Source organism: Schistocerca serialis, chromosome 4, assembly GCF_023864345.2.
Source record: "Schistocerca serialis cubense isolate TAMUIC-IGC-003099 chromosome 4, iqSchSeri2.2, whole genome shotgun sequence".
NCBI lineage: Eukaryota > Metazoa > Arthropoda > Insecta > Orthoptera > Acrididae > Schistocerca > Schistocerca serialis.
Window position 1 is genome coordinate 724,159,200 of NC_064641.1, and position 144,179 is coordinate 724,303,378.

Sequence of the window (144,179 nt, forward strand, 5' to 3'; positions counted from 1 at the left end):
ACGTCACGTTCACTGGGGCAGAAATATTAATCAGTTACAAGTAACTGCGACTCATTAGTAAAATTATTTATATTCTCATTAGCACTTTCGGCTGAAATGATGGTTCTGTTTTATCACTTCGCCATTTTTCTCCGTTGACATTCGGAAAGTTTGAGATATTGTTATTAATTGTATTATCGTCCTGAAAGCTGATGTTGCTTATTACAATAATAATTGATTGTTGTTGATATCTTCATGAAAGAATGTAATTTTGTGAGGTGAAAGAGTAACTCTTGTCGAGGTTTAAATGTTACATTGCAATTTCTTGTCTTTGTCTCCTGGAAGTATACTCTCGTTCACGCCTTGCTGCAGCTTAGCTTTCAGTCTGTCACTAGCCTTTCGACTTGCATAACAGGAGATACATTTTCCATCTCGTGCTTTCACAGTATCGTTAATTTCTGTATATAACAAGAGGACGAAAGTGAAGTAATGACGTTTCACGTGCAGCTACATTAGTTCCAGATCTTCTATAATATATTACGGTACGTGACGCCTTTATTTATTGATTTCACCATCCGTGGCTTTTGTTACATGTTACACTCCCTAATATCCACAACCGTTCTCATTTAGTGTAAACATCTGGCTCTTATGCGATTGCCATGTTCGCCAAATTATGCCTACGGAACCCTCAGTTTCTAAGGGTCATGTTTTGTATTAATTTACATACCTCAATGGGTCTTACCACGAATTCACCTGAACAAATGTTGAAAAGCTTCTTTATTATTTTGTCTGTTTATATGTCTTATTTTACGTTGTCTCACAGGCATGAATGGATAAATTCGATTAATGTGGTAAGTACATGCGAAAGCACTGCAAGATGTAGTTTCACGTGAATGTCTACATGCTCATATGCTGAGCGAATGTCGTGCAGTATTTCCTCCCTGACACCTGTAAATGCAGAAGACTGCACACCTCCTTGACAACTTCTTCTATACCATAAATGAATTCTTGAATACGAATAAATAAATCCGGAGATATAATATATGCATTCTGTGCCATTTAAGGGAATAAGGGAGGTAATAGAAATATTTAGTTATAACACTATAACGAAAAAAAAAAAAATTTGTTTCCTGTGTGCATTTCTTGTGCATTTGACACGTTCCACATCAAAAAGGTTTTTCCGTGCTATTAATTTATGGAACACGTAACTAACTAACTAACCACATCAACACTAGTACGACCTCTGTAACTATGCACTTCCTCACTGGCGTCATGTTGAATAAGTCTCAAGAAAAGACCACAACGAGAGAATCATAGAAATTATAGGTGAATGTGAAATTTTCACCTGCATTTTCAGTAGCCTTTCGGTAAATTTTCGTTCTTCTAGGACAGGCTTAAGCGATGAAGTATCAAATATTGATCAAGACATACACGGTTCTGAGATAATGAGTTTCAAAAGTAATTTTGTACTCATACCTCTGTACTCATACTCCCATCAGTTAAAACCACCTTTCTTGAAAAACCCTTCAAATGAGTTACATAAAAAAAGAAAAGTAAAAGAGCCTTTTAACGGTAGGGAGTATCTGTTAGGCACACAGAGTTAAGTGCTCGCACAGTGCTGGACACCTGCACTTTTCGAACCTGTTACATGTTACGAACATTTCCCCAAACGCTGTGCAACAGCATGTAGAACTTTCTTTTCCAAAATGTCAAACCTACACAGAATTAACGTGTTGAATTCGGCGACATCCTCCTGTGAGAGTCTGTCCCGCATCTGTCTATATGATGTTATTCAGTAATATTCCAAAATACTGTTTAGTCTTTCTGCGCTTATGTTATTTGTTTTTCCCCGGCATCTTTCGTATCTCTCCGCGTCGAATAAAAAGATTTTATCTTTTTTTCGGGTACTTTGCTACTGAGTCAACAAACATTCTCAAGTCTGAAATGGGATGCGTATATTTTACACGATTTCTAATGTCATCCTTGTTGTTCAGGCCATCCTGTTAAATTTCAATACATTTATAATTATGGCAGCTGCAACTTAAATGTAAATACCAAGGAACAACCTATTTTCATTTTCTCTGTCACTCGTCTACGAGCTAATAAGATACGTAACTAATATTTAAGGAACTACGCGTTCCGTCGTCACGCTATCATTTCTTGGACTCTTTGCGTTAATGCAAAGTCTGGGTGAAGGGCTGTTTTCGTATATTTTTGCGCAAAGGGACAAATGGTTAGAAATAAACGAAATCAGCTTAATGATACGTGAAAGCAACCACCCTTGATGTTGAAGGTGTATCTTAGAAACGCGTAACGACATTATAAATGAGTGTGACGCAATATACTCATATTTTTACACAGTTACCAATTCGGTAACTATTCAGGTGCCCCCACCACAAGTGCGAACTTTCGAACCTCCGCTTTTCAGCAGTAATAGACTATAATCGACTTCACTGATGAGAAAATTTACAGAAATGGGCTAAAATATAAACGTTATACAGTTTTACCTGTGGAATACGCTCGTGGAGCACACTCGAAGGGATAACGATACTTGTAACTTGTATGTGCACGATAAGAAACGCCTGAGAGCCTTTTTTTCTCAAATGAGAGCAGATTTTTCTATAGATGGAGGAATTATCAGCACTGATCGTGCGAATATTAGATAACATCATCAAGAGTTACGTTTCTATAACAAAAGTGCAAAAGAAAGAAATGTCCTATTTCAAGATACAGCTACAGGAAAGTTGCAGGTGGTTTAACTTGTTAGCTCGAGCACAAATGAAGAAATTGGATCAAAATTTTAGTAGTGAAGATGTACCAGGGAGCATATATCAATAAATACGACGTACACCGCCTAGGCGAAAATAGTAAGATGCACAAGACCCGCGGAATGAAACGGACTACCCTATTAGTAAAAAATTTGGGTTTAGGACAAACAATGTTAAGACAATAATAGTGATTGGTAAAAGGGGAAACAGCGATTAAAATCCAAACTGGAAATGACACACTATTAGAAGATGGGAAAGAATTCTTCTAACTTTCAAGCTCACGCAAAACGGCCAAGAAGAGAATGACAAAAGAAGCGAATTGGCGTGGGTGCTTCCGTAGACATGAAGTATTAATATGAATCTGAGGAAAAAGTTAATCAATGTGTGAGTGTGAAACACGGTACTGCCCCACGGAGTGGCCGCGCGGTTAGAGGCATAATGTCACTGATTGCGTGGCTCTTCCCGCCGGAGGTTCGAGTCCTCCATCGGGCATGGGTGTGTGTGTTGTTGTTAGCATAGGTTAGTTTAAGTAGTGTGTAAGACTAGGGACCGATGACCCTAGCAGTTTGGTTCCTTAGGAATTCATACACACGCACGAGCACGGTACTGTATCGAAGCTAAGCGTGGGTCATGGGAAATTCACTGAAACAGAAACACGAAAGTTTTCAAACGTTATGCTGTGGATGATTATTAAAATACTAAGTACGTTAAAATAAAACGAAATGAATTGGAATAAGAAGGTATAGGTGAAGGGAAATCTTATCCTAAAATGTGGATCATTGGATGTTGCCATTTCATCCTAGAATATGAGCTGCTAGAGGGAAGAGTGGAGAGGGAATGAGCTGCTAGAGGGAAGAGTGGAGAGGGAAAACTGCAGGGTCAAACAACGATTGAAACAAGCAAAACACATTATAGAGAATGCTACAGTAATATTCATCGTACGCAGAGACGAGAAAAGGTAATCAGAAACGAAAGATATGGGGGGCAACATCAAACGAATCTATGCAATAAGAACAGACAAAAGAATAACAGCAAGAAATTATGTTTTAATTGTCCCTAATGATTTCGTGTACTTCCTCGTTACAACACACAGAAATAACAGTTCTATGATACTAGGAAGGACTCTTGTAGCTACGAGTGATATTTTCTAGCTAACTGCCAAAGAAGCTAATTAATGTTCTATATGTAATTGTATTTTTTTTATATGTCAGTACTATAACCTTTCCACTTCGTACTTCACAAAGACACCAGTATATCGTCATCCAGAAATTTGCGGTCATCTCCGTCATAGTTACATTTTTCCTCAGTACTACTGACACAAATATTGTATTACAATTACTATTCCTGCCACACGATGATAGTATATCAACATCACACCAACCACAATTTTCTTGCTGCATGCTACGTTTACTTGGAGAGAGGATCAGTTTTGATTATAACTAGACTGCTGTTAGCGTCACTTGCCACATTGAAATATCGTTAAGAGTGATAGCAGGTAAATGGAGAGACACAAACGAACCACCTATAACACGCGATTAATTTTACGAACAACTAACTCAAATATTTAAGGAATTACGTTTCTGGTTATGCAGAACGGCTGTACTGTTTTCAGAAAATCACTGGACAAAATATCTTCGTGTGTTGCGACTAGTTACTCACTTTCTAAACGTGAATTTTAATTCATCCTTGCGACAAATACAGTATTCAATTTGGGTACGGCGCAGTCATATACTAGGTAAAGCTCGGCTGCATCATTTATAATGTCACAGATGATGTTTGACTGCACTGTTTGCGCTGTTAATAAGTTTCGAAAATTTTACATGTCTGCTATTCATGTTCTGCATGTTCCTGGACGGATTGCCGAATTAGCTGATAAAGATTCTTCGGTCATGTAAGCAGTCTAACATTTTTATTAACTGGGAACACAGATGTTACTGCTGCAGATACAAATCTGAACTCACATCAAACTAACATATGTCTTTCGAACTAGAAATCAGATCTAAGAAGAAGTTGTAAGTCGACATGAATATGACAATGTATACCTGAATAAAATGAAAAATGATCGATGTTGGCCACTTTTCTGACAGCAACATTACGTGAAATATCTAATCAGACTGTACGCCATAGTCCTCACGACTAAAGCCATTATAAACTTATTCTCGTGGGTTGTGTCTCAAGCGGTGCGAGTTTGACAGAACAGGCATAGGAAAATCATGCAAGAGTCTCCTCGAACGCAGCAATGTTTAGTTTAGTGGTGAGTGGCAGTTTAGCGCAGAGCCTGACACCCAACATATTTACATAAGGAGTCAGTACAGGAACTGTAGGCTTGTGTAAATCTCATTGACCCTCTCTCTTTCCCTCTCCTTTTTATCCCTCTTACTCTTGATGTAGAAACCTGAGTCGTAGTCTTTTCCAAAACAGAATTAACGCTCCTACTGCAGGCTTACGGAAGCAGAAGAATCAATGTATAAGTCACTACACTGGCAAAGTAATAAAATGGACAATTAGAGTTCTGTATGTCTATTGGGGTGACTGCGATGTTAAACAACAGTCACTGACTATAAACACTTATTTAGCAATTGGATAGAAATTTTACGTCAACATGCGGAGACTCATTTTATGCGAGTAAGAAGCAATGCTCTTCTATAAAACGTGACATGAGGTATAGAAATTATATACCAAGAAAAAGAAATGAAGAACTCATTTATTGTTGAATGGAATAAAGTATTTATTTATCTGAGGAAGTAACTGCAAATATTTTGAATCATTTTCCATTTTGATATTAATTGTTCATGACTGTTATGTTATCTGTTTCTCAATGACCATACATAAACAATACCTGAAATAATTATCAACAGCTTTTTTCCGAAATAATGCAATGTGAATATTTAAAAAGTCAAAGTGACGAGTAATACGGCTACACAATAGTTTGTAGAAAGTTACATTACACAATTCGTACAGAACCAAACTCTAAGGAATTATCCTGGGATTAACAACCAGTTAGGCATCAGAAAAAGTTTTATGCAGAAGTAGCAAATAATTCAGAGGACAGCTACGTACCAGAAACTGTAATTTATGTCAACATTGTGGACCTCGTTTTTCACTACGAAATGCGTAATACGCAACATAAATGCTGCAGCTTGTCATTTGTCATTTCCGAAAACTAATTTTCTGCCCCTCTTACACAGGTACAGGACCGAAAAAAAGTTATCAATGGTGCAGAGTGTTTATTAGTATGGATAGGTAGCTACAGTCGATTCGGTGGAACCAAATAAAACTTTCTTTCTCTTTCTAAGTGCAAGTAATCCCAGACAATAAGGAGCAGTATCTACGGTGCGTTTTAAATTACAAGTGAACCGACAAGCAAGTAACTGCTGACGACACTGGGATGTCTTCATGCGATCAGTAGAACAAGGCACCTAGTGATACTCTAAAAATGTCATTCACAGTTATAAACTCTTAAAAGCCTTACTAATAAGCACAACGTTGTGACTACATGATTTTGAACACATCCTTTTATCCTCATCCCTAACAGTAAGCCGTAAGGAATAAGAGTGTAAAATTGTCGAATTACAATTACGAATATATCTTCATCTTCAATGATATGGTCTGGAAGTAAGATTATGCCATATTATAATATTTTGCCGGTTCCTTAGGCCTTATTTACGACGGGTTGACAGTTAAAAATTATGTTTGCACTTCAAAGTGCGAAATTGTATTTTGCGTATTAAAATCTAATGGTATCACAACAACAGCATAAACTGCAACGTAGTAACAGTGAAGAAAACTTTCACGTTCACCTTTGTTTTTCCTTAGTGTTTCGGTGTCGCTTAGCGCTTATCACCTACAACAAATATTATATCAGTAAGCTACGTTCTATGAAATTATTCGTCGAAAGGTATTATTGCTTCTATTCTGGTGTAATTACTTTGCATTTTAGGGTAAATAATGTTGAAGACAGTATCTCTTATTCAGTAACAACAAGAATTTTTGTTAACACGTATGGATAATGGATGAAACTACCACTCCATCAGTTAGTTTGAGGAGGAAATGTTTCTATGCGTCCTTAATTGCCTGTGTGTTCTGTACCGCCCACTAGTTGATTGTCTTTTAGACTGTGTATAAGACATTTTTATTAATGCAAACTGAATATCCCAGAAGTTCGTGTGAAGCATATAAGCATAAACGCTAATGAGTCTAGTACGAGAATTTCTATACGATAACAACCATACAAGTGATAAAAAAAAAAAGGTTCAAATGGCTCTGAGCACTATGGGACTTAACTTCTGAGGTCATCAGTCCCCTAGGACTTAGAGCTACTTAAACCTGACTAACCTAGGGACATCACACACATCCATGCCCGAGGCAGGATTCGAACCTGCGACCGCAGCGGTCGTGCGGTTCCAAACTGTAGCGCCTAGAACCGATCGGTCACTCCGGCCGGCTGCAAGTGATCGTCCAATACAGACACACACGTAGGCTATGAATGCGATGAACCCGCGAACCTATACCCAGTTACTACAACTGGCGCAAATTAATAACGCGCTGGCTGCCAACCTTGAAGACGAATCTAAGTCTCGCATTATGTGCCACTGCGAAATAACATTAAGGCGTGGACGAAACACATAGAAACACACACAAAAAACGCACAACAAAACGTTACCTTGCTTAATACAGTTTAGGAAAACTGTTGGCATTCAAAACATCTTCCTGTCGAGTTGGAACGGATAAATACAGGTCCTTTATGGTTATACCATTCTTTCTATAAAACTGTGGCAAGTTCAGGTAACACTCAATGAAGTGGATAGCCGTCACGCACCGTCCTCTCCAACGTAGACCACAAAGGTTCAATAACACTGAGGTGTGGTGACGGTGGTGGCCACGGGAGATACGATAATTCATCCTCGTGCGATAATACATCCTCGCTCCATAATTCATCCTCGTGCCTACAAAACCGATCCTGGACGATGCGAGCTGTGTGAGCAGGGGCCCAGTTGCCTTGGAACACAACATCACGACTGTGGCACAAACATTGCATGATAAGATGGACCTTATCAGCCTTGTCAGAAATGGCACCTTGTACAGTACCCATCGGGTCTTCAGATACCAAATTTTGACTGCCTAAATCATCACGTGCACCCAGTCATGTTTCATTCTTAAACTCGTCCACAAGTTTGTGTGTCATTCGACCAAATAACTTTCTTCCATTGCTCCATAGTCCAAGACTTATGGGTTCCGCATCTCGATTTCCTGTTACGGGCTTCTGCGTCACTGATGTGTGGTGCTGGACATCCTGCTCGCTCTGAATTCCTACTCGCTCTGCAATTGCCAGCTGCGGAGCTCTCTTTGTGTTCTGGTGCTGAAAGGGTTCACGAATGTGACACTCAGTTCTGCAGTGAATGCCGAAGCTGTCGTCCTCTGATTTCTCCTCACAACCCTCTTCCATGATCGTCTGTCACGATCACTCAACAAACACTTCCATCCGCATTTGGATGACGTTTTCCCGCTTTCCGTATATGTCCATAAATCTTCGCTATGGTGCCCCTTGAGATATCGAACACTTGGGCTACGTTGGTTACTGAAGCACCCACCTTAAGAGCACCACCAATTTGCTAGTGTTGCTATCTCTGGATCACGGGGCCCCGGGTTCGATTCCCGGGTTGGAGATTTTCTCTATCCAGGGACTGGGTTTTTGTGTTGTCCTCACCATTTCATCACCATCATCATCATTCATGACAATGGTTAGATTGGACTGTGAGAAAATTGGATTGTGTAAAATTTGGGACTTTGTATGGGCGCTGATGACCGCGTATCATAATCATCATCATCACCAATTTACTCATATTCTAAGTCACTTAGCTCCGAAATAATGCACTAACAACTACACAGAACACTGCTCTGACGTCGAGCGACTATGCAAATAAGCATTTATCGCAGTTTTTCCGTATTTTTGTCCACCCTGTATCTCGATGAAACTTGAACTGTGCTGAGAAAGAACTGCTACAGTATACTACAGGAGGTAAATAAAAGAAATAAGCAGTGAGACCACCAGAGTGGGGGTTGTTTGGGGAAGGAGACCAGACAGCGAGGTCATCGGTCTCATCGGGTTAGGGAAGGATGGCGAAGGAAGTCGGCCCTGCCCTTTCAGAGAAACCATCCCGGCATTTGCCTGAAGTGATTTAGGGAAATCACGGAAAACCTAAATCAGGATGGCCGGACGCGGGATTGAACCGTCGTCCTCCCGAATGCGAGTCCAGTGTATAACCACTGCGCCACCTCGCTTGGTGGACCACCAGAAACGACCGTTTTATTCTAGGACAACACCTGCACTTACGTCACCCTGATTCATCATGGTCCACTGAACACTGCAGACGCCCGGACACGCGTCCTAACAGGTTATGTGATCGCCACCGGTTTCAACGCATGCTCCGCAATGTTCTGCCATGCTGCCCCAAGGTTGGTAAGGAGTTCTTGTGGTAGAGCGTACCATTCCTTCACCTTCCTCCAATGCTGGGTGGTCATTGGTTCAGGTGAACGAGCTGCAGTACGTCTCCGTAACACAGCCTACACCTGCTTGATGGGATTTAAGTAAGAGGCACGGGCAGGACAGTCAATTAGCCGAGTATCGCCACGTTTCAAGAGTTCCACCACCTAAGCTGTTCGATGTGGTCATGCATTGTCATCCGCAAAAATGTGAAGGCCGAAAGCAACCCGGAAATGACGCATACGGGGATGGAGTAAAGTGTCATAGTAACGTTGACCGGTGAATGTATCACATTCAAAGATTCGTAGGTTAGTACGACCATACAACATTATGCTCACGACACAGTAACATGTGACCACCAGAACGATTATGTTTGACAGTGTTCCTCAATATACTGCGTGTTCTCACTGCAAGCCAAATGTGGGTGCATACGTAAGCCCAGAAGGCCGATTCGTGGGATGCGAACGGAATTACTTTCGAAAGGCGTCGTGCCGTTGCACAACAGCCGATCACATTCCACTTCTGTTAAGTGTGGTTTCATCCGCGGATTAACAGCATCGAAGCACTCTCAATATAGTCCAGCTCCCGCACCAAGAGGTTTTGGTTCAAATGGCTCTGAGCACTATGGGACTTAACATCTGAGGTCATCAGTCCCCTCGAACTTAGAACTACTTAAACCTAACTAACCTAAGGACATCACACACAACCATGCCCGAGGCAGGATTCGAACCTGCGACCGTAGCGGTCGCGTGGTTCCAGACTGAAGCGCCTAGAACCGCTCGGCCACACGGGCCGGGCCAAATGGTTTTCAAAGAAAAAGAAGCACTCAGCGGTCGCCACTCCATAACTGATCCCGATGTTCAGGAGGTCGTTGTTAAGCAGCTCCTAGACGTGAACCGTAACTTTTTATATGGTGGTCTCGACAAATGACCTAAACAGTGAACAAATACTTCACCAGCCATGCTGACTACGTTCAGAAGTAATATGTACCAGTGTCTTAGTAACATTGTGTATCCGATTTCCTGTGTAAAACTTCTCGCGTACCATTCGTTATGCTGTGTTCGGTATCAGACTCGTAAATTGTTATGGATTAAGAGTTTTCGTTGATTGTTTTACTTTTCGTATAACAAAGCTCCAAATATAACAATTACTAATTACAAACTCTACAATAAAAACCACTTTGATACATCATATACCATTCACAGAACCATACTACCCGATCAAATGTAACCAGACATCCGTGTACAAAACAGAATTGACCACCAGGTGCTACCAGAAGCGGATCCGCCAGTATGAAAGGAGGCGAGGTATATTCAGTTGTCAATAAAGAAGCACAAACAGGAGAATGGATCTGTCAGGACAGCGCATTGACTTCGAACTTGGACTAACCATTGATTATCACATGAGCAACAAATACATTTGAGACCTTATGACGCTTCCAAAATTGTCCAAGTAGGCTGTTGGAGATGTGATTGTGAAGGAACAACCACGACTGGACCGAGACGATGCAGACCGCATGTACTGAAGGACAGGGACTATCGTTCAATGCGGAGAATGGCTGCGAAAAATCGCATGAAATCAGCGCAAGGAACCACTCATTATTTCGAAAGTGCCACGAGCAGTCATCCTAGCACAATGACTGTGCGTAGGAAGTTAAGAATGAGGTACAATGGCCCAGGAGCTTCACATAAACCATATATTTCAGTAGCCAATTCCGAGCGACGCTGGAGCAGGTGTAAAGAGCAATGCTAATAAACGGTGGAAGACTGGAAAAGAGATATTTGGGGTGATGAAACACTTTATACCCTGTGGCGTTCGGCGAATGTGTAGTACGGGAGATGTGGTGTTACGGCAAGGGAATGTTTCTCGTGGTTAGGGTTTGGTCCCTTTACTGTCCTTAATAAAACGTTAAATGAAGAAGGATGTGAACACAATGTACAATATCGCGTACTGCTTACTGCTGAGCAACACTTCGGAGACGATAACTGTTTCTGTTAGCATAGCAATGAAAACCAGCAGCGTGTTTCATATCGTGGGACCCTGAACTGATGCACAAGTTAGGAGGCAGTATCACTATGTTATGTAAGTCACACCAAAGTAGATTGGTATTGAATCTGCACAAGCTGTGTAACGCAGTTTTATAATGGCCCTGATATAAATCCTACGTGGGGTGAGTAGTTCAAATGGTTCAAATGGCTCTGAGCACTATGGGACTCAACATCTTAGGTCATAAGTCCCCTAGAACTTAGAACTACTTAAACCTAACTAACCTAAGGACATCACACACACCCATGCCCGAGGCAGGATTCGAACCTGCGACCGTAGCAGTCCTGCGGTTCCGGACTGCAGCGCCAGAACCGCTAGACCACCGCGGCCGGCGGGTGAGTAGTCTCTCAAATAATTTAATTAGTAAAAGTTCTCCTCCAAAAATGATGATGGGAAAGGAGTCTAGTTAGCGTAACTGTTTAACAGCTAAATTCTGTTCTAAACATTTAGAACTAGATTTATTGTTTCCTTTAAAGGGAACACAAAATTGACCATGAAATTGTGCAAGGAACAGCCATGTATGTTAACGTAAACCAAATATGAAACTAATCCTCACTTGAGACAGATGTTGGTAAGAAACTAGTACAAAAGACACTGTGTGGAATCTAGTGCGCCTCTCCACTACGAGAAAGGGGAGAAAAGAAAATAGGTGAATTGTATAATAATGGTAAAAAGTGGGTTATCGGATGTAATAACACGACATCAACTAAGGAGGCAAAATGATTCTACAGATGCCACCGCTGAGAAACCTCACTTCGAATTTTTGGTGGCTCAACAATCAACTGAAACCCTACCGGCCAGATGTGCCTATATTACCGGCAATACATCGAAGGTGGCGTGCTGATGACGGCTGCTACTCGTGGTCGGACGCTGCCTGGAGAGGGGTTGCGCCTTGGTCACGTATCGAAGCGCGAGCGCGACAAAAACTAAATGTTTTTCCTTCTGGCTGGACAAGTGAAACTGCTAATGAAATTACTCTGCAGTAAGGACGGGAAAGTAGGCAATCGTCTCTAGTGGCGGGCAGGAACCTACTCCTCACCGCACAGCTTGTGCCCGAACTGGGTCATTCGTTGCCGATAAACAAAGCTTTCGCAAATAATTTCCTTAAAACAATTTCGTTTAGACTCCCACTACCGTACTCCATCAACCTACACGCTAATACCATTCCTTACTGCCAATTCCCAACTGTGACTGCAAACGTATGTTGACGTTAAAAAAATGTTCAAATGTGTGTGAAATCTTATGGGACTTAACTGCTAAGGTCATCAGTCCCTAAACTTACACACTACTTAACCTAAATTGTCCTAAGGACATACACACACACCCATGCCCGAGGGAGAACTCGAACCTCCGCCGGGACCAGCCGCACAGTCCATGACTGCAGCGCCCTAGACCGCTCGGCTAATCCCACGCGGCACTGACGTAACAGTCAGGTGGCCTATCACAGTCTCCACCAGCACTTTGCGCGGGAAGCTTTGTACTTGTGGGTGCCAACGGAATATGATAACCGGGGTGGAACGTGTCGTACCTTTCTGTTGGCTATCTTGTGGAGCTCAGCGACCATTTCTCCGAAACATCCCAAACAATAGCAGAACTGTGGCGCCGAGATGGCGACTTCCTACCCAGAACGTGAGGCTTCCGAGAGAGAACTGTCCCCAGCCATTGTAAAACTAGCGACCGTCCGTCGTTCTGGCCCCTGAGGCCCGACATCAAAAGAGAAAGCCGTCAGCCATGGGTCAGGACTACGCCCGCGGTCGCCAGTGACCATACGTCCCCCCCCCCCCCCCCCCCCACCTCCTGGTACTGTGAGTGATTAGCCTTCTTACAGCCTAAAAGTTCCCACTCACGAACAGGATTACAATATGCATGCATCCTACTGCTTATCATGTAGATGCGGTACATAGCATCCGATTATCTATTCTGCATGACAGTATATACAGTAGCGAAATGCCATTGATTTGCATGTATGCAAATTCAGATTTTAAAAATACAGGATAGGATGGTTTGATGGCGCTTAAGTATATGAAGGTGCCAGATGGCCTGTTGTCTTGCAAACAGTGCACCCCGCCATAAAGCAGCATTTGTTAGCGAGTGGCTTGTGGACAGTATCATTCATTAAATGGACTGGCCTACATAGAGTTCCGACCTGAGCCCAATAAACACCTTCGGGATAAGTTAGAGTATCGACTTCGCTCCAGACCGCAGCATTCAACATCACTACCTTTTATGATACTGACCCTTTAGGAAGAATGGGCCGCAGTTTCTCCATAGATATTCAGACGCCTCGATGAAAAACTCCCCACTGTGTCCATGCCATTATGAGGGGCAGGGTGGACCGACATCATATTAATGTCCACTAATAGGCGACCAGATACTGACCAGATAATGTATATCACTTTATTATTAACTTCACTTGCTGCTCTCAGGAGCTCAAAGTATTTTCTTCTGACGCTCTATTTGGAGACGTGGTGCATGTGTGCTCTGCTACTGCACTGTTACATTCAGAATTATTGACGATGCCCCATTTGTATTGAGAGGCACCCACATGCCTTGCTCATACTGTGGCATCAAGCAGTCAGGCCTGCAAGATGAGTGGTCTGCCAAGCGAGTGGATTCATTCTTAATTTATCGAGTAACATGAACTCTCGTACTCACAATTTAAGTTACAAGTTATCCTCCTATATGATTAATACGCAACGGAAACACGCATCTGACTATCAGTAATTTACAGAACTCTGACTGTACACTACGCACTGGCAATACCACATTTTCTTTTTGTCTTTTATTTAACGGCTTTTGTCAACACGTGGCCACCGCACTGGATATGAATGGCGCACACATTATAAATTCGGGACATTATGACAACATACAATTCGAAGGAAAAATCCACCAATCTTTTTCTTTTCACTATCTTATTTATTCCGATAAATTCTCTAACCTAAACACACAAATTCTACAACCTACAACAATAACACATGAGATATTCCGCCCAGTGGGCATGGCTTCACAATGGTGAATCTCTATATTATGGTCTCGTAATTATTTTAACGCTACTGTGAACTTTCTGGATAGGATGGTGGATCTTTTATTATACCTCACACTTCGACTCTCACAATCACCACCACGAAACTTTCCTCCAGACCGAGCGGTACCGAAGGAACAAGCATAACCCACTAATCTTTTGAAACTACCTCGCTACTCTCCCATGCAAACCACACATACCCAAATTACATGACATACACCACACTACAACATGAAATACTACACAGAGAATGGTCACAACATTATCACTTTCAGCTTTCCCACTTCAATTAATATTTATCCCAGTTCCACACGACACTGCCCCACTTCGTAATTCTACTTTCCTACTGTGAACTCTGGAGATATATGCACGTCTTCCTGTGCAATGCAAGCCAAGTGGCGTTGCTGGATAGACGGCTGACTCACCTTGATTCTCTCTCAGAGTTTAAATCTAACGTCACACGGAATCATATCATGCAAAGTAATATTAAGAACATCACACACGCGAGTCCTCAACTGATACCATGGACGAGTACTTCTCTTTATCCTTTGTCTCATACACAGATTGAGACTCACACAGTACTCACCACGTGGAAGTACTCGTCTCTAATTTCAAGTCCTGCACACGCCATTTCTTAAATATTTCAACTTATGGTACACACGCTATTTCTTAAATATTTCAACTTATTGTACGCACGCTAGTAATTCAGCTTAACTTAAGCACACGGAAGTATTTCAATTCATTGCTACACGTGGTTTCATTGTGACCGTTGGTCACTTCCGAAGATTACCACAATCCCTTTAATATTACCTGCCTGACATTTAATTCTCCCCACAAAAGTTCCTGAAATAGAGAAATTATTATTTCAAACTACTCTTAAATATTCCACATGCATACCATGTCTCCACTCTTTCGTCATTACGGAGCACAACTAAAACAGGTCTTAACAGCACAAGATCCAGCGGCAGGGTGCTGAAACATGGCCGTTCTCGAGGTCCTCTCCCATCTCTGTCGAGGTGGGGGAAGCACCTTGCTATCGTATTGGTCAGCCACATTTCAGGCGCTCAAAGCTCTGGTAAATTTCATCTCTTTGGTCCGACCAAAGGTGGCCAAAGGATCGTCTCAAAGATGATCATATATTCACATTCACTATCTGCGGTTAGCAGACGACCATACATTCATTCATTTCACAGATCTCACCAAACTGGATGTAGGGATTTACTTTGTGGGAGTGCACATGTGATCAATTAAACAAATAAATTGTCATTCTTTCCCACACTGGTATCCGGCTTCGCTGTATTAATTGAAATTGAGTTATTTTACAAAAAAAAATGTATTGATCTGACAAAAATAATGAAGTATGTTGTACCTATTTTCAATGTCGGGCGGTACTGTACCCTTTCAGTATATTGTAGTCCTAGTTCTGGCGCGATATGTACGGCTCCGCTCCCCTTTAGGCAGCACCAATTTTTTCTGGCTAGCAAAAGGACTGACGCTGGTGTAGTTGGAACCTCGGAGCCAAAACGACGGAAATATTTGTGCCAGTTTTTTCTCTCCTTCCTCTCCAGGAGAAAAGGTTGACGGTGCAACAAAACATCATGTTGCCGCAAAGGTCTTCAGGACTTTAGGCGGCTGTATACACTCCTGGAAATTGAAATAAGAACACCGTGAATTCATTGTCCCAGGAAGGGGAAACTTTATTGACACATTCCTGGGGTCAGATACATCACATGATCACACTGACAGAACCACAGGCACATAGACACAGGCAACAGAGCATGCACAATGTCGGCACTAGTACAGTGTATATCCACCTTTCGCAGCAATGCAGGCTGCTATTCTCCCATGGAGACGATCGTAGAGATGCTGGATGTAGTCCTGTGGAACGGCTTGCCATGCCATTTTCACCTGGCGCCTCAGTTGGACCAGCGTTCGTGCTGGACGTGCAGACCGCGTGAGACGACGCTTCATCCAGTCCCAAACATGCTCAATGGGGGACAGATCCGGAGATCTTGCTGGCCAGGGTAGTTGACTTACACCTTCTAGAGCACGTTGGGTGGCACGGGATACATGCGGACGTGCATTGTCCTGTTGGAACAGCAAGTTCCCTTGCCGGTCTAGGAATGGTAGAACGATGGGTTCGACGACGGTTTGGATGTACCGTGCACTATTCAGTGTCCCCTCGACGATCACCAGTGGTGTACGGCCAGTCGGCCAGTGTAGGAGATCGCTCCCCACACCATGATGCCGGGTGTTGGCACTGTGTGCCTCGGTCGTATGCAGTCCTGGTTGTGGCGCTCACCTGCACGACGCCAAACACGCATACGACCATCATTGGCACCAAGGCAGAAGCGACTCTCATCGCTGAAGACGACACGTCTCAATTCGTCCCTCCATTCACGCCTGTCGCGACATCACTGGAGGCGGGCTGCACGATGTTGGGGCGTGAGCGGAAGACGGCCTAACGGTGTGCGGGACCGTAGCCCAGCTTCATGGAGACGGTTGCGAATGGTCCTCGCCGATACCCCAGGAGCAACAGTGTCCCTAATTTGCTGGGAAGTGGCGGTGCGGTCCCCTACGGCATTGCGTAGGATCCTACGGTCTTGGCGTGCATCCGTGCGTCGCTGCGGTCCGGTCCCAGGTCGACGGGCACGTGCACCTTCCGCCGACCACTGGCGACAACATCGATGTACTGTGGAGACCTCACGCCCCACGTGTTGAGCAATTCGGCGGTACGTCCACCCGGCCTCCCGCATGCCCACTATACGCCCTCGCTCAAAGTCCGTCAACTGCACATACGGTTCACGTCCACGCTGTCGCGGCATGCTACCAGTGTTAAAGACTGCGATGGAGCTCCGTATGCCACGGCAAACTGGCTGACACTGACGGCGGCGGTGCACAAATGCTGCTCAGCTAGCGCCATTCGACGGCCAACACCGCGGTTCCTGGTGTGTCCGCTGTGCCGTGCTTGTGATCATTGCTTGTACAGCCCTCTCGCAGTGTCAGGAGCAAGTATGGTGGGTCTGACACACCGGTGTCAATGTGTTCTTTTTTCCATTTCCAGGAGTGTATTATGGACTGAAAGTGTTCTTGAGAGTATGGTGGAATGAAGTTCGTTCCATTTTATAATTATGGCCTGTTGTCGCTTCAGGTGTGGCAGAGTTAAGCTGCTGGTGTAGACTTCGGCCCTCCTTGTAGACTGCGCATAGACTCAGTGAGATGTACAGGCACATGTCTTTCTCATTTGCCGGTCTGCCTGCTCCTGTACCATACTGGAGCAAGACACGGCACAGGAACAGCCACAAGCGTGCATTATATAGTGTTTGATGATGTGAAAGGTCCTCCTTACTGCCGTCTGTGAGAGCGTCTGTGGTTTCTCCTCGCGACTTCCTTTGAGTGTTTCTTATTTCATTTTCGACTTGTGTATATCTTTGCCGACATGTGTGGATAGGAGCGCACAGTTAGTCACGGATGGCGGCTTTTCTGTGGAATGGCGACCCTCGACGGCTCGTCCGCGGCTCCTCCAGTGGAGTCTGGACTGGAGAAGAGCGGCTCCAGTGTCAGCGCGCTGGAACGCGGGCCCCCGGAAGGCGGCAGTCGCGGCGGCCACTTCACGTGCCTCCGCTGATCCCGGCCTCTCAAAGCAAGGCGCCCCATCCGCAGTTACGCTACGTCATGTGACACCGCGTGCCACTCTGTCTGTCACCGGGCAACCGCTGTCCTGTGTTGCACTGCAGACTATAAAACGATTTACATAATTAATTTTTCACCTTGCACAGAGTGTGCGGTGTTTGAAGCTTCCTTACGAATTTAAATTGGTTGCCAGACATGGGCTCGAATCCAGACCCTCACTTCTCACAGGTAATGTTTTCACCAATGTCTTTTTTCATTGGTGTATCCAAAAGAAATGAACTTCCGTAGGAAAAACAAATTTAAAATAAATTGTCTTCTTAAGTGAAGGGAATAATTTTCCTCCTTCTGAAGTAACTTGTTGTCTCAATGCTATAAGATATTCTTCATATGCAGGTTAAAGCAGAACTGAATAAAAACCAAATATAAGTTAATTAACTAATTACAGCAATAGAAGTAAGGCAATTTTTACGATAATTTGTAAATTTGCACCTAAACATCATTAATTTCATCAGTGTGGGCCCCATACCCTCAATAAATTTGGAAAAGGACATTATTCCACCAGGCTGTGCCTTAAATTATTTTATTACCACTCCTAGTTTCGGATTCAGCCATTTTCAAGTGTATCGACAGGAACAGATGATGCTACATCGTCCTCGTTCCGTCAAAAAGATTTCCCATTAAGTCACGCACATGCCAGTTACATGAAGAATAGTTTATAGCGTTATTTATAATGAATATTAGAACATTGTATGTATTGTATTGTATGCTAACCGGGGACCTAGAAACGACGGAGAGGCTCCGTCCCCGCCGCAGCCACAGTGGTCCACAACCCCACGACGACTACCGCAGCCCACTTCACCCCTCCGCCACCCCACACCGAACCCAGGGTTATTGTGCGGTTTGGTCCCCGATGGACCCCCAGGGAACGTCTCACACCATACGAGTGTAACCCATATGTTTGCGTGGTAGAGTAATGGTGGTGTACGCGTACGTGGAGAATTTGTTTGCGCAGCAATCGCCGACATAGTGTAACTGAGGCGGAATAAGGGGAACCATCCCGCATTCGCCGAGGCAGATGGAAAACCACCCAAAAACCATCCACAGACTGGCCGGTTCCGCCGGGCGGATTCGTGCCGGGGACAAGGCGCTCCTTCCCGCTCGGAAAGCCGTGTGTTAGACCGCACGGCGAACCGGGCGGGCTATATTAGAAGATGATAACCGCTGACGACCGTGCTGTGCACAAATGTGCATTCCATGTGATTTTCTGACGAACAAAGGACGATCTATGCACATCTGTTACTGCAGACGTACTTGAGAATGGGCAACGCCCGAAACCAGTAGTGCGAATAAAATACTTAAAACGCAACCTGGTGGAATAATAAAGCATTAAACTGTATACTTACGCACATTGTTGATGCTTCTGAACTGCAAGCCTATGCATTGCAAAGATTCCAGCACCAAGTTATCCTATGTCTTCACCCAGAAACACTTTCTAGCAAGTTACCAAATTCTGTCAGGTGCTTGCTTTTTTTTAAATTGTTTGTAGAGCTCTGCCACAATACAGAATATATATTCTTTAAAGCTGTCCATACTTATTTTATGAATGACAAAATTAACCAAATTTCCCAGCCACGTAGTTTCGTTACATTTTCATTTTGTATCAAAAAGTACGTTACATCCGCTAAAATTTGTTCGTCCGTAGTGATGAATCTACCGCTATTTCGTCTTAGAAACGCTACCTGCTTTTTTATTCGGATCCGTTTGTCATTGTAGCCTTTGCAGGTATCTATCGACCACAGTACTGTTGCACCTGGTAGTGACGGCGTTTCGGTCGGCTTTTGGTGAGTTTTCATCGTGATGTTTCACGAGGACATGGTGATCAACCTGATAGTAAATGCACAAGTGTTCTGAAACCATTCACAGTTCGATGCGTCTTCCTCAATCATCAGTGTGTTCTTCCACTGTAATGTCACCACATGTTTCCGATAACGACCACAGAGGCCACTTGCAATTATATATCGTGTTCGAGTAGTAAATATATTGGTTGCCGTCTCAGCAAATCCATATATCTGAGACACGTATAAGTCAGTCAACCCTATAATATTCATGCACTCGTTTGTTGCTACAATGCTTTTAACATCACAGACGGTGCTATACACGCACGACCTCATATTCCTTTCTCAAAGTCAGACGCTGTAAGTCATTTCTTCGAAATTTCGTTCCCTCCAGGAGTCTTCGTGCAACAAGGAAAGCGCGAGAACTTCCATAAGGTCAGGAAAATCTGGGACAGATGCGGAAAAAATTGAAGCTGCAAAGATGGGGCTTAACTTGTGCTTATATAGCTCGGTTACTATGCCAACCACCTGCGAAAAGCACGGTTCCTGGTTCGAGTCTCGGCCTGATACGCAGTTATAATCTGTCATAAAGTTTCAAAAGCAGTCAATAATTGCTGATTATTCTTCTATGTACATGAGAACTTGCAACAATTGTCCGTTCTGTGCAAGTCCTCCGAGACGCCACGTGGAATTTACACAAATTAAAGGAGGAAATCACTCAAAATATTTCTAAAACATTCCATTTTCGTATGACTTGATGTTTAGCTACTTTCCACATCACCACCATGGAGAACTAATAATGTCGTGAATCTGCCCACAACTTCTTTACTCCGCTGTCATACAAGTGGTTCTTTCCAAAAAACGCATTAATATTGTCTCGATAACTTTTGCGACTCCTGCAGAAGATTTATAACGAAATATTTTGTCAACTTCGGAAAGAAATGACAGTTTCTATGGACCAGATCTTAACTGTAATGTAGATACGCCTCAACTCCGCAGCGGCAACACACGTGTTCCACGCACAGTGTTTGATCTTGTTTTTCCCTATGGTAAACAAATTCCCAGTGATAGCGTTCCCTGACGTTTGTTTTGAACACCTCGAAGCCGTTTCTGAAAGCTCTAGCAGTGGTCACTTATATTGACGGTTTTATCTAAACGCGAAGAGATCCTCTTTTGTCCCTCCCTAACGCCCCCTTACCTCTTACTCCACCACACTTCAGCTGAAAGTTTGAAAATCTTCACTAAAGTATATATCGCTTGTTCCTACATGCATGGAGCGCTATACAAATTTAATCGCTCAACAGTTATCCCGTAAAGGCGTTTAAGGATTCATAATCTAGACTTCTCGAGTATAGCGGCGCTCGCAACTAATGTGTTCAAAAAATGTTCAAATGTGTGTGAAATCTTATGGGACTTAACTGCTAAGGTCATCAGTCCCTAAGCTTACACACTACTTAAGCTAAATTATCCTAAGGACAAACACTCACACGAATGCCCGAGGGAGGACTCGAACCTCCGCCGGGACCAGCCGCGCAGTCCATGACTGCAGCGCCAAAGACCGCTCGGCTAATCCCGCGCGGCGCTCGCAACTAATGTGAGGGTGATATCACTTGAGTAGAAAATTTTCAGTCACTAAAGGAAACGTCAGAATCGAAGATGTGGAGTAGTTCTTATTGTATTGCATCTGTATTCGCCAGAAGTGAGCTGCAGTGATCCAAATTTTATGGTTTCCATTGTTACTCGAAATCGCTAAAGGCAAATGGCTGGATGGTTCCCTTGTCCGTTGGTTAAGCCACGTCGTGCTTCTCTGCTATAACCTTATCGTTGATGGGGCTAAAATCGTAACCTTACTTTTATTTTTCTATCGTTACTTTCAGAATAACGTGTATAGACCCTGCACATTATGGCATATAATTGAAAATTCACATTACGTCACACAGAAGGATATTGAAACCACTGTTATTGTTTTATATGGCAATTGCTTTACAAATACGTGATTTTGTCTCATTGTTTGTAGTACACATGACAGTACTGTTAAATATTTTATTGAGTAGTGTACTTTTGAGATATACAAGCCGAAAAACGGAAATAACTACAAACAGTGAGCGACTGATAAACGCTTTCGTATTTGCAACATTGTGACGTGTAGAAATGCCACACCGAAGTTAATATTTAGCTTCGGAAACGAGAAACAGGAAGGGTACTCCACAATGTTTTCTTGTTATTCTCGAGTAGTTGGTCTTCGGCTGACTCATTCTAAATTTTTAATGAACTGTCAACTTTGGATCTTCATCATGTGGAACGATGTTACAGATAAGTCTACTGTTATGTTAAGGTTGTAATATTCGTTAAGTGAGTGTAGGAAATTACGAAATGAAAAGAGCTGATATGAAGTCTTTGAAACCAGCTGCAAGTTGCGCTTTGTATTTTTTATTTACCGGTTTCGCTCTTCAAATGAAGAAGAGCATCATCAGAATATACACTGTAGATGATATAAATTGAAATAAAAAGATACAAATTGAGATAATACGGAAAACTTGCATTGATGCTCGTAAAGTACATATTTTGTTTCTAGTACGGTGACTTACATTCAAAGATGTTTGACAGCGTTGAAGACTATGTTTAAAGTTGGCTGACAACTCTAAAGATTAAACTGGCTTTGTGCAACTTAAACGTACGTTATCTTTCTGGATATGGAATTCGTACTTCACGCAACGTCAATGTTAGTTTTCCTTATTACCTCAATTTGTATCTTTTACAGCGTAGATTTCAATTATATTCTTGTTCATTTGAAGAGCGAAACTGGTAAATCAGAATTACTTGTGGCTGTTTTTAAAAACTTAGTTTTAACCGTCTCTCCCCCTGCATGCAATGCCTGCTCTTGCTACAGTTGATCTGGTTTAATCTGATATCAGAACATTGCCTACTAGTTTCCAACAACGAGAGGACCGCTGTACCTGTAAAAAAACATTAGCAACAGCATCCATGTGGTTCCGCAAAGTGCCACAGAATTCATTTCCAGATTTTAATGCACAATCGGACCATCAGCTTCTGTAGACCATATTTTCTTTACCTCTTACGAAATACTGATAACAGAAATTGCTTCATTCTTCGTCACTCGTCCTGTTATCTCTTATAAATTAGCAATAACTTTGAAAGCCTTCCACTTCATGTCAGTTTAAACATGGTTTTGCTCTGAAGATACTGAATGAGATCCTTGATAACACAATTTGACTGAATTATAAATACTTCGTAGATGGGATATACTTTTGTAAGCGCAATGAAGGGGTGTAATATGAAGTAATTCTGAAAAACTTAGCTCTGAGTTTCGATTGATAATCATACACAAAGAAGATTCATCGTATAATAAGGCGTGCCTTCTAGGCTCCACTAGTGTAGGACAAAAGTACTATGAGATGGTGTAATGGAGAAAATGATGTCCCATGACGTCTCTCAAAACGCGTGTCTCGTAATACTCTATCACGAATCCTATAGTGCAGAAAAAATCTTACGTAACACAAAACATGGACTCTGCATAATTAAATACCGTTGCTTATGAGCAGGATGGAATATAAACGAATGGAGCACAGCTTCATGTAGCAGTTTTACTCTGAAAATACTGCAAAAGCAGTTGAGTGAATAATAAATTTCACCAATGCCAAAAGTACTATGAAAGTAATTATCAAACAGAGAAAGTAAAGCGTGAATTATCCTTTATGGGTGGTTACATGGTATCAGTTTTAACATGTTAAACATGCCAGATGTATACCTTGAGACAAAAGAAAGTTTAAAAAAAGCCTGAAGTTACCGATCGTGATTTTACAAGTGAAAGAGAGTTATCATTAGTCACTTGCAACTACTACTGGCTAGCACCAGCTCTGATAAAATCGCGTGGCTACAAAACTACTAATTTACCCACTGCGATTAGAAGAATAATGGAACACGAGAAACAAGTTCGATTGTTCATAGCTTGAAGCAAATGCACATTTCAGCAACGTAAATTAATGTAATAATGCACTAAGCAAGGTGCGACCTCACCAAATTGTTTGTAGTAGAAGGTAGAATGCGCCCATCTCGAACATACAAGCGTCTAAAAACAGCGACGGTGGCAGCAAATGTAGGATCCATTTTCAAAACGGTAAAGGTAAAAAGCAAAAATTTCGCTTTACTCGTCAAACCATACCGTCTAGTAACCGAAATTTGTCAGTTCATATGATTCAAAAGGCTCTGAGTACTATGGCACTTAACTTCTGAGGTCATCAGTCCCATAGAAGTTAGAACTACTTAAACCTAAGGACATCACGCACATCCATGCCCGAGGCAGGATTCGAAACTGCGGCCGTAGCGGTCGCGAGGTTCCAGACTGTAGCCCCTAGAACCGCTCGGCCACGCCGGCCGGCAAATTAGTCAGTCTGTTACTTGACCCGCTGCTAGAAGTCAAAGCCCTCTGCGAGCGACCTAGACATCAGTGGGCATAACGTCGCACAGACGCACTGCACTAGCAGTCGGAACTCAGTGGAACTGAGACCCTCTGGAATAAGTGGATTAAATAGTGCCGCTGGGTTGCACGTGGTATGAGACACCCGCCGCGCGGAAGCGGCCGTGATTCAACTGCCACCAATTTAACGACTTTTTTGATGCTAATTAGATAAGGGTACAGTAGTTACTCGTATTTTTGCTGTCTTAGTTAAATCACCTGTACGTACACCGACACAATCTCGGGTACTTAAGAGAGACAGAGAGGTATGTCTGTCGTCCCGTAAGCGATGGAGCATCTGGACAGTTGGGGAGGAAAACAGCGGCTGACACTATGATGTTCTCATCCCCGGCACTGGACTAAAATGATCTACGGAAACTCAGAAAACTTAAATCTGGATTGCCGTAAGGCTTTGAACCTCACTTCTCTCGACCAAGAGTCTACAACAACGAGACAACGCTGCCGGTGGCAGATTAGAGGTAAACGGAAGGAGTCAAAGGAGACCAGGGGGATCGACACAGGGACGGAGAAAATTAAGAAGAAAGGAGCGGAGCGAGGGAGAAAGGCCAGCCGGCGCTTTGTGTACACAGATGGGCGCTGATTGACGTGTTGATCACTCTGGGAGCGCTTCACTAAAACGCACTTCATGCTCGCGTAATGGAGCACTTCTGGTTAGGGGGAGGGGGAGGGGGGGCCCGCACGTTCTATGGCCTGCTGTCCGACACGTGCGCGGCAGTGGTTTTGGATGCTCTTCTCGGAACTCTGCCACTATTTCCGTCTGAAGTTTCGCGGCGTTTATTAGCTCCTCGTTCCCCTACCCATCTGTGTCCCAAACTTAAACGATATGCTGCCACCTCTCAATTAAACATACAGGTGTACATTTAATTTCCTAACAAATACCCCTAAGAACGACGTAGAATAATCCACACTTCGGAATCATACACTCAAACTAGCTTTTTAAAGTGAATAATGTATACTGTTTCGTCAACATCAAAGTCGTTACAGCTAGTTATCTCCGGGGTGATATAGAGAATTGACTGTGCAACACTGATTATGATCCACTAACAAGGGAAAGTCCACATCACACCCTCCTCAGATTTAGTGGTAAGAGGGCTCAGAGGACAAAAAAATGGCTCTGAGCACTATGGGACTTAACATCTGAGGTCATCAGTCCCTTAGAACTTAGAACTACTTAAACCTAACTAACGTAAGGACATCACACACATCCATGCCCGAGGCAGGATTTGAACCTGCGACCGTAGCTGTCGCCTAGAACCGCTCGGCCACACGACCGGCGCTCAGAGCACAGCCTGTCAAAAATTGAACACAGATAAAACATGAAAACAAGAAGGAGGCATACTGAACTATGAAAAAAAAAGCAAAATAAAAACAGCGAACGGTCCAAGAACAAGAAGTGCAGCATAGAAGATACTCGAACATAAATCGCAACTTAGGTAAGCGGTTATAGCGTTAGAATGCCAAGCGGTCGAGCCATGTACAAACCTTGCCAATCTTTTTCTCCGCTATTCGGTTTATTCAAATTTGTGTCTGTGACGTTGTGTAACATCCGTTTGCAACAGCTAGGTGGAAGGTAGGGACCTATAATGACAGCTGATTCTGCACGATTACTCTATTAACAGCCAAAAGGAAGTGGCTTTCGAACGACAACTGGAAACGTTTGATGAGAAGGCGACGAGTCAGCCGAATCCTCGACTGGAAAATACGTCTGGTGTGTTATACACGGCATTAGTAACAGTACGAGTGCCATATGATCTCTTATCGACGCGCCTAATTTGTATGCCTGGTGAGTGAGTAAGATATGCCTCCTTGCCAGATACAGGTATTCGTATGAATGTGAATCTGATCACTCCAAAAGGAATGATGAAAACATAATAGTTTGTCACACAAGCTGCAACAAATGAACGCAACAGTTTCACAATCACACAGTTTCTCTGGGCTCTTTCAAAACATGTTTTTAATGTTCCGTTTTGGAAGTTTTGACTCTTCAATTCCTTCGTTGTAACATAGTTCACACCCGTTTATTTGTTGTTTTCATTTCTGTGAGACGTCTATGTGGTATGTCGCCTGCTCTCAGTATTCATCACATTTACTTTAGACGGTAAATTTTCTTACAACATGACTCATATTCTATAACCAACGTACCGTATGACAGCACCAAGACTACAGAACGAGAACAAACATTTCAATGACCGAACGGACAGATCATAATGTGAAAAAAATAATTAAATGACACGAGGGAGTTTTGAACTGACGTCCCACTGTCCTCCATTTCAACTATCGATGTACGAAGATTATTAGGTAGGTGGTCATAATGTCCTGGCTGATAAGTGCACTTACATAAGCTTACACACACACACACACACACACTTGCTGAAGTTAACTGTATATTTCATCACACAGAACATTATTTGGTAGAGTAATTCAATCACATTATGTAGTTTCATTACTATGTAATACGTATGTCACAGTACGCCCTCCGCCATAGTATTATATGAATGATTGTGTATTAATTAATGACACATTGCCATGAAACATTTTACGTCTCTGAGAACCAACGGCGTTCTCAGACCAAGGGGAGGTTCACAATTCAAGCTCACTATCGTTTATATGAATTCAATGATTTTCGTTGACAATTTCATGTACCCAAATAAGACGATTTTTATCTTCTTACTCGTCGCAGGTCCAGTTCTTCTGTTTCGCTTGTTCATCACAACTGTTCTGAATAAATACTTCCGATAGCATTAAATTTATGTATGGAGAAATCTAACAAAAATTTTCTGAAATATTTACTTGTCAAGTACTATTGCTGTGTTGGGATATCTAACCGAACGTCTTACCATGTTGTTCTTTTTTATGTTTGTCATACTTCAGAGAATTTTTTCTTTAAGTTTTAGTTATAAATGTGACATAAAGTTGAATGTCAGGGTAATATTGGCATCCACTTGTCCTTCACACGGCACTTGCTTTGCTAGATGGTATCAATTGTCACTGTTCGGAATATCATTAAATATTATCATCCTCCTACAAGGTTTCATAAAACTTTCCTGTCAATCTCAAAATACTATACACATAACATGTACTAGTATTCGGTTAAAAGTGATTTCTTAGCCACAGTAACGGTGGTCGAAGCTGTTGCTGTTGTGGTCTTCAGTCTAGATACTGGCTTGAGGCAGCTCTCCATCCTACTCTATCCTGTGTAAGCGTCTTCATCTCCCAGTACCTACATCAACCTATATATTTCCGAATCTGCTTAGTGTATTCATCTCTTGGTCTTCCTCTACGATTTTTACCCTCCACGCTGCCCTCCAATACTAAATTGTTGATCCCTTGATGCCTTAGAACACGTCCTACCAACCGATCCCTTCTTCTAGTTAAAGCGTGCCACAAATTTCTCTTCTACCTAATTCTATTCAATACTTCTTCGTAAGTTGTGTGATCTATCCATCTAATCTTCAGCATTCTTCTGTAGCACCACATTTCGAAAGCTTCTACTCTTTTCTTATCCAAACTATTTATCGTCCATGTTTTAGTTCCATATATGGCCACACTCCATACAAATACTTTCAGAAACGACTTCCTGACACTTAAAACAATACTCGATGTTAACAAATTTCTCTTCTTCAGAAACGCTGTCCTTGCCATTGCCAGTCTACATTTTACATCCTCTCAATTTCGACCATCAGCAGTTATTTTGCTTCCCAAATAGCAAAACTCAATTACTACTTTAAGCGTCTCATTTCCTCATCTAACTCCCTCAGCATTACCCGATTTAATTCGACTACATCCCATTATCCTCGCTTTTGTTGAAGTTCGTCTTATATCCATTACTCCAGTTATCACAGACATCTTCAACCTGTCTCTTGTCAGTAGTACATATCCTACTGAGTGGAAGCAAAGCTTAATTCAACCTATACCCAAGACTGACAACCCTAAGTCGCCAGGTGACTACAGGCCGATCAGCATACTTCCTGCAATATCTAAAGCCCTAGAACACATCGTCCATGAACAGCTGACGGATTACCTCAAAACTCATAACATCCACGACAAATATCAGTCAGGCTTTCGAAAGCGCCATAGTACAGCAACTGCATTAATCAAAGTAACTGATGACATTAAACATGCTATGGACAGACGTGAAGCTACCATCCTAACACTGCTTGACTTTAGCAAGGCTTTTGATACAGTTGACTTTGATATATTACTAATTAAAATGAAGCAGCTGAATCTCTCAAACAGCGCAATACACTGGTTTGACAGCTACCTCAAAAACAGAAGTCAACAAGTCATTTGTGGGTCGGAAAAGTCATCATGGAAAAACGTGAGCTCTGGAGTTCCCCAAGGCTCCGTCCTTGGTCCATTACTCTTCTCACTGTACATTAATGATATTTCTTCAGTGATTCACTCCTGCAACTACCATCTATATGCCGACGACATCCAACTGTACATAAGTGCAAGCCCCAAGAACATTGCTGACGCAGTAGCGAGTATGAACGCAGATCTTTGCTCTGTTTCTCGATGGGCACAGAACCTAGGTCTGAAACTAAACCCCAAGAAATCCCAGGTCATACTTATATCTCATCCAAAGTTAATCAGTCGGTACTTTCGCGAAACAGTCCCTCAAATACTCCTCAATGGTACCCAACTACCATACCAAAAAACAGTAAAAGACCTTGGAATAATCTTGGATGAACACCTAAACTGGGAAGAACAAACAGTCACAGCTTGCCGGAAATCGCTCTCCTCTCTACATGCAATTCAAAAATTTAGAAAAATATTTCCAACCCATGTTAAACAAAAATTAGTCCAAACACTAGTCTTGCCTAATCTTTACTACTGTGATGTAGTTCAACATGGCACAAATAATGAAAATTCGAGATGCCTCGAGCTAGTGATGAATGCTTGTGGTAGATACGTATGCAACATACGGTTGTATGATCATATCAGTCCTTCATACTCCCAGCTAGGTTGGATACGCCCACATAAGGCACGCGATCTCCACACGATGTGCTTACTTCATCGATTTCTTAGCCACTGGTGCCCCCAATACTTATCTTCTCACATTAAACACCTATCATCATTCCACAACCGCAATACCAGATCGGATACGTCTAGCATCTTGGCTGTACCTTTACATAACACAAAATCTTTCTCCGTGTCATTCTCCATCTCAGCCATACGACTATGGAACGCGCTCCCCTGTGATCTGCGTCTTATCCAAAACCACTCAACATTCAAGAGGGAACTTAAGACTTACATATTAGGGACGGTATAGCCACCATTGTTGTGCCCCCCCCCCCTCATCTTTTTCTTTCACCTCTCCATCATAGCTTCGAATTTTACCATTCTATTTCTCTTCCTCTAACCTATCTACCTCTTCTATATCTCTTTCACCCCATTCCATCGTCTTATGTCCCTGCTTGATGAGAATAACTCACAAGCTGCAAGAATATAACGAGAAAATTCCCAACTAGCAATAGGACTGACACTCATAAAAGAAAAATATGTTTACTTTCATATACATAGTCATTATTATTATTATTATTATCATTATTATTATTTTTATTATTCTTGATTGTTATAATTATTTTTTGATTGTTATAATTATCATTGTACTACTTTTATAATCTCTATTTCTTTTCTTTAACATTAATACTGTATAACATGTTATATGTCCTAATTTTCTGTAGACACTGAAATTTGTTGAATCTGAGTATGCCTGGTTAGGTGTAAGAGAGGGCCTGAAGGCCCTAATCTTGCCAGGTAAAATAAATGCATAAATAAATAAAATAAATAAATAAATATCCTCCTTTCAAGACACTGTCCATTCCATTCAGCTGCTCTTCCACGTCCTTTGCTATCTCAGACAGAATTACGTCATAGGCGAATCTCAAATTTTTTATTTCTTCTCCATGGATTTTAATTACTGCTCCGAATTTTTCTTTTGTTTCCTTTACTGCTTGCTGAATATACAGATTGAATAACATCGGGTAGAGGCTACAACCCTGTCTCACTCCCTTCCCAACCTCTGCTTCCATATCATGCCCCTCGACTCATAACTGCCATCTAGTTTCTGTACAAACTGTAAATAGCCTTTCGCTCCCTGTATTTTACCCCTACCACCTTCAGAATTTGAAAGAGAGTATTCCAGTCAATATTGTCAAAAGCATTATGTAAGTCTACAAATGCTAGAAACGTAGGTTTGCCTTTCCTTAATTTATCTTTTAAGATAAGTCGTAGGGTCAGTATTGCCTCACGTCTTCCAAGATTTCTACGGTATCGAAACTAATCTTCCCCGAGGTCGGCTTCTACCAGTTTTTCCATTCGTCTGTAAAGAATTCCTGCTAGTATTTTGCAAAATGGCTAAGCAGGGATGGCTAGAGGATAAATGTAAGGATGTAGAGGCTTATCTCACTAGGGGTAAGACAGATACTACCTACAGGAAAATTAAAGAGACCTTTGGAGAAAGGAGAACCACTTATATGAATATCAAGAGCTGAGATGGAAACCCAGTAATAAGCAAAGAAGGGAAAGCAGAAAGATGGAAGGAGTATATAGAGGGTCTATACAAGGGCGATGTACTTGAGGACAATATTATGGAAATGGAAGAGGATGTAGATGAAGATGAAATGGGAGATATGATACTGCGTGAAGAGTTTGACAGAGCACTGAAAGACCTGAGTCGAAACAAGGCCCCGGGAGTAGACAACATTACATTAGAACTACTGACGGCCTTGGGAGAGCCAGTCCTGACAAACCAGATGGTAGAGTTTTGTCAGGGCTGGCTCTCCCAAGGCTATCAGTAGTTCTAATGGAATGTTGTCTACTACTGGGGCCTTATTTCGGCTTAGGTCCTTCAGTGCTCTGTCAAACTCTTCATGCAGTATCATACCTCCATTTCCATTTGTCCTCAAATAGGCTACATCACCCTTGTACAGACCCCCTGTATAGCCCTTCCACCTTTCTGCTCTCACTTCTTTGCTTAGAACTGGGTTTCCATCTGAGCTCTTGATATTCATACAAGTGGTTCTCTTTTCTCTTTAATTTTCCTGTAGGCAGTATCTATCTTACCCCTTGTGAGATAATCCTCTACATCCTTACATTTGTCCTCTAACCATCCTTCTTAGCCATTTTGCACTTCCTGTCGATCTCTTTTTTGAGACGTTTGTATTACTTTTTGCCTGCTTCATTTACTGCATTTTTATATTTTCTCCTTTCATCAATTAAATTCAATATATTTCCTGTTACCCAAGACTTTCTACTAGCCCTGGCCTTTTTACCTAATTGATCCTCTACTGCCGTCACTATTTCAACCATCAAAGCTACCCATTCTTTTCCTGCTGCATTTCTTTCCCCCATTCTTGTGAATCGTTCCCTAATACTCTCCCTGAAACTCTCTTCAACCTCTGGTTCTGTCAGTTTATCCGGGTCCTACCTCCTTAAATTCCCACCTTTTTGCAAAAAATGGCTCTGAGCACTGTGCGACTTAACATCTTAGGTCATCAGTCCCCTAGATCTTAGAACGACTTAAACCTAAGGACATCACACACATCCATGCCCGAGGCAGGATTCGAACCTGCGACCGTAGCGGTCGCGCGGTTTCAGACTGAAGCGCCTAGAACCGCTCGGCCACCCCGGCCGACACTTTTTTGCAGTTCCTTCAGTTTTTATCTACAGTTCATAACCAATAGATTGTGGTCAGAGTCCACATCTGTCCCTGGAAATGACTTACAATTTAAAATCTGGTTCCTAAATCTCTGTCTTACCATTATATAATCTTTCTGAAACCTTCGAGTATCTCCAGGCCTCTTCCATGTATACAACCTTTTTTTATGATTCTTGATCCAAGTGTTAGCTATGATTAAGTTGCTCAGAGCAAAATTCTACCAGGCGGCTTCCTCTTTCAATTCTTACTCCCATTCCATATTCACCTACATCGTTTCCTTCTCTTCCTTTTCCTACTACCGAATTCCAGTCACTCATGACTATTAAATTTTGGTCTCCCTTCACTGTCTGAATAATTTCTTTTGTCTCATTATACATTTCATCAATCTCTTGGTCATCTCCGGAGCTAGTTGGCACATAAACGTGTACTACTGTGGCAGGCATGGGCTTCGTGTCTATCTTGGCCACAATAGTCCGTTCACTATGCTGTTTGTAGTAGCTTACCCGCACTCCTATTTTTGTATTCATTATTAAACCTACTCCTGCATTACCCCTATTTGATTTTGTATTTATAACCCTGTATTCACCTGACCAGAAGACTTGTTCCTCCTGTCTCACTATATCTAACTTTAACCTATCCATTCCCCTTTTTAAATTTTCTAACCTACCTGTCCGGTTAAGGGATCTGACATTCCGCGCTCCGATCCGTAGAACGCCAGTTTTCTTTCTCCTGATAATGATGTCCTCCTGAGTAGTCCGCTCCCGGAGATCCGGATGGGGGACTATTTTACCTCCGGAATATTTTACCCAAAAGGACGGCATCATCATTTAACCATACAGTAAAGCCCTCGGGAAAAATTACGGCTGTAGTTTCCCCTTGCTTTCAGCCGTTCGCAGTACCAGCACAGAAAGGCTGTTTTGGTTAGTGTCAATCATCCAGACTGTTGCCCCTGCAACTACTGAGAAGTCTGCGGCCCCTCTTCAGGAGCCACACGTTTGTCTGGCCTCTCAACAGATATCCCTCCGTTGTGGTTGCACCTACGGTACGGCTATCTGTATCGCTGAGGCACGAGAGCCTCCCCACCAACGGCAAGGTCCATGGTTAATGGAGGAGGTGGTCGAAGCTATGACTACGTATTTGAGTTGCTACGAGGTTACCGCCATATCTACTCTGCTTATCTTCGACACCGGTGGATGTCCGTATAATCAAATTGCATGTTTGTTTTATTTGCGTCCGCACTTATGGTAGCGCAATTAAACTTTGAGCCGTCAGTGTACAGTAATTATCATTGTTGTGTACCTGCTCGCAAGCTGCTGCATCATTCTTACGTAGGTCGCAGAACGCTCTTTGTGGAGATATCATCACTCATTTCAAGTTGACACTTGCTGTCTGATAATTTGCAATGGTAGCAATTTAGATTTACGTTGGTAAATAAGCAATCGACGTGTTTAATTCCACCATATTCTTGTACTGTTGGTGAAAGTTTCTCTATCTTCTTTAATATCGACATACACGTACGCTGCAATGTATTATTTTTATCTGTAATTTATTTGTCCAAGAAGCATTTTGCAAGGATCCATCAGCTTAATAAAAAGAAAACTTAAATCATATATACACACAGATGTAACTTACGATACCAGAACACAGAAGCTCAAGAACAAAGAATTTTACGATTACAGAGGAATTGTTGTATTTAAAGCAATTTTTTCCTTGCATACCTTCTTCTGTTTCTTCACACACAACTGTATCACTTGCATGAAAGAACTACGAAGATTTAATACACTCTTCTGTGCTTTTTACACTCTCATTGTGTCAGTTATCTAGCTAGAAACACGCATGTTGAATAGCACATGCAGGGATTCCTCAAACTCGACGTGTAATATGTTGCCAAATGTTTCCTTGTGATTGGGATCCCTTGCGTTGGGTAATATTCCCCCTTAAATACAGGCCCAATATTTAGTGAGTATAGGTTCTCGGTTCTCAGAAATGTAAGTGGATTTCTGTCCGATGATTCAAATAGCTGCACTGTGTTTAGTAATGTGCTGTCACGGCGCATCAGCTCCCGAACGTCCAGATAGCATGCACTCGTCCTATCAATGTTGGCTAGTCGGTGGTTGAGAAAAATTCCATACGTTCTCCGCTGCTCCATAAACATATCTGTTCGCGAGCGAGTCAATATTTCCGCATTCACAGCACTGAGGTTAATCCTGTGCAGTTTGTCGTTCGTAGCGACCTGACCAATAGCAATTTTGAGTCAGCAGTCTTCTGACTGGTTTGACGCGACCCGCCTCGAATTCCTCTCCTGTGCCAACGTCTTCGTCTTAGAGTAGCACTTTCAACCTGTTTCCTCAATTCCTTCCTGGATGTGTTTCGGTCTCTGTCTTCTTCTACAGTTTTTACCCTCTACAGGTCCCTCTAGTACCGTGGAAGTTATTTTGTGATGTCTTAACAGATATCCCACCATTCTGTTCCGTCATCTGCTCATTGATTTCCATATATTCCTTTCCTCGAGGATTCTGCAGAGAACCTCCTCATTCCTTACTTTATCGCGTCACTTAACCTTCAACCTTCTCAAATGCTTCGATTCTCTTCTTTCCCAGTTTTCCATGGTTCATGTTTCACTACTATAGAATGCTATGCTCCGAACTTTCATTCTCAGAAATTTCTTCTTTAAAGTAAGGCCTATGTTTGATACAAATAGATTTCTCTCGGGCATGAATTACCTTTTTGCCAGTGCTAGTCTACTTTTTATATCTTCCTTACTCCGGCCATTATGGGTTACTTTGCTGCCTAGGTAGGAGAAGTCGTGAACTTCATCTGCTTCGTGATCGACAATCCTTATGTTAAATTTCTCGTTGTTCTCATTACTGCTACTTCTCATTACTTTCATCTTTCTTCGATTTACTGTCAGTCCATATTCTGTACTCATTACAATGTTCGTTCCAGTAAACATATAATGTAATTCTATACTTTCAATGAGTATGTAGCAATGTCGTTAACGAATCTTAGCACTGATGTCCTTTCACCACGAATTTTAACTCCAGTCTTGAACCTTTCTTTTATTTGTGTCATTGCTGCATCGAAGTATAAACTGAGCAATAGAGGCGAAAGACTACATCCCTGTCTTACACGCTTTTTAATCCGAGCACTTTGTTCTTGGTCTTGCACTCTTATTGTTCCATCTTTGCTCTTGTACATATTGTATATTAAACGTCTTTCCCTAAAGCTTATCCTTATTTCTTTCAGAATTTTGAACATCTTGCACTATTGTCGAACGCTGTTTATAGGTCGACAAAAAACATGAAGTTTTCTGCCTCGTGATGACTGGGTGTTGTGTGATGTCCTTAGGTTAGTTAGGTGTAAGTAGTTCTAAGCTCTAGGGGACTGATGACCGTAGATGTTAAGTCTCATAGTGCTCAGAGCCATTTGAACCATTTTTTGAAAAAAACATGAAGTGTATTGGTCTCTCTTTAGTCTTGCTTGTATGATCAACCGCAACGTTAGAATTGCATCCCTGGTGGCTTTACCTTTCCTAAAGCCAAACTGATTGTCATCTAACAGATTTTCAGTTTTCTTTCCCAGAGCAGCAGGAATCTGAATTGCCTTGTTGCCTCCCATTAATTCCACCTTGTTGGGGATCCCAGATTAGCAAACTGGATTCGCATTCTGGCGGACGACGGCGCAAATCCGCGTCCTGAATCCTGATTTAGGTTTTACATGATTTCCCTAAAACACTCCAGGCAAATGCCGGGGTGGTTACATTGATAAGACATAGCCGATTTCCTCACCCGTCCTAGAACCAATCCGACCTGGTGCTCTGTCTATAATGACTTCGCTGTCGATGCGACGTTAAACCCCAATCTTTATTCCTTCCTTGTGCTCCCAGTCAATCTAGTAGCCCTCATCAATGGGTCACAGAAGGGTTATGTACGCGGTTTCCCTCACAAAAGCGCTACTTCCTTAAAACTCTTCTAAAGAACCGTAACTGAACATTCGTCTCCCCTACTACTTTGCAACTGGACCTCACATGCCCATTTTATTTCGGTTTACCTCTAGATATTTCATCACCGTGGCAGAGGAAATATTGCTATATTCAAACATCACAAGACTTTTTCTCTTATCCATTTGGATAACTTACTTCTTCTTCTTCTTTTGCTTGTGTCTTTGTCCCACAGGTTTCGCAGGGTTGGCGTGGTTAAAATAGGATTTGGCATGGTTAATGTGAAGGATGCCCTTCCTGCCACCACCCCGTACCCTGAGACGGAATCAGTGCACCCCAGCTGTCCGCGTCTAGTGTAAAGCATGAAATAGTGTGAATGTGTTTCAAATGTCTGTGTGACTGAGGCGGGACGTGGGGACAAGCCCGGAATTCACTACATCCAGGCTGGCCGGCACACAGCCCTCGTCGTTAATCCGCCAGGCGGATTCGGTCCGGCGCCGGCGCGGCTACCCGGTTCCAGGAAGCAGCGCTTTAGCGCTCGTGTCTAACCTGGCGGGTCGTTCAGATAATTTACTATTTACTAATATTTAGTGTAGGCTGTCATTCATTATACAAAATAGAATGTCCGTCATAGTCTTGCTGAATCGTCCTGCAGCCACTCAACGACGACATTTTCCAGTGCATGACAGCATGAAAGGCGGCCATTTTGCAGAAGGCACCTTCCATAAATCACTCACCCACGTGCCACGCGTAACTCGCTTGTCGCTCACGGATGATCCGTCACAGCTGCCTCTGTCCTGTGGACCGGTACGTCTTTGGTAACACAGAAGGGCAGGTATCCCTTATGGAAACGCTACAGATTTACCGCAGTTGTCCAATCATAGCACTCGGCGCGTATTTTTTCTGGTGGACATATGTAGTTTTAGGTACGTGGCGCTCCCCATCTTGGGTAGCACACGAAGCAGAAATGATTCAGACTCTTGTGTGTTCGATACAGAATAATGGTGAGACTGCAGCAGGCTGAGAGCTTTCGGGTTGTATTCACCTGATTGGAAATCTCAAGAATGTAGGATTTAAGTAAAACTGTGCCCTGTTCGCGTTGAATTTTATATTCGGACCTGGCGTGGAAGATGTTATGAGTTTGTTTTCGCATTTGATCTCATCGGAAGACGTGGTGATCGGTGTCGGTTCCTGCATAACCATTTGGTAATTCAAGTGATTTGTAAGCAGTTTGTATCTTTTTCCCTTTTTTTCAAAAGTTTGTTAATTTATTCCACATATACTTCTATTATGATGTTAGCAGGAGATTTTAAATGTTCTAATCCGATGTTCGTCTTTACCTATCATGGAACTTACACCTTTGCTTTCATCACGAATTACACCACGTGCACCTTACCTCCAAGTATCAACAATTTATATTAGTTTCAAACAAGTCGTGTTCCGTTGACTTACATTGCAATTAACTTAGCAGCACTTGGACTTATTTTCGGTAGGAATTTTTCGGCAATTCGAGTACGGCATCGCAACGTGAGTTCGTCAGAACATACAGCACCAGAAACGGCGTTATCGTAAACTGAAGACCTTTCTCAAAAAACTCAACTAATGCAAGATTTGAAAAAAATGAGTTATGTACTTGTACTTTATATTAGACGAAACAATGCATTACAAGGATTTTATGAAAACTTACTATTTGCCTGCTTAATCGTACACATAGATCTGCGAAATTTTCTAAACTCGACATCCACAAGAAGAGACGTATTTTACCGAATGTGAACATCTGCTGCCTTTGATAGACACTTCCTAATTAGGAGTCACAATTACTTGCCCCCTGATAGGGTATTTGGACCATTAAGAATGAACTGAAAAAACTAGAAACCATAACCTTTTTATCACACTGTCATGAGGTTCCACGACAGTACCTCTGTTGTTCTGGGTAAGGAATGGCATGTGTACGATTTCTAGAATGCTGCCAACACATTAATAAAAGAGTAGCTACCATTAAAAATTTACGAAGCCAGAGTTCGCATTGATAAGAAAAAGAAAAGAATACCAAACGTTGTGCAATCTGCAAACTCGAAACAACATACTTTTCCTGCCCAATCATTGTTGAAATGAAGAAAAGTAACATAGATAGTTTCCAGGACATTCATTAATCAGCTGTAACAAAACCTAGAAGGCATGTGAGCGTCGAAAAAGTTGACAACGTAAAAATTTTTTTACACGTCGTCAGAAGGCCGAGAGTTCAACGGGACGGTTCTGGAGTGTTGCGATATGACAAGGAAAATAATGAAGTGCAGTACCTTAACGGACCATTTTATTAAGTTATTACTCTAAAATAAACTAAAACTGTACTGCTACTGGAAAAAATCATGATTGCTACATATTTTTTATTTGCAACTAACAGTTAACACAAATGTTTCACGGCCGTTGTATTACACATTCATTGTTTATTAGTGAAATATAATTTTGTAAGACACTACAAATGTATACTGTTCAGGTAATTCGGTGAAATGTGTTTCTTGAAAATTTTGTTTTTGTACATGTTGACTTTTCTGAAAACAGTCCTCAGTTATTGGTGCCGCCACACAAGTTCTCCGATGTCAGGTTAGAAGATAGTGTAGACAATAAACTACAAACGGACTAGTTCTTCACAAACTGAGCTTATTAGCTTCTGTTTTTAAATACTGTGGCACAGTACACTAGACCTATGAGGTTTACGGTCAGTGTCCCAGTTCATAACTCATTTGCGTAACTACCGAGTAAACACCCCCTCCCCCCTTTAGTTGCTCTATGCGTAAGTTTTGCTATCATCGGAACTTAAACTCCGAATTCTAATTGCTCTATTAATCAATGATGTTCAGTTTGCGGGGATAAATTTTCAGGGAAGATACTGGGTTCATAATATTACATGAACACTGAGGTGCAGTATCAAAAGGAGCGGCGGGATTACAAGCGCATGAGCAAACAGTCTCATATAACTGCTTCATATGGCAGATACTTAATATTTTAAGACCAAGAGCGGTTCTGTCATACTTCCTTGTGGCGTTGCTTTGTCTCTGAGGAGCATTTTCCGCCCATGACAGCGTGCTGAATTTTGTTTCACGGTACCGGACCGTTAGAAATTATATAGGAAGTTGTCGACTGTATTATTGAAGCATGTAATTGGTAACAGATCATGCTTGATTACAAATGTAACCGACTGGATTCAGCATCGTAAATATATAGGCGGTTCTAACGCCTCTACCAGAACTACTTTGATAGATGTCGACTTCATCGTCCCCGTGCATACTCTTAACTCTTCATACTATAGTATATCAATTCTCTGACTAGGGCAGCATACACTAGCTCAGTCAACGCAGCATGGTCCCTTTTTTTTTTTTTTACAAGGCAAACTCCCCATTGCACCCCCCTCAGACAGATTTAGTGGTCATATGGCCCAGTGGATGGCCCGTCAAAAACTAATCACAGATCAAGCACGAAAACAGGAAGCTGCTTGAAACAACAACGGTGTCGTGTGTAAGTGGTCAAGATGTCGGACTGCAACGTGGGCATCATAAAGAAGGTACCGGGGCGCATCAAACTATGCAACGCTCTGCTACTGCGCGAACGTCAAGTGCCAATGGTCACGTGTCCACTCCAGTCCTAGTTGCCGGTGTCGTGGTGTTAATATCTGGACATGCATGGGTCGTTGGCTGCGGAGGTTCATCGTTTGGAGTATTCAGTGCTACGTGTGTTCAGACACTCCTGCACTCTGTCCAGCACTGAAGTCTGATATTAATACCGGCACAGTTCTGCGACTGTTCTGTTCTGTTTCACCAGTCTGTCCAGCCTATGTCCTCTGACTTCTCTAATTAGGGATGGGCGCCCAACCCCACGATGCCTAGACGTGGTTTTACCTTTCTTTCATAACGTGCTGAAGACTCAGATTGCGTACCTTCTCCATTCTGAATACGGACAGCACGCTCACTGACACTACACGCACCGTGCATGTCTCTGACGAGCAATCATTCCTCGCCAGGCAACGCTGCTATAGCGTGGACCGGTTTATATCGTTAGTAAGTCGGTGGTCATAATGTTCTGGCTGATCACTGTATCTACGTGTAAGTGTGTTTGTGTAGGTGTGTGCGAAGTTCTTAGATAAGGTTGCTGTAAACAATTTGGGTGGCTGTATGGGTTTGTTTCCAATAGCTAATAAATATTTAATTGAAGATTAGTAACTGAATGAAAAAGAAGCTAGCTAAACAGTACTTTTTTTCCAAGATTGTCTTCCAGACGTTGCCATGTTACTATCCATGGCATTTATATTATATCATTCTGAACACTAATTTTACTATGTATGGCGTTAATTAATCAAATACAGTTGGGAAAGAATAGGAAGTACATTGCCATGGACTACTCTGAGGGATCATCTCGGAATTCGTCTTAATCTCCGCTACGTTTTGCAAAGATTATTATTAGGTTAAATGACCCTGAAGCGTCGATCAAAACGTCTGAAGGGATTCACTGTGTACATGTTGGCTACTTCAATATCTACAGTGTGTGAAGGGGTGCTGTCGAACCTCTTTGTACTCACTGATTAAATGAAATGGTCCATAAGATGACCTTCCAGTTGCCTGACTGTAGCTGATCCTTGTTTAGCGAAACTTCCAAACCTAGCAACCTACAGAAGTCAATGAACTATTCACTGACGCAGAAAATATTCGTAACGAATCCATTATGCTTTGCACACTTCATACTGTTTCAGACTATGTTACCTGTAAAGTGTACCCTGTTTATAAACTGAAAAAATATTGGTAATATACTTACCCCTCTTGTATTTGTCCCACACGTATCATGGAAAGTCTTTCCGGTTTGTGTAGAACAGATAAAACAAATAATGAAACATGAGAAAGACAGGAATTGCTGGAGAAAATATGTAGCTCTTCACACGTAGTTGCAGCCTTTTATTACAGCACTGGTGTTCCACTGAACTGTCACATGATAACCAACGCAGCTGCACTCAGACTGTATCGTCTCCTCATCACTGACAACTTAGGTGTGAGGGCGAGATGAGAGTAGACGATTTGAGAGTAACAGGAGTCGATTCGCACGGCCGAACCGGTCGAGTGGCACCGTTGGCAACATTTATTGGACGAAATGAGGTGGAACAACTTTGGATGGGTAGAGTCAGGTCGACCTTCGAAACTAGTCAGGTAGCTTAATAATCATCAGCCAATCGCGCGGGGTATCCGCACTGTCACGGGCGCCTAGCCACGGTTGGCGCCTCTCCCCTCGTCGGAGGTTCGAGTCCTCCCTCGGGCATGGGTGTGTGTGTCGTCCTTACCGTAAGTTAGATTATGTAGTGTGTAAGCCTAGGGACCGATGACCTCAGCAGTTTGGTCCCATAGCAACTTACCACAAATTTCCAAAAAGTCATCAACTTATTATTCATAAATCGTGACAACAATTTTTGTACACAATTAAACTAGCAGTATGTTGAGCCAAAGGCGGATATTTTTTATAGTTCGCGTAGATAATCGATATTAAACAGTTGAATTAATGCAACCTGGATTCACACTGAGCACCGTTCCTGAAGGCATTGTGATCAGAATTCTTCATCAAACTTTTGTGTTCGTGAGTTGAATAGGCGCTTGTGGAATACTGACAGCAGACTGCTGTCCTCGTAATCATCTCTCGGTTTAACTCACACAGTGGTAACCGACTTCGTGAGGAACCAAAACTTGTGGGCATCCATTAACCATCAGTGTATAGGGTGTATTAGAATGAGGCAGTATCTGTGTGACTGGTGATATACGCGGTCCAGTCACATCTACGTCACGACTGCCTGAGTTCAACGTGCAAGAACCACCCACAAATGGGAAATGGAAGCACTAGCAGTTGAAGGTATATGAAGCATGTTTGGGGGATGCAGAAAACAGTGCGATTTACCTGACGTCCAAAAGATTATTGACTTTCAGGCCAAGAGGGGAAGCATATCCGAAACGGCTGAGTCTGTTAGCTGTTCGCGTGACGTCGTGGTTAAGGTATAGAGTGTATGACAATATGGTGCTATCCAAACCCGACACCAAGGCACCTGTGGTGCACGAGGTGCCATAGGTGACAGGGGTGAACGACAGCTGAAGGAATGAGTACGTACAAACAGACGTACAACTATTGAGCAACTGACCACTCAAATGGCCGAAGGGGCTACCAACAGTGTCTCCTCATCGACCGTTAAGCGAACGTTACTACATATGGACCTTTGCAGCAGAAGATTTGTTTATACGCCAATGGTGATTGTCGTTCATCGGCAACGATGGTTGGAATCTGCATGCCAATACCGCTACTGGATGTTCACTGATGAGCGATGGGTGGCCTTACAAACCAATAAACCACGTTTTGCGTTCCACCAGCGTGAAACGCCTGAAAGCAAACACGCTGCAACAATCATCGGAAGTGTCCAGGCCGGAGGATGGAGCGTTATGGTCTGGAGAATGTTTTCATGGGATTCACTGGGTAACCTCGCCATTCTGGAGGGCACAACGTATCAACACAAGTCTGCAAATGTCCTTCGCGACCGTGTCCACCCCTACATCAAATTTGTTTCTCAGTGGCACGATGGCATCTACCAGCAGAACAACGCAACGTGTCACACTGCTCGCAGCGTACGTGCGTGGTTCGAAGAGCACTAGAATCAGTTTACCGTACTCCCATGACCACCTAACTCCCGGTAATGAAACCCAATCGAGAATCCGTGGGACTACCTCGATTGGGTTGTTTGCGCCACGAATCCTCAACGGAGAAACATAGCGGAGGCGGCAACAGCACTAGAGTCAGCATTGCTAAATATCCCTGTCGGTACCTTCCAATTCCTCATTACTCTCTTTCTGCACGTCTCCCAGCGGTTCGAGCTAGAAATGGTGGTTATTCAGGCTTTTGACACGTGATCGCATTAATGCGTATGGACAGCGTATATTTTATGGAACACAGCGGTAGGCCCCGTGTGGAGTTACGGAGTTAACCTGGTTGATGCTTCTGATGTTCCGTCTGCCAGTACAAGAGTTGACGGCTCAACTGCATGACAGCTTTCAAACTCACAGAGCTTCTGGATTCTGTATTAACAGGGACAATTCAGGACGAAGGATGGCTAGCTCCATCTTTTGACCTAATTTCTTAAGCGAACGTTCGGGATGCTGTCAGTAGGGGTGTCCTCCTATCAGTCTTCTTTTTCGAGTCCCTTCCTGTGATGAGAGAAAATCTATAAGAACAACGGCACCTACTTCCTGGGCAGCTTACAGATATCAACTTGAAAAACGCTAAATGTGCTGTGTTTCAGTTCGGTTTTGTTGCATTCCGTAATGACGTTACTTGTGCTTTGCCAAATTCAATACTTTTTCTGAAATTTTTTTCGTATTGTGTATCACGTGTCCCACCTGTTGGTTGATTACCATTACACGTGACACGCGACCTTTTTGAGCTGTCGCTTTGGTGTGAGACCTTTTCTCGATTTGTGGACACTGTATATAAACAAGAGAGGTGGACTAAATGAAAGTTTCTTCAGTGTCTATCTCTAAAATCGTGAGCTATATCCATCAACGTATCTCCGTAACTTTCTCATAGATATTGATCGTCTTTTTTTCTTACTGATAGAATACCTACCCAGCTAGCTATTCATTTACCAAGATAAGCTAAATTCTATTTTATTTTTAAAAATAATAATGTTCTATTCCGGCTTTCACGTGCTTCTGTTTTGAAAGACGCAGCAGGCGCACCATACACGCCCCCCACAGACTGCTAAAGTATCTGCAACCATGATGAATAACACACTTCCGCACAGCTGGAAGGAATTCAGATGTGCGTTAAACGTGTGGACAACTGACGCGTAAACGGCAACTGTAGGAACTTTTGAAGCAGTGCATTGCCAGAGAGTTTGGTCCAAACACTTCATCTGCCAGTTTGTTTTTCCTCCTACCGCAAAGTGACTCTACTTTTAGATAGGCACGCAGAGTACCTGCGATCTCGACGGGACCTCGCCCGCGGCGCAGAAACGTTTTACCTCGTTCACGAGACGAGTACTCCACTGAGTGGCTCACCCAAGAGAGCGTAGAATGCGTGACTGATGCGTGCTTGTTGTCAGAAGGGACTGGCGCATCTCACACAGTGCTAACTATAACAGTAACTACGACGCAGGTTCTAGGAAATGACACTCAGCTTCTGGGCATCTGACAACTTGCAGACAATGCCACATCACTCATTTGATACTATGTCTACCCTGAAGTCTAAAAACGTATCGTAGAGTTACAGTGTGTGTTATCTACTGGCGCGGTTTTTAAGTTAGTCAGTTTCATGTTCAAGAAATCAGAGTCATGCGAAACGTCAAGACGTGAAACTTTAAATTTCGTAACAGTTGCACACCTCTATCTGATATATGCATATTGACTCTACAGACGTTTGTAACTGGTTAGTTACAAAGCGACCAAAAATGATCATTTACTTGTATTGAATAAATCCTATAAGACATGAAATAATTCTCAAGTAGAAACAACTAGTTCTGTATGTCACACTTTTTATATTTAATGCCAGATTGTCAACTGTACTTCCCCCCTTCACGGTAAAAATAGGATTTACTAGAGCCTGATACAAATCATGTTATAGCTGTAGTTGCTCTTGCATATGGTTCCGAATCATGGATAATAATAAAACAAGAAAAATCAGGTATACAGGCAGCAGAGATGAAGCTCATGAGATATGTAACAAAAAGATAAAATAAGGAATGAAACAGTAAGTTCAGATTTAAAGATCTTTTCAGTTAAGGTGAAGATAGAAGAGAATAGAATGAAGTGGAAGGATCATGTAAATAGACTGATAAGAAGTAAGTGGCAAAAAAAAAAAAAAAGAATTGACGGTCGATCGGACCTCGTAGGAAGACATAGATGATGAGCTTATGCTTCTGAAACTCAACCTAGTATCTGATTTTCCTGAAGTTTGTTTTCTGTGACCTTTAAACTTTACGTCCCTCTGGATGGTGACTGCCAGGTATTTTACGACGGTTATTCTTTTCACTGATCTGTCACCAGTGCTGTAATCCAGGAGTAGTGGCCTTCTTAGACTAATCATTCACAGTACATTAGTCTAAGTAATAAAAAAGGTTAAATCCACTGAAAGTTGTAAAGATCAAAGACTTCAAGAGAGTTATCATGAATATTCTTCATACGATCGATTCACAGTATATTTTAACAAATGTACCATTACTTGCACACTTTCGTTGGTGGGCACCCTCGTCGACGTTTATGCCTTTTCCTCATGTTTCTTGAAGCAAGTTCTGGTAGCTGTGTTTGATACAGTTAGCTGGTTTTGCATCTGCTGAGAACCCACAAATGAGGTACGTAAAATGTCAATTTCTTTTATTTAAAAAAATCTGTAACTAATCTACGTCGACCTGCTTATGAACTGGATAAACATCTTCATGAATGGGTAAACATCACTTTTCCTCTGGCTGGTGCCACATGTAAATGACTTTTAACGAAATGACTGCTTGTAATCAGTGCAATTATTACGTAGGCAACTCCCTCCAAATATTTCAAGTTCTACTGGTAGTGGAACATTTATTTCTGTTGCACTGAATTTCCCGAATTTTTAGTTTGTTATCGAATTTTTATGTATGTTTAGTGACGAAAATTGGAAGAACTTGTACTTATCGTTTCCTTATGGTCCATTTGTGCATAGTCTCGTACATATTAAGTATCACACACAACTTCCTGTGCACAATATATATCGAGAATAACTTACATAAACAGACAGGTCCAAAGATCATTTTAGATGTAGTTGACAAAGGTAGTGTTACGGGTTTCCACACAGTGTGATATGCTTTTGCACAGAGGGGACTTATCTTAACAATATGGATCATAATTTGCTTATACCTATTTTTCAATGGTGCTTATTTCGATATGTTACTATTTTTATTTAAGTATACAGTCAAAAAATCTGAACAAATTGACTAATTCAATTTTAACTATTTCGTCTGGCATTTTGTCTTCATATTTTCTGTATTGTGAGTATATCTAAAATTCCTCTGAGGAATCCATTTTATTGCCCTACTTTCAAATGTTTTTTATTCCAGTATTTGGTCACAATATGAATTTTTTAGACGATGACAGGTTTCAGTCCGTAATGACCATCCTCAGGTCATTTTTACATCATGTCCTAAAGTGATAAGACCATAATGGACATGGTGTAAAAAAGATCTGAGGATGGTCATTACGTACTGAAACCGGCCATCGTCTAAAGAATTCATATCGTGATCAAAGACGAGAATAAAAAACATTTGACAGTATTGGTTGCTCTAATTTTCCATATCGGTATGCTGTATTATTTATGTGTGTAGCTATTGCTGAGCCGGCCGGAGTGGCCGAGCGGTTCTAGGCGCTACAGTCTGGAACCGCGCGACCGCTACGGTCGCAGGTTCGAATCCTGCCTCGGGCATGGATGTGTGTGATGTCCTTAGGTTAGTTAGGTTTAAGTAGTTCGAAGTTCTAGGGGACTCATGACCTGATAAGTTAAGTCCCATACTGCTCAGAGTCATTTAAAACATTTTGCTATTGCTGATGTGTATCCGTTGCGAGTGTAGGCATTAGTGTGCTACGTGTACCTACTGGTGCTGATATTTCGGCCTGTTTGTCGTAGGTAGAACATGGAGCATTCCTGGAATATTACTTTGTATATTCCAGAGTCTTAGTATCGGTCATGATTACACTTTATATTATAAGTTTTTGTTGTGGTTTATTTGATGTACAAAATGCAACTTTTAATTTGCGATATTAGAAAATATTTACAGGCTTCTGTGCTGGATTGTCAATGTACGGGATGTTAGACATACGTTTGTTATTGACTGTTTATTCTGTGGTGCACTTTGTGTTTGGGTCTTTCTACACTTTGTCTAGATATGTGTCAACCATGGAAGCAGTATAATGATTGGCAACTGCAATCCGTTTCACTATATCTATTTCGTGCTGCATTGTTTCATGGTTCAAAGGTATTTTAGTTGCCCTATGTAGCAATGACCTGTATGCTGCCTGCTTATGTATGTCCAGATGGCATGAAGTTGTGGTGTCGGTCAATATATTTTTCCCATAAATTCTGAAAGTGTATGTATTGTTGTTTCTTGAATATTTAGGTCCATATAATTGATGCTTTTGTCTTGTTCACGATTCACTGACACTTCAACGCCAGCTACGTACAGCACATTAACGCCTACAGACACAATAGACACACAACATCAGCAATAGCGACGCACGTAGGTAATACAGGACACCCACTTGGAAAAGTGAAGCAAAATGTCAAAGTAATCCACCGACTAAATAAAGGGCATGACATGGATTTGTTGGAGATATATTCACGGTAGAGAAAATGTGAAGACAAAAGATGAAACGAAACAGTTTGAAAGTTAATCAGTGAATTTCTTGAGATGCTTTTTACAATATACTTTATTAAAAATAGTAACACAAAGAAATAAGCACCATTGGAAAATAGGTACAAACAAATTATGATACACATTGTTACGATAAATACCCTCTGTACAAAGGCATATCACACTCTGTGGAGGACCTGTAATATAATCTTTGTCTACTACATCTTTTTAACTGTCCGTTTATGTAAGTTATTCTCAATATATACTGTGCACTGGAAGTTGTATGTGATCTTTAACATCTGTGAGACTCTGCAGAAATGGGCCATAATTAAAATATAAATACAAGTTCTTCCAAATTTCACCACTGACTATATAAGAAATCGATAACTATCTGAATATTGCACACTTTTTTTGCATATTGTAGCCAACAAAATGAAGCAGAACGTCACATATCGAGAACATTACGTGAAAATGGCATAGTACAAAGAGGAAACACACTAGAAAATGGTAATAATTTCCCGAAATGCGTTGTGTACAATATGAATCAATCCTGATTGGTAGCAGAAAAGTTACTTACAAACAAACCCATTGTTTTCACAGTCGCAGGCTTTCGCAAAGCCATTTATAATGGACAAAATTAGGATTGATTGTACACACTGAATTAATAACTGTTGCTCCAGTAAAGCGAAATACACTATGTGATCCAAAGTATCCGGACACCTGGCTGACAATTACAAGTTCGTGGCGCCCTCCATCGGTAATGCTGGAATTCAGTACGCTGTTGGCCCACTCTTAGCCTTGATGCCAGCTTCCAGTATCGCAAGCATACGTTGTCAGGTGCTGGAAGGTTTCTTTGGGAATGGCAGCCCATTCTCCAGCGAGTGCTGCACTGAAGGGAGGAATCGATATCGGTTGGTGCCGCTTAGCTCGAAGTCGGCCTTCCAAACCACCTCAAAGTTGTTCTGTAGGAGTCACGTCAGGACTCTGTCCAAGTCAGTCCATTACAGGGATGTTATTGCCACGTAACCACTCCGCCAAAGACCGTGCATTATGAACAGGTGCTCGATCGTGTTGAATGATGCAATCGCCATCCCCGAGTTGCTGTTCAACAGTGGGAAGCAAGAAAATGCTTAAAACATCAGTGTAGGCCTGTGCTGTGATAGTGCCACACAAATTATGCAAGAGGTGCAAGCACTCTCCATGAAAAACACGACCACACCATAACACCTCCGAATTTTGCCGTTGGCACTACACACGCTGGCAGATAACGTTCACGGGGCATTTGCCATACCCACACCCTGCCATCGGATCGCCACGTTGTGTACCGTGATTCGCCACTGTTCAGTAGTCCAGTGCCTGCGAGCAGGAGAGCTTCTGTAAAGTTTGGAAGGTAGGAGGTATTGGCGGAAGTAAAGCTGTGAGGACGGGCCGTGAGTCGTGCTTGGATAGCTCAGATGGTAGATCACTTGCCCGCGTAAGGCAAAGGAAGTTTCATATCAGCGTACACTCCGCTGCAGAGTGAAAATCTCATTCTACCCATTTCCTACTGGATTGAGTGTATTTTAAACGCACATTTTACTTTCTACGACTTATGTAATGGTTGTGCTCAAAATTGTTTTAAATTATATCTAAACTGCAAAGAACTTCTTTTGCGAACAGCTTATGCTAAGGACAACACACACACCCATGCACGAAGGAGGACTTGAATCTCCGATGGGAGGAGCCGTGCGAACCATGGCAAGGCGCCCTAGACCACGCAGCTACTCCACACGTCAATAAAAAAAGAACTGGACACTCGACGTACCTGATTTTCAAAAATTCAGGCGGTACAAAATCGGTTCAAGGTATGTAAAACAGATATCACAATCAGATTTATGAAAGATGAGGGAAAGGTAAGTGTGCTCGTCAGTGAATCTTCGCAAAGTATTGGTACATTGTTTGAAATATGACGTGAACTGACAATATGAAAAATATTTATAATCACTATGTTCGAACCTTTGATCTTTACAGATTCAGTCAATTTATCATCACTTATTAGGTAGACTGAAAGATATTACGTATTCAGGCGCAGAAATCCACCACTGTTGTATTACACTAATGGCAACAAATAGCTGCAAACAGTAACTTTCGTTAAATATCTGGGATTACCCATCAGAAACGAGTGCAATGAGCACACTAAACTAATATTAGGAAAAGTAGACGCATGGCTGGGATACGTAGGAAGACTCTTAAGAAAATGTAATTCATCCACGAAAGTGGTGCCTTACAAAACACTTGTTAAACCGATCAGTGAGTATTATTCATTATACATAAAATTTCACGTGGAGATTGCGCAGTATGTTAGTGACCTTATTTTTATTGTTGTTGCTTTAGATCATTTAAAAATGGATACTAGATATGCGAAACTGGTCTTTGAAATAAATGGTTTATACTGTGTAAATGAGACTGTACAATGCATTAGTAGGCCCTGTAGTGTATTACCGTGAAGCAGCTACAATCTCAAGGCCTCCACCGGCGATTACAAAAAATTACTTCTTAAAGCCCATGATGGAAAGAGAACTATTGTCGTGACAGAATCTTCGTAGTATAGGTCTAAGTGGTTTTTAAGCAATACACACGCCCATCCTTCTTAGCTGTACGTCCATTAACGGCCAGTTCAAATGATGACGTACGGACTCTTTTTCACTCGTTCATTCGTCGTATAATAGGGACTGAAAAACTCAATTTGTGAACCAGAAACTCTTAATTGGCGTCTTTTTATAACTTTTTAAGCAAATTGAAGTTATTGGACGTTTCAAGCAAATTTTGTTTGTGTGCTCTGCAGTACTATAGATACGCTATACGCTTGCTAATTCTAAAAATGTGCAATATTGCATTTAAAAATTCCTGTTATTAGTTAGGTTTTTCATGGTTATGTTATCTTGTTTCTTAATGTTTTTGACTGCTTTACCTACGAATGTGTCGAAACAGAACAATTAAAAATGAAAATTTGTGGTAAGATCTTATGCGACCAAACTGCTTAGGTCATCGGTCCCTAAGTTACACACTACTTAATCTAACTTAAACTAACTTACGCTATGGACAACACACCCACCCATGCCCAAAAGAGGACTCGAACCTCCGACGGGGGGAATAGCGTTGACCGTGACAATACGCCCAGACCGAGCGGCTACCCCGTGCGGCTACAGAAAAATTCCTAAGGACCACATAACACGTAATAGCACGTCAGTTAGACGTACTGTAAAACCAGCTCTCACTTCCTTGTCTCACATACGCTACTGGCCATTAAACTTGCTACACCAAGAAGAAATGTAGATGATAAACGGGTATTCATTGGACAAATATATTATACTAGAACTGACATGTGATTACATTTTCACGCAGTTTGGGCGCATAGATCCTGAGAAATCAGTACCCAGAACAATCACCTCTGACCGTAATAACGGCCTTTATACGCCTGGCCATTGAGTCAAACAGAGCTTGGATGGCGTGTACAGGTACAGCTGCTCCTGCAGCTTCAACACGATACCACAGTTCATCAAGAGTAGTGACTGGCGTATTGTGACGAGCCAGTTGCTCGGCCACCATAGACCAGACGTTTTCACTTGGTGAGAGATCTGGAGAATGTGCTGGCCAGGGTAGCAGTCGAACATATTCTGTATTCAGAAAGGCCCGTACACGACCTGCAACATGCGGTCGTCCATTATCCTGCTGAAATGAAGGGTTTCTCAGGGATCGAATGAAGGGTACAGCCACGGGTCGTAACACATCTGAAATGTAACGTCCACTGTTCAAAGTGCCGTCAATGCGAATAAGAGGTGACCACGACGTGTAGCCAATGGCACCCCATACCATCACGCCGGGTGATACGCCAGTATGGCGATGACGAATACACGCTTCCAATGTGCGTTCACCGCGATGCCGCCAAACACGAATGAAACCATCATGATGCTGTAAACATAACCCGGATTCATCCGAAAAAATCACGGTTTGCCATTCGTGTACCCAGTTTCGTCTTTGAGTACACCATCGTAGGCGCTCCTGTCTGTGATGCCGCGACAAGATAACCGCAGCCATGGTCTCCGAGCTGATAGTCCATGGTGCTGTAAACGTCGTCGAACTGTTCGTTCAGATGTTTGTTGTCTTGCAAACGCCCCATCTGTTAACTCAGGGATCGAAACGTGGCTGCACGATCCGTTACTGCCATGCGGATAAGATGCCTGTCGTTTAGACTGCTAGAGATACAAGGCCGTTTGGATCCAACACGGCATTCCGTATTACCCTCCTGAACCCACCGATTCCACATTCTGCTAACAGTCATTGGATCTCGACCAACGCGAGCAGCAATGTCGCTATGCGATAAACCGCAATCGCGATGGGCTACAATCCGACCTTTATCAAAGTGGGAAACGTGATGGTACGCATTTCTCCTCCTTACACGAGGCATTACAACTACGTTTCACCAGGCAACGCCGATCAACTGCTGTTTGTGTATGAGAAATCGGTTGGAAACTTTCGTCATGTCAGCAAAAAAAATGGTTCAAATGGCTCTGAGCACTATGGGACTTAACTTCTGAGGTCATCAGTCCCCTAGAACTTAGAACTACGTAAACCTAACTAACCTAAGGACATCACACACACCTATGCCCGAGGCAGGATTCGAACCCGCGACCGCTGCGGTCGCGCGGTTCCGGACTGTAGCGCCTAGAACCGCTCGGCCACACCGCCCGCCGTCATTTCAGCACGTTTAGGTGTCGCCACCGGCGCCAACCGTGTGTGAATGCTCTGAAAAGCTAATCATTTACATATCACAGCATCTCCTTCTTGTCGGTTAAATTTCGCGTCTGTAGCACGTCATCTTCGTCGTGTACCAATTTCAATGGCCAGTAGTGTAGCATCGTTTGAGTCCACGACGCATGCTAGCACCACTTCACACATGTGGCATGTAATATCGACCCATCAGTACAGTTTACGCTGTCGTCGTGCATGCTGCTGTGCTGTCTACAGCAAGATAAAACATTCAAGGCTCCATTATAGCCATCTGTCGAAGTTGAGATATGTTAATGTGGTGTTTTCAAGGAATCAGTTACCGTAATTATACGGGAGTCAGGTAGTTTTAAATATGTTTATTCGCCTTCCTACCACTTATATGTGTTCTGTGCTTCCAGTCAGTTTTATATTTTAGTGTGAGTACACAGCTTTCATCGATGCATGGCCCTTTATGGTAGTACACGTCTATTTTCAAACTACTGTAATTATATAATGTTTTAATTTTTGTTTAGATCACCTGAAAATGCATCTCCACTGATGCGTAACCGATAGTGACATTTCAAGAAAAGTATTTTAACAGGCAGTGCGGAAAATTTTATTCACCGCGTTTAATTTTGGCTGTGATTGTCCGGCCTCCAAAATAATATGTTCATTATATGTGGGAGAATAACCACGATAACGCGTAACTGGGATTTGCTGAAAGTTATACTCAGTGGGTATCTCTTACGCTGTTACTGCTATATAAGAGCTTACCTTATACAGTAGAATATGTGAATTACGAGGCTTGTTTTTTAAGTAAGTACCGTTCTGAAATTAAAGAAAGACGTGCTAAGATATGTCAATAATTTTATTTTTACATGAAAGCCTGTGCCATAATCTACTTTTCTACATGATTTCCGTCAATATTGAGGCACTTGTCATAACGTTGTACCAGTTTTGTGAATACCCTCCTCATAGAAGTCTGCCGCCTGACTTGTTAACCACTGCATCACCACTGTTTTGTCTTCGTCATCGTCTTGAAGACGCTGACCACCCAGGTGTTTCTTCAAGTGCAGGAAAAGATGTTAGTCATTGGGCGCAACATCGGTGCTGTACGGGGGATGATCTAGAGTTTCCCATCGAAAAGATGTGATGAGATCTTTGGTCTGATTCGCCACATGCGGACGGGCATTATCTTGCAGCTAAACGATTCCCTTGTTCAACTTCCATGGACTGTTCCATTGATTCTGGTGTGTCGTAGGCCACCCATGTGTCATCGCCCGTAACAATTTGGCTTAATAAATCATCACCGTCGTTGTGGCACCGCTCAAGCAAAGTCAATGCACTGTCTAAACGTTTGGGTTTGTGCACATCCGTCAAGTCAACAATTTCGGCACCCAACGTGCGCACAATTTTCGGTAATTCAAGTGCTCGGTTGCAATCCCATACGAAACACTACGGCCGGCCAGAATGGCCGAGCGCGACTGCTACGGTCGCAGGTTCGAATCCTGCCTCAGACATGGGTGTGTGTGATGTCCTTAGGTTAGTTAGGTTTAAGTAGTTCTAAGTTCTAGGGGACTGATGACCTCAGAAGTTAAGTCCCATAGTGCTCAGAGCCACTTGAACCATTTTTTTAAACACTACGAGAAAGGTTAGGAAAGTCATTCCGCAAGGAGGAAATCGTGCGGCCATATTTAAATGCTCTCACCCACTTTCTTACCATTCCATCACTTATAATGTTTTCTCCGTAAACTGCACAGATCTCACGATGAATATCGATCGCATTTAGGCCTTTACCACTAAGAAATCTTATAACAGCCCGTACTTCACAACCGGCGGGACTCATGATTATCGGAGGCATCTTAAACACTCAATACACAACGTAAACAAGGAATAATCAGACTGTAATGGCACCAGTGCGTAGATTAAGGTACAGGCTTTCATGTAAAAATAAAATTCTTTTTTAAATTTCAAAACGGTACTTACTTAAAAAACACGCATCGTACATTCATCCCCGACAATTGCTACATGGTGTTCGTTTCTAATTGTCACTGCTGTACAAGAAAACTCGCGTTTGTTCAATTGGCTCTGAGCACTATGGGACTTAACATCTGAGGTCATCAGTCCCCTAGAACTTAGAACTACTTAAACCTAACTAACCTAAGGACATCACACACATCCATGCCCGAGGCAGGATTCGAACCTGCGACCGTAGCGATCTCACGGTTCCAGACTAAAGCGCCTAGAACCGCTCGGTCACACCGGCCGGCCCTCGCGTTTCTATTCAGAACTTAAGTATTACAGCTCTACTCGACAAGCAAAACCTACGACCGCTGACAGTTACACAGAAGAATACAGAGATTTAATTCCCTACATGTTGGACTAAACATCCATCCGCTCTAACATCTGCAGCGCAGGCCAGCAGTGGTACTCGCAACTCAGCGCCACACGTGGATCGAGCGCGGATCGGCGATGCCGGTGGTCAGGCTGGGGAGCTCTCAGGACGGCCTCGTTCGCGGAGTGCCTGCAGGCACACACACGGCAGCGCAGAGTAAACAGCCGTCACTCACTGTGCCTGCTGTCGATTGGCTTCACCGGCCGCTGTCGATTAGCCCAGTTTGCTTGTACCGCGCCGGTAATGGCCGCACAAGTGGGCCCCACTCTTCACTCGCTGCGTCACTCGCACTCCGCCTACCTGCTCCGCTGGTGCCTGTCAGCTGCCCTCGCTGTTTCACCACATCCTGTCTATCGCACACGTGTCCTGTTCATTACTCGCAATACCCCAGAACTCATCGCCGAGTACAGGGACAATACGCACTACGGAGAAATAAACAGTAAACTCAGTAGACATCACGCTAACATCAAGTACCACTGCTTCAGCCTCTCAGCTGCGGGAGCAATCCGCAGCAATGAAGAGCAATCCGCTTAAGGTGTACTAATTATTTAGTCAGACTATGACCGGTTTCGGGATTTAAAATCCCATCTTCAGTTTTATGAAATTATTGTATTTTGTAACACCCACAGCTCCATCCAGTTATGACTGGCGTTCCTACCGTGCGGCTACACGGCGGCACACAGTTTCCATCAGCATGCAGTGACTGCAGCTATTGTAGCTTTCTACATGTATGTGTTACAAAATAAAATACTTTCATATACCTGAAGATGAGATTTTACATACCGCAACCGGACGTGATTTGAATAAACAATTAATATAACTCAAGCGTATATCTCTAATTAATAATAATGCCCTCAGTTCGGTGAGCAACAGTCAGTATGTTTGCCGGCCGGAGTGGCCGAGTGCTTCTAGGCGCTACAGTCTGGAACCGCGCGATCGCTGCGGTCGCAGGTTCGAATCCTGCCTCGGGCATGGAGGTGTGTGATGTCCTTAGGTTAGTTAGGTTTAAGTAGTTCTAAGTTCTAGGGGAATGATGACCACAGCAGTTAAGTCCCATAGTGCTCAGAGCTATTTGAACCATTTTGAGTCAGTATGTTTCGCCAGGGATGCTGTACCCACCGGAAGTCACTCATTGATAATTAGATACTGTAGAGCTTGCAAACTGTGAAGGTCTTCACCGTTACATTTCGCCAGCCGTTCCAAATAGTCGTTGACGTTTTCTGGAATTAGGATTGGGTAATTTATAGTGAAGTCAGGGTGCGATTAGACGTATCAGACTCCACCAAACAGCAATTATTCATAACGATGTACAAGAAATGGTCCGAAAATGTGGAAATAAACATCCTGTCCATTCTCACGGTAACCTGAATGACTGGGCCTAAGTCATTGGATCAGAAAACACTCCAAAAACATCACACAGCTACCTCCGGACTCTCCAAATATTCATTGCATGAAATTCCCATCGCATTATTCGCTCGGAAGCTGAGATAAACGTTCACTGGCTGACGGCGACAATTCCTCTCCTGTCTGAAACCGACTGTCACTTATAATTTGTTTCCTGTTTCTGTCAGATGTTATGTTTCTACCAGCACTACATTTACACCGTATTACAAGATTGTTAGTGGTTGGCGGAGTATATATATATATATATATACAGGGTGAGTCACCTAACGTTACCGCCGGACACATTTCGTAAACCACATCAAATTCTGACGAACCGATTCCACAGACCGAACGTGAGGAGAGGGGCTAGTGTAATTGTTTAATACAAACCATACAAAAATGCACGGAAGTATGTTTTTTAACACAAACCTACGTTTTCTTAAATGGAACCCCGATAGTTTTGTTAGCACATCTGAACATATAAGCAAATACGTAATCAGTGCCGTTTGTTGCATTGTAAAATGTTAATTACATCCGGAGATATTGTAACCTAAAGTTGACGCTTGAAACCTCCGACGTTCAGTTGCGTGTTGTAACAAACACGGGCCACGGTCGGCGAGCAGCATCTGCAGGGACATGTTTACGATGACGACCGTGATTACGAGTGTGTCTGTAGTGCATTGTTGTGGTTTGGTCTAGCTGTCACAGTGTCCGCATGTAGCGCTTGCTGCTATTGTTATTCTGCATTTGTCTTCGCACGCAGACCAACTGTAGTACACCGTGTTACCAGACGTCTGTGATAGTGTAGTGTTGTAGGAACTGTGGCCATGGTGTATTCGAACTCTGAAAAGGCGGAGATGATACTCATCTATGGCGAGTGTCGACGAAATGCAGCTGAAGCCTGCAGGGTGTATGCAGAACGGTACCCGGACAGAGAGCATCCAACGTGCCGCACATTGCAAAACATCTACCGCCAACTGTACGCAACAGGTATGGTCGTAGCACGCAAACGGGTCCGTAACAGGCCCGTCACAGGAGAAGCGGGTGCAGTTGGTGTGTTAGCTGCTGTTGCCATGAACCCACACATGAGTACACGGGACATTGCGAGAGTCGGTGGACTGAGTCAAAGTAGTGACATGCGTATACTGCATCGTCACCGCTTTCACCCGTTTCATGTGTCGCTACATTAGCAATTACATGGTGATGACTTTAATCATCGAGTGCAATTCTGTCAATGGGCATTAACAGAGAATGCGTTGCAGTTCAACCTGTTTACCGATGAAGCGGGTTTCACAAACCATGGGGCAGTGAATCTACGGAACACGCATTACTGGTACGTGGACAATCCTCGCTGGCTCAGACAGGTGGAGCGACAGCGACCGTGGACTGTAAATGTATGGTGCGAAATCATTGGCGACCACCTCATTGGTCCTCACTTCATTGCAGGGGCCCAAACAGCTGCAACATACATCGCGTTTCTACAGAATGATCTTCCAACGTTGCTAGAAAATGTCCCACTGGAAACGCGTCGACGTATGTGGTATCAGCATGATGGTGCACCTGCACATTCCGCAATTAACACTAGGCTGACCCTTGACAGGATGTTCGACGGGCGTTTCATAGGACGTGGAAGACGCATAAATTGGCCAGCCCGTTCTCCTGATCTTACACCTCTGGACTTCTTCCTGTAGGGTACGTTAAAGGAGAATGTGTACCACCGTGATGTGCCTACAACCCCAGAGGATATGAAACAACGCATTGTGGCAGCCTGCGGCGACATTACACCAGATGTACTGCGGCGTGTACGACATTCATTACGCCAGAGATTGCAATTGTGTGCAGCAAATGATGGCCACCACATTGAACATCTATTGGCCTGATATGTCGGGACACACTCTATTCCACTCCGTAATTGAAAACGGAAACCACGTGTGTACGTGTGCCTCACCCCTCGCGGTAATGTACATGTGCGTCAGCGAAAAAGACCAATAAAAAGGTGTTAGCATGTGGACGTAATGTGCTGTTCCAGCCTCTTCTGTACCTCAGGTCCATCACCGTTCCCTTTGGATCCCTACGTAATTCGGTGCTCTCCGATACACACGATCGAACAGCGGAGGAGTGGTACTCAAGCGTCAACTTTAGGTTACAATATCTCCGGATGTAATTAGCATTTTACAATGCAACAAACGGCACTGATTACGTATTTGTTTATATGTTCAGATGTGCTAACAAAACTAACGGGATTCCATTTAAAAAAACGTAGGCTTGTGTTAAAAAACATACTTCCGTGAATTTTTTTATGGTTTGTATTAACCAATTACACTAGCCCCTCTCCTCACGTTCGGTCTGTGGGATCGATTGTCAGTATTTGATGTGGTTTACGAAATATATGCAGCGGTAATGTTAGGTGACTCACCCTGTATATATCTGTAGAGAGAGAGTATACTCCGCCAACCACGGTACCGTGCGGGGCTTTCTTCCTCTGCATTGGCAATATGTATATATATCGGAGCGATATTCCTTGATGGGACGGTGACTACCGAACGGTACGAGAAGGATTTTGAAGGTGATTTCATACCCATTATCCAAAGTGACTCTGATTTCGAGTGGTTAGCACACTGGACTCGCATTCGGGAGGACGACGGTTCAATCCCGTCTCCGGCCATCCTGATTTAGGTTTTCCGTGATTTCCCTAAATCGCTTCAGGCAAATGCCGGGATGGTTCCTTTGAAAGGGAGCGGCCGATTTCCTTTCCCATCCTTCCTTCACCCGAGCTTGCGCTCCGTCTCTAATGACCTCGTTGTCGACGGGACGTTAAACACTTAATGTCCTCCTCCTCCTCCTCTGATTTCGACAAGACGCAGTTCATGCAAGACGGAGCTCGGCCCCATCGAAGCAGGAGATTGTTAGATGTCCTGGAGGAGCATTCTCGGGATCGCATTCTGGCTCTGGGGTCCCCAGAGGCCACTGGCATTGAGCTCGATTGGCCGCCATATTCTCTGGATATGAACATATGCGACTCGTTTTTGTGGGGCTACATTAAAGACAACGTGTACAGCAATAACGCCAAAACCAGTGCTAAGCTGAAAACAGCCATTCAGGAGATCATCGACAGTATCAATGTTCCGACACCTCAGCGGGTCATGAAGAATTTCGCCCACTGATTAAGTATAAATGTACACATCTACATGTCCGTGGTCTACAAAGTCTACTGCGATAGCTCCGACGTGTTAAACTGAACGTAGAATTAGCAAGCCATGATGGGCCTTCTTTCTCCACAGAGAGATAACGGAGGGCTCTTGTGATTCCGATGTACATCAAGAGGAGGGCGCAGCCTTGAGGGAATTGGGTACGGATGGCGGGCCCGCTCACTGCTGCTATAGATAGATAGATAGATAGAGAGAGAAAGGGAGAGAGATGTAGTATGTTGTGGTACACCATTCCCTGTAGATATGTTGGACAGGCTCTGTTAATATGCAAAAATCAGGCCAGGCAACTTTATTCGCGGTATGGTTATGAGCACCTCCAAACCATATTGTCACGACTCCTCGTCGCTCCAGCTCATTGCAGAGATTTCATTCATTCGAGTGGCACACACCGTAAGTAGGCTGTTTAGGTTTTTATATTGGTAACGCCACGTAGCGCTCTGTATGAAAATCACTGGCTGTGCTGCGTGCAGTCTGGGCTAGTTTGCATTGTTGTCTGCCATTGTAGTGTTGGGCAGCTGGATGTGAACAGCGCGTAGCGTTGCGCAGTTGGAGGTGAGCCGCCAGCAGTGGTGCATGTGGGGAGAGAGATGGCGGAATTTTGAAATTTGTAAGACTGGATGTCATGAACTGCTATATATATATATATTATGATTATTAAGGTAAATACATTGTTTGTTCTCTATTAAAATCTTTCATTTGCTAACTATGCCTATCAGTAGTTAGTGCCTTCCGTAGTTTGAATCTTTTATTTAGGTGGCAGTAGTGGCGCTCGCTGTTTTGCAGTAGTTAGAGTAACGAAGATTTTTGTGAGGTAAGTGATTTGTGAAACGTGTAGGTTAATGTTAGTCAGGGCCATTCTTTTGTAGGGATTATTGAAAGTCAGATTGCGTTGCGCCTAAAATATTGTGTGTCAGTTTAAGGACAGTCATGTATAATTGTTCAAAGGGGACGTTTCATATGGCGACCCTGCCAGGATCCATATGAAACGTCCCCTCTGAACAATTATACATGACTGTCCTTAAACTGACACACAATGTTTTTAGCGCAACGCAATCTGACTTTCAATAATCCCTACAAAAGAATGGCCCTGACTAACATTAACCTACACGTTTCACAAATCACTTACCTCACAAAAATCTTCGTTACTTGAACTACCGCAAAACAGCTAGTGCCACTACTGCCAGCTAAATAAAAGATACAAACTACGGAAGGCACTAACTACTGATAGGCATAGTTAGCAAATGAAAGATTTTAATAGAGAAAAAACAATGTATTTACCTTAATAATCATAATATATATAGCAGTTTATGACATCCAGTCTTACAAATTTCAAAACTCCGCCATCTCTCTCCCCACATCCACCACTGCTGGCGGCTCACCTGCAACTGCGCAACACTACGCGCTGTTCACATCCAGCTGCCCAACACTACAATGGCAGACAACAATGCAAACTAGCCACAGACTGCACGCAGCACAGCCAGTGATTTTCATACAGAGCGCTACGTGGCATTACCAATATAAAAACCTAAACATCCTACTTACAACACCTGTCACTTCACTGCCACTGTTTTACGTCAGCGGAGAGGGGTCACACGACAGCGTGGGCCAGTTGTATACAGTCTAAAACGCTCCAAAGCCACCCATGTGCTTCCTTTAAAGGGTCACTAATATTCTGTACCATGAGGTTATACCACCATCCACATGGCTCTCTGGACAATGCGTCGCTGACGATATTACCTGTGTAGTGCTAGTGCCCTAGTGGAGGCTGCGACGTCACCGTTAGAAACACGACTTCTTCTCCCAATTTCTCACGTTGTACTGAGAGAAGTCATATCTGCCTCGCACTCAACGTTGGGCTTTCAGGAGGAGCAGTCAGTCACTTTCTCACCAATGTTGCTCAGCACTGCACAATTTAGCAACTCAAAAAAATGCTGCGGTATGAAATCACTGTTTAATCAAGAACACAAACGAGCTGGTAGTGGTTTCTAGTAGAAGACAGTGATCTTCCAGCCGATTTAATTGGTTCTCAAATAGGAGCCCCTGCTGTCTGAATGGGTCAGGAATGGACTCTTGGCAGGGCAGTCCATTTCAGGAATATTATTGTCCACAAGCCACAGCCGCACAGATGCTACATCATGACAGGGTGCTGCACCACGCTCGTACAAACCATCAAGGTCTCCGTACTGTTACTCAACTGCATACTGTTCACATTGTTGTAAAATGTGTTCATATCCTTCCGCGTTTACCATTTTTTTTCAGGGAAATAAGATGCTCAAAGTCTAACCACGGAAAACACCATTACACAGTAACACTACCTCCTCCATACTTTACTGACGGCCCTACGGATGATGGCAGATACTGTCGTCCAGGAACCGTCACTCCAAATTACTCGCTTCCAGTCGCCTACTGTGCAGTGGCATCGCTCTTTGCACCGCTTGAAGCGTCGCTTAGTATTGTCTACGGAAATGTGTTGCTTATGAGGATTTGCTCGACCACTGTACTCCCAGTCTTTTGGACTCCCTAATCACAGTAATTGTACTAGCATGACTGCTGACAGAGCTTTGAAAATCACAAGTGATTCCTACGGTCCTTTTTCGTCAGCACACGAGAGCTGCATGACCTTGTTTTAGCTGTGGTTGTTACCTTGCGTTTCCACATTGTAATCACATGACCAACAGTCGACTTGGGCAGCTTTAGAAACACTGAAACGTTCGTGGTGAATCCGTTACTCAAGTGACATCAATGACTAGTTCGCGTTCGAAGTCACAGAGCTATCCTGCTCGACCCAATCTGCTGCTACTAACTACTCAGTACCCCTCGCCGCCTTTTATACTGGTGGATATGCCTCTCCTGACATCTAGTAGTCAGTTCTACATTACGTAGAGGTCCCGGATATTTTGATCAAATAGTGTGTAGCTACACCTTTGAAGGCGTTCACTTTCACATCTTGGCGAAGAATTCGCGAACACTTCGATGAATAAACTGTAGAAATTCTGCGTGGTTACTCGCAGAGCGTCATAGAGGTTACTTTTCACTTGTAGCTCGACACCTAAGTGATATCCGTTTCTTTGCAGAATCTGTTTACTTGAAATTTGATGTCCAAACATAACGATATTTTTCTTCTCGGAAAAGGATTGAACGGAAAGTGGACACGAAGAGCACGTTATTTTGAGTGACTCATCCTTTTTAATAAATTCCTGAAATTAGAAAGAATATGCCCACGATACCAAGGAATATCTGATACTGAAAAACGACACATAGGCATCAGTTTAATGTCGCTAGCCTCACAGATCTGCTCCCTCTTGCACACAGCTCCGCCTTTTCGAAAGGTCCCACTGGTCCTGTAACATCTCTAAATTTAACACACATAAGAACCACGATTTCTAATACAGGCTAGGCAGTTTGGTACAATGTATGTCCACGCGATATCAGCACTTCAGGTTCTGGCGTTTTTCATTTTACAAGGGGAAAAAATCAGTCCTCCTCTGACATGTATCGCTGTCACGATACCAGGAACTGCACAGGAAAACTAGTAGCCACCCAGAACCATATTGTGCTACCACAAAATGTTTGAACGAAAAGGTTGGATTTACTGAAGTGTATTCCTTAGAAAGCTGAAATATTATTGGCTGCTTACAAATATTTTCTGAAGTACCTGAACTGCAAAGTCATTATTATCTAATGTATTTCCCTTAAGCATTATTTCGTTATCTTTCAGTCAACTAGGGTATATGACATAATAATTTAGTGTTTCCAGACTTTGAATAAAAATGTTAAAGTTATCTTTAGGTTAACAATGCTACGTTCCTATATGGCTTACTGACACGTTAAAGAAGTCACGAACAGAAAATTTGGGGCCTGCTGCTAGTTGCGGGGCAGTGAGGACAGCATTAACCAAACTGCAGCGTCGTTTTCCCAGACCGCTACGGTCGCAGGTTCGAATCCTGCCTCGGGCATGGATGTGTGTGATGCCCTTAGGTTAGTTAGGTTTAAGTAGTTCTAAGTCTAGGGGACTGATGACCTCAGATATTTAGTCCCATAGTGCTCAGAGCCATTTTCGTTTTCCGAGCAGGTTATAGTTGCGGACTTCAGCCGTTGAGCAGAGAAACGTTACGAAGCTCTCGTGCTGAGCAGGGAAATGTTGCAAAATTGGTGTGATGCGAGATAAGTACTTCAGCTAGAACAAGGAGTAAGGAAAGAAATCGGCTGAGAGCTACTTATCGGAAGTAATGTAGATGAAAGGTGGAAAACCATAATATGAACTGTAAGACAGGAACATTAAACCCCAACCCCGAATACGTCTGCAGTGTCTTAACCACTTCGCTCTTTTTCCTGTATTTAGCTGAAAGGTGAAACAGATGCTTTTTCACTGATTGACGCAAGGAAATAGGTCCTCTCTTTCAAACCGATAATAAGTATCTTTTATTTTGGTAACAAAGCTGTCTACAGTGACCGAGTAAAGCAGTCGTACCACAAGTAAGAAAGTAGCTCGAGTGACGTTAGTAGTCTTTCTTTTCAATACATCAACTGCGTAGCTTTCAGATAATGGTGAAATAACACGAAGCGGAAAGTCTTCCATCAAAGTTTTCCTCGGAAACCCATTTTCATAAATTGGTCCGTACGGAACAACGGCACCGAAACGCGTCGTCCTTGGAAAGCGATTGCGGCCAGCTCACCTGCTGTTGGCCCCTTCAAAAGGCGGCCCTGCGCCGCAGCACTCCCGTTTATTGCTTATTTCGTCCGAGAGGCCTCAGCGGGGCCGGCCTGACAAATGGTCTCTCATTCAGAGGGGTTCACTCAACGCGAGCGACACGCGCCAGGGCAGGGGGCGGCGTAATGGTGCCACCAGCAGTCAAACGGCTAATTACGTAATGACGCGCAGATTGCGCCTCGGCGCTCTACGCGGTGTAGGTAGCCACTCTCACTCGCTACTGAAAGTTGCTGTTTTAAAACGGAAACTGCTGAAACACCCGGTAAGGCGCCTTCTCTACCGTATCATTTTGTGTCCATTCAGTCACCTACCGATGTGAGAGTAGTTACAGAAACTTGTGCTCTCCCTTTAGCAACCTTTTTTTTCTCGAAGTTCATCCAGAAGTACCGAGTAACCTAATAGCTACAAGATAACTTTCAGGGACTGATACATTTGATGCGAGACAAATTTTAGGCTGTTCAACATTCAAGAAAATGGAATGAGATGATCGAATGGCTCTGATGGCCGGGAGTTCCGAGCTGAGGAAGTTCCGCCATCAAGTTGCAAGCGTTTATAATTGACGACACATTGGGCTATTTGGGTGTCGATGGAAATATGGTGACGGCAACACAACATCCAGTCCCCGGGCGAAGAAATCTCATTCTCCGAAGGGGATCGAAACCGCATGGCATTTAGTTGCGCTGAGGACTCAGCAAAGGAGGCAGACGATATTCAAGAACAAGGTTCTCTAAATCGTTGGGAACACTTCTAGAGTACATTGAAATGCGATAGCAAGCAAGAAACTGTTGCACAGCAACCACGTTCCCTGGCACATGAATAAATGGTTCATATGGCTCTGAGCACTGTGGCACTTAACAGCTAAGATCATCAAGTGCCCTAGAATTTAGAGCTAATTAAACCTAACAATCCCAAGGACATCACGCACATCCATGCCCGAGACAGCATTCGAACCTGCGACCATAGCGGTCGCGCAGTTCCAGACTGTAGCGCCTAGAACCGCTCAGCCCCTCCTGCCGGCTCACATGGATAAATTTCCGAAGCTACTGCTCCACCGAGTCCGACACAGACTGTGTGTCCCAATCGTTACCTGGAATATGCGAAGCAGGGCACTGCTAACTGCCACACAGCGAGGAGAACCTTAGCAAAAAGTGCCAACGGTGTAGTAAGACAGCACCCAGATCGTCGGTCTGCAAACCTCACAATACAGAGTAATGACATCCAAACACCCGAGCTCCGGCACTCCAAAAAGCTTGAGGCAAGTGCAGGGATGGTTCCTTTAAAAGAGCACTGCCGACGTCCTTCACCATTCCTCCGTAATTCGATGGGACCGAAGACCTCGCTGTTTGGTCCTCTACCCCCAAATCAACCAACCAACCAACCGGCACTCATAGGCGTTATAGTACTGATGAGAAATGCAGAGACTCGGGAAAATCATAGTTAACTGAGACACCACGGTGCCGACATGACTCCTGACACACAAGAGCAAATGTTCACCTAACGAGTTCTAAGTCTAGGGGACTGATGACCTCAGATGTTAATTCCCATAGTACTTAGAGCCATTTGAACCATATGTGTGATGTATGATTTTTGAATATTGAATACCCTTGTCTCAGACACCTCGGCCTCAGTGTCTGCTCATTGCAGCCACACCACTGGTCCCAAAGGAATGAGAGTCTCGCTAAATACAGGTTAGCTCTACTGGAGAAATGTAATCTGCTGCTTGGTGCCTGCCTGAGCACTTCACCTGCGAGACTGTGGTTGGATGGCTCTGAGCACTATGCGACTTAACTTCTGAGGTCATCAATCGCACTAGTTAAACCTAACTAACCTACACATCCATGCCCGAGGCAGGATTCTAACCTGCGACCGTAGCGGTCTCGCGGTTCCAGACTGACGCGCCTAGATCCGCACGGCTACCCCGGTCAGCCAGACTCTGGTTGGACTTCATCGCTCCACGCTGCCCGTATCGACGAGTCACAGCCACGACCGGTAGGGGATGTGGACCTACTGGGGTACTCTGATGAAGGACCAAACCGTCTGACTGCAAGCTGCCATCTTCTGATTGCTGGGTGGGCACCCGAGTGTCTATATTGCCTTCTTGGGTATGCGCTGCATATGATGAGGGAGCTCTAGGCTTCGGTCTTCACGACACCTACCATTCAGAAGACATCTGAGGCTACAGATCTAAGATCTAAGCGCACGACCCTTCGCGAGAGTTCTAAGGCCCATGGTATCCACAGAGGCAAATAAACGCAATGATGGCTGACATAGTGCTTAGTGTATTCGGGATTGTAAAACAGTTAAGATCCTAAGACGCCAGGAAGGCGTCTGGCCCAGGCGGTATCCCTGTAAGACTATATGTTGACTATGCTTCAAATATAGCACCATTCTTATCCATCATCTATCAGAGATCACTGGAACAGCGGAAAGTTCCACGGGACTGGAAGAAGGCTCTGGTCATAGCAATCTATTAAAAGGGTAGAAAATCGGATGCACATAATTATCATCCAATTTCACTGACGTCAATTTGTTGTACAATCATGAAACATATTTTGTGTTCAGACGTAATGACCTTTCTAGAATTGAGAAGCTCATCTGCAGAAACCAGCACGGTTTTAGGAAACAACGGTCATGCGAGACACAGCTGGCCCCCTTTGTGCATAATATACAACAGGCTCTAGATACCGGGTCCCAGGTTGAGGCCATATTTGTCGACTTTCGAAAAGTGTTCGACTCAGTTCCGCTCTGTCGCTTGCTCCAAAACATGCGCACTTACGGACTATCCGATGACATATGTGGTTGGATAGAAAGTTTTCTAACAGACAGAGAGCAGTATGTAGTCCTGAATGGGGTGACTTTAACAGAAACAAGCGTAATTTCAGGTGTACCCCAGGGCAATGTAATAGGTCCGCTGCTTTTTACGATTTACATAAACGATCTGGTTGATGGTATTGACAGCGGCATTAGACTGTTTGCCGATGATGCTGTGGTCTACAGGAAAGTAGTATCACACGAAAGTTGTGAACAAATCAATGAGGATTTGCAGAAAATAGATGTGTGGTGTAATGACTGGCAGTTATCTCTCAATATTATTAAGTGTAACCTAGTGCGAATAACAAGGCGAAAATCACCATTGATGTACGAGTCCAAAATAAACGCCCAGTCTTTGGAAGCGGTAACGTCCGTCAAGTATCTGGGTGTGATTATTCGAAATGATCTCAAATGGAATGATCAGATTACACAAGTAACGGGCAAGGCGAACTCTAGATTGCGGTTTATTGGTAGAATCCTGAAGCGATGCAGTCCTTTGACAAAGGAAATTGCTTAAAATACATTCGTTCGTCTGATTCAAGAGATTGAGAAGATCCAAAGAAGAGCGGCAAGATTCGTGACTGGTATATTTAGCCATAGCGAGAGCGTAACAAATCTCATAGAAAGTTTGAAGTGGGACACACTTGCAGATAGACAACGCGCTAAACGTAAGGAGCTGCTCACTAAATTCCGTAATCCGATCTTTGCCGAGGGTGTAGAGCATATATTATTACCACCAACTTTCAAATCGCGCAATGATCACCATTCAAAAATAAGGGAAATTAGAGCTCGTACTGAGGCGTTCAGACACTGGTTTTTCCCTCGCCCGGGCCGCGAGTGGAACAGAGGGGGAGAAATATGACTTTGGCGCCTATTGTGTCCTCCGGCCCACATCACTTAGTGGATAGCGGTCCCCGCTACGGCACCCCGCACCACCTCACTGTCACACAGTGTACCTGCCCTGTCGCAAGCTACGTGAGCTGCCAGAGTGCGGGGGTCAAGCATTTCTCACCAACTCCCGAGCTAACAGCGCGCCCCAATTCCGTAGACGAAAGACCAGACCTCGGAGCTTGGCCTCTGACATTTGTTAACACCTGCCGTACCTCGAAGTCCACTGAACTCATGACCTGAGGGATGGCGCTCGCAGTAGAAAGATTTAGGCTCAATATCCTGTCGTGGACGAAATCAGTAGAGGGACACTAGTGTGGATTGGGGAAGAGGGATAAAACTCGGGCGTGCTGTTTCAAAACAACCGTCCCTGCCTGAGTCCTAAGTGACAAACGGAAATGACAGATTACTAAATCTAGTTAGCCGGATGGGGATCTGAGCAACTGTTTTCAGAATATAAACCCAGTTTCTCACCTCTCCGCCAGCTCATGACCGTGAACGGACTTCAAGAATATTGTGCTAATTCATAGCCTGTCCGAAAAGTTCCAAGAGGGATCTTGTTGCTGGCCTCGACTTCAGCAGAGGAACTTCAGTGTCAGCTTAACCTAACAACTGTAAGCAGCAGGTCTGCATTCGGTTAGTCAGCTACGAGCGGGCAGTATTAAGTAGTGGACGTGCGGCCGTAGTGTGTCAACGGTGTTGAGATGCAGATCGCAACAGAACAACGAATAGTGCTTCGATTCATGTACAGCTAGGTACAATGGCTAAGTAGACAATTTGAGACCATGAAGAACACACCGTGCATAAGTGTTTAGGTGGCTTAAACGTTTTACGGTAAAGTTATCGCGCGAGAAACAAAGTGAGGTCGGGCTGTGCCAACTGAGGTTCATACGATGGAAACAATTAGAAAATTAGTTCTCCTCTCTTGCAGAGCTATCAATGAAGAACGACACATCCTTAATCAAGTGCTCAAGATATTCTCCAGAAGATTTTGAAGAAGAGAAAAGTGTGTGCAAATTCTATCCGGTACGCCCCGACTCCAGAACAAACCATCGACCCGCGGACGACTGCCATTACGTAACTGAACTGGAAAAACGCGGACAGTTATTCCTTTCTGAAAACAGCACCAAGTGACAAGACTTGATGTTATCAGTTACAACCTACCACAAAACGACAAAGTGTAGAAAGTGTCTCTCAAGGTTCACCAATACAAAGAAGGCATGACTCACAAAACCGAAACTGAAGACAATGATCATCGCCTTTATTAACACTCACGGCGTTACCCACAGGCAGTTTGTTCCCAGTAATATCACTGTAGATTCCCAGTATTATTAGAGATGGCGGTTGTCGCTAAAACATCCTGTTACCGGTTAAATCGTTTTTCTTTTTTTTTCTCATGCCAAACGGCTCAGAATATCTGAATTCTGAAATAACCCATTTCGATTCAGTATTCCTATTATTCCCTGTAGAAATGGAAGAAAAGTTGAAAAATTTTAACTCACTCAGTTTCGAGAGACAAAGAATCGAAATATTGAATTAAACAGGCAAATAAAAGGGAACTTAGTCCACTGTTCGTTGCTTTCCACGAAATGTCGTAAGTGGTTGAAACTGCAAACACTCATGAATATTCTCCTATACATTCTAATTTTTTGAAACTGTGCCCAAAAATCATGCTGTAATAGGCTATCATACCATTATTTGGACATTACGAATAGTCAGTGCTAAATGTTGAAAAGTGAGCCTGAGGATCTCTATTCGTCTTGTTAATTTGTGCGGTTTCAAGGGCTACAAGTGGATAAAGGCCTGTTATGTAGGCATAGGCCGCAGATCAACTACTTTCTGTTTTTATTGTATACTATCAATAAATTCCCGTTAAGTTTTTGATTTATTACTGTTACCATTATTTTCTTCCTCTTTTATTATTTCGTAGAAACGGCAGACAAAGCTTTAATCTTTTTACGTAAATGAAGCATTGTCCTTCATTGCTACGTCACTCCACAAAAATATTTACAGACTAGGGTTGGTGATACTCTGCAATATAACGGCTGTCCGGCGGCGACAGCGAGAAACTACCGTATACATCGGGCGTGGACAGGTCTCGCACGCTGCACGTACATGCGTACTTTAAGGGGAGGTTTACTATCTTTGGCCCAAAAAAAGCATTTTCTTTGATAATTGTTTTCTCGGGATGTGTTATAGATATCAAAATCAAATTTGGTCAAAATGTTTATTGATATTTCCTCTACAAACTGGAATTTTTTCGACCGGAAATATCGAAGAGCAAAGGCGGAAGTGCCGTCGGCACGAAACCAAATTTCGCTGTAGACCTCCACGCGTGGTATGTCACAGGTCAGCCTGCTCGTCTGAAATCAAAATTGAGTTGAAGTTAGTGAAGTATACAAGATTCTTTAGGAGTTGTACCTCGCTTAAGTTATTTGGACCATAGGAACAAATTGGCGGCCATTTGAAAAAAAAGGGTTTTTTCATCGATTTCTCCACTTCGTCGGCCAAGTAAAAATATTTATAGTCGATGGATCGGAATAAAAGTGGTACAACTCCTAGACAATTTAGTTAGCTCCGTTAGAAACAAAGAATCATATTAATCGGTTCAGTAGATTTGAACTTACCATACCGCGCGACAAAAAAAAGTCATTTCGAGAAAAACGCGTTTGAAGTTTGGACTACATATAAATCCAATATTATGCAACGTACGTTCAATCTGCTATTCCTAGTCCATAAACCAGCCCTTCCTCTTCCTCATAGAGGGCGTTCTGCTCGATCTGGGCCATCCAGCGCTGCTCCAGAGCCGCTCGTACGGCCGGGGACAAGCGGTTTTCGGACGCTTCAATCCGGTGGTCGTCCGAATGCTTGGCGAACTGCGTCGAATGGAGTCCCAAGGTGACGCCCATCGTTGTCATGGTGTTAAGAATTGCTGAATACGCTTCGTTGAAGCTGCTCACTGCAAAGAAAGTCGCAATTTCCACAGTCCTCGCACCAGAATGCTAATGCTCCGGGGCTACCTTCGAAACACACGCGTTCAAGCTTTCATTTGAATCTTGTGTGTTTCCTCCCAAGCACCGGTACAATAACTCGTCCTCCGAAAGAAAAAAGCTGGTACGTGAAAAAGGCCGATTTCAGGCAGGTGCATTTTTTTGTTCTACCGCGAATAACACACATTTCCGTTCCATATTCGAAAAAATCGTTTCGGTGGTGGATTCTAAACACTTTTATGGATCCAAAAATGCAATTTTAAAAAAAATCCGTTTTTTTAACCAAAAGATAGTAAACCTCCCCTTAAGCGACGACACACGGCAACAGGGACGTTACTGTCTCTGCAACCCTACACCAATTCTTATGCCATTTGTTTGTTGCTCATTTCTGACTGCATTGTTACTAAAATGTCACTGATCGCTTATTCCACTTTCTATAGTAACGCAATATTTCAGACAAATGCAGATTATACGGATAAAACTGCTCCCTTTTCTTTTAAAAAAAGGTCTATTTAAAAACGAATAATTTTAACATTGCTGCTATGGCTAATTGATATTTCCGTTTTTTTATTAGTAAGAAAATTAAGAAGATTACATCTTTTTTTAACCGAGATCAAACAAATAGCGAAAAGTACTGGTTATTAAGAACTAGAATACCGGTATCGGTTTTAACTAGTTGTTTTTACTACCTCTATGTGTTATTTGGGTGACTTAGATCGGTTGTGCAAGAGTAATCAGAGGATTCATTGTCAACAGTGTAAGGGAAGGGAGTTCTTGTTGTTGCACGACACCGCACCCGCTCACATGGCTGTACATCTACTGAGATTTCTGGCGAAGAAACAAGTTCCATTTCTCAACCACACTTCATACTCACCCGATCTGAAACCGAGCCGGCCAGTGTGGCCGTGCGGTACTAGGCGCTTCAGTCTGGAACCGCGTGACAGCTGCGGTCGCAGGTTCGAATTCTGCCTCGGGTATGGATGTGTGTGATGTCCTTAGGTTAGTTTGGTTTAAGTAGTTCTAAGTTCTACGGGACCGATTACCACAGATGTTAAGTCCCATAGTGCTCAGAGCCCTTTTTTTCTTTTTTTGGAACCGAGCACATTTTGTTTTTATTCTGAAAAATAAAAATTCACACGATTTGTCAACACTTTGTTGACATAACGGACATTCAAGCCAATACGACGTGCAGCTAGAATGACATCCCAAAGAAAAAATTTTCTGGCAGTCTCACTTGATAATAAGGCCGTGCTGTGTGTTGTACTCAAGTGGGGGGAGACAATGTAGAACACCCGAAGCATTAATACCACCAATGCCGAAACTTCTTGTACTGACAGGGCATTTTGGTCTTTTTCGTTGTATTATAGGAATCCTATGGTACAATTGTGTTATTAATAGCATATTCAGTTCTGTTTAATCAGGGTTAAGTAACTTACAATATCCAACATATATTTATGCTGTAAATATTGGTGCCTGCATGCTTCTCATTTTATTTATGCTGGTTTCTACAGCAACTAAGAATCTGTTGATGATTCCATAGGAGCTGTAAACTTCAGTCAATAAGTTAAGTAAATTCACTACAGGAGCATTTGGGGCTTAACAAACTGGGAACCGTTATTTTAGACTTGACAAGTATACAAGCAATTAACAGAAGTATAAGGCACAATGTACATAGCAACGCGGAAACCTCGTGAAAAAAATGATTCAAATGGCCCTGAGGACTATGGGACTTAACCGCTGAGGTCATCAGTCCCCTAGAACTTAGAACTACTTAAACCCAACTAACCTAAGGATATCACACACATCCATGCCGGAGGCAGGATTCGAACCTGCGACCGTAGCGATGGCGCGTTTCCAGACTGTAGCGCTTAGAACCGCTCGGCCACCTAGGCCGGCGAAACCACATGAGTACAGTGTATTAAAATAAACTATTCCGTATTTTGAGAGGTGACATATGGACCAAAACCAGAAGAATATTTTCTACAAACATGGGCTCTAAAATGCATACGTAAGAGCTATGAGCACTTGCTGAGTAGAAGCAGCGAAATGGAACAACTCTTTAGGTATGCGATTTACAGCCCAAGCATGTTGAACATTTCTTCTGCACTAAGTGTATTCATGTACTGACCACTTCGAACAATTACTCACTGAAACACTGCAAGCATTTTTGTAACGTCTATCATCGACCGGTTAACGTGTCGAACCTACCCAGCCGTATATAGTGTCAGTTTTGTTTCACTGTACCAAAGCCTCACCAGCAACGCTGCATTACGAAATTACAGATATTAAAAGTTTTATTTTTTTGTCGCTTTTGCGCTGTATGCTTACTAAGCCGCTTCGTCGTTACCGGTAGAAGCCATCAAGAAGCACGAGTCTTAATGCAATATTTGCGTGTGATGCTCAAATTTAAGAGAAAAAGCATCTTCTTGTCCATACTTTTTTTGCAGAGGCAGATAATAATCTACACTATAAAAGTTTTCTCACTTTCTGGAAGATAATGACAAAAGAAACTGCAGAACCACAAAAAAGGTACCATTACTATCGATGCGACCAGAGGTGACAACAGGAGAAAAACGGCGAGCATCTACAGCGCTCAGCGATGCATTTCCCCGAAGCAGAGGCCCTCTAAAAGGCACGCAGCACAATTTAATTCACAAGTTTCCCGAGGCGCACAAAAAATAGCGGCTGGTAATTGAGAGCGGCCAGTGAAGTCACGTGGCGTGTGACACGGTGCCACCCTGTACCTTGCCACTGTCACTCTGCCCCTCCCCTCCCGCCACAGCCGTGGCAAAGCCACACCAGAGATGGCTGTACCGCTCCACTGTGAGACCCGCGCATGCGCGTTGCCGGTTAAGCCAATGGCGCCCAGCAGAACAGAAGCGTTAGAAAAGTAAACAGCGATAAGACATTTATTGTTAGGCTACAGCGGGAAAAAAATGAAGTATCCCTTACAATGAGGGCAGTGTTCTGTCGTCAAAATAGTAAATACAATACCCGCACCATTCTCCCCTCTATTTTGTAGCGATGATAATGTATTGGTAGGGCGCACAGGAATGAGGTCTTCAATGCGCGTACTAAAAGTTTTTGAGACAAATGTGGATAAAAGTGTCGGAATAATAAAACTCCAACAACAATTGAAATAAAAAAGTGAACGCACTCACACACACACACACACACACACACACACGCACGCACACGTGCGTGTCCACACTCGCGCGCCTCCGCCGCGTCTGCTTCACTGTATTCGAGCATAAGTGGTCTACGAATTTTACATTCCACACCTCCTTCCATTACCAAACTGACGATTCAATTCTTTTAGTTCGATTGAACAACATTTTTCTTTTTGTCCTCATTAGTTGTTCTATCTACGCATTAATTTTGGACATCTTTTAAGCACTGCATTTCAAAAGCTTTTGTTCTCGTCTTGTCTGAATTGCTTACCGCTTACGTTTCACTGCTGTACAAGGCTACACTCCAGGCAGATACGTTCAGAAAATATTTCAGAACATTTCAATTTATATTCCATGTGAACAAATCGATCTTTTTCAGAAACGCCTTCTTTGCTATTGCTGGTTTGCATTTTATATCATCTCTACTTCAGCCATCATCAGCTACATTGCTGAACAAATAGCAAAACTCATCAGCTAAATTTACCACCTCATTTCCTACTGTAATTCCTCCAGTGCCACTTTATTTGTTTCGACTACATTCAGCCGGCCGCTGTGTCCGAGCGATTCTAGGCGCTTCAGTCCGGAACCGCGCTGCTGCTGCTGTCGCAGGTTCGAATGCTGCTACGGGCATGCATGTGTGTGATGTCCTTAGGTTAGTTAGGTTTAAGTAGTTCTAAGTCTAGGGGACTGATGACCTCAGATGTTAAGTCCCATAGTGCTCAGAGCCATCTGAACCGTTTTTCGTCTACCTTCCAATACCACTCTCTTACCTTTCCTGATACTCATTCTGTCCTCTTTTGAAGGCATTATCCATTTCATTCATCTACTCTTCCAAGCCCTGCACTGGCTCTGAGAGATTTACAATGTCATCGCAAGCCTCAAAGTGTTCTTTTCATGTCTGTGATCTTCAATCCCCTTTATATTTTCTGTTTGTTTTCCTTTACTGCTTGCTGAGTGTACAACATAGGGAACACTACAACCCCGTGTTACTCACTTCTCAACTCCTGCTTCTGTTTCATGCCCTTCGGTTTTTGTAATCACTGTCTGGTTTCTGTACAAGTCGTAGATAACTTACCGCTTACTATAATTTACTCATGCTACCCTCAGAATTATAAGAGTGTTTTGCAGCTTTCTCCAAGTCTACAAGTGCTGTAAACGTAAGTTTACCTTTTATAAGTCGATCTTGTATGATAAGTTGTAGGGTTTGTATAGTCTCGCGTGTTAAGACATCTCTCCGGAACACAAACTTATCTTCCAGAGTTAGCCATTTACAAATTTTTCCATTCCTCTTTAGTTTTTTTTTTTTTTTTTTTTTTTTTTAAACCACGGCTTATTAAGCTGATGCTGCTGTAATATTCACACCTATCAGCACCCGCCTTTTTAGTAGTGGGAATTATTGCAGTCTTCCTCTTGCATACAAGGTGGAATAGTTTTGTCTTAATTTTCTCACCACAGAGTTTTGGCTCTGAGCACTATGGGACTTAACATCTAAGGTCATCAGTCCCCTAGAACTTAGAACCACTTAAACCTAACTAACCTAAGGACAGCACACAACACCCAGTCATCACGAGGCAGAGAAAATCCCTGACCCCGCCGGGAATCGAACCCGGGACAAAAATAAATAGGTTTGTGCGCTACCAAAGTGTCACAGTTGCATTGTTTCCTTGCTAGGAGTCTTTGAGGGATTTGACGCTAAACCTCCCTTTGATCAACGTTCACAGTTGTTTTGACTGCTTCGTACGCACCACACTGACGCTTGCAAAACAGTTACATCTTACTATTAGGAAAGGAAAACTTTAATTACTGCTAAAAATCTCCATGTCCCTGGATAACATCGTTATCGTTTATGTTATGCTGCGTGTAGATGAAAGCGTCTGTTGATGCTTGTAATTTCTTGCTGGCTGATTGCACTCTGACGAAGTTAACTAACAACCACATTTTGACGCAGATGTCAGAATACTTGTATACAATGTTTTCTCCATTTGCTACATTGGGAGAGGTGGGCCAGTAAAGTGGTCACCACTTTGTCCCGAGCTCACTCCTGTGGATTTCTTTTACTTGGAAAAATGAAGTGTTTGGTGTACGGGACACCGATACACACTCCAGAGGAGCTGGCTGCCTGTTTGGCTGAAGCTGCAGTCATTATTCGTGAAACAGCTGGTTCTTTTGGCGCATTAGTCAAGCATTAGCACGAAGATGCCTGTGTATTAATGTAAATAAAGAACATTTTCAGCAACATCTCAGAAAAAATGTTCACCATGCAGCAGTTTGAGCACCGTCTCTGAACATTACTAACTTCAAAAGTTTCACAGCCCCCTAGAGGGGAAGCCGTGCACCTGAGACTTTTTGACACATAAAGAAGTGGTTCTTACATTCTCTAAACACACTAAAATTTTGTGTATTTATGAGAAAACGTCCTACAAATTTCCTTTTCCTTCATTCTATTCGTTTTATTTGACTTACGACCACTTCGAGATTTCAATTTCTTTGCGGCCTGCTACAGCTGGAGAGTTTTCCGCGGCATCTGAATTGATTCTCTATAGTCCACATTCATACCCATTTATACGGTAAAGCCATTCCGCACCTCACTTTTGTTATATATGTTACCTTACATAATTATGCTGCCGAGATAGTCGGTCTGCTTACTTGATCAATTTTAGTATTATCAATATACATTTTTATTGGTAATGGTAAAGTTTCTTCGTTTCTGTAGAACCGAGTCCACCAGATGCGTGTCTGACTTGTTTCGTGTAGTGCCAGTTTCCGTCTCTCTGTTTGGATCAGAATGAACATGGATCTGATAGCAAAAACAATATTGCAGAAGATCAATAAATAAATTTGACCTCCCATTTTCTGTGTAGTGTAAATACCTTTCACTGTTGTCGCAAATGAATTAAATGAGACGTCGCTTCAGTAACGGAATTTCCTGCTAGTCGTCGTTCCCCAGAATAGGGAAGTCGGTCGCAGCGTGTGGGCACGGCGCCACCGTATCCAAGGGCAGCGCGTCTCACGCGGTCCACTGTCTCTTTAGTTGTTTGCTCACGAAAGGCGAGTTACGCCTTGACGGAGGGTAGCAGTTGAAAGGCTCGGGAAACAGTGACCCACTGTGGCAAGACAGCCAAAGTAGTTGCCATCACGGCGTGCGCCATTCTTTTAAGACCCGCCCATGCTCCATGTGTGCTAGAGAAAACGCCTGTTATCAGTCTGAAAGTCGCTTTCAGTGTACAGTGTTGCGACAAGCTGGCTCCGAAAGCGTGATCTGTCCGCTTTTGTAGACACTGGCTTGGTCACGCTCAGAGTAGGGTGGAGTGAGAAAGACAGTCCTTGTCCTAGCCCACACTAGTGGACGGTAGAATTTTAAGGAAATTTGTCCAAGCCATTCTCTTCTACCGTTGGCCAGTCTGGGACCACACCTTCCAGTGCAATGGCCGTATTGTGAGGCGATGCTGGTAGAAGAATTCCGATTACATCCAGATAAGTTATTGTCATGATAGGCTGGCGCCGCACAGTTCAGTCGAAAACGAATTTCCCCACCCCCTTTTTTCTTGAGTCATCTGTTTTTTGAATGGTTTGATGCAGCACTCTATGAATTCTTCTCCTTTGCCGACCTCTCCATCACAGAGCGGCATTTGTATCCTACGTTCTTAATTATGGGTTCAATGTTTTCCAACCTCTATCTCCTCTACAGTTCCTAACCTCTACAGCTCGCTCTAGTACAGCGGAACTTATTCTTTCAAGTCTTAACACATGAAATTTCGTCATGTCATTTTTGCCACTGTTTCCCATGTGATCCATCCTTCGCCGATTCTATGGAGAGCCTCAATTCCTTATTTAATCAGTCTACCTAATTTTCTGCATCCTGCAGTATCACCATATCTCAAACGCTTCAGTTCTCTTCTCTTCAGGTTTTCTCACTGTTCGTAATTCACTACCATACAATGTTGTTCACCAGACAAACATTCTCAGAATTTTCTTCCTCAAATTTATTAAGCTCTACGTTTGACGCCAGTAAACATCTCTTGGCCCGGAATGCCCACTTTGCCTGTGTTGATCTGATTTTTACGTCCTCCTTGCTTCGTCCGTCAGCGGCTATTTTGCTTGCACTGTAACAGAATTCCTTAACGTTGTCTACTTCGTGGTCACTAATTTTGATGATAAGTTTCATATTGTGCTCATTGCAGGTACTTCTCGTTAATTCTGTCTTTTTCCAGTTTAATCTCAATCCATATTCCGAACTCATTAGATTGTTCATTATTTTCAAGAGATCTTGTGATTATTCTTCATTTTCACTAAGGATAGCAGTGTCATCAGTGAATGTTATCACTGATGTCATTTCACCCTGAATATTAATCCCACTCTTGAACCTTCTCTTATTTCCGTTAAGGTAACAAGGCCCAGGTAAGTGTGATAACTGTCACATAAGCAGCTTAACAGCTCATGCGTCCAAGCTGCTGACATAAGAATGAAAAAGAAAATTGGGGATCTGTTAGATCTTTAGTTAGGTTTAGGAAATGTAAAGGCACCATAGAAGCAGTTGCGACGTTGTGCTTGACAATGGAAGCATCCGCTATGTCGATGACATTTTTCTGAAAGTTTGATGGTTCGTTGACAGTCTCATGGTTACCACATACCAAACTAAATGGTCGCTTCTTTACAACTTTCCCAAATGATTTCAGAAAGGCTGCCTATCTGCTCTCAAGTCTTCCAGACCTCTTTTAAATTCTGACTCCAATACTGGATCCCCTAAGTCTTCCATACTGACTCCAATTTCTATCGCGTCATCAGACAAATCCTCCTTCAGCATACTTTTTCCTGCTACCTGCTCTCTCCTTTGTGCTTAGTAATGGAATTTCCGCTGCACTCTTAATGTTACCCCTCATGGGTTTAATTTCACCGAATCTTGTTTTGACTTTTAAGCATCCTGGGTCTGTCCTCATTCCTTTTTTGATCCCTTCACATCTTTGATGCAGCCGTTTCCTCTTTGCTGTCATGCAATTCCTACTTATTTTATTCCTAAGAGTTTCGTCGTTGACGGCATCCGTCAGAATAATTCGAAATTCATTCAATATGTCGTCGACAGATACACAAATTAATATTAGCATATCCGACTAAGCACTTCGTTAAATACCAGTCTATTAATTACAACTTGATTTGTCTAGTACCATATGATTATTCTGATTCTTTCACACTAACGGCGACTTTTAAGCTTAGCAACTGAGGATTCATAGTGCGCTTAAGGCAAAACAATACTGTTATAACTATCGGTGCGTAGGAGGCCTGTCTGAAGATCCCCCTTCTTTTAATTTGTGGTGTGGGTGCCATAGTATTTGAGAACAATGATCCTGACCATGGTTTAGTCTCTTAGTTACTTATGTGGGAATAAAACCCTGTGGAAAACTCATGCAGCTACTTCATACCCTCCCTTTTCATGACCATCCATCAATTTAAGTTGGGACTGGCCTGCGCTTAGTTTCCAGTACACGGAGCTCTCGGAGCCACACGAACAGTTTTGATGTGGAAAATAGTGCAGATGGGAATTGACTACATCGCAGGAAATGTCAGAACGCTACAATATTCCACTTAGATCCATGTGTGCGCTGAAGTATCCGCCTACATTAAGTTGATACCTTGTTCTCATCACGATAAAATACTCTGAATGATACTTATTTAAGATGTGACACTGAGTAAGTAAAAACCATTGTTTGAGCTCTTCATGAGTGTTCCGTGTCTAAGCTGCGACTGTACTCTTCTTTGATGTTACGAGATGTCTACCTTACGCAACAAGGTAGTTATGAGCAAATAATCCAGAATGGCGTAAATCAGCCTACTGGTTAATTTTTGTACTATCGGTGCAGTGGTAATGTGCTGGACTTCTGACGAGTCTGTTGCAGTAGATGTTGGTCTGGGTCTAACTAGAAGCGCCGGGATTTTTCTTTTTTTTCTCGTTTTATTCATTCGATCTGCAGACGGCAAGTTCGAAATTAAGTTACAAAATCTTAAGAGAAGCTTTGCATAATAAGCGATTTCACAACCTCGTAGTAGGAAGGCTCTGAACAGATTTAAAGAGATCAGTAATGATAGTAACTCGTGTTTTTGTCGTCGTTTAGGAAATCATCATCTCGGACAAAAGCTATGGAAGCAATGAACACACTGAGTAGCATTTCTCTGTGGTAAATGCGGAGGTGAAAACTGATGTGTCGACAGAAGTGCCGACACAGTGTGGTTTGAGGAGACCGAAATGCACGCTATAAGCTCACGCAGGATGGCGTGAGGTCTGAAACAGGATACGTAATGAATGCTATAAAGAAAAGTACGTAGCTTCTGGAATACTTAACTTTAATCCATCATTTGTATACATCGTTCTTGATGAGACGTGCTTCATACGATAACCATCAATTGCTATGGCGCCTTGCTAGGCCGTAGCCATTGGCTTAGCTGAAGGCTATTCTAACTATCATCTCTGCAAGTAAACGAGGCTTCGTCAGTGTTGCATCGCTAGCTAAGTCGTCCGTACAACTGGGGCGAGTGCTAGTAAGTCTCTCGAGACCTGCCGTGTGGTGGCGCTCGGTCTGCGATCACTGACAGTGGCGACACGCGGGTCCGACATGTACTAATGGACCGCGGCCGATTTAAAGCTACCACCTAGCAAGTGTGGTGTCTGGCGGTGACACCACAAAAACCTAATGAATATTGGAACGGCAAGCTTTTTAGTAACTTCAACAACATGTTTCTCATCTACATTCAGTTACAATAATATTTGTCGTAAGACACTTACGATAAGTGTTCAATTCAATTGCATTTATGGTACAGTTTAGCCGCAGTGGCAGAATGTATGCTTCGAGGATCCTAACACCACATGCTGCCAGAACTACTGTCATATGAAAACTACGCCGTCTTTGTGTCGACATTTTATGATACTTGCGTTAACAGCTGTTAAGTATGTACCGATGACAAACTACAGCATCCCCAACCACATCTGTTCCGATAATATCCAGTAGAAATGGAATTACGTCAGTTTTAATCAGTTAGTGTTCTTCGCGACCCCACTGATGGAATTCAAAGTCAGTCGGCTAGTCTCCGTTTCCACCGAAGACGCACTTCACCGATTTCACTCGGATATCGGAGTCGTTTACCATGAAAACTCGCGTAAGAACTATGAATAGTATTGTACTATCCAAAAAGAAAACTACAGCATAGGCTGTAAATCGCAAGCAGTCGCAGCGACACTCAGGGGACACTGGATGGGTCCACCAGATAACAACATTTCCTCTACCAATTTCCGCACCCTGCAGTGTGACCAGCTTGTATGTGTTGCCAGACACAGTGCTCCGTGGGTGGTCGTCTTTACCCACTGCCGCCTAAAGAACAGATTCAGTCTTAGCAGCTGTAAAGATTGCGCAAAAGTCTAGCGTTTCTATCAAAGAATGTACTCATTTTAGTGCTTTCGAAGTGGCATATTATAGGATTGGGATTTAGATTCACATAGTGATTTAGGCCACGTTTCCACAACTATCGTATGTATTTATGCAGTGGTGTGACAATATCACACCATTCGGACACTTCAGGATACCTTGACGGTCGGCCACCCTTTGGGTCAAGGGTCGGTAGCCATCGAGCATGGACAGGTGAGACGATGACGTTGTACGAGGTGCATTCAAGTTCTAAGGCCTCCGATTTTTTTCTAATTAACTACTCACCCGAAATCGATGAAACTGGCGTTACTTCTCGACGTAATCGCCCTGCAGACACACATTTTTCACAACGCTGACGCCAGTGGCGAAGGCTTCTTTAGGAGTCTGTTTTGACCACTGGAAAATCGCTGAGGCAATAGCAGCATGGCTGGTGAATGTGCGGCCACGGAGAGTGTCTTTCATTGTTGGAAAAAGCCAAAAGTCACTAGGACCCAGGTCAGGTGAGTAGGGAGCATGAGGAATCACTTCAAAGTTGTTATCACGAAGAAACTGTTGCGTAACGTTAGCTCGATGTGCGGGTGCGTTGTCTTGGTGAAACACCACACGCGCAGCCCTTCCCGGACGTTTTTCTTGCAGTGCAGGAAGGAATTTGCTCTCCAAAACATTTTCGTAGGATGCACCTGTTACCGTAGTGCCCTTTGGAACGCAATGGGTAAGGATTGCGCCCTCGCTGTCACAGAACATGGACACCATCATTTTTTCAGCACTGGCGGTTACCCGAAATTTTTTTGGTGGCGGTGAATCTGTGTGCTTCCATTGAGCTAACTGGCGCTTTGTTTCTGGATTGAAAAATGGCATCCAAGTCTCATCCATTGTCACAACCGACGAAAAGAAAGTCCCATTCATGCTGTCGTTGCGCGTCAACATTGCTTGGCAACATGCCACACGGGCAACCATGTGGTCGTCCGTCAGCATTCGTGGCACCCACCTGGATGACATTTTTCGCATTTTCAGGTCGTCATGCAGGATTGTGTGCACAGAACCCACAGAAATGCCAACTCTGGAGGCGATCTGTTCAACAGTCATTCGGTGATCCCCCAAAACAGTTCTCTCCACTTTCTCGATCATGTCGTCAGACCGGATTGTGCGAGCCCGAGGTTGTTTTGGTTTGTTGTCACACGATGTTCTGCCTTCATTAAACTGTCGCACCCACGAACGCACTTTCGACACATCCATAACTCCATCACCACATGTCTCCTTCAACTGTCGATGAATTTCAATTGGTTTCACACCACGCAAATTCAGAAAACGAATCATTGCACGCTGTTCAAGTAAGGAAAACGTCTCCATTTTAAGTATTTAAAACAGTTCTCATTCTCGCCGCTGGCGGTAAAATTCCATCTGCCGTACGGTGCTGCCATCTCTGGAACGTATTGACAATGAACGCAGCCTCATTTTAAAACAATGCGCATGTTTCTATCTCTTTCCAGTCTGGAGAAAAAAAAATCGGAGGCCTTAGAACTTGAATGGACCTCGTAAGTGTCAAAGGCGGAGGTCCGAGAGTTTGTGAGAGTTCCAGTCTTACGCCCGAACCTGTCAGTGAAACAGCGGTATCTGTAAAAACATTTTAGTTACGTCATTGCTACAATGAATATCGTCTTCTCCAGAGCTCAGAAAACAGATCGAGTTGCTCGCTCAGGCTTCCGGCTTGCGGAGCTTGTGGCAGGTGAGACAGCGAGACGGGGAGGGTACGGTAGCGATGAGCAGCGAGATGGGCCGAGGATGCGACTCCGTAAACACGATGGCCCTCAGAGCTCTCGCGGAGGGTCGTAGGCTTAGACCTATACCCGCAGCATGTTCCCGATGGCGGCTGTCGTGAAGCCCAGGGCCCCTTTAGTACAGATAAGATTTGTAAAAGTACCGTAGGCTATCATAAGTAAGCAAATATTAGGGTAGTTTTCCTAGTGGCTTTGGTCAGTTAAAGTCGTACCCGTGCTACCTGTAAATTAGGTGTGTTGCATACCTATCAGGCGTTACCTGATAACGACCTCTTTCCTTACGTATGTGACAAGTGTGTAACAAGACTCCTCTAAAAACCCGAAACGGTGAATGGTCCAGAAACTGAATTAGGATATATAAATGGGCGCTTAACCTACAGAACAGTTTTGCCCATATAGTTATCCTCCTGTTTCCAATTAAAAAAAAAAAACAATATTTATAACAAAATTGTAACTCTCAACGTTCATTTCCGGTTTTATTCGATATTTGTTGATTTGTTATGTGAAACGTTGGTATGTCTAGTAAAAATAAAGAAAACAATACAGATGAATCATATAGGGCTAGAAAAAGTGATTTTTATCAACAAAAACGTAAAATAAAAAAATCCGCAAAAGAAAAAGGTATCGAACATTGCGTCAATACTTGGTCGAACTTATAGAAAACGTATTTGTCATTCATAAACAACATTCGCGTTTACTAACAACAACAGGAATCTCTTGACTTTGACAATGATGAAGAACGTTCTGTTGAGTACAAGGTAAGAAGCATTACATATATTTTTCATGTTTGTGCACGTAAAATTTACTTGTAACATAAAAGCACAGAAGGCACGCGATCAACTAATTTTATCACATATAAAATGCAGTTTATATTCTGTAAGTGTATAAAGTACGCAATGGACTTAGACTGAATTATGTGTGGTTCTAATTATGTGCAAAACGACCAATCAAACAGAAGAACGAAACAAACAGAAGTCGTCGTCTCGCTGATACTTTCTTACACACATTCCCTACCAATGGTAGGGAAACTATCAATCTGTTGTTTTGGTAGAGCGCAACTCTAGTACACACAGTGTAACGCCAGGAGGGAGGTGCACTGTGTACTAGAGGCACTCGGCCACACACCAAACAAGTGGAAGATGGCATTCTGTATTCGGTCTATTTGGCCTTTCACCAGGAAAGGTCCAGTTAGTAACAAACGCATGTTGTGTTAGAAATCATTTCAACAAGTATTTTGTCTCTGTTACTGATAGCATGCGGTGGTCTGAGCAATATGGGACTTAACATCTATGGTCATCAGTCCCCTAGAACTTAGAACTACTTAAACCTAACTAACCTAACGACACCACACAACCCACCCAGTCTTAAGGAGGCAGAGAAAAGCCCTGACCCCGCCGGGAATCGAACCTGGGAACCCGGGCGTGGGAAGCGAGAACGCTACCGCACGACCACGAGCTGCGGACCATGCGGTGGTCAGGTTCAGTAAATAATGCAATCGAATATCTGAGACCAGTGCAGACAAGCAATCTCAGTAAAATGGAATTGACACTTACTTCACCCAAAGAAATAGAATCCACCATAAAGTCCTTGAAATCAAAGCATTCTAGTGGTTATGATAACATATCATCAAAATTAATAAAAGAATGTTCCTGTGCGCTTGGTCATATCCCAAGTTATTTGTGTAATCAATCACTTATCACAGGAACATTCCCAGACTGGCTTAAATATGCGGACGATATACCTCTAACAATAAAGTGGACAAATAAATGCCGTCAAATTACCGATCGATATCACTTTTTCCAGCTTTTTCAAAAATCTTTGAAAGGGTTATGTTCAAGTGTCTACTTAAGCACCTTAGTGAAAATAACATACTGTCAAAGTCACAGTTTGGGTTTCTTAAGGGTTCTGATATTGAGAAGGCTATTTACACTTATAGTTAAAATGTCCTTAATTCATTAGACAACAAATTAGAGGCAACTGGCATATTCTGTGACCTTTCAAAGGCTTTTGACTGTGTGAATCACAGCATTCTTTTAAGTAAATTAAAATATTATGGCATCACTGGTAGTGCTGCAAAGTGGTTTCAGTCATATGTTACTAATAGAAAAAAAAGGATGTCATTACGTAACACTTCAGCATTAGGCAATCAGACATCATCTGACTGGGAAGAAAATACATGTGGTGTTCCCCAAGGTTTCATACTAGGTCCACTACTTTTCCTTGTGTATATTAATGACCTGTAATCTGTTACATTACAAGATGCTAAGTTTGTTTTATTTGCAGATGATACAAACATTGCAATAAATAGTAAATCAAATATAAATTTAGAAATGGCAGCTACTCAAATTTTTATTGATATTAATAAGTGATTCATACCCAATTCACTATTATTAAACTTTGAACAGACCCACTAAATGCAGTTCAGAATTTCCAAGAGATTTCCTTTTAGTGTGAGTATAAAATATGATGACAAGGAAATAGGAGAAGTTGAGAGTGCAAAATTCTTGGGATTACAACTAGATAATAAGTTCAGTTGGGAGCGACATACTAACGAACTGCTAAAGTGCCTAAACAAGTCTGTGTTTAAAATGCGAATGATGTCAGACATAGAAATTATAAATATAAAAAACTGGCGTATTCTGCTTATTTTCACTCCATTATGTCATATGGTATCATATTTCGGGGTAACTCACAAATCGAGAAAAAACTTTTAGAGTACAACAGCGTATAATAAGAGTAATGTGTAGTGTAAATCCTAGATTATCATGTCGAAACCTATTTAAAGAATTGGGCTTACTAACCACAGCTTCTCAGTATATTTATTCCTTAGTAAAGTTTGTAGTAAATATTATGCATCTTTTTCCAACTAACTGTTTAGTACATAGTATCAATATTAGGAATAAGAAAAATATACATAAAGATTTAAAATCACTTACTCTTGCCCATAAATGACTCCAGTATTCAGCAACGCATGTTTTCAATATGTTACCAGCAACCATTAAGAGTTTAGTTTCAGACAAGGCGCAATTTAAACATTATTTAAACGAATTTTTGGTGGCCAACTCCTTCTATTCTATCCATGAATTTCTCAACAAGTGCAGAAGACCATTTAAATCCAAATTTATTACACTTTAATTTTTGACAGTATTTGGTTGTAACAGCCAAGTAACTACCTACTGTTGGAATGATAGATGTATGGAAAGCAGATGTAAGTCTTAAGTCTGTAAATAGTGGAATCTGGTACATAATTTGACTGTACTTAACTGGGGATCATTGAAATGAATAATTTACTTTAATTTTTGACAATACTTCGTTGTAATAGCCAAGTAACTAGCTACTGTGTGAGTGATGGATTTAATGAAAGCAGATATAAGTATTAAACCTGTAAATATTAGAAGTTTAATTTTAATTCGTGTGCATAATTTTACTGTTTATTGACTAAGGATCATTAAAATTAATGAAACTCAAGTTTTTCTAATTACATTTTTGTAATGTGTTTATCTGACATGTTCCACACCCAGGAGGATCCCCTCTTTTGTGGGTCTATGGAATGAATAATTAATCTAATCTAATCTAATCTAAGTCCGCATCCTATCAGTCATGGCTGTGAACCATCGGTAGCGGCAGCACGGAGAAATGAATTCCACCCACAGTCGGCTGCCGGCCGGGGTGACCGAGCGGCTCTAGGCGCTACAGTCCGGAACCGCGCGACCGCTACGGTCGCAGGTTCGAATCCTGCATCGGTCATGGATGTGTGTGATGTCCTTAGGTTAGTTAGATTTAAGTAGTTCTAAGTTCTAGGGGACTGATGACCTCCGAAGTTAAGTCCCATTGTGCTCAGAGCCATTTGAACCATTTTGAACCACAGTCGGCTAGGTGCTTTCTCGTAGCTGACGTCATCAAACAGGCAGTGAGCAGCACATCACGATTCGCCAGCAGAATTAAGCTGTAACTAGCAAGGCTGTCATTCCATCTGGGTCCCAGCCACTCAGGACGAGAAGTTCAAAACAGGGGCCATTGTAGCAGGCTAGGCGACCATTTGTCCGTGTTTAACCACAGGTGTCAGCGATCTTTCTGAACTGTGGTAAGTACGTTTTTCCATGCCTTTGCATTTATCTTCAGTACTATGATGCCCTGGGGCGGCGGAGCTCGGATTCTGCATGCTATTATTGCGTAATGTAGAATTCACAGAACGATGCTTTGTGTGCCGTTGTACTGTGTAGCAGTGAATTCTGACTGTTTCCCTGCTTTTGCAGTCCTGTCACTCTCAGGGTTTTATAAGTTACGATAGTGACGCACGGTCTAAGTCGGAATCGGTTATTTTACCGTCTGTGTCGAGTAGTAACCTCGAAAATTTATTAGTGCACCCAGGAACAGAGCTCCTGTGCAACAGTACAGTAGTGCTAACATGCTGTAATGGTTATTCTGTTATACCTGTAATTGGTTACTAGTTTAGAGGTACAACATAAACTGACAAGATAAACAGTAGTGCTTGAAGTATCCGTAATTATACAGCTGTAACTGCGGCATGAGTGGCCTCAAACGCACGACTTTGTGTGTACACCACAGACCGTTCGCCTCTTTTTTGCCTTTATATACTGTGCCTTCTCGTTGGTATTAAAAGCAAACGACGTCTCGTATGTGCTTTCGTCGGTATTGACTTTGTGTCCGCACGTAAATGAAGAGAACAGAAGTGGATATGTTACCTTCCTCTTGACGTAAAACAACTAGACGATCACTCCTAGATATCTTTATTGTGAAGACAAAAAATTGATTAAATATTGGTTCTAGTCTTCTTGACCAAATGCCGTCAGGTAACTTATAATCAAGTGCATAACTCAAATGGTTGAGGTAGAACGAAAATGATGTGTATACAATGACAGGAAAAAAATTGCAAAACCAAGAAGGAGTTGCGCGGCATAAACGATAGTTGGTAGGCGTGTTTCTACATCTCAAAGATAATGTCTGTTCAGATTTCACTTCAGTCGCATGAGTGGCATTAGTAGTGTCACCCTGAGGATGCAAATCAAAGGTTCATTTAAGTGCACGTTGTAACGGCCGTGAGCGTGAGCTACCTTTGAGATTCAGCGAGGTGAGTTGATGTCAGTCGAGAACGCTTTTAAGGTGTCAAGGATGCCATTTTCAACACCTCACTGAGTTTGAACGATGTCGTGTAATACGACTACGAGAAGCTGGACGTTCCTCCTGCTATACTGCAAAAAGAGGGGGCAGGAATTGGGCGCTGTGCATGATTCCTGGCAGCGGTGGTCACGGGAATGAGCTCAGGACGGCCACGAGGCACTACCGAGGGGGACGACCATACTGTTCGGCGTATGACTCCGGCGAATCGTAGTTTCCTTGCAGTAGCAGTCTGAGCAGCAGTTGGCACCACAGTGATACTACAAACTGTTACAAATGAGTTACTTAAAAAACAGGTCCTATAGCGTTCATTCGACTTTCTCAAACTACCGCTATTTGCGACTTCAGTGATATCAGATGGTTCAGGTGGCTTAACATCTGAGGTCGTCAGTCCCCTAGAACTTAGAACTACTTAAGCCTAACTAACCTAATGACATCACACACATCCATGTCCGAGGCAGGATTCGAACCTGCGACCTTAGCGGTCGCGCGGTTCCAGACTGAAGCGCCTAGAACCACTCGTCCACAGCGGCCGGCTCAGTGGTATCAAGCGAGAAATCCTTGGAGAGCAGGCTGGAGGCCTGTTGTGTTATCTGGTGAAAACTGGTTCTGCCCTGGTGCCAGTGATGGCCGTGTGTTGATTAGGAAGCCAGTTGATGACCTGCAGCCCAGCTGTTTGCTTGCTGGACGTACTGCCACTTCTCTATACTGGTCAACAGCTCATTATTTGTGCAAAAAAGGTGTTCTCACAACCAGCGTTTCATGTGAGCAAGGAGAGGGAGACACATACAGTCGGCATTGTGGGTAGTCAAACACTTCGCATCGAAAACGCTGCAAGAGCGTCTTTGCTGCAGGTGCAGTGTGTGGGCGAACATTGTCAGGAAGGGCAGTGCCTGAGGACAACATTCCTCTCCACTTGCTCTGAATTGCCCTTCGTAGACAGTTTTCTCGAGTCCCCTCGCAGAAGAAGGTATTCGGTTGACACTCGCTTCCTCCCCTGACAACCTGCATGGCAATTATCTGTACATTCTTCTTTAAAATTCCTGTACTATGGCCTCACTTTGCTGTCACTGATGACAGATACGTTATATGTGATGCCTGGATTTATGATATGGGGTGCGAATTCGAATGATAATAGAAGCACTTTAATGGTTACCCCACAAACCCTGGCTGCCAGTCTGTACGTCAGTCTGGTGATTCTACCTCTTGTGCTTCCATTCATGAACAGCATTCCAGGGCGTGTTTTCCAACAGGATAAGACTCGCACACGTACCAATGTTGTAGCCTAACATGCTCTACGAAATTTCTACATGTCCCGCGGCCCGCTCAATCACCATATCTGTCTCCAATAGAGCACGTATGGGACATCATTGGTTGAACATTAACGCATTAGTATATCTACCAAATTCCACTGCCATACTATGGTTACAGCCCACACTGGACCTATCCGAGAAACTGCTCTGTAATTATAAGCGCCTGGTACCTTCTTATGTACCAGGCATAGTTCGATTCCCACTTAAGGCATCCGTCTCTAAAACAGATACTGATAGACTTCTTTCAGCGTTAGTAATGGCAGCTGAAGAATTTCGGATTGCACAATGGTTCAGCATCCACAGTAAACAAGATGTTTCCCGCTGACGACTACGAATAAATCGTTTTAGAGCGGGCCATGACAGAGGCGGCAGTTACCAGAAACAGAGTACCTGTTACCAGTAAACTTTCTTAGACTAGAAACTTTATTTCCTGAAACAATCGTCATATAAGGTCATAGGACACTTACCTCTTGTTTTATTTCGACTCGCGAATTGGAAGTTTTGCTACTAGATTTGGATTCGAATTCTATATTCCCTTTCACAGGGTTTGGCCCTCAAGGGACGATAGAGTTGAGTACCTTCGCAGGTTTCCCTAGGATTGCAAACATCTCTTGAATTCCACTAAAGGCACATTAGATATTCAGTGACACTTTGTGCTAGGTAACAAGGGTGGTAGGTGACCTCCGAACTGCACTTACCATCAAGAGTACAGTGAAATTACTAATGAGCTTTTCGATGTTATTGAAGCAATTTTTTTTAATGATTAGTTCATCCATCAGTCTGAACAAACCACTCGCCACGCGTTCAGCTGTTAGTTAGTAGATGTTAGAGAGTAAGATTTCTTAGAATTGTCGTAGAATTTTTGGATACAGTTCTTTCAAAATCTGTTATTCATAAAAGATTTTCTTGATGACTACTGATTACTGAATGATTTATATGATGGGAGTTACAGTTCTTAGTTATCTCGGAAATTAGTGTGACAATACTTTTTAAATGACATTCACTGTAATGAATCTGAGTTTACAGCCATTGGGGACTGTCTTATTTCTAATAATATGTTTCCTAAGTTTGCAATATCGTGGTATTAATTTACATCTGGATTTATTGCCATAAATAACAACGTTCTCTCACGGTCTCTTGCGGTAAACATTTTGAATATTCAAAAGAGTGTACCACAAAGAGATTGTAATATCTGCAAGAAAACTACGTTATGTGGGCTGCATACAAATCATGCGTAAAGTGATTCATGTCGCTCAGACACATTTGAGAGATTATAGTACCTAGACACAAACCAAAGATTAATTAAGGATTTTTTTTTGGGGGGGGGGGGGGGGGGCGCAGGATTATCATTAGAACTTTATGACTAGTCTTGTAGGGTGGTGGACTAGAACGTCATGCATGTATCCACACAGATACTCGTAACTGAAAAAAATCCTTGTTTACGATGATCACTGGTAACAATAGAATCTGGTAGCAGTAACAGAAATTTTCGTAGCAGCCGACATTGGTTCAGTATGATTTTCGACAAATATCCATAACAGGTGAGGTTCCAGTCACTGAAAAATAATTCATATTAGAAACGGTGGAGGACCAACGATGGAGCCTTGTGATAAACTGTCTCTCCCATCTTTGAAATCAGAAAGTTCTTTCAATGTGACGGAAATGGTAGTAATTTTCATTGCTTTTGTCCATCTTAACAGTCATCAGGCGCATTTTTGCTGGTGTTTCGGAAAATATTGTTGCTTTCCTCTTTGGAATGTGTGTCTGGGGTGACCTCAAGCAAATACTGTTCATCACGTCTTTCACGCGACGCCCAGTGTCGACTGTAAGTGTAACTTTTGTATCCATTACAAACAAAATGATTTTTAAAGCGGAATTCTAATTGCACATTCGGTAGAGCGGTTCCAAATTAGTCTGAGGCAATATTCATTTTATCGATATGTATTAGGGTCATTTATTTCCATGTCCTCCCGGTTGCGCAATGGAAAACACAGTGAAAATAAAAAATGTTTTATTTACATCATTTAGCCACACCTTCCAGCTACTTCTCTAGATAGTCGCTGCTTCGACTCAGACATTTTACGTAGCGTGGTATGAACTTTCCAATACCATTTTCATAGAAGGCAGAGGCCTATACTTTTCCGCCACTTCTCTATACTGGTCAGCAGCTCGTTATTTGTGCCAAAATGCTGTCCCCACAGCCAGCGTTTCATGTGAGCAAAGAGAGGGAGACACGTACAGTCTGCGCTGTGAGTAGTCAAACTGTTCACATCGAAAACGCTGCAAGAGCGTCTTTGTTGTAGGTGCAGTGTCTGAGCGAACATTGTCAGGAATGACAGTGCCTGAGGACGACATTTCTCTTCTCTTGCTCTGAATTGCCCTTTGTAGACAGTTTTCTCGAGTCCCCTCGCAGAAGAAGGTATTCGGTTGACACTCGCTTCCTCCCCTGACAACCTGCATGGCTATTATCTGTACATTATTATTTAAAATTCCTGTACTATGGCCTCACTTTGCTGTCACTCATGACAGTTACGTTCTGTGAGGTGCATGGAAACTAAGCGAAACCCTTAGCAAAAAGTAATCAAATGACAGCACGCACTTCACACTTGGCGGGAGACACTATTGTTCAAGGCACCTTATGTGCTTACTGTGGACTCTGAACTGAGAAACGCGATATAACACGATGGATGGGCGTGTTAGAGGCTCTGCGCAACACATCTACTCAAAGCTTCACAAGATTTTCACTGTGGTCTTAATTCGCAACCGATAAGGCCTTGAAACAAAATAGCTCTCTTACTTATTGACAAAACAAATATTGCACTACTTAAGACTGCGGTACTGAATGAGTGGCTGAGTGCGTTCGGAAAGGCCTCGAAAGGCCTAACGGCACCGACAAACAGCCGTGTCATCGTCAGCCGATAGGCGTCACTGGATGATACGGGGGAGCATATGAGCAATACACCGCTCTCCCGACCGTTGTCAGTTTTCGTGACCGCAGCCGCTACTTCTCAATCGAGTAGTTCAACGGTATTCATACGCGTTGAATTCACCCCGGTCGCCAACAGCGCTCGGCAGAACCTGAACCCATTCAAGTGCTTGCTGCACTGAGTGGCCGCGCGGTTTGAGGCGCCATGTCACGGATTCCGCGGCCCCTCCCGCCGGAGGTTCGAGTCCTCCCTCGGGGATGGATGTGTGTGTTGTTCTTAGCATAAGGTAGCTTAAGTTAGTTTAAGTAGTGTGTAAGCTAAGGAATGATGGCATCAGCAGTTTGGTCCCTTAGGAATTCACACACATTTGAACAATTTTTCAAGTGCTAACCAAGCCCGACAGTGCTTAACTTCGGTAATCTGGCGGGAACCGGTGTTATCACTGCAGCGAATCAGTTAGCTTGCTCTACCGATTCTGCATGGGAAACTCTCCTTTAAAAACCATTTTGTTTGTTACGGTAAAGAAATCGACGTTGTCGATCGCCACCGTGCATCACATGAAAGAGATGCGGAGCAGTATTTGTTTGGGCTGACTCTAGGTGCACACTGCACAAACGATATTGCAGATGCTTGATAGGTTCCCAGGAATGATTGATAGGTTCCCGGGAACTACGCCGGATAATACTGTAGAACCCGCACAATATTTCAGCGAGACAGCTGCCCGCCATCTTCAGGTGTTACTGTCGCGCCGCTGAGAAGCTCGCCAATTTATATGTTGGCTTTCTAGAACAGCGCAGGCGCCAGCGGGGGCATAACGTCATCGAAGACCAATCGTGGACGGCGTTAGAGAGCCTGTACAGGGAGAGAGTGGCCAACCGGACTATTCGGCGGCCATTTTTCTGCCAAACTGCGGGCGGGACTTTTGAATGGCCAGTAGTGGAGTACTGGAGTACACACTCACCGAATCAAAAGCACAAGGCAATATGGCGAAATCATTCGTTAAATGCCTTTCTTTACAGCTATAATATACTCATAGTAGCCTAGTACGTACAGCACAGGAAAATTTGATACAGTGGCTGTAAAAATTATTCGTTACTTGCATTTATCTCCTTTAAAGTTCTTTTACTAGACATATTGCAATGAAAGTAACGTAAATATAAAAAATATAGTGTATAGCATTTGTTTTGTATCGGAAGTGAATAACGCTAAAGAGTTAACGTAACTGTATTACCTCAGATGAATGAAAGTCTTAAGCAGTTGTTTACTTGTCACATGCAAAAAGTCTGAGACGTATTAGTACTTCTTGTCACGTCTTACAAAAATCAGTTAATGTTAAATTTAGGCTACTGTAATAACGACCAAATATAACAAGAAAACTACCGTATCCCTTCTGTCCCACAGTAAGTAGGCCTATTAAAAACTGTCTTCAAGAGTACCTACAATTACTTACTACGAATAATGTTTCAGCAACCACGACCACTGTGGAAAACGTGCTTACAACTTGCCTGCGTCAACAGTCAGGCAATAATACTGAAACCAAAACAACGCCTAACATGCGAAATCCACCTTCACCTCTATTGGAACAACCTGGGATCGTTTACGAACGTCTGCAGAACGAATTACGGGTGTCAAAAACAATACTGTACAATTACTAATGTGTTTACTTCAAACATGTAGGCCTACCGACTTCATCACAAAACGCTTCATTATTTCAACTCGTATTTAAGATCGCAAACGCTAATTACGTGCTAAATACGATATACAACTAAATCGAACATGCTTGCACAACGCATAACAAGTCTATCAATAATTCAAATACCTTTAATCGTTTCCAAAAGTCTTCTGAACTTCAATTCAACTCAAAAGCACGGCGAACATAGGACGCGTGAGAGACGTTTGGCAGAAAAATGGCGCCAAAGCGGATCAACCAATCAAGGGCAACTTCACCTATGGCCACTCTCTCTGTATACAGGCTCTCTAGACGACGCCGAATACCAGAGCCCTCTGCTGGAGAACCGGGTCGCGGTCTGCGGAAGCCTGCCGAAGCGCGAGAAAATGCGGCCGGGAGCAACGGACCCCGATCGCGCGCGCGAGGTGTTGGCGCGCGATTTAAGCATCTGCGCTAAGGTTTCCCATCTGCGTTGACCCGGTGCAGTTGCTACTCTGCGGCTGACGATTGCTTAGTGCCGCCAAGGCTGGCTCCCAGGCTTTGCTCAGGTGAAACCCCGTGTCTCTGTTTATTAGGTCACTGCTTATACGTATTTCTACCGCCTCTTTGATGATGGAGTCCCAGTATGTGATCTTGGTTTCTTCATGGTTCATGCCGTCTCCCGCTTCAAGGCAGTGTTCAGCAACCGGAGATTTCTCTGGCTGACCCAACCTCGTGTGACGTTTATGTTAGTCGCATCTGTCTTTAACCGTACGATACGTCAGGCCAATATAAGACTTCCCACAGCGGCACGGGATTTTATATATTCCTGGTCTCCTCAGGCCGAGGTTGTCTTTAACAGAGCCCATCATTGATTGCACTCGTGCTGGGGCCGGAAAACAACATTTCAAAAATGGCTCTGAGCACTGTGCGACTTTTCTGAGGTCAACAGTCGCCTAGAACTTATAACTACTTAAACCTGACTAAGCTAAGGACATCACACACATCCATGCTCGAGGCAGGATTCGAACCTGCGACCGTAGCGGTCGCTCGGTTCCAGACTGCAGCGCCCAGAATCGCACGGCCACTCTGGCCGGCAAATAACATTTAATCCGGTATTTCTAGAAAATTCTGTCCATCTTAAAACACGCGCCACCGACATGTGGTAGAAACACCAACCCAGTAGTGCTCTCTGCTTCTTCAGGCCGTTCTTGAGGTTTGGAGCGTGCTGGTCGAAATGCAATCCGGATCTGCTTGTCGGAGTACCAGTTCTGGGCAAACACAGAGCGGAGATGGCTAAGCTTTGCCAATAAGCTGTCCTGATCTGAGATGGCTCTAGCCCTATGCACTAGCGTCCGTAATACACCGCTGCGCTATGAGGGATGATGACGGCTCGTAGCTTGTAAATACAAGTCTGTGTGCAAATGCTTCCGGAACACACTGTGACCCAAGGAGCCGTCTCTACGAACCAAAACATCTAGAAACGGGAGCTCACAATCTTTCTCTACCTCCATAGTGAAACAGATTGATGATATCTGCCGAAATATCAAAGGAAATGCGCCTGACGACTGTTAGGGCACTCCTCATATGGCTGAAACACGAAATATGCTTAAGATTTTGCATGAGCTTATAGCAGTTCACACAATAAAAAGCGGCGGAGAAAATACAACGTATTCCCACTGACAATGACGTGTTATTGTATGAAGCGTGGCTAACAAGCGCCTCATTGTAGATGGCTGCGACTCGGACACGAGCGGCTGCAGGGAGGACTCGGGCTCGCCGTCTCCGTCGCCGCCGCTGCTGTTCGGGTCGCCGCCTGCGACGCCTGCGGGCCTGCTACCCCCGCACCAGTCTCCCGCAGCTGCGGCGGCTGCAGCTGCGGCGGCAGCGGCCCTGTCGCCCTCCTCCGGACTAGTGAGGTCGCCCTTCCTGGCGGCGCACCCCACGCACCACCACGGCCACCAGCACCAGCCGCAGCAGCAGCACCAGCAGCAGCAGCGCAAGAAGAGGTCCCGGGCGGCCTTCTCGCACGCGCAGGTCAGTCCAGAACAGTCGAAAGCCACGTAGAGACTCGATTACTGCGAAGCGAATGGAAGCGAACGGCAGTGGTACTGCCTGTGACACAAACCTGGGCTACTGGCCTGACTGTAGGTAGAATGCTTGCAGTCCTTCTTCACCACCACACTAGGAGGAGAAGGAGGAGGCTGGTGGGGCTATCTCGCAAGTAGTCTTTTTCGCCCAGAAATGATCCCCGGTATTCATCTGATATCAGGCGGAGTGGACCAAGGGCCATCTTGGAGGGACTAGAACGAGAAATTATCCCCACCCCTATCGAAAACTGAATCTGGGGTCTCCAGAATCGGAGTCTTGCGCTCTATTTGCTACACCACCATGGCTACCAAAGAGAACGAGCATTCACGATTTTCCTGTGTTCACTACCACTGAAACCTTCCCGTCTCCTCTATATATCTCTTTTGTTACGCAACCTTCTCTTTTTCAATAACCTATGAAACCTTCCCTTAGGATTTCTACCTCTTGCTTAATAATAACAAATGAAATCTTCCCTTTGAAGTTAATTCTCTTTCTCAATCTTCGCATACAAATTTAAATGCTGCTTATTAAAAGTTATTTTCTGATTATTTCGACGAAACACAGAATGTGTCGTCGTCGTGGCCCTCAGTCGCTACCTGCAATAACCCAAAACTGTTCCTTACCTTTTTTTACTGTTACTGGATCGCCATCTGACTGCTACATCGAACTGCGACATGAATATACTTACTCTGTTTTAGTATACTCTATTAGCTGCTGGTGGGCTGTCATAATAAGCGGCTGTATTTATTACCAAAGCTGATGTTATTCTTTAATAGCAAAGCTGGCGTTATTCTTTAATTAATTTGACTGAAGTTACGTAATTCAAAGTTAAACTTTTTCTTGACAAAAATAAAATTTTGCGAAGTTTTACGTTGATGGTTTTTGAGATTGATTATAATCAGTAATGCAATATTGCTGGCAAAAATTAATTATATTCTGAATGAAATGATTTTACATACTTTCAAATGGGACGTACTTTTTACAATAATCTTACAACTATCAATGCGCAAACATACCTTCAGTAGTCTTGAGTTTCTCAAAACATTAATTCAATAACATTAGTTCCTCTTCTGATAATAGTTAGCTGATGTCTCTGTACATCCGTTTATAACCTCTTGTAAATCATAGCTAGTGGCTGGCAGCCACACCGCTCCTCTCAATCTATCGTTTCAGACCTGCTACCGACTCGCTTCACATCTCGCTTACTACTGACTTCCCACGAACGCTAAAGTGCGGTCTCTCCTGCCAACAATGCTTTCTGATGCAGACAAACCCTGCTACCATTACAAAATGTATCAATGTATTTCCCGCTCTTTCCTTAAAATGTATCCATACGCGGTCTCTCCCGCCCTTTTTAAAATTATTTCAATGTGAGGTCTCTCCTGCCAACAATACTTTGGTGCAGACATTCCCTGCTACCACATTTATTTCCAACATGACAAATATTAATTATTCCTACTTAATTCTATTAATAAATTATAAACATCTTTCATAAATTGTGGTTTGACAATAGACAATAGAAATATACAGGTCTTACACCATTCGCCTCGACTTCCGCAAAAGCGTTTATACTGGAGGGAATAGAGGAGAACACGAGAGAACGAGCATAGCGTGTTAACCCTATGAACCCTGTTTTATTGCTCTGTTTGTGTTGATAACTGGCACACGTGTTTCACTCGATACAGAGCTAGTCACAGCCGCGACGCAAAACCATTCTATCTTGATAGGATTGTTTCGTGTGACAGCCATATTGTTTATGACGATGCAAGCAACATTGTGTAAGAAGCCATAACCGTAGCTGTCTTAATTTTTTACGCAAGGTGAAATGCATGAGGATAGTGCCCTTTTCACTGAATTCAGGTCTAGCCGACCTTAACTTTTTTCTAGAACCTGGCACATCTGACAGTATGACGCTTTTCGTTAATTTCTCATTGCCGCTGTGGAGGAAATGTAATATCAGAAAACCAATTATTCACCGCCAACATAACCACCATTCATATTCTGTTTGTCGTCCAGTGCAGATATTTACTTTACAAAAGAGATTCATCTTAATGTTTGCAGTGGTAAGGATAATGCGGCAACTCCCAAACACTTTGTGAAACGAGCGGATGGAATAATACATACAAGGACTGGAGTGTAAAATTAGTCACAAGGCATTCGAAAAGTGCGCCCGTAGTTAGGACGTATTGACAGCTGGAAAACTATACAAACACGACTTGTAGCACCTTGCACCCTATTCAGTACGTCAAGCAGTTCTCCCCTCCATCTCTAAATTAATATGGGGCTACAAAACTTTTTGTGTCCAATGAAGAATTTATGAAAGATCTAAATGGATATTTTGTACGCCTTCCAGTATCACGCATTTATGGAAAGCGTTGGACAACGTAAATTGAGATAAAAGAGAATTCTGACGAAAAATAAATTCTTTTACTAAAAAAAAATCCCGTTAGGTACAAAATTTTCACCTTAACTTTGTAATTCGCCTAGATAGAGGTACCAATTCAACAGGGCAAATAAAAGCGAAATAACATGATTCCAGCTCAATAATTCAAGCACTCTATAGAATGATTCAGAGTAAGAGCACACGAAAGCCGATACCAATCATACATAAAATTGCATCTCTGAACACAGATGAGTTGAACACAAGGGGATAATGATTACATATCACACCAGTAACTCCTAATAATGTTTGTACAATATAATATTTTTTATTTTTATCCTTTGTATGCATTATTGTGCTTGTGAGAGACATCTGCATTTAGTCAGTGTTTTGGAAGTACGACATGACAGACGAGCCATCCACATTTGAGAATGGAATGATGGTTTGGACTTTAATACATGGTACTATAGTGTGTGAATAAACGAGATCGTTTGTTATATTTTTGAGAGGCCAATGTGATTGTAAAATTCAAAAGACCATTTGCAAAAATGTAACACCAATTGCTGAACGATGAAAAGAAAAAACAAAACAGGACATAACATTTAACTGAGATGTTTTCTGCGGTTTTGCACATGTTCCCCCAGGATTACACTGAAGTGACGAAACTCATAGGTTACCTCCTATCATCGTCCGCCCCAGTGTTTAAGAAGGGTAGTAGGAGTAATCCATCGAACTTCAGATCTATATCATTGATGTCGCTTTGCAGTAGGGTTTTGGAGCATATACTGTATTCAAACATTATGAATCACCTCGAAGGGAACGATCTATTGATACGTAATCAGCATGGTTTCAGAAAACATCGTTCTTGTGCAACGCAGCTAGCTCTTTATTCGTACGAAGTAATGTCCGCTATCGACAGGGGATCTCATGTTGATTCCGTATTTCTAGATTTCCGGAAAGCTTTTGACACCGTTCCTCACAAGCGACTTCTAATCAAGCTGCGGGCCTACGGGGTATCGTCTCAGTTGTGCGACTGGATTCGTGATTTCCTGTCAGGAAGGTCGCAGTTCATAGTAATAGACGGCAAATCATCGAGTAAAACTGAAGTGATATCAGGTGTTCCCCAGGGAAGCGTCCTGGGACCTCCGCTGTTCCTGATCTACACTCCCGGAAATTGAAATAAGAACACCGTGAATTCATTGTCCCAGGAAGGGGAAACTTTATTGACACATTCCTGGGGTCAGATACATCACATGATCACACTGACAGAACCACAGGCACATAGACACAGGCAACAGAGCATGCACAATGTCGGCACTAGTACAGTGTATATCCACCCTTCGCAGCAATGCAGGCTGCTATTCTCCCATGGAGACGATCGTAGAGATGCTGGATGTAGTCCTGTGGAACGGCTTGCCATACCATTTCCACCTGGCGCCTCAGTTGGACCAGCGTTCGTGCTGGACGTGCAGACCGCGTGAGACGACGCTTCATCCAGTCTCAAACATGCTCAATGGGGGACAGATCCGGAGATCTTGCTGGCCAGGGTAGTTGACTTACACCTTCTAGAGCACATTGGGTGGCACGGGATACATGCGGACGTGCATTGTCCTGTTGGAACAGCAAGTTCCCTTGCCGGTCTAGGAATGGTAGAACGATGGGTTCGATGACGGTTTGGATGTACCGTGCACTATTCAGTGTCCCCTCGACGATCACCAGTGGTGTACGGCCAGTGTAGGAGATCGCTCCCCACACCATGATGCCGGGTGTTGGCCCTGTGTGCCTCGGTCGTATGCAGTCCTCATTGTGGCGCTCACCTGCACGGCGCCAAACACGCATACGACCATCATTGGCACCAAGGCAGAAGCGTCTCACATCGCTGAAGACGACACGTCTCCATTCGTCCCTCCATTCACGCCTGTCGCGACACCACTGGAGGCGGGCTGCACGATGTTGGGGCGTGAGCGGAAGACGGCGTAACGGTGTGCGGGACCGTAGCCCAGCTTCATGGAGACGGTTGCGAATGGTCCTCGCCGATACCCCAGGAGCAACAGTGTCCCTAACTTGCTGGGAAGTGGCGGTGCGGTCCCCTACGGCACTGCGTAGGATCCTACGGTCTTGGCGTGCATCCGTGCGTCGCTGCGGTCCGGTCCCAGGTCGACGGGCACGTGCACCTTCCGCCGACCACTGGCGAAAACGTCGATGTACTGTGGAGACCTCACGCCCCACGTGTTGAGCAATTCGGCGGTACGTCCACCCGGCCTCCCGCATGCCCACTATACGCCCTCGCTCAAAGTCCGTCAACTGCACATACGGTTCACGTCCACGCTGTCGCGGCATGCTACCAGTGTTAAAGACTGCGATGGAGCTCCGTATGCCACGGCAAACTGGCTGACACTGACGGCGGCGGTGCACAAATGCTGCGCAGCTAGCGCCATTCGACGGCCAACACCGCGGTTCCTGGTTTGTCCGCTGTGCCGTGCGTGTGATCGTTGCTTGTACAGCCCTCTCGCAGTGTCCGGAGCAAGTATGGTGGGTCTGACACACCGGTGTCAATGCGTTCTTTTTTCCATTTCCAAGAGTGTATATACGTGACCTGGGTGACAATATGAGCGGTTCTCTTAGGTTGTTCGCAGATGATGCTGTAATTTACCGTCTAGTAAGGTTATCCAAAGACCAGTATCAGTTGCAAAGCGATTTAGAAAAGATTGCTGTATGGTGTGGCAGGTGGCAGTTGACGCTAAATAACGAAAAGTGTGAGGTGATCCACATAAGTTCCAAAAGAAATCCGTTGGAATTCGATTATTCGATAAATAGTACAATTCTGAAGGCTGTCAATTCAACTAAGTACCTGGGTGTTAAAATTACGAACAACTTCAGTTGGAAAGACCACATAGAAAATATTGTGGGTGAGGTGAGCCAAAGGTTGCGTTTCATTGGCAGGACACTTAGAAGATGCAACAAGTCCACTAAAGAGACAGCTTACACTACACTCGTTCGTCCTCTGTTAGAATATTGCTGCGCGGTGTGGGATCCTTACCAGGTGGTATTGACGGAGGACATCGAAAGGGTGCAAGAAAGGGCAGCTCGTTTTGTATTATCACGTAATAGGGGAGAGAGTGTGGCAGATATGATACGCGAGTTGGGATGGAAATCATTAAAGCAAAGACGTTTTTCGTCGCGGCGAGATCTATTTACGAAATTTCAGTCACCAACTTTCTCTTCCGAATGCGAAAATATTTTGTTGAGCCCAACCTACATAGGTAGGAATGATCATCAAAATAAAATAAGAGAAATCAGAGCTCGAACAGAAAGGTTTAGGTGTTCGTTTTTCCCGCGCGCTGTTCGGGAGTGGAATGGTAGAGAGATAGTATGATTCTGGGTCGATGAACCCTCTGCCAAGCGCTTAAATGTGAATTGCAGAGTAATCATGTAGATGTAGATGTAGATGTAGGTGTAGCTGGGTGGTCAGCGCGACAGAACGTCAGTCTTAAGGGGCCGGGTTCGATTCCCTGTATGGGTCGGAAATTTTTCTCCGCTCAAGGACTGTGTGTTGTGTTGCCCTAATCGTCATCATTTCCTCCCCATCGACGCGCAAGTCGCCGAAGTGGCGTCAAATTGAAAGACTTGCACCCCGCGAACGGTCTACCGGACGGGAGGCCCTAGTCACACGACATCATCTTCACCTCCTAACATCGTCTAGGGTCCAACCGATATGGTCACGAGTCCAGCAGATGCGCTGCAGGCGATGTCGTGCTGTTAGCAATGACACTCGCGTCGGTTGTCTGCTGCCACAGCACATTAATGCTAAATTTCGGTACTCTGTCCTAAAAGATGCGTCCGTCATACGTCCCACATTGATTCCTGCAGTTATTTCACGCAGTATTGTTTGTCTACTAGCAACTCTACGCAAACTCCACTCCTCTCGTGCGTAAAGTGAAGGCCGTCGGTTACTACGCTCATGCTCATAAATTAAGGATAATGCTGATACATGGTGAAACAACGCTCTGGTGGGCGGTTTGCGGCTTTAAATCACCTCGGGGTGTGACCGTGCGGTGCATTTGACCTGAGGTCGTCGCACGGTGGCGCTGGCAGCAGTCGAATTACGCAGAGGTGTGTTGGTGCCTGTCAGAGTACGGTACAGCGAATAAGTGTGCAGACGTTTTCATACGTGCTAATGGTGACTTTATGTTGAAAATGGCTCAAAGAACACATATTGATGACGTTATGAGGTGTAGAATACTAGGGCGACTGGAGGCTGGTCGAACACAGCAGGTCGTAGTACGGGCCCTCCGTGCGCCACAAAGTGTCATCTCAAGATTATGGCTATGATTCCAGCAGACAGGAAATGTGTCCAGGTGCTACAGTACGGGACGTCCATAGTGTACAACACTACAAGAAGACCGATATCTCACTATCTATGCCCGCAGACGGCCACGGAGTACTGCAGGTAGCCTTGCTCGGGTCCTTACCGCAGCCACTGGAACAGTTGTCTCCAGACACACTGTCTACTGACGACTGAACAGACATAGTTTATTCGCCTGGAGACCTGCAAGGTACATTCCACTGACCCCTGGTCACCGCAGAGCCCTTAAAGCCTGGTATCAAGAACACAGTACACGGTCATTGGAACAGTCGTCCCAGGCTATGTTCACGGACGAGTCCAGTTATAGTCTGAATAGTGCTTCTCGCCGGGTTTTCATCTAGCGTGAACCAGGAACCAGATACCAACCCTTTAATGTCCTTGAAAGGGACCTGTATGGAGGTCGTGGTTTGATGGTGTGGAGTGGGACTATGATTGGTGCACGTACACCCCTGCATGTCTTTGACAGAGGAGCTGTAAGAGGTCAGGTGTATCGGGACGTCATTTTGCACCAGTATGTCCGTCTTTTCAGGGGTGCAGTTTGTCCCACCTTCCTCCTGATGGATGATAACGCACGGCCCCACCGAGCTGCCATCGTGGAAGAGTACCTTGAAACAGACGATATCGGGCGAATTGAGTGGCCCGCTTGTTCTCCAGATCTAAACCCCATCGAGCACGTCTGGGATGCTCTCGGTCGACGTATCGCTGCACGTTTCAAACCCCTACGGCACTTCAGGAGCTCCGACAGGCACTGGTGCAGGAATGGAAGGCTATACCCCAGCAGCTGCTCGACCGCCTGATCCACAGTATGCCAACCCGTTGCGCGCCTGTGTACGGGTGCATGATGATTATATCTCATACTGTTGTCGGGGTATATGCGCAGGAAACAGTGGCGTTTTGTAACACGTGTTTCGGGACGGTTTTTTCAACTTATCACGAATACCGTGGGCTTACAGATGTGTGTCTTGTGTGTTCCGTATGTGCGTATGCTATTAGCGTCAGTTTTAAGGATTGGACGTTGTGTGGCACCACATTCTGCAATTATCCTTAATTTATGAGCATGAGTGTAGTTGTTCGTGGTGAGAGGTAATGCCTGAAATTTGGTATTCTCGGCGCACTCTTGACACTGTGTATCTAAAATTCTGAATTCGCTAACGATTTAGGAGACAGAATGTCCAGAGGGTCTAGCTTCAACCACCACTTCGCTTGGAAAGTCTGTTAACTCCCGTTGTGCGACCATAATTACGTCGGATATTTTTTCACGTGAATAACCTGAGTACAAATGACAGCAGCACCAGTGCACTGTCCTTTTATACTACCTTGTGTAAGTGGTGCTACCGTCATTTGTATATGTGCGCACAACTATCGCATCACTTTTGTCACCTCACAATCTGTATAAAGTAAGTGCTTTAGTTGTCAAATACAAAGCAAATGAGAGAGTGAATAAAAAAAAGAGCTCCTCGTAGTACCCCTGTCGTGCAGCTCAGTAACGACCGGCCCCCGTGTTATCCTCTACCATATGGCGGCGTCATTTGGGTGCGGAATGGAGAGATTCGGGTCAGCACACCGCTCTCTGGGCCGTTGTAAGTTTCTCAGCCCATGGAGCTGCTGCTCTCATTCTAGTAGCTCCTCAGCTGCCGTCACAAGGCAGTGCACAACGTCCCAGCTCCCTACGAAGGAAAATATTCTGCCAGTACTGGTAATTTAAGACAGGTATCCGCATACCAACCAGACACACAGACCATTTAGTTACGTAGGCTCTCGAGACACTAAGATAATAGTGATAAAAGAGCCAATAAAATGAAAAGAGTAAAGCAGCACTACCTAAGAAAGCTAAGGCGACAAAGAGCTTAGGCTCGATACAACAGCTGCTCCTCCTGCTGGAGAAGAATGAAAGCCTGGAAGAAAAGGAAAAAAAATTTAGTAAAAGGTTGCTACGTTGTGTTGCGAAGGGCTTAATATTAAGCAGAGAAACAGAGTCATCGCTGCCGAGAATTCTTCCTGGTTGTATGGCCCTGATCCATGGTACTCTTCTATCCCTAACGTTTCGTCCAGAGCTACGTTGGACATCTTTGGAGGCGCTCCTGGTTCTGCTGAGTCCTGCCGACTGACGAGTCGGACGTCGAAGAACAGCCTAAATACCGTGGAAAGTGGGCGTGGTCTGGATTTCACGTGATAACAGAGATGAACCTTGTGAAGGATAAAATATAACTATCGATCGTAGTACGATCTGTAGCACCACTGTCCATATATCGCTGAGTTTCACAGCTTCTTCTTTTCTGTTAAAATTATCACCATGTTTGTATATTTCGATGGCTTCTCTATATAGCCGTGGATAATAGTTTGTCATACTACATAAAACTTCAGTTTCCGAAAATTTCACTACGTGATCGCCCGGCTGAAGAGCATGTTCCGCCACGGCTGACCTGTCTGTTTTCCCTAGTCGACAAAGACTTTTGCGTTCCTTCAACCGTGTATTCACACTTCTCTTTGTAGTTCCGATGTATACCCTACCACATGTACACGGAATCTTGTATACACTACTTGTAGAGAGAGGGGGACGTTTATCCTTAACGGAACGAAGCGCTTGGCCTATTTTCTTAGTTGGTCTGAAAATCAGTCGAATGTTACTTTTCCTTAAAATCTTGCCGATTTGATCCGTTACTTTTTTGAAGAAAGGTAGAGAAACAGTGTTCTTCCATCGCTGTGTCCTATCTTCGTCCATAGGCCTCCTTTTATTCGGTCGCAAAACTCTATTTATTTCCTTACTAGGGTACCAATTCTTCTCAAAAGTCTGCTTTAGATGTTTTAACTCGGCGTTCAGGTATTCCGGCGCACAAATCCTTTTAGCTCTGTCCACTAGACTTTTAATTACGCCTCTTTCCTGTTATGCATAATGATTGGAATCCTTTTGCAAGTATCTGTCGGTATGCATAATCTTCCGAAAGACTTTATGTTTCATGCTGCCATCAGTCTGTCTCATAACGAAGACATCCTACAAGAATATTGCGTTGTCTTTCTCCATTTCCATGGTAAACTGGATTTTAGGATTTATACGATTTAAATAACAAAAGAATTCCTATAAAGCTTTTTTCCACGGTATTTAGGCCGTCAGATTCGTCAGTAGGCAAGACTCAGCACAACCAGGAGCACCTCCAAAGATGCCCAACGTAGCTCTGGACGAAACGTCAGGGATAAAAGAATTCCATGGACCACGACCGTACAACCCGGAAGAATTCTCGGCAGCTGAAACATCCGGTCGTGAAAGCCTTCATTGTATGATTAGAGTCATTCCTGCTACTACCTCTAGCTCTCGAACTTCGATGGAATTTGATCACTTGGCTCTGGTTTGGTAGATAAGTCCGTTCACTGTGGAATGTAAGATTCAACCTATTTAACCTTGGGCTATTTCGGATAATTCATAATTCAAGAAATACTTTGGCCTGTATGTAATTATTCTGCAAGGAAGTGCCGTAGGGTGCGCTCTGAATCAGAGGTGGATGAGGAGATGAATTTCATTTATGCAGAGGCTGCGTATACTTACGGATAAAAATGAACATTTATTGACTTCGATAGCATAACTAAAAGGTTTGTGAAATAACAAAATGTGACCATTGGTGTTCCCAGATACACATTAATTTCCATACTTGATAAATCTGAGTCCGCTATTAAGTTCGTGGTTTATGGAACGGGAATAACCAAAGGATGTACACGAAACGTATTCGTAATTGCGAAAATGGACAACCATCAGCTTTATAAAGGAACGACGACAGTGAAGAAATTTTCACTTTCGTCGTTCCATTATGTAGCTGATGGTTGTCCATTTTCGAATCACGAATACATTTTATGTATTTGATAACGGCTGTAATCGCCGCGGTGCCTGTTCTTTTGGACATCCACGCATGCCTATATCTACATGGTTACTCTGCAATTCACACTTAAGTGTCTGGCAGAGGGTTCATAGAACCATTTTCATACTACTTCTCTACCATTCCACTCTCGAATGGTGCGTGGGAAAAAGGAACACCTAAATATTTTTGTTCGAGCTCTGATTTCTCTTATTTTATTTAGATAATCATTTCTCCCTACATAGGTGGGTGTCACAAAAATATTTTCGCATTCGGATAGAAAGTTGGTGATTGAAATTTCGAAAATAGATCCCGCCGCAAAGAAAACCGCCTTTGTTTCAGTGACTGCCACCCCAACTAGCCTATCATATCAGTGACACTCTCACCCCTATTGCGCGATAACACGAAACGAGCTGCCCTTCTTTGCACTTTTTCGATGTCCTCCGTCAATCCTACCTGGTAAGGATGCCACACCGCGCAGCAGTATTCCAGCAGAGGATGGACAAGTGTAATGTAGGCTGTTTCTTTAGTGGGTTTGTCGCATCTTCTAAGTGTTCTGCCAACAAAGCGCAGTCTTTGTTTCGCCTTCCTCACAATCCAATTTAAGTTGCTCGTAATTGTAATTCCTAGGTACTTAGTCGAATTGACAGCTCTTAGATTTGTGCGATTTATCGTATACCCAAAATTTATCGGATATGTTTTGGTATTCATGTGGATGACCTCGCACTTTTCTTTGTTTAGTGCTAATTGCCACTTTTCGCACCATACAGAAATTCTCTATAGATAATTTTGTAATTGGAATTGATCGTTTGATGATTTTACTAGACGGCAAATTACAGCGTCATCCGCAAACAAGGGGGCTGCTCAGATTATCACCTAAATCACTTATGTAAATCAGGAACAGAAGAGGGCCTATGACACTACCTTGCGGAACACTGCATCGTAATTGGAAATAATACAGACACTGCAATATCGCAATCAAAGGCTTGGTTACGCCTACAGGCACTTAGCACCACATGCAGTTGATGAAGTTTACAAATGGTTCAAGTGGCTCTGAGCACTATGGGACTTAACATCTTTGGTCATCAGTCCCCTAGAACTTAGAACTAATTAAACCTAACTAACCTAAGGACATCACACACATCCATGCCCGAGGCAGGATTCGAACCTGCGACCGTAGCTGTCACGCGGTTCCGGACTGCGTGCCTAGATGAAGTTTACACATAGGAGAAAAGAAAAGAACAAAGGCCATCCACTACTATCCTACTATCACACGTGACTAACTAGCAAAGAGATGGTGCTGCCTCGATTTTAACACGCGGAATGAATATGTTAAGGTAGCGTTAAAATACGCGAACAAGGATCAAAACATGAGCTAAGGAACACATTTAATATAAACACACAGTAAGACTAAGAACGAGGAAGTAAAAAAGCGCCGGCTTGGGTAGCCGAGAGGTTCTAGGCGCTACAGTCTGGAACCGCGTGACCTACGGTTGCAGGTTCGAATCCTGCCTCGGGCATGGGTGTGTGTGATGTTCTTAGGTTAGTTAGGTTTAAGTAGTTCTTAGTTCTAGGGGACTGATGACCTCAGATGTTAAGTCCCATAGTGCTCAGAGCCATTTTGAGGTAAAAACAGACAACGTGGCGGTAACGAAACGAAAGTAAATAGGAATTTCAGGATAAGCGGATTAGAATTGCACTGAGTTTATCGTAGAGGTAACAATATGAGAAAGCTGAATACTCTTAAACATGGACACTAATATGTGGTGCTAAGGAACAAAGCCTTTATCGAGCAGTAGAAGGTACAAAATAAAACGGATTGAAAAATCACTGGCAAAATCACATTGCTATCACACGGAATTCTTAACTGTACTCAAACATTCATTCGTTTTGTTATTCTTGGAGGGAAAAGAGAAGACAGGCACTGTGTCGTGGTAAACATGAGTGTGGGAATCAGAGAAGTAGCAAAACTTAATGGACTTTGTACAGTGCATCCGAATTAGACAATTAGCAGACAAGTTTAGGACAAAACATGAAAGTTATGTAAACTATGACTAATATTAACGCACTCAGCTGCTCACTCTTTTTATGCCGGAGGAAATTTACTTACTGCATCGTAAATTGAGGTGCTACAGATACTGAGATGAGGTAACTTGAAATAAAACCTCACGAAAAGGCTCACGTAGAGACCCTTCAGTAAAACTCTTATCAAGCCTACTTTATGCTAGAGTGAAGGCAATCGAGCGAGCGTCCTCAGTGGTGTAAACGGAAGACGAGGGCGACCAGACAACAGTTATCTTTTTCGCTTTGCTTCGCAGACACTCGATTGTGCTCCGCTGGTTGTCGGTCTTTGAGCGAACCGTTAAAGTAAGTTCACGTCCTCTCAAAGCGCGTATTGTGGTACTTTCGATGTTAAATTAGTTGTACGGGCGATGGAGTGGTCATAAGATAATGTAATCTTGCCAATACAGGCATAGATATCATATGTGCTTGTAGAAGCACGCGATCCACAGCACATGGTAATGACCAAAAAGAAATACACTTCGAAGCGCCTGTAGGACCAACTGGATACGCGAGAAAGACGGCAAAGTCAATATTTAGTTCCAGCTGGCAGGGAGGGAGTGAAGAGGTGCATGTTCTATATTACTTTTTATTGTAAAAGAAATTTCCCTGAGAGTAAGCAAATACGGATTTCCGTCTATTTTGCTTAGTAATTTAAAATACAAATATAGGAAAAACCTGATCATTTTCGTGCTTCACTTTTAAAGTGCCTGTAATTAAAACACAGATTTATCACCATTATTTTAGTAGCTTTTGATGTAAAAACTGAAGGAATGAAAATCGTTTTTCCCTCGATCATTCTATCTCGCCTGCACCAACTACAGTGCTAAGGTAGATTTCATGAAGTAGCATATTTGATTGGCCGCAACTGGGCTGTAGGAAAGATGAAGGCACCAGAAAGACAGTTCTCACGTTGTGGAGGTATGAGTTACGAAATATCAACACGCGTTCATAGGATATGTCGCCTAGAAAAAAGATTCGACAACTAACACGGTGCACCATGTTTGACACACTCTGAAAAACAGGTTAAAGCCGTAGCGAATACTGTATAGAACGAAGAGGGAAAAATTTGAATTGAAGACCAAGAAAAACATTCTCAGATTAAAACTGGTGTAAGACAAGGATGTAATTTCTCTCCCTTTCTTTTCAACCTGCACATAGAAGAGGATACGGCAGAAATACAAGGCGTCGGAGTGGGACTAAAATTCACTTTGAAAGTAGATCAGTGATAAGATTCGCTGATGATATAGCCATCTTCAGTGAAAGTCTGGAAGAGTTACAGGACCTTTTGAATGTAATGATCGGCGTACTTAGAATAAAAATAACGAGAAGTAGCAGAAATGAGATTAGTAACGAACATAACATGAAAATAGACAGGAGATAATTAAAGCCATTAACTTCCACTTGGAACTGATGTATATCAATGCAGCAAGTTGAAAATTTGTGCCGGACCGGGATTCGAACCCGAGTCTATTGCTTACTATACTGATGCTCCGACCCCCGCGACATTCAGACACAGTGGTCGCCACAACCGCGCGGACTACCCCAGCATGCCTCCCATTAGATGCCGCGAGTAATGGGGCTAACGAGCAGGTGCACTACACCTGTAGGTGTGGCATACATTGAGGATTTGGATCTGACGGGAGGCGTGCTAGTAAGCCCGTGCGACTATAATGACTACTGTGTCCGGGAGGCTCAGTGGCACAGGTGGTTGGCTGTTGTGTGTTCTTCATCATCAATCCATAGGATAGATTCTATTTCTCCCCTTATGCCTCTTAATAGTCCCAGTAAAGATCCATAAAATCGGTTACAGATTACAGATATTTACCTGACTTTTTTTATGTGAAGATATTACGCAAACACAGCCAGAACCAAAACTAACTACACGGCGGTTCGTGATGGATCGTCACACGTGCTCTAGCTTCGCAAGAGCTTGGCACACATCTTTTGCTACTCTGAAGGTGTCCACCACTAGCTTTTTATGATACATTCTACAAAAGCAGAAAATTCAGTCGGTATCATATCTGCTCGTCGATTAAACCAAGAAGTACTAAGCACAATCTGACCAGCGAGGTAACTAGAAGCTAACTGAGCAGAAAACACAACAGTCACGCAGTGTAAAAGTAATATGTATAATGCCAGTAGCTGAACACTAGTGAATATGAAAAATCAGTTGTAAGTTCCTAAGGAGACTGAATATCCATAGGTCTTTAAGCTGTGCTATAACACTGTGTAAAGATCACACGATCATGACTCGTTGTGAACCACTGGCTAGATACATTTCTGTAAAACCAGGTACGGCGTCTGTCGGAGCCCCATCAGCGTCAAGCACCTTCTTGGCTGCAAGATCCATGCAAAGCATGAGAAAATGTAGTATTTAGACCAAAGGATTCTGTACCACGAGTAGTAACTACAGGCAGCCTAAGACAATGAACTAGTAACGACACTCCGAGTATGATTGCGCTCGCAGTAAACGGGCCGATTACGCTACTTAAATGCTTACTTAGGTAAAATTACATTTGCTAAAAAGCAGTTGTCATACTTTGGAGCAGCTATGCTCAAGTCAAAAGCAAAATAATACCCTCTAGCCTTTGCCACGTGTGCCCAGCTGAGAACATCAGACTGATAGGCCCAGTGGCTTACATTGCTGCCACGAAAACAATACGTGTTGCGCCGCCTATCACGCACGGACAGTAACATGTGGTTCAAATGGCGCAGATTACTATGGGACTTAACTTCTGAGGTCATCAGTCCCCTAGAACTTAGAACTACTTAAACCTAACTAACCTAAGGACATCACACACATCCATGCCCGAGGCAGGATTCGAACCTGCGACCGTAGCGGTCACGCGGTTCCAGACTGAAGGGCGTAGAACCCCACGGCCACACCGGCCGGTCAGTAACATGTGCCCATTTGAAACATTATAACAGGGATAACTGAAAAAAAGACCAAAAAATGGTTCAAATGAATATGAGCGCTATGGGACCTAGCATCTGAGGTCATCAGTCGCCTAGAACTTAGAGCTACTTAAACCTAACTAACCTAAGAACATCACACATGTTCATGCCCGAGGAAGGATTCGAACCTGCGACCGCAGCGGTCGCGCGGTTCCAGACTGAAGCGCCTAGAACCGCTCGGCCATACCAAAAAAATTACAGTTACTTTTAAAAATAACATGTAATGAGAGCTTAACGTCTTTTTGGAAACATACAGCACTGAAGCATATTAAGTATAATAGAGCCATGTGTTAGGCTTTACGGGATACTCTTCCGTAAAGGACGAATGACAGAAGAAAATTTACAAACAGCGGCACAACCCAGAAAATATTTGCATGAACGTAACTTCAGCAGCACACGAGATTAGAAGAAAATAATGTTTCGAAACCAGAAGCAGGAAAAATATAGTAAAAATAGAGGAGTCAGAATTGTGCCAGCAGTGGATTGAAATTATTGAAAAATTTTTTGTTACGTAGCTATAGCTGTTCACTGGGATTGAGGCCATCGTTCTCAGAAATATGCTTGAAAATCTCCAGGTGTTGGAATACATCGAGCCTATGACCTTTCCTTTCTGTATATAAACTGAAAATTTCTTCAACGCGTTTCGATTTGTGTCCAGAAATTAGCAGATGATCAACAAAAGTTGAATTATGTACGTCAGTGCCTCTTTCTCCCAACATATGTTTCTTGTACCTAACACTAAAAGACCGTCCAGTTTGTCCTATATAATAAACGTGACACGTATAACAAGTGATTTTATATACTACTGAATTGTGTATCAGAACAACTGTGGACTTTTAGATTGTGAATAAGACATTTTTGCAAGTTGTTGTTCGTGGAAAATACAACTTTGAATATATATTTTTGAAACAAAAGACGACGAATATTATATGAAATATGGTCTATTCCTAGCTCCGATAGGAGCATTTCTCCAATGGCACATTTATGCTGAAATAACTTGTACAGTATTTAGTCATCTCTTACATGATGTTATATCCTTGTACAATGCATACGAGTTTCAGAGGGTATGAATAATCTACCCGAACTCCTTTGGCAGTTTTCAACTCGTCTACGCGAGAGTATTGTGATTTTTGGGGATTGTAGATAATTGAATTCTTAAATAAAAATTTAAAAAAAAATGAAGTGGGCTGCTAGAACAAAATGTCAGTTTTTTACCGAAAAGTTTCACTTCCACCAAGTATACATCCTTTTCCTAGAATCTCGGTGAGCACTCTTTGATGCAGACAATGAGGAACTGACATTTACGACAGCCGCTCAGAGCAACAGTGTTTAAAACAGCCTGTTCGCTTACTACGCACCCTGCCAGAGAGCGGACTGTTCTCTAGCACCTTTGGAGAGGTCCCCTCCGGCCAACCTGGATCTCGCTGTACACGACACAGAGGAGCGGTGCGCTGCTGTTTACTGCGGCCGGACCATCGAGAGCGGTGAGTCTGCGCAGGCGAGGGAGAGCCTGCCAAATGGCCGCGTCGCTGTGTTGTTCGCCAGCCCTGTCAGGCCGCCCGCTCTGAAGCACCGGAGCGCGCTTGCCGGAATAGCCTGCCTAAGAACCGACCAGCAGCGCCCACACGCAGAGCCGAGCACCGCAGTGGTGCGCTGAGAAAGTGAAGCCTTGGCTGCCAGAGCCGTCTGTTACACAATCTCGAAACCAAAAATTATGAATATAATCAGATATCTATGTAATTTACTGTCAGAAACCACACTTAAGTGTCTCTCACATGAGAAACTCTAAGACTACTTTTTAAACTTCTGGTGCCGGCCGTGGTGGCCGAGCGGTTCTAGGCGCTTCTGTCTGGAACCGCGCGACCGCTACGGTCGCAGGTTCGAATCGTGGCTCGGGCATGGCTGTGCGTGATGTCCTTAGGTTAGTTAGGTTTAAGTAGTTCTGAGGGCAACGGCCTTGCCGCAGTGGTTACACCGGTTTCCGTGAGATCACCGGAGTTAAGCGCTGTCGGGCGTAGTCGGCACTTGGATGGGTGACCATCCAGGCCGCCATGCGCTGTTGCCGTTTTTCGGAGTGCACTCTGCCTCGTGATGCCAACTGAGGAGTTACTCGACCGAATAGTAGCGACTTCGGTCAAGAATACCATCATAACAACCGGGAGAGCGGTGTGCTGACCCCACGCCCCTCCTATCCGCATCCTCCACGGAGGATGACACGGCTGTCGGATGGTCACGGTAGGCCACTCGTGGCCTGAAGAAGGAGTGCTTTTTTAAGTAGTTCTGAGTTCTAGGGAACTGATGACCTCAGAAGTTCCCATAGTGCTCAGAGCCATATGAACCATTTTAACTTCTGGTATAAGGCCAGAATTGCAATACTGACACACGTAAAGACTGCTCCCACTTACGAGGTCGATAAGTCAACTATTCCTGCAGACTGAAAGATATTTGGTTGCTACATCTCCATCTACATTTATGCTCCGCAAGCCACCCAACGGTGTGTGGCGGAGGGCACTTTACGTGCCACTGTCATTACCTCCCTTCCAGTCGCGTATGGTTCGCGGGAAGAATGACTGTCGGAAAGCCTCCGTGCGCGCTCGAATCTCTCCAATTTTACATTCGTGATCTCCTCGGGAGGTATAAGTAGGAGGTAGCTATATATTCGATACCTCATTCAGAAACGCACCCTCTCGAAACCTGGACAGCAAGGTACACCGCAATGCAGAGCGCCTCTCTTGCAGAGTCTGCCACTTGAGTTTGCTAAACATCTCCGTAACGCTATCACGCTTACCAAATAACCCTGTGACGAAACGCGCCGCTCTTCTTTAGATCGTCTCTATCTCCTCCGTCAACCCGACCTGGTACGGATCCCACACCGATGAGCAATACTCAAGTACAGGTCGAACGAGACTTTTGTAAGCCACCTCCTTTGTTGATGGACTACATTTTCTAAGAACTCTCCCAATGAATCTCAACCTGGCACCCGCCTTACCAACAATTAATTTTATATGATCATTCCACTTCAAATCGTTCCGCACGCATACTCTCAGATATTTTACAGAAGTAACTGCTACCAGTGTTTGTTCCTCTATCATATAATCATACAATAAAGGATCCTTCTTTCTATGTATTCGCAATACATTACATTTGTCTATGTTAAGGGTCAGTTGCCACTCCCTGCACCAAGTGCCTATCCGCTGCAGATCTTCCTGCATTTCGCTACAATTCTCTAATGCTGCAACTTCTCTGTATACTACAGCATCATCCGCGAAAAACCGCATGGAACTTCCGACACTATCTACTAGGTCATTTATGTATATCGTAAAAAGCAATGGTCCCATAACACTCCTCTGTGGCACGCCAGAGGTTACTTTAACGTCTGCAGACGTCTCTCCATTGAGAACAACATGCCGTGTTCAATCTTCGTTTGCTCACATTTGAAGTTTATTTACGTGATGCATACCATATACACACGCCTCTGTGTCCGACGTCGCTAAAACACACCTGTGCGATGGCACTCGACTCAGAGGTAAGCAGGTTCGAATCCTGGTGCAGGATGAAATATTCACTGCCGGTATTGACGATCAAGGGGAGGAGAGGCGGTGGTGGAAATTTCCTGATCACCAGTCGTGCACCATTGTCCTGGATTAAATTCCAAAGCTCTCCACAATATCTCATGAAGTGAGTCCATGTGATACTATTCACTTCCTGATCAGTTCGTCGAACGGGGAACGTGGAGCTCGGCGAACGCCTTGGTGTTCTTCGAGCAAAGTAGGCTATGTTCCGGCACTGGCTTTCACCCTCTCGCTTTTCTCGCTATAGACGCATCACATGTTACTCTGGCCTCCGATTCGGTTGAACCTTCGTTAGAGAAGTCTGTATTGCTGAGGCACCCAGAAAATCCACTGTGGCATAGGCCATGGTTTGAACGGGCAGGCTATGCATTATTATACATCTTAAATGAAGCGTAGTGTGTGTTTTTACAGTAATAATTGGTGACGTTCAACAATATTTCTTTGCTACATACAGCTTGATAACACATTTGTAGAGAGAAGCTCTCATCATCAGGTTGTAAGAATTTGACTCCTGAGGTTAAAACACTAAAAATATCCGCCAATATAATCACGGCGTTCATAAAACAAAATAGAATAAAGTATTACTTTAAAATCGTCGACTTCTATCAGATGGCTTCCCATTTCACAGCGCCACTACACCAGGTCTCTTCCTGCTGACCTGGTGTGGGTTCTAAGAGGGTCGACGTGATGCTTCTGCAGAGGTCCGGGTACTGTTGCGAACTGACATGTCCGTGGTATTATCGCGTAAGAGCAGATATTGGCTCAACCATAATGCTGCTCTGTTAGTCGCCTACTTTTCAGCATTTCCTAAGTCTACGATCGTCTGGCTATTTCGTCAGAGTGGTACTGCAAGTTCACAATTACGTGTTTGCCTTAAAATAATTATACAAATCCATTAAGAAATTATAAAGAGTAGGGATGGATGCGCCGTTTTGCAGGTACACAAATTATTGTTTTGTTTTATCATCCAAACATGTTTGACCACAGTTGTGGTATCCTCAGCAGGTTTTTTCAGTGGTTTTCTTAATTATTTTCCTGAGGTCCATAGATGTTATTTTTAGGTTAAGGAACGTGATACATCAGATTTTATTGTCATTCAAATTGCATGTGCGCTTTACCTTTTAGAATGTGTGTATCTCATTGCTGCCAACCAAAATTAGCCACATGTCTGAATTAGTACACCATGTCACCTGGAAACATGAGGAATGTCAGAAAACCTCTTACACCGACTTTCTAGTATATTACTCGATCTTTAAAATGTATGTTTTGGAAAAATTGGTGGCGTACGCCAGTTTTTGGCCTTACCGTTGTAGTATTTTGCTAGTCCTTAGCTGTCACAAGTTTGTTCTTATGTATCAGAGGTGTTTTGTCTAGTTGCACTGAACCTGTGGACATCGGTCAAAGTTAAGTGAAGCTTAGGTATGGCGAACAATTTCGTGTAGTCTGTTATTCGTGGGTTATATTTCTTATTTTACTCTTATTTTACTCACGTTTTCTCCTACTACTTTGTAAATACTGAGTTCTGTTATGTTGCCGTAGCTTGGACATACGTTTCACTGCACAAGTATGCGTCTCTGATGAGTTTCTGTTTATTTACTTTCTTATTTTGGCTTGACGTCCGCGAAATTTGAGTCTGTTCCGCTTGTTGAAATTCGACAAGAGTGTTGAATAGCGCTTTGTGACATTATACTGTTTGACGATTCATAACTATTTTGCCGTGTGTGATAGCGTACTGGATTGTCGTGTTTCCATGTCACTGCTACGGTGGTTGTTTTTGATGAGGTGGTCTGCCAGTGTGGAATGTGTGCTGCCATTTTTCAGTGCTCTTAAATGTTTTGAGTATCTTATCTTAAAATTCCTACATGTCTCTTCAATGTCCATTGAATCACAGTCTTTGCACGTTAGCTGGTACGTATCTGCTTTGTTGAATTTATCTGTGGTGCTGTTAGGTATTTTTAATCTTTTCGGCAGAGTGTTGTGTTTTTCATTTGCCACATTGATATCTTGTTTCTGTATTACGTTTCCTGTCCCTTAAGAAATATCGTTCCATTGTTTTTCAGTTGTGCCTTCAATATACTACAATGTTTCTTTTCATGAATGGCGATCTCCAATTTTACCAGCAGATCGTGTTTCCTTCCACTCTTTCTATGTGCAAGATTTCGAAATCTGTTCCCTTACTGGGGTGACCTATTTCACTTACATGATTTGCAATAGTCAAATTTTCATAATTATTTAATCTGAGAGTATTTTTATGTTCCTCGTAACTGACTGCAAATGAACCTTCTGTCTACCCAATATATTTCGCAATACAGGGTGAAAAGTATTTAAACAGACAAACTCTGCGAGGTTGTAGGGGACATCAAAACAAATATTTTTCCCTAATGTCATTTTCTCCTCTGAGGAGTATTTAAACCGTTAGAGGAAGATTTCTCTGGCGGTAAATTAGTTAAACCAACAAACACTTTTCCATTTTTTATGACCAGGACACAACATATTAACAGAACCCAATTTCAATTACAGTAGATTTTCAAAAATGCCTCCTCTGACACGTAAACAAAGGTTACACCGTCGGATCATGTTCTGTCTGACACTGGCAAAAACCCCAGGAGTATCCTGAATAGTTCCTGCTGCTGCTACTATCCGGGCATCCATATCCTATTCTGATGCAACAGGAGTTACGTAAACTATGTTGCGCATCTCTCCCCACACAAAAAAGTCCAGAGGGGACATATCGGGGGATCGAGCAGGCCATGGTACAGGACCACCTCTGCCAATGCACTTTTCTGGGAACCGTCGGTCCAGGAATCGACGCACACGACGACTGAAATGTGCCGGCGCCACCTCATGTTGGAACCACATGCGTTGTAGGGAGCGTGACGTCTTCCAGCAATTCTGGCAATGCTCGTGCGAGAAAATTGTAACAGTGCCTGCCATTTAATGGCCTACGTAGCAGATACGGTCCAATTAAACAGGTGCCAACACCGACCCACGCATTAACGAAGAACCGCACTTGGTGAGCGCTAGTAACTGTGGCATGTGGGTTATCCTCACTCCAATGGATAATCAACTGGTTCCATGTTGTGGACACGCTGTAAGTGAAATTGACGTAACTATTGCTCTCGAAGGACTGTTCTTACATTCGTCTGATTCGTCCCCATGTTACGTGCTATTGCACAAATCCTGACTGAAGGATCCCGCTCCAAATGCTGCGAGACATCTTCCTCAAATTGCAGCGTCCTTACCGTGCGAGGGCGTCCCTGTTCAGGTAACCTGCTAAATGACCCGGTCTCACGCAGACGATGGTACACAGCAGCAAAGGTCGTATGATGCGGGATACGGCGATTAGGATATTGTTGTTGATAAACCGGCTGTGCAGCTCGTCCGATGTGGTGAGCTACGTAATACGCACCAACCATATCAGTGTACTCAGCCCATGTGTATCTCTCCATTAGTAAACAGAGACAATGCACTACTACACTGGTGGACAGCAGTTGCCTACAACTGAAGATCTTAATACGGCCTCCACCGGTTTAAATAATCCTCATAGGAAAAAATGACATTAGGGAAAATATTGCTTTTGATGTCCCTTACAACCTACCAGAGTTTGTCGGTTTAAATACTTTTCAGCCTGTATAATGTTAAGTATTCGTGTATTACATGTATGTAAAGGTGAACTTCGAAGTTCGAAAGCACATTCCTAGCTGAGGTGCACTCAAACACTCCACTAGACAGCGTTCCTAACGGTGGGGTGTTCCACTGTTACAGGTGTACGAGCTGGAGCGCCGATTCAACCAGCAGCGTTACCTTTCCGGCCCAGAACGAGCTGACCTGGCGCACGCGCTCAAGCTGACCGAGACCCAGGTGAAGATCTGGTTCCAGAACCGGCGGTACAAGACGAAGCGCAAACAGTTGCAGCTGCAGGAGCAGCACCACCACCAACAGCAGCAGCAGCACCAGCAGCTGCAGGCCACCTCCGTGTCCTCCGCAGCCGCAGCTGCAGCCGCCGCAGCCGCGGCTGCCAAGCGAGTAGCGGTGAAGGTGCTGGTGAGGGACGACCAGCCCGTCAGCCCGGCAGCCGCCGCCGCCGCTGCAGCTGGCAAGGCCCTGTCGCTGTACCCCCCTCCACCGCCGCAGCTGCCGCCGCTGCCCTTCCCCTATTACTACTACCACCCACTGTTGTGTCAGCCAGCACCAAGCGTCGTGCCGGCTCACCCCAGCTTGTCGCCGCCTAGTGGTGCCTCTAGTCCGCGTTGACTTACGCTGTCCATTGGAGTTTCGAACGTACTGACCTGTTGGCCACCCAGTGAAGCCACAGACTCAGACTGATTCACCCACTGGACAATTAGCTGCCCAGTGGAGCCTCTTGCTGGCTCTGACTTGTCCATTTGCCAGTTCGCAATTCTGCAAAACCCCAGACTACTGTAAAGACTCGTTCTACAAATCACCGCCCGGTTGAGCCACCAGACAGTGCATACATACCCAACTGATAAATCTCCGCTGAGTGGAACCTCAAAGCACCAGTGACTTGCCAGATGGACAGTTCGTTGTTAAGTGGAACCACAAGCTCATGGTGACTCACCAGTGGACAAAATTATCTAGCAGTGGAGTCCCCTAACTGCATCTGTTTAACTGTTTGATGGCTCACTTCCCAGTGGAGTTTGTTTTGACTTACCTTCCAGACAAATCAGCACCCAGTGCAACCTGCACCCCACACCCTCTCGATCACTGGACAGATGGTTAAGAGGGGCACTCGTGCAGTTGTAGCCACAACCAAAGATTTTGTGAAGCAGGTGTATAGTGTGCACCTCTACAAACAATTCTTATATGCTCTTTACACCACTGTCGATGTTACGCGTTAATGCACAATCAAGAGGAAACAGTCAGATCATGCTCCAGAATCAACTTTAATTCTACAATTTCCATGAAGTCACTGTCACTCTACCATATTATATATTGTTCTTTAAATAATGATTTTTATCGCCAGTTTTTCGATTTTCTTTGTTTACTAAGAATAGTTCTGAAGGCTAGTCTCAGATCTAAGAAGTTACTTCGCACTCGTATCATTTGTTTGTCTCAATAGGGATTACAAACTACAGGCCTTTCAGTGAAGTTCAAATAGCTTTTGCAAGTAAACGAAGAACAAAGCTTATCCCCGATAATTTAGCACAGGCCCCAAAACTCGCTGTATCACTAAAGGATATAAACAGAATTATATTGTTCAGATGAAATACTGGACGAAATTAAATAACGTTGTTTTCAAGCTGACATTGCAAGTCTCAGTGCTTCTTGAAAGCTTTGTTTGTGCAACTTGTACCAAAACAGTTACGAAAGAGACTGTAAAATTTGCGGACACAAAAAGAAAATCTGACTTTCTGATGACGAGGTATCGTTGAACAAGTCGCTGAAATATATGGAGGAAAACGGTTTGCAACTTTCTGTGCTTCTGACTGTTCGATCTGTTACGTCAAGGACGAAATCGTGGCTATTGTTACTAATGTGCAGTCCTTCTAACGTCAACTGTGGAAAGTAAATTTATAATTCTCCTCTTGGATATTAGTTATTGTGGGAACATTCTGTACGATAGTTCGGGGTTATCTGGACTACGATGAAATACAGGACACAGCACATTCGTTATAATTATCACTTAATAAGCACGCTCTACATCTGATGTAAAAGATTTAGGCGGCACAGTCACATCTCTTCTCAAGAAGTTCTATAGGCAGTAAAGTTATTTCTTTCATGGCTTCACAATGCACATCTATGATATCGTTAGAAAAGGGTAGATCCGCAAATATGTAGTGTTTCTATTGTCAACAAATAAATATAGAATCGATATGTTTTGCACGTCGACTGTTCTTTTCTTACAAATGAGTTAACGCTATCAGTAGTTTGTACCGGCATCTGCTGAGAAATTATTGGCAGTAAAAAGTGTTTATATTTTCGCAGGAAACCAAGCTGCTCTTCAGTCGGAGTACCTGACAGTGTACTGCGTGGCACTTACCCAATACTTTTCTTTTAAACAGATACACAGATATTTATTCGAAAGTGCGCTCCATTTCATGTTGAGTAATAATACCTGAGCTTTTCACTAGAAGTAACGTATGTTGAGGGAGTGTTATGTTGTCGCACCAATGTACGAGTGGTTGTAGCACCAATGATTTCTCTTCATTTTACTTTTATTTTCATTATAGGAAGGTAAAGACCAACCTAATCTCGTCATTCCTTAAATCTGAATAGCTGTAAACGCTGCGTAGGGAACTTACAGAAGCATTTAAAGCCAAGTTGGAACATATTTTAATAAATTTATGTTAGTACGGCTCTTATTTCAAACTGATGTTACCGATAATGAAGAAGACTATCGATAGTTGTGACACGACTTTCTTTACAACACTTTTCTTAATGAAATCACAGGCATTAGTTACTTTCCATAATGACATGGTAAGTACGTTGTAGAGCAGAGAAAGTGTCTAAATTTTGAAAAGTGTCAAGAAACTGTATGTAACTATTCTGTTTATCGGAATGAAATTTCTCCGTAAGACACGTGTAACATGTTGTGTTCTGTAGATGTGCTGGCCTCATGAAACACAGTGAATGGAATTTAAATATTCCAAACGTTATTTCCAACTATCAAATTCTCGTAAGCGTGTAATTATCCTCCTGAAGTAATTCCAAGACTGTGTTTGTGGCCTTTCCGTACGTCTTTCTGGAAGGTCAAGAAGTATGTGAACTCTGAAAGTGGTAGTAGTTGTTTTTGGTCACCCAGTTAATGCAAAATGTTTACTTTCGACACACCTGTAAAACCATAGAGACTGTTAAGTACTTGTTGTGTTGAATGTGAACTCTGAAAAGTGGTGGCTGTTGTTTCTGGTCAGCCACTTAATGCAAAATGTTTACTTTCGACAGATCTGTAAAACATTAGAGACTGTTACGTACTCGTTGTGTTGTATTTATCACATGTAAATATTGTTCACAAATTTCACTGATCACGTTGTAGTAAAGAAGATAAATTCACTATGAACCCAATTACGGCAATTTACTGAAACCAAAGCAATGCACTGATTGTAAATCTATATTATTAAGTATTTATTACCCTAGTACTGAGATTATAGTTATCCTATTAAAAGTTAATTTATTCAAATAAAACAGGCACTGTACTGATTAAATGCATTGTTGATGTTAAATATACAAATGAGATTTACCAATAACGAGTTTTTCTCTAATGAATATAATGAGAAATTGATATTCACCTGTGTATAGTAAAATGGTCACAGCATTTCTAAAACAGATCCATCCACTATCGAACACTTGCTCTGTCTTTCATCAATTAACAAACTTACGATGTGTTTTTTTCGTCTTGTTTTGGATACAACAACAATACCACTGTACTTTTTCTTTGTGAAATGAAGACTGTTTATTCTCTGTCTTACTATACAGCTAAAAGGATGTACGAATTTCAATTACCAGGTGAAATTGTTTGCTGTTTTCTATTTATAAGGAAGTCCAGTGTTACTGGTGGATAACGTTAACAGTCTCTCGACGTCTTTGAAAGGTAGGAACATTACTTTTATTACAGAGTGCTAATGTATGAACGAGAAAATTATTTTAAATTAAATAGTGACAGAGAATATGTGAAACAGCCTGTCCACTCTTGTGGCGTTGTAGAGAATTCTCTAAAAGCGTGTAGCAGATTTGTTGGCGTGACCATTCTCCGTAGCGAGTATATAAATATTCACTAAAAAATCATCTGAAGGACAATCAGGATACTGTCACAAGTTCCCTTTTCCCTTGCTCTTCCTGATTCCCTGCAAACAACCTCTACTCAGAGAATCATTCATTTGTTTCTAATAAATTTCACATTCTGCAACACCTCCTGCAATTCCTATGATCCACTCTCCCATTGTCTCAGCATATGTTAGCATCAGTCTCCCACATATTCCTAATTTTGAACGACATACAGTTCTAAACACACACACACACACACACACACACACACACACGCAGTTTACTTATTATCGTTTATTTCTGTCACACAATAAAACTAAAGAAAAGCTAAGTAAACAGTGACAAACTGCCTATTGGCTTCTGTCTCGGGTTCTTCGGCTAACGTTCATCTAATGATTTTACTGACAGTGCTTCCATCAAAAGTCATCACAGGTCCCTTGTTATCAAAATGATGTAATTGCCAGATCACCGTTGAAGTGTCTCATGCAATGCAGAATACGCAAAAGGAGAAACAGGAAAACAGAAAAATTGGGTACGGATGCGTCTCGAATTTTCTTAAGTGAAGTGGAACCTCTGTCCACATGAGAAAAAACATATAAATTGCTAGAACTGCCAGAGAGGAACTGTAGGTAATATTTTATTTATGTAAACTCTATAAGTAATGTATGTAAAGAAATAAAAATCTGTTGATTATTCCGGAAAATCCACTGACGATGCCTTTAATATAGAGGACGAAACACATCTGGAAGATTAGTAATAATTTTTCAGGAAGAAAACAGCGTTTAATTTATAAACGAATGAAAGCTTGTGATTTTCTACGCAGCACTTTACCTGCTCAGATGACTCCAGACGGCAAGTTACTGTAATTGATATTTTGCTGTTCACGAAATTTACATCTGACAGATAAATATTATATTCCAGACATACTAAACTATAGATAACTGTGATAAAATGTTTCACAGAAAAAAATTGTAAATTTGGCGACTGTGTTTTGGATAAAATATTGGCACGATTTCTAGAGTCGATCATGATATTCTTACAGTAAGAGGAGTTACGTATCCAATGATATTCCCTCAGTACAGTAATTTGGTACCAGCAGAGCGCTTATGCCAAAGAACGGGTCCTCGGCCTGCAACAGCTTTTTCTGACAACCTCCTTACACAGCCTCTCGGGCTGCTCCTGATCCTTCACAGGGGAATTCTTTCACTTTTTTTATTTCTGTGTCATCCTCAAAGCTGGTGTTAACTAAGCTGCATGTACACTCAGTGACACTACTGTACTTTCTACTCAAATTTGTTAATACTTAACACATCTGCTGTGGTAGCTGTAATGTCTATTTAACCTAGCAAGACATTCTCACTTTTAAGTAGAACGGGTAGTCACCTGAGAGCCTTGGCATACAATCCTCTTGTTCGTTTATTTGCCTTCCGATATTTTTTCGCCTTTTTCACTGCTTAATCAGTATGCAAGATAATCAACAGTGGTGATAAAGCTTCATCCCCGTCTTCATACCTGTTATAACACGTATTTGACCCTCCATGGTTATTGACAAAACTTGACTTCTTTTTATTCAGACATCGTAATTTACTTGTTTGTGCCTTCATTTTGTCCTTACTAGTCTCAGACTTTCGAGTATATAATTTCGCATTAAGCTGCTGAAAACTTTCTTTAGTTCCATAAATCCCAAAAAGGGGCACTGACTTTTCTTTACTCTTTCTTCCGTTACTGATTACAAAGTCAGAGTTAATTCTCTGATACATTTACAGCTTTTGAAACAAGAAGCCAAAGACATAACCCAGCCGGCCGCGGTGGTCTAGCGGTTCTAGGCGCTCAGTCCGGAACCGCGCGACTGCTACGGTCGCAGGTTCGAATCCTGCCTCGGGCATAGATGTGTGTGATGTCCTTAGGTTAGTTAGGTTTAAGTAGTTCTAAGTTCTAGGGGACTGATGACCACAGATGTTAAGTCCCATAGGGCTCAGAGCCATTTGAACCATTTTTTGACATAACCCAGAAATGCTGTAGTTTATGTGTAACGCAGAATATACATTCTATGAGATTTGATCACAAGTGTCGGTCACGAACACTTGTATCTTGTGTACTTTATTGATGGGTGTGGTGTAGACTAGTATCTTTAAACTTCACAACTGCCAGAATTCCTAAGATAGTAGTACTGGACTTCCTTGATCAGTGCGTCTTAATTAAGCACAGTAATGCGAGGTGTAGAAAATGTGATGGTGTCTCGTAGTGCATAAGCTACAACTCTAGAGTGACGCACCACTTTGAAGGAAGTCCCGTCGTTGGCAAGAACACTATACATGGTAGCGTTCTTCAAAAGGTCGGGCAGTTAGTCCCCTATTCTCTGTTACACTGCTCTGAAGATTTCAGTTAAAGTGAACGGCGCAAGAGTGAGTCACCCATATTTTCTGCCCATGCCTGATTAATGCTTTATTTATTTAATATTCCTTCGGTTTGAATCCAACCTCATTTGCAAATAAAATACAAACTGTAACCAGCAGATTTTTAGCTCTGTCATTGGAGCTCTAACGGTACACATTATATAGATTGTTGGGAAGAGGAATAGCAGTACTTGTAGGGAAACATTATGATGACGAGAATTGTATGTGAAAAACTTTCTGGTGAATTTAACATTTGATACGCCTTTAACGTTCTCCTAACCAAACTATTAAAAGCTGTACGAAAGGCTTTAACATTTGGAAAGAATATTGCCAAAGCAACTAAAAACAATAGTGCTTTGTAATACGCCTATTAAAATTTACGTACAAAACACGAGTGGGACTTCTCAGCTCCCTTAGTACATGTTCACAGTATCTAATAGAGTTCCATACTTACTGCATTAGCAATATCAATTCACATTAACAAAAACGATACGAAACGAGTATATAAACATCAAAACACCCACAATATTGTCATTTCACGTCAGCGGAGCTTGTACTGTCTTATGACGACTTGAACACTACAGCTGTACGACTGTCTGTCGTCACTTTCTGTTCTCAGTGGGTAGAGATATTTAAACGTCACAGCCAAAGAGTTTCCTGTGCTACAGAAGAAGTACATGCACGCCTAGACAGAATGCTAGTGCTAAATCACAACAACATGCTGTTTTATGTCTCTGAATAATAGCGAGACTTTTAAGTCCCGCCGGGCAGGAAAGGATTAAACTTGACGGGTTCATAAAATCACACACAAATGACAATAGCTATAGCCAAAGAAAGAAGAGGATAAAGATAGTGCCGCCTGTCATCTACTTTACTCATTGTATACATTGACAACACTATTAGACACTTGAAACGTGAAATTAACGACCGTGATATATTAATATCATCATTGTTAGACAGTGGAAATGCGAAGTTAGTGAAGATGCTAGATTAATTCTGAGAAATACAAATATGAGCACTCTACTCTTTGCGACGTCAAAATGATTATCCGATACATATAAAACGATCTTCAGTTTACAATAACCGTCCAAATCAAATTTGTAAGAACAATCTTCGAAAAAGTTAGATACAAAACTAGAGTAGTGAGAAATTTCTCGTAGACTACGAAGAGTGATGGAGACAACCAAGTGGAACAGGATGTTAGGCTGTCAAGTTATCTCTGCATATGAGACAGGAACCAACTACTCGACGACATCTGCCTCGACGACATCTGCCTCCACACGAAGGGAGGAATGTAGAACTGCTTGACGAGACTCTCCGATCTGGGGCTGCTGTGCTCCTTACAGTGTCCATTTACTATGTTGCTGTATCTGATCCTAGTACTCAGTGGACCACTTCTTCCAAAGGGGCTAATTCAGGTGTGGTACAGGTTGCTAACTATACAACCTGTTGGCGGGAATCTCGTGAATAGAGGACTCAGTGCAGGCACAAAGACAGCACCCCTTTAAATATACGATGGTCCAGTTGTCGAGAGGCTAATCGTGATTCACCAAACCACCCTACAAAGCTCCGGTTTCTATCACGAGCTGTATGTTGTTGAATGTGTGCTTCACACGATTTATGTTTCAAATGGCTCTGAGCACTATGGGACTTAACAGCTATGGTCATCAGTCCCCTAGAACTTAGAACTACTTAAACCTAACTAACCTAAGGACATCACACAACACCCAGTCATCACGAGGCAGAGAAAATCCCTGACCCCACCGGGAATCGAACCCGGGAACCCGGGCGTGGAAAGCGAGAACGCTACCGCACGACCACGAACTGCGGACCACGATTTATGATGCTTGCACACAACCTTGCGTGAAGTAGGAGAAATGCGACCCGAGAATATGCAGCCAAATGCTGCGTCAGTCACCGTGGGTAATTTCGTTTCTCCAGTCTTCCCTTGCCTAAAATATCAAAGATAACATCCGCCGCCAAAATCTCATCTATACTAGTAGGATTATAGAAATCTGGATCAGCAACAGGCAGACCTAACTGAATGTCTATGCGCCTACGTGTCAACTCAGTGGCGACATTGTCCACAACGGCACACTTTGTTTATATGTGAGAATCATTAAGCTTCAAAGACATTTTAACGTTACAGCTACATAACACTGAGGCTGTAAAGGCACTGCTTATGCCATTCTCAGGAAATGACTTAGGTCAAATTACAGTTTCTCTGCCGCGAACTTAGATGTAAAAGGTAGTTGGCCCGCCCTGTCTAGAAACACTTAAAGATGGCTGTGTTACGCTTACCGTTCTTAATATTGTTGTGGACTGACAAGGCAGCCAGTCCACAGTGACGGGTAGCCGAAAGAAAGGCACGCGTACACACACGCCGACTGGCGTGAATTCTTGAACAGGATAAGTAGTGAATTCTAATAAGAAAAGTATGCAGCTCCTCGAATACTTAACTTTTATTCTTTGTTGGTTTACAACGTTCTTGATGAGACATTTCATACGATAACTATCAAACTATGTAAGGCTAATGGCGCCTTGCTAGGTCGTAGCCATGGACTTAGCAGAAGGCTATTCTAACTGTCTCTCGGCAAATGAAAGAAAGGCTTCGTCCGTATAGTCGCTAGCAATGTCGTCGTACAACTGGGGCGAGTGCTATTCCGTATCTCGAGACCTGCCTTGTGGTGGCGCTCGGTCTGCGATCACACAGTGGCGACACGCGGGTCCGACATGTACTAAACGGACCGCGGCCGATTCAAGCTACCACCTAGCAAGTGTGGTGTCTGGCGGTGACACCACAAATATCAATAACAACTCTTGCCAGAAAGATATTAGGGTTGTCACTCGGTCTCCTTTCACACTGAAGAGACAAAAAAAACTTGTACATACGCCTGTCGTCGTGTAGGGCCCAGGCGATCACCCAGAAGTGCCGCAACACTACGTGGCTGCCCATAAATCCGTAAGAGGGGTGGAGATCTCTTCTGAACTGCACGTTGCAAGGTGTCCAAGATATGCTCAATAATGTTCATTTCTGGGGAGTCTGGTAGCAATCGGAAGTGTTTAAAGTAAGAAAAGTGTTCCTAGACCCATTCTGTAACAATTCTAGATGTGTGGACTGTCGCATTGTCCTGCTGGAAGTGCCCAAGTCCATCGGAACGCATAATGGACATGAATGGATGCAGTTGATCAGAAAAGATGGTTACGTGCGTATCACCTGTCAGAGTCGTATCTAGACTTAACAGGGGTCCCATATCACTCCAACTGCACACCATTGCAGAGACTCCACCAGCTTTGGATTGGATTGGATTGTCTGGGGAAGGAAACCAGACAGCGTGGTCATCGGTCTCATCGGATTAGGGAAGGATGGGAAAGGAAGTCGGCCGTGCCCTTTCAAAGGAACCATCCCGGCATTTACCTGGAGCGATTTAGGGAAATCACGGAACACCTAAATCAGGATGGCCGGACGCGGGATTGAACCGTCGTCCTCCCGAATGCGAATCCATTGTCTAACCACGGCGCCACCTCTCTCGGTCCACCAGCTTTAACAGTCCTCTATTGACATGCAAGGTCTATGGATTCATGAGATTGTCTCCGTACACGAACACTTCCTTCCGTCCGACCGGGTAACATGTTTCCAGTCCGAGACTCGAACTCGAAGAGCACTTGCCCGTGAAAGGTAAAGATCCCGAGTTCGAGACTCTGTCCGGCACACTTGTTTTAATCTGCCAGGAAGTTTCATACTGAAGCACACTCCACTGCAGAGTGAAAATCTCATTCTGGATGTTTCCAGTCAACAACAGTAGAATTTATTTTATTTATTTAATCGTATGGCTAGGGACCCCAGTCGGGCAGACAGTTCTCCGGGTGCCGGTCTTTCAATCTGACGCCACTTCGGCGACCTACAGTTGATGTGGATGATAGGATGATGATGAGGACAGCACAAAACCCAGTCCCTGGGCGGTAAAAATTCCCCAACCTAGCCGGGAATCGAACCCGGGCCCAGAGGATTGACAATCAGTCACGCTGACCATTCAGCTACCGGGGGCGGACTACAGTGGAATGTCGGTGTTGACACGCACAGGCGAGGTGTAAAGCTTTGTGTCGTGCAGTAATCAAGCGTACATGAGTGGGTCTTCGGCTCCGAAAGCGCATATCGATGATGTTTCGTTGAATGGTTCGCACGCTGATAGTTGTCGATGGCCCAGCATTGTCATCTGCAGCAATTTGTGGAACGGTTGCACTTGTGTCTCGTTGAACGATTCTCTTCAGTCGCCGTTGGTCCCGTTCTTAGAGGATCTCTTTGCGGCCGCAGCGATGTCAGAGATTTTCCTAAATCGCTTCAGGTAAATGCCGGATAGTTCCTGTGAAAGGGCGTGGCCTACTACCTTCCCCATCCTTCCCTAATACGATAGGACCGTTGACCTCGCTGTTTGGTCCCCTCTTCCAAATGAACCAGTCAGCCAACATCCTGCATCTGTAGACACCATGTCTCCTCGTCATCAGCTTTAACCAGATGAGCCCTCCTAACATGTTTCGTTTGATTTACCTTGCTGAATTTTTCCCGCAGATCCTTTGAACTACTGTCCCTGAATCCGATCAGTTAATAGGTCAGAGATTTTTGCTCCAGAAAACTGATAGTTGTCTTAACGTGGTGAATAGACAGTTTTACCTTTCCCTCGAGTATCTGTGGGTCGGAAAATAGCCAAAATGGCTTGTCGAAGACTCACTTCTTCAAGCGCGCGGTCATGTTTAAGAGCCTCTAAGGCCTTCAAATGGCTACATACGTGGTTAAGTGTCTGTAATCTCTGACCGTGCCATGGCTGATAGCAGATAAGACCAACAAATTCTTGGCATGCTTGACTGCCGTTGTTATCTGACCATCATATATACCCATTGATAAGCCCCCAAAACAAACGGTAGGTTTCTAATGTGGCTTTGCTTCACCTCGTAAAGTAGAATAGAGAAAATGGAATTTTTACGCATCATCAACTCTTGTACTATTCATAAGTAAACTAAAAAATTCGAGGAAATTCATAGCTTGCAACCTGTGGTCGTCAACTACACTCCACGATATTTCGATGGACTTACTCAGGTGCCCATCGAAGATTGACGAAGACGTCCTGCGTTTCGCAATATCTAACACTCTCTGCGTATTCTACGCGTGCGTCAAGATCACAGTGATATACTGCCCACACAACACGGCCACAGCGCCTGACTGGTGGAACTGCGGAACTCACCTTCCTCTGCGTTGCCGCTAGCGGCCGTCATCGGCCCACTTGTTGTCTTCAAGCAGAGCAAATCTTGGAGATCGTACGATTCCACACATTATCCAGGTGGTAGCCACTGTCACGGTAAATAATATTTTCTATCACACGTATTTATACCGATTTGTTGATAACGGAGTCCCAAAAAGATGTTACTGAGGTCAAAATTAGTGTTTAATCATACTCCATTGAACGTCCTGTGAACATACAGTTTTCGGTAGTAGCAGACTTGCTCGATTACAAAAGGTGAGTGAGAATTGATGCTCGGAGCAGCGATCCTCCACTGTGTGTGTGGTCTGATCTATATAAGTCGTACTACATTGGCATCGAATTTTATAATTCCAGCCTTTCACAATAACAAACAGTGCTTCGCTGATCCCAAAGTTCAACCCTAGATGGTGGCTGGAAAACCGCTTTCAGCTGAAAACGACACAGGGCTTTTGCTATTTTAAACGAAATATTGCCAACAGACGGTAGAAAAGCTAGTGATTTTACCGGCTTTCTCTCCTTTTTATTCACTTCCCGCTTCTTGGTTTCAATTGTCTTTAGGTATGCGAACTCTTTAGGCAAACTATCTGCATCTGAGAGCGTGTGATCTCTGTATAAAAGTGATGTAAGTACACTCATTGTTTGTTTGCACACTAAACAGACTGCGCCAGAGAGCCACCATTTTTGAGTCTAACCAAAATATCCAGGAAAGGCAAATAACGATCTTTCTCTTTTTCTATAATGAGCAGGATGTTATTATGAATGGTGACGAGGTGATGTAAGAACACCATTAATTTCTTCTCCCCATGAGGCCACGTCATGAAAGTACCGTCCACATATTTCCAAGATACAGTTATTTTAAGGGTCGTTGATTTAAGGGCTCTCTGCACAAAGTCCTGCATAAATAAGTTGGCCACAAAGTACTCTTCGTTTAACATGAAATAGGTCGAGCAAGGAACATGCCAAAATAAAATAATGATTCCCACTTGAAATTTGCTATCAATTAGTGGCAAAGAATCTGTGAGCGGGAGATGCTGCATCAAAGCTAACTAAACATTCCGAATTACTTAGGTGGAATGCCCACTGTCTGTTGATAAAAATCCTCCGAGTTTCGAATATGATGAGGGCATTTGCCCAGTAATGGTGTCAGCAAGGAAGCAAAATGTTGGGATAAATCATACGTGGCGGCATCGTCGTTGCTCACTATGTAAGTGGGCTGCCTCTGTGTTGGCAGCACTGTGTAGTGCTTTGCATTGGCTCTATGACTGCGCATTCTTTGTAAGAGACTCTGTGGCTGGTTGGACTCGTTGTTGGAAGTCAATCGCCAGTAATGTTGGCAGTTGGAAGTTAGTCGCCAGCAGTGATGGAAGTACTGTTGGGCAGTTGGAGGTGAACAGCCATCATTGATGGATGTTAGATGTGAGAAGATAGCATTGATGGAGGGTAGAGGTCTGAAGTGTTTTCGTAGGCTAACGATCTGTACATGTCCGACCTGGAGATTGAATATTATTCACGATTATATATCTTTGTATTAATGTCAATGACGATTTATACTCGTGTCTGAACTGGATGTCACATTATTTAGGTAAAAAATACATTATTTAGTTTGCAACAAAATCTTTCCTTTGCTAACAACATACCTATTAGTAGTTAGTGACTTTGGTAGTTAGAATATTTTATTTAGGTGGCAGTACTGACGATCGCTGTAGTGCAGTAGTTCGCGTAATGTAGATTTTTCTGAGGTAAGTGCTTCATGAAATGTATAGGTTATTGTTAGAATTTCTTTTTAGTCATGGCCATTCTTTTGAATTAATTATTTGAAGTCAGGTTATGCTTTTTTTTCGAACAGTCAGATTGCGTTGCGCTAGGATATTCAACAATTTAAGTACAGACTCACTCATTCAAAATAACTATTGGCTGTAAATGTAGAGCTTCTTTGTCAATTTTAGGAAGGCCATACAGTCCTTGTGGTATGCCGTCATGTAGTTTTAACCTCTTGTAAAGAGGAAGAATTCAGGACTACATAAGTCTTCTATTGAACACGTCCTAGAGGATCAAACTCAATATTCCTGTAAGTAGAATCACTTAGTTGACCATAAGTCTTACCAACATACGAACTATGAGGTAAAAGTACCGCTCCAGAATCTTTATCCACCTTAGTTACTGCGATGAGGAGAAGCTTCCAAAAGAGCACGGCAATTTTCCCTTCTTATTTCTTCTGCAGTACGCAAAGGAAGGCGTCTCCACTAGAACGGTATTATGTCGCTTCAGTGACTTTGGCCTAGTTTGACTGGATCCGTAAGAAGAAGGTTATCGGCACAAGTCAAAATTCTGTTGGCTCCACAGAGTTGTCACCACAGGGGGTAACAGTACGACTTTCTATTGTCAACTTCAAGGAGAAAAAATTGGACGATGCGACGCTTTCTGTGTTGGGTAAAGCATTCTGTTTGGCACCTACACCTGGAGCAGCACCTTTAACCAAATTTGTGAGGGGAATTGAAGAAGCCGCACTACGACTTGAATTGGGTGCTGCAGAAGAAATAAGTGGGTAAATATTGTGGGACAAATTTTGTAATAGTGCACAGCGTACTCGAGTGTAACGAAACACAGAAAAAAAATTATTTTTCCAGTTTGTAATAATTCAAATTTTGTTTAGCTGGAGTTGCGCTCTACCAAAACTACGCTTCGGTACTTTTGATACAATATATGAATGACGTAGTTAATGGTAGAATTATCAGTAGTACTGCTAATTTTGGTAGGGAAAGAAAAAGAAATTGGAAATTTGTGTCAAGGTCTTAGGGGACCAAACTGCTGAGGTCATCGGTCCCTAAGCTTACGCTCTACTTAATCTAACTTAAACTTACTTACGCTAAGGACAACACACACACACACCCATGCCCGAGGGAGGACTCGAACCTCCGACGGGGGAAGCCGCGCGGGCCGGAACAAGGCGCCCCAGACCACGCGGCTACCCCGCGCGGCCCGAAGTTAGCGAAAGAAACATAAATGATTATGAGAGAGAGGAACTGGGAGCCGACGACTTCTCTATGTTTTGGTTTGATTTGAACCTAATTAGAACCATACGTCTTTCAAAATTGGTCCGTAGTGTATTTTATATCCTTGCAAAATATAAAGCACATTTTATAAGTAACAAAAATTAGTTAACCACGTGGCTTCTACGGTTTTATGTGACTAAGGTAATTACTTTTGATGCAAGTACAGTCTACATGCGCAAACAAAAATTTCAGTGCGGTTACTGGTTCTACTTTGTAGTCAATAGGACGTTTTTCATCAGTATCAAAGGCGAGAGTTTCCTGCTACTACTGATAAGTGCGAAAGTTGTTTAGCAATAACAGATACATGTTTTAAGCTATATAAACTCGACGGAATGATGTAGTGGAGTCTGATATGCTTTTTTTTTTTAATTTTGTCTTTCTTTCTACATCTACATCTAAATTGATACTCTGCAAATCACTTTTAAGTGCCTGGCACAGGGTTAACCGAACCAACTTCACAATTCTCTATCATTCCAATATCGAATAGCGCACGGAAAGAATGAACACCTATATCTTTCCGTACGAACTCTGATTTACCTTATTTTATCTTGGTGATCGTTCCTCCCTATGTAAGTCGGTGTCAACAAAAGATTTTCGCATTCGGAGGAGAAAGTTGGTGATTGGAATTTCGTGAGAAGATTTCGTCGGAACGAAAAATGCCTTTCTTTTAATGACGTCCATCCCGAATCCTGTATCATTTCTGTGACACTCTCATATTTCGCGATAATACGAAACGTGTTGCCTTTCTCTGAACTTTTTCGATGTACACCGTCAGTCCTATCTGGTAAGAATCCCACACCGCGCAGCAGTATTCTAAAAGAGGACGAACAAGCGTAGTGTAGGCAGTCTCCTTAGTAGATCTGTTACATTTTCTAAGTGCCCAGCCAATATAACACAGTCTTTGGTTAGCCTTCCGCACAACATTTTTTGTGTATTCCTTCTAATTTAAGTTGTTCGTAATACCTAGGTATTTAGTTGAATTTACGTCTTTTAGATCAGTCTGATTTATCGTGTAACCGAAGTGTAACGAGTTCCTTTTAGCACTCAAGTGGATGACCTCACACTTTTCGTTATTTAAGGTCAACTAACACTTTTCGCACCATTCCGATATTTCTTCTAAATCGTTTTGCAGTTTGTTTTCATCTTCTGATGACTTTATTAGTCGATAAACGACAGCGTCATCTGCAAACAACCGAAGATGGTTGCTCAGATTGTCTCCCAAATCGTTTATATACGTAAGGAACAGCAAAGGGCCTATAGCACTGCCTTGGGGTGCGCCAGAAATCACTTCAGTTTTATTCGATGACTTTCCGTCAATTACTACGAACTGCGACCTCTCTGACAGAGAATCACAGATCCAGTCACATAACTGAGACGATGTTCCATAAGCACGCAATTTCACTACGAGCCGCTTGTGTGGTACAGTCTCAAAAGCATTCCGGAAATACAGAAATACGGAATCGATCTGAAATCCCTTGTCAGTCCGCCGCTCGTCGTCGTGCGGTAGCGTTCTCGCTTCCCGCGCTCTGGTTCCCGGGTTCGATTCCCGGCGGGGTCAGGGATTTTCTCTGCCTCGTGATGACTGGGTGTTGTGTGATGTCCTTAGGTTAGTTAGGTTTACTTAGTTCTAAGTTATAGGGGACTGATGACCATCGATGTTAAGTCCCATAGTGCTCAGAGCCATTTGAACCATTTGAAATCCCTTGTCAATAGCACTCAGCACTTCATGTGAATAAAGAGCTAGTTGTGTTTCACAAGAACGATGCTTTCTAAACCCATGTTGACTGTGTGTTAATAGACAGTTTTCTTCGAGGTAATTCATAATGTTCGAACACATTATATGCTCTAAAATCCTGCTGCATATCGACGTTAACGATATGGGCCTGTAATTTAGTGGATTACTCCTACTACCTTTCTTGAATATTGGTGTGACCTGTGCAACTTTCCAGTCTTTGGGTACGGATCTTTCGTCGAGCGAACGGTTGCATATGATTGTAAAGTATGGAGCTAATGCATCAGCATACTCCGAAAGGAACCTAATTGGTATACAGTCTGGAAGGAAATTGTTTTTTTTTAGCGTTGTATGATATATCTTTATTTGTTTACTTTTATTTTTTTAATTTTTAAAACATCCGTCTGCTTTATGTTACAAATCAATAAACCAGAATTAAATATTGACAGTTTTCGTTTTGCTTTGAGTACTCTTTATTTTTAAGTAACAGACAGCAGGGTCACTATGTAGAACATAAATGTTCCATGGGTTATGAGGCTCTTTATATATCCTCTCTCAATTTCTAGACGGCTCATCACTTCCGGTTTCTAAGGGAATCGAGTAAGGCACGGATCGCATACGCAAACTAAGCGATCGAAATGAGGTAACGCCCAATAGGTACGCAACACATCTAACGTAAAGGTAAAGCGGTTGTCGTCTAAACTGACCAAAGATACAAGGAAAACTACCGTGCTCTGCGCCTACTTACGATAGTCTACCGTAGCCTACGGTAGTTTTGGAACTCTAGGTTTAGCTGAACCCAATAAAGACGAATTTTCCAAACTTTCCAAAATATCGATAGTCTATCGTTTCCACTGTTGGGCAATAATGCGTTTATGATCTTAAGCATTATGTAGTGTATTCAGTTGAAACGTAATAATATTTAATTTTTCCGAGATGAATTTGGGCGGTGCTGCTGCGGAGTCTTTGAGTCCGAGGGGTCCCTAGCATATGGTACATAGATAGAAAGCATGGACTGACATAGAGTGGGATGGAACATTTTCTATGTGCTCACACGTTGTACTCGAGTAACGTCTTAAGGCGGTGACGGTTAACAATGGACACTAATTATAGTAAGTAAGGTTTTCACAGCTACTTGGTACATTACGGCTCACGATAAATACGATGCGTTTTCCATAAGGCATTAACACTGGTCGTGATCATTTTACCACCTACGAACAAGAGCACTAGAGCACTTAACAGACTTCCCTGAAATACGCGCCTCTGGTAAGTAACAGCCATCTACGTCTAAGAATTGCACGAAACAGCATCTGCTCTGTCCGCCTCTTTTATGACGCTAATTACCCGGCGACACAATAAATATTTACCGACTCGGGTACGATTTAGCCGTCACTCCGGAGAAGAGGCACAGCGCAGCACGAGGCCGCCCTCCAAACGATACTCAACCCCATTACGTCTTTCACTTAATCACGGCGGTTAACAAGAAGACGTCGGGGCGGCCCAGAAAAAAGCGCGAGTTTACGGCGCGCTGTTTACGGTGTTTTAATAGAACGTCTAAACGCCGGCGCTCGGCTGTCTCGTGGCGAGCCACTTTAACGCGGCTCTCGTCGCTGCTGTTTACTGTGCCGGCCGGGGGCGGCGCAGGGTGGAAGACGCCCACCGCCAAGGCACCCATTGTAAACGGGGATTCCCCCTCCGCGTCCCGCCGGCGCGGCCGACTGATGCGCGAGACGGTTTTTTGGCAGCGACCGCGAGGCGATCTCCGCCTGACAGAGAGATCCATCTGGCGCCGTCAGTTTTTCAGGTAAATCTCCAGTCATACACACGCCGAGCGCTGACAGATGCGTTTCTCGGGCACCAAAACTTTTACGGCTTCACGGTCATCTCTGCAGTGTTACGTATGCGTGATATCTTGGAGGTAGACAGTCGCTTGTTTGTATATCTGATCCGTCACGTGATACGGCCGAGAGCAGACGTCTCCGGCTTATTACGGAGAGACAAAAATTCCCAAGACTACTTGTCAGACGTGAGGTAATCTAGCGGTCGGTTTCGCTGCTTTTATTTTCGACAAAGCGAGTAAGACTCACTTGGCTGAATGACGTCCACTGTCTAACTGGGGCGCTGCACAGTGCCAGCCTAAACAGCGTTCTCGGTGGTTTGGAGCTCAGGCACGGCATAACTCGTATAGCACCATGCACACAGATGTTGAAATACAAAATAATTCGAAGCACCTTCTCGAAACAGTGAGCTTCTATAATAGCACAAAATTTGCTGTAGATGTCTTGGACCAGATGGCGAGGAACTATTCTGTCCACTCTGGTACTCGTCGGTGGCCTGTACACATATTTCACAATATCCTTGATTTAGCAGCCATCAACGCATGGATCATTTTCAAGCTAGTGACAGAGATCAAAATAAGCAGGAGGAATTTCATCCTAAATCTAGCAGAAGAATTACGTAGAGCCAATATGGAAACCAGAAATCAGGAAAGGATGCCAAGGGATGGAAAAGAAAAGGAAGAAGAGGACGATGGTGATGAAGAAAGAGAAGAAGCGGAAATTACTGCGAAAGTAAGAAAACTATGCCAAACGAGGAAATGCAGGAACAAGACAAATGAAGTGTGCAGTAAATGCAAGAGATATGTTTGTGGGCCGTGTACATACAAAGTAATAAAGACAGTAGTTTGTAATGCTTGTAAATAGGATTAGGTACTATACATGGTCATATTTTATGATTGGTCTTTCTCTTAATATTTCTCCAGTAAGATTAATTTCTATTAATTTTAAAACTACTGCAATACAATTAGTATGGTTGCAGATAGATATTGTGAACTATGTTCTTTAATATTAATAATACTATGTTCCCACTGTTGTTGTAAAATACAATGATACTGTTATTAAACGTAATTAAAGTGATACATTGCTATCAAAGTCAGTAATATTTACATTAAACAGCACAGCATGTACTTACAAAGAAAGTGGTCACTTTCACCACATCGGCGGTTCTAAGTATAATACTAGTTCCGGCGGTTCTAGTGTTAAAGCCATAATGGTAATAACGTCGCCACAGTTCACGTTTCAGCATTTACCGCACGCACGTCAGAAGACACAAATGCCTACACGTCGTTGGTTAGACACCCGCGTCGGAGGAGTGCATATACGCCGCAACAACGCCCTCATACGGAAACTTTCTGATCACTCCTTATGTAACGGCTTTACAATGAAGAGACAAAAATCATGGGATACTGATATAAACATATACACATGGGGGTAATATAGCGTATACCAGGTATCTCAGGTGTAGAAGTATGAAACCGGAATTTGGTGGCAATAATTACACGTCTTTCGTAAACAATACTTTATTCAAAATAATCTCCATTGCTGTTTACACTTTTCTCCCACTTCTCCGGCAGTCTATGAATGCCACGCGAAAACAAAAAGAAACCAATTCTTCTTTTGAAGCGAACCAATCAGCGAGCCATTTTCGTACATTTTCATACGAATTGATGCGATGTTCAGAGAGATTGTGTCCCAGTGATGCAAACAAATGATAATCGGAAGGTTTCAGGTCTGGAGAGTAAGCCTCATGCCCTATTATTTCCAAACAGAGCGCCTAGATCGTTTCCCTGACCCGTTTTGTTGTGTGTGATGGGGCGTTGTCATGGGGCAATATCACGTTGTGTTGCCTTCTTCCATATTCCTGTTGTTTTTCATGTAATGCTCGATTTAAATCGATCATTTGTTGCTGACAGCGATCTGTGTTAACGGTTACACCAAGTTTTAGCAGCTCATCATAGATGATACCCTTCTCATCACACCAAACGCAGAGCATTGTCTTTTTTCCAAAGCGATTTGGTCTTGCAGTGGATGTCGATGGTTTGCCAGGATTCACCCACCATTTACGGCGCTTAGGATTCTCAAAATATATCCAGTTTTCATCACCTGTCACTATTCGATGGAGAAACGAATTTCTTTTGTATCTGACGAGCAGCATTTCACAAGTGGTCTTTCGATTTCCTTGCTGTCTTTCATTCAGTTCATGAGGAACCAATTTTCCCACTTTCTGCACCTTTCCCATAGCTTTCAACCGACTTTTTGCGTCATGTTGAATTGTTCCGTGAGTTCCTGTTGAGTTTGAGTATCATCTTCATCCAATCAGATCTGCAATTCGTTGTCTTCGAATTTTTTCGGTGGTTTCCAGCGCTCGTCGTTTCTCACCACTTCTGAATTTTTTGAACCACTCGAAGCGCTGTGTTTCACTAAGAGCATGTTCACCGAAAGCTTCGACAAGCATTCTATGCGATTCAGCAGCAGTTTTCTTCGAATGAAAACAGAAACCCAATGCTGTCAGCAATTCATAGTTCGTAGGCACAAAACTTGGTATGTTTACGGGCTTGAAACAGATATCGTTGTATGGAACTTAGGTGTTTAGGTTTTTATATTGGTAACGCCACGTAGCGCTCTGTATGAAAATCACTGGCTGTGCTGTGTGCAGTCTGTTGCTGGTTTGCATTGCTGAAATATTTTCTATTGTAGTGGGCAGTTGGCTGTTAACAGCGCGTAGCGTTGCGCAGTTGGACGTGAGCCGCCAGCAGTGGTGGATGTAGGGAGAGAAACGGCAGAGTTTTGATGATCTGGACGTGTGTCCATCAGAGACAGTAAATTTGCAAGACTGGATGTTATGAACTGATATACATACATATATATATATATATATATATATATATATATATATATATATATATATATATTTTACGACTTTTGAACACTATTAAGGTAAATACATTGTTTGTTCTCTATCAAAATCTTTCATTTGCTAAGTATGCCTATCAGTAGTTAGTGCCTTCAGTAGTTAGAATCTTTTATTTATCTGGCAGTATTGGCGCTCGCTGTATTGCAGTAGTTCGAGTAACGAAGATTTGTGTGACGTAAGTGATTCATGAAAGGTATAGGTTATTGGTAGTCAGGGCCATACTTTTGTAGAGATTATTGAAAGTCAGATTGCGTGTCAGTTTAGTGTTGATCAGAATAGGTGAAGAGCGCAATGTCTGAGTGCGTTCAGCTCTGCTCAGCTGTTTAAAAATCAAATAACGTAAGGGGTTTATAAGCACAGTAATTCATTAATTTTTCTAAGGGACGTTTCATACTCTACGCTGACATTCGTCGTCAGCCGTTATAGCAAGCAGATGACGCTGCAGACGTGGTCTCACCGGCCCTTCACTGATGGTTAGCTCCATCTACAGGGAAATTCCGGTTTCATACTTCTGCACTTGGCAAAAGGCAGTGCGTTGGCGGAGCTGTCGTTTGTACTCAGGTGATTCACGCGAAAAGATATCGACGTGATCATGGCCGCACGACGGAAATTATAAAACTTTGAACGCAGAATGGTAGCTGGAGCTAGACACGTGGAACATTCCATTCCTGATACCGAAAGGAAATACAATATTCCGAGATCCACACTGTCAAAAGTGTGCCGATAATACCAAATTTCGTACATTGCCTCTCACCACGGACAACGCAGTGACCGATGGCTTTTACTTAATGATCGAGAGCAGCGGCATTTGCGTGGAAAAGTCAGTGTTAACATTCAAACAAACACTGTGTGAAATAACCGCAGAAATAAATGTGGGACGTATGATATGGGGATCCATTAGAACGGTGCGGCGAAAGTTGGTGTTAATGGGCTATGGCAGCAGACGATCAACGCGAGTGCCTTTGCTAACAGCACGACATCGTCTGCACCGCCTTTCCTGGGCTCGTGACTATAGCTGTTGGATCCTAGACGACTGGAAAACCGTGGCCTGGTCAAAAAAATGGTTCAAATGGCTCCGAGCACTATGCGACTTAACTTCTGAGGCCATCAGTCGCCTAGAACTTAGAACTACTTAAACCTAACTAACCTAAGGACATCACACACATCCATGCCCGAGGCAGGATTCGAACCTGCGACCGTAGCGGTCGCTCGGTTCCAGACTGTAGCGCCTAGAACCGCACGGCCACTCCGGCCGGCGTGGCCCGGTCAGGTGAGGCCAGATTTTAGTTGGTAATAGGTGATGATAGGGTTCGAGAGTGGCGCAGACACCACGAAGCCATGGATCCAAGTTGTCGAATGTGCTATCTAGTGGTGGCTCCATAACGGTGTGGGCTGTGTTTACATGGAATGGACTGGGTCCTCTGGCCCTACTGAAGCGATCACTGACTGTAAAAGATTATGTTCCGCTAGTCAGAGACAATTTGTTCGCAAACAACGATGAAATTTTTATGGATGACAATACACCATATCACCAGGCCACAATTGTTCGCGATTCAGTCATGGACTGTGCGGCTAATTCCGGCGGAGGTTCGAGTCCTCCCTCGGGCATGGGTGTGTGTGTTTGTCCTTAGGATAATTTAGGTTAATTAGTGTGTAAGCTTAGGGACTGATGACTTTAGCAGTTAAGTCCCATAAGATTTCACACACATCTGAACATTTTGTTTGCGATTGGTTTGAAGAACATTCTGACAGTTCCACCGAATGACTTGGCCACGGAGATTGTCCGATGTTAATCCCATCGAACTTTTATGGGACATAAACGAGAGATCAGTTTGTGCAAAAAATCCTGAACCGGCAAAACTCTCACAATGATGGATGGTTATAGAGGCAGCATAGCTCAATATTTCTGAACGGGACTTCCAACGACTTTTCGAGTCAACGCCCCGTGCGGATGCTGCACTACGCTGGGCAAAATGGGTTCCGACACGATGTGTGATGGATTTACTGGCTCAGATTGGATATGAGTACGACAGAATTAGCTGACGTGGAATAAATGGGCCGGAGAAGGCTGATTGGAGATGCCAAAAACCAACTCCTAGGCATCCCATGAGTTTTGTCAACACAGTGTACCTTCAGTTTGTGCACCATAATTCGAACAAGTTGTGTGTGTGTGTGTGTGTGTGTGTGTGTGTGTGTGTGTGTGTGTCTCCCTTTCTGTCTCTATCTGCCTTTCTCGGTGGGCAGCCGCCATTTGAGAGCTACTTACTTACTCGCTAGGTTTGCCACATAAGCCGCAGTTGTTCTTTGGCCTTGCCAGTCAGACTCCTCCATCCTCTTCGGTCCATTTAATCATCTTCAGCTAGTCCCAGCGTGCTCATGTGCTGTCTGAGCCCATAAATCCATCACAGTCATGATTATTACCTTGCACTGTTACTTCTGATGCTTTGTTCCCCACCTGGCTGGCGATCTGGTCTTCTCGACACTTTACGTGCCGATACTTCAGTCTGCTGTCTTTAACCACAGCTACCAAGTCAAACGATTTTTACAACTGGTGCAATTCGGAGTTTTTCCTATTTCTCCACTCGTCTCCATCCTTCAATGGTCCCAAAATTTTTCTCAGAACAGTATTCTCAGGTATCAAGAGTTTTCTCTCTTTCTTTTGAGTCAGAGTTCATAAATCTGTGAAATCTCTATGGATGCCCCAGGACACAACAACAACTTAAGGGACGGGAGGAAGGTGCAGGCTGTTTACGGAAGGCCATTTGTTGCTTCACAATAGTTCAAAAAATGGTTCAAATGGCTCTAAGCACTATGGGACTTAACATCTGAGGTCAACAGTCGCCTAGAACTTAGAACTACTTAAACCGAACTAACCTAAGGACATCACACACATCCATGCCCGAGGCAGGATTCGAACCTGCTACCGTAGCAGCAGCACGGTTCCGGACCGAAGGGCCTAGAACCGCTCGGCCACAGTGGCCGGCTCACAATAGTTTTTAATCCTAACAAGATATACTTAACAACATCAATAATAAATAAATTAGTAGTAACAGATTGATTTCAGGACGGCGAATCAGAAGGATCAAATTTACGATATTATTTTTCCTTTTCAGGACAAGTAATACCTGTTTAAAATAACAAAGCTAACATTCATAAAAAGACAGATCGAGAGTTCTTCAGGCATCCGTATGATTTCAATCAGGCAAATCTGACTTCACAACAACTACAGAAAGAGCATTATAATAACAATTTGAGAACAACCCATTAGATAGTGAACTTCATTCAATGAAGGTGGCCGTTATTTAAAGAGATTTTACAATTTTAGGATTACTGTTAAAATAACTTTAGGACGCTTTTCACTCTAGCAGCTCAGCAACTTTTCAAACAGGAAGGTAAGAATGTTCAAAATTTTACAAGTTCAGCATCTGACAATATTTTAAAATTCACTGGTCGAGGAATACAAGCCGGCCGGTGTGGAAGTGCTGTTCTAGGCGCTTCAGTCTGGAACCGCGTGACCGCTACTGTCGCTGGTTCGAATCCTGCCTCGGGCATGGATGTGTGTGATGTCCTTAGGTTAGTTAGGTTTAAGTAGTTCTAAGTTCTAGGGGACTGATGACCACAGATGTTAAGTCCCATAGTGCTCAGAGTCATTTGAACCATTTTTTTAATACGACAAATATTTGGAACGCCCTTCGGGCACTAACAGTTTTGGAACAGAAGGCAACAACGAGTTTTAAATTTACAGCAATCTGCAACTAAGAATCGAAAAATCTTCAAATCAAGCAGAAAAACAAGACAAAATGGTTCAAATGGCTCTGAGCACTATGGGACTTAACATCTATGGTCGTCAGTCCCCTAGAACTTAGAACTACTTAAACCTAACTAACCTAAGGACATCACACAACACCCAGCCGTCACGAGGCAGAGAAAATCCGTGACCCCGCTAGGAATTGAACCCGGGAACCCGGGCACGGGAAGCGAGAGCGCTACCGCAAGACCACGAGCTGAGGGCCAAAAACAAGACAAGACCGGGCTGTAGGAGATAAAGCTTTCTAGGATGGCTTAGGGAAGCGGACACGTTGATTTAAACTTAAGTCCGAATGTCATAAGATCAAGCCTCAGTGGCCACCCTAGGGCAGGAGGTGGAACTCCACGCCGCACACACGTACACAGCGGATGTGGACTGGCCACGCCCGGTGAATCGGCAGGTAGCGGA

General features: G+C 43.2%; 1 protein-coding gene across 1 annotated transcript; it reads left to right on the forward strand.

Annotated features, from left to right (window-relative positions):
* Positions 1–54,641: 54,641 nt before the first annotated feature.
* Positions 54,642–119,304, forward strand: LOC126474728 (homeobox protein Nkx-3.2-like). Its single transcript, XM_050102207.1, has 4 exons — positions 54,642–54,837; positions 95,510–95,691; positions 95,749–95,814; positions 118,816–119,304. Exons 1-4 carry the CDS (start codon positions 54,642–54,644, stop codon positions 119,302–119,304), a joined length of 933 nt encoding a protein of 310 aa, XP_049958164.1.
* Positions 119,305–144,179: the final 24,875 nt, after the last annotated feature.

Excerpts from the sequence above, each read along its gene's own strand:
- LOC126474728 (XM_050102207.1), top strand. The coding sequence starts at position 54,642 with ATGGCCGCACAAGTGGGCCCCACTCTTCACTCGCTGCGTCACTCGCAC. Across the intron at positions 54,838-95,509 it reads GCACTACGGAGAAATAAACA|ATGGCTGCGACTCGGACACG; the intron begins GTAAACTCAGTA and ends GCCTCATTGTAG. Across the intron at positions 95,692-95,748 it reads TGTCGCCCTCCTCCGGACTA|CCGCAGCAGCAGCACCAGCA; the intron begins GTGAGGTCGCCC and ends CACCAGCACCAG.